At 37.7% G+C, this 144,179-nt stretch overlaps 3 protein-coding genes, 1 non-coding gene and 1 pseudogene across 13 annotated transcripts; 3 read left to right on the top strand and 2 right to left on the bottom strand.

Annotated features, from left to right (window-relative positions):
* Positions 1–9,487: 9,487 nt before the first annotated feature.
* Positions 9,488–53,229, bottom strand: CFLAR (CASP8 and FADD like apoptosis regulator). 8 transcript variants are annotated; one of them, XM_090282533.1, is made up of 14 exons: positions 53,133–53,229; positions 51,184–52,888; positions 47,689–47,783; positions 41,393–41,787; positions 36,101–36,206; positions 34,249–34,384; positions 33,402–33,487; positions 29,959–30,016; positions 27,037–27,086; positions 26,229–26,310; positions 14,454–14,964; positions 12,629–12,709; positions 11,794–11,837; positions 9,488–9,740 (listed from the first exon to the last, which is right to left on the bottom strand). In XM_090282533.1, exons 4-14 carry the CDS (start codon positions 41,737–41,739, stop codon positions 9,508–9,510), a joined length of 1,734 nt encoding a protein of 577 aa, XP_090138659.1. In that variant the 5' UTR covers positions 41,740–41,787; positions 47,689–47,783; positions 51,184–52,888; positions 53,133–53,229; the 3' UTR covers positions 9,488–9,507. The 8 variants fall into 8 exon arrangements, with proteins under 8 accessions (XP_090138659.1, XP_090138692.1, XP_090138640.1 ...); XM_090282566.1 differs by lacking the exon at positions 47,689–47,783 and having other exon boundaries at positions 14,454–14,683; positions 14,822–14,964; positions 53,133–53,228; XM_090282514.1 differs by lacking the exon at positions 47,689–47,783.
* On the top strand, positions 17,323–17,426 carry LOC150022495 (U6 spliceosomal RNA). The gene has a single exon (XR_016513460.1). It is a non-coding gene; the product is annotated as a U6 spliceosomal RNA (small nuclear RNA).
* LOC150022494 (cytochrome b-c1 complex subunit 7 pseudogene) lies at positions 36,563–37,021 on the top strand (annotated as a pseudogene).
* A 31,148-nt stretch (positions 53,230–84,377) lies between the features above and the next one.
* On the bottom strand, positions 84,378–92,206 carry NDUFB3 (NADH:ubiquinone oxidoreductase subunit B3). Of its 2 annotated transcripts, none has more exons than XM_090282502.1 (3): positions 92,009–92,206; positions 87,971–88,112; positions 84,378–84,668 (listed from the first exon to the last, which is right to left on the bottom strand). In XM_090282502.1, exons 2-3 carry the CDS (start codon positions 88,108–88,110, stop codon positions 84,512–84,514), a joined length of 297 nt encoding a protein of 98 aa, XP_090138628.1. In that variant the 5' UTR covers positions 88,111–88,112; positions 92,009–92,206; the 3' UTR covers positions 84,378–84,511. The 2 variants fall into 2 exon arrangements, with proteins under 2 accessions (XP_090138628.1, XP_090138619.1); XM_090282493.1 differs by having other exon boundaries at positions 91,970–92,199.
* Positions 92,207–92,354: 148 nt separating this feature from the next.
* Positions 92,355–143,374, top strand: HYCC2 (hyccin PI4KA lipid kinase complex subunit 2). Of its 2 annotated transcripts, XM_090282470.1 has the most exons (14): positions 92,355–92,418; positions 93,189–93,222; positions 102,107–102,206; positions 108,704–108,782; positions 109,594–109,695; positions 114,531–114,710; positions 117,443–117,523; positions 120,415–120,530; positions 124,452–124,547; positions 127,199–127,315; positions 133,259–133,346; positions 135,962–136,121; positions 136,872–137,039; positions 141,065–143,374. In XM_090282470.1, the coding sequence occupies exons 4-14, from the start codon at positions 108,732–108,734 to the stop codon at positions 141,655–141,657; spliced, it is 1,752 nt and encodes a 583-aa protein (XP_090138596.1). In that variant the 5' UTR covers positions 92,355–92,418; positions 93,189–93,222; positions 102,107–102,206; positions 108,704–108,731; the 3' UTR covers positions 141,658–143,374. The 2 variants fall into 2 exon arrangements, with proteins under 2 accessions (XP_090138596.1, XP_090138606.1); XM_090282480.1 differs by lacking the exon at positions 136,872–137,039.
* Positions 143,375–144,179: the final 805 nt, after the last annotated feature.

The following is a 144,179-nucleotide window of genomic DNA, read 5'->3' as shown; positions in this document are numbered from 1 at the left end:
GGCCATGACCCCTCTTTTAAGACATGAAAACTAAGACACAGAAAGGTTAGTTAATTTGTGCAGGGTCACACAGTGAGCTAGTAGGAAAGCCAAAACTTAAAACAGTAAGTTTGGCTCTGAGTCACTACATTGTATTTCAGCTAATTCAAATGTGCTAAGTTCTGGGAAGAAGTACAGAATATTAGAGAGATATTTTATCTCTGAATAAAAGTAAAATTTATGGTCTTTATTAGCAAATGTGTTAAAGTGCCATTTCTGGATTCTAGGCATCATCCAGAGAACTTCAGTATTTAAGAAAGATAAGGACCCCCCCCCCCAAAAAAAGAAAGATAAGCCCTAGTGGTGATGGTTGCCCAACAATGTAAATGTACTTAAAGTCACTAAATTGTATACTTAAAAATGGTTAAAATGGAGATTTCATTCAAGATGGCAGCATAGATAAATGCAGTACTTGCATCCTCCCACAACCATATCAAAATCACAACTAAACTACAGAAAAACTATATTCCAAACCACCTGAAATCTAGCTAAATGAAAGTACTACAACTAAAGATTTAAAGAAGAAGCCACATCAAGACTGGTAAGAGGGATGGAGGGAACTTCCTTTTGGAACTCATTTACCCTGATTTTTCTGAATCTAGTTCTAGCTAGATGACCTTATGGCTTGAAGATGGGCAAGCAGGGTATTCTTCCCTATTACATTCTTGGTCGTTTTATTCGTGCCTATTTTTATCTGGAGTCCACTGACTGAAGGTCACATTCTAAGGCTGATGCTTTCAAGTGACCCTAATTCCAACACAGCTTTCTTTAGTTTAACCAGTAACTTTCATAGCACTTATCTCATTCTATAATTTTTTTTGGTGCATTTTTATTTTTATATTTTTATTTTTTAATATGCTTTGTTGATTACACTCTTACAGTTGTCCCAATTTCTTTTCCCTTTATTCCCCTCCACTTAGTGACTCCCCTCCCTCCAGTTGCCCCTCCCCCAGTCCATGCCCATTGGTTGTGCATATAGTTCTTCTCAACATCTTCATATCTACTCCACTTCCTCCTACCATGCTTCTTAATTCCTGTACCATCTCCTTCCCTTTCCCCCCTTCCCCCTCCCCACTGACCCCCCCCAAAATGTTCCCCATACCTATAATTCTTTTCCCACTCTTGTTGCCTACTTAGTTTGCCTTTGTTTCGATTCCCTAGCTTCTGTTGTTGGTTGTTGTGATACAGTTTTCATCTTAATTTCATAGTTTTGATCCTGTTTCTCCTAAACAAGTCCCTTTAACATTTCATATAACAGTGGTTTGGATCTGATGAACTCCTTCAGTTTTACTTTGTCCTGGAAGCTCTTTCTCTGCCCTTCCATTCTGAATGACAGCATCACTGGATAGAGTAATCATGGTCATAGATTTTTGCTTTTCATTACTTTGAATATTTCTTGCCAGTCCCTTCTTGCCTGCGGAGTTTCTTTTGAGAAATCAGCTGACAGTCTTATTGGGATGCCTTTTTATGTAATTCTCTTCTTCTCTCTTGCTGCTTTTAAGATTCTCTCTTTATCCTTAATTTTTGACATTTTGATTATAATGTGTCTTGGTGTGGTTCTTCCTGGGTCCAGTTTTTTTTTTTGGAATTCTCTGTGCTTCCTGGACCTGTAAGTCTGTTTCCTTTCCCAAGTTAGGGAGGTTCTGCTTCATTATTTTTTCACATAATTTTTCAATCTCTAGTTCTTCTTCTTCACCTTCTGGCAACCCTATGATTCAAATGTTGGCCCGCTTATAGCTGTTCCATAGGTTTCTGAGCTTCTCCTCATTTTCCTCACTTTTCATATCCTCTATGTTCCAATTTGTTGATGTGATCCCTGGTTTCCTTTCCCTCACCATTAGTTTCATAGGTTTTTTTATTCATTTCAGCAGAACTAGCCTTTATTCCTTCCCCATCTTGTTTAAGATCTGCTGTTAGGTCTGTAAGGTCGTATAACCAAAGCTCTGAACTGTGAGCCTCAGAAAGATTTCCTATCTGCTGCTTCGTTAGATTAAGATATTTGCTGTCTGGTCAGCTATGTGATTGGGATCTCCATCATGATCTGTGCCATCCTGGCAGTTTTGTGTTTACCTTTGCTTCCTGGGCGGGGCTGTCACACCTCCTATGCTATAGGGGACGGAGCCCCATGCTCTCATCACAACCAGCAACCCTTCTCACCAGGCTGTGGCGTTTTCTGTGGGGGTGGGGGTCTGAGATGGATCCCTGCCATTCACTCTCCGCTGAGAGACCAGGAGCCTCCTCCTCCATCCCTATCTTCTCTGGGCCTCACAGTCCAAGGCAATGGAGGTCTGCCTTCCCAGGCTTTGGAACTGCAAGCTGACGGGTCTGGTCTGCAGCCGGGGATGCTCCCCAGGTGCTTCTTGCCTCCCCTTAAATATGGGTGTCTGTGTTTACCGCTGTCCTGCAGCCGTCACTGCGGCTGCCGCAGCCAGCACAGCTTGACCTCTCCTCCCTGGCTTCACTCCTCCTACCCGTCCAGATGAGCACCACTTCTTTATAACTTCATATGTTGGACTTCCATTTATTTTCTGGAACTTCTGGTTGTTTCTGGTTTTGCGGTAGCTGTATTCCTTCTTAGTTGTGGAGGGAGATGGAGCGTGTCAGTCTAGGCCTCCATCTTGGACAGAAGTCTCTCATTCTATAATTTTAAGTGATCATATTCAAATTCAAAGAAACCTAGAGAAAGTCATGTAAGATATTCTCTCCTTCTGTGAAAATTCTTAAGGGGACTTTTGAAACACCCCCCCCCAAACTAGGAAAAGCAACAATGAAAAAGGTACCAGTCCAAGGAAAAGGGACTCCTCCCACTGCATGATCATGGCTGTTACTGCTACAGAACGCATTGTACTACTACTTCCCAAGGATAACATTCATGAAGGATGAAGGTCTGTGGACTCCTATGGATGGGGTCGGGGTATGGGTACTTCACAGTTCCTAGTGCCCAAAACTAAATGGGCCAGAGTTCATGAAAGGCAGGGTAAAGATGCAGGCATTAATCTGAATATCTACAGAGGGAATAGAACAAGCAAGAAATATTTCAAAGGAAACAAATGGTAAGTTCAATAGAACAAGCCTGAAATATGCCAAAAAATTAAAACAAAGCTTGGGAATCAAATTGAAAACCTAGAGAATAGGAGAAAATATTTGCAAATCTTATATCTGATAAGAAACTGGTAACCAGAATTTATAAATACTTACAACTGAACAATAAAACAGGCAATGAATTAAAAATGGGAAAGTATTTGAATAGATGTTTCTATAAGGAAGACATATATATGGCTAATAGGCATGTGCAAAGATGCTCAACATCATTAGTCATCATGGAAATGCAAGTCAAAACCACAATGAGCACTGGCCAGATGACTCAGTTGATTGGAGAATCATACCATAGGCCAAAATGTTGCAGGTCTGATTCCTGGTCAGGCCACATACCTAGGTTGCAGGTTCAATCCCCAGTTGGGGTACATACAGGAGGCAACAGATCAATGTTTCTCCCTCACATCCCTCTCTCTCTCTCAAATCAATAAACATATCCTCAGGTGAGGATTTAGGAAAAAAATTAAAAAAGAACACAATGAGATACCACTTCATACCCAATAGGATGGTTATAATAAAAAAAAGACGAACAATAACAAGTGTTGGCAAGAATGCAGAGAAACTGGAACTCTCACACACTGCTGGTGGGAATGTAAAGTAGTGTAGTCACTTAGGAAAACTGTTTGGCAGTTCTTAAAAAGTTAAATATAAAGCTGTTATATGACCCAGCAATTCCACTCCTACATAGATACCCAAGAGAATTAAAAAACATATATCCTCATAAAAACTTATATTCATAGCAGCATCATTTGTAATAGCCTAAAGGTGGAAACAATTCAAATTTCCATCAATAGATAAACAAAATGTGGTATATCCATACACCAGAATATTATTCAGCCATAAATGAAATGAAATACTGATATATTCCACAACATGGATGAAAACATTATGCTAAGTGAAAGAATTCAGACACATAAAGTCATATGTTTTATGATTTATTTATATGAAATGTTCAGAATAAGTAACCACGTAAAAGCTAAGAGCAGATTAGTGGTTGCTAGGAGCTAGGGGTGGGAGGAATAGGGAATGGTGACTAATAGGTACGGGATTTCCTTTTCTTTCTTTATATATATATAGAGAGAGAAAGTGAGGGTGGTTGAGAGAGACAGAGACAGAGACAAAGATTTGTTGTTCCACTTAGTTATGCATTCACTGTTTGACTCTTGTAGGTTCCCTGACCAGAGATTGAATCCTCAACCTTGGCATATGGGGAGGACACTCTAACCAACTGAGCTACACGGCAGGGTTGTATGGGTTTGCTTTTTTTAGGTAGATGAACATGTTCTGAAATTAGAGCGTGGTGATGATTGTGCAATTTTAAATATACTATTAACCATAGAATTGTACACTTTAAAAGGATGAATTTTATGGTATGTGAATTATATCTCAATAAAAAAAGAGATTTAGGATATGTCACAATCACATGTCACAACCTTGCAATAGCTAATTTTATGTGTCAACTTGATGGCTAAGGGATATACAGAGAGCCAGTGATTATATCTGGGTATGTCTGTGAGGATGTTTCGGAAGAGATTAGCATTTTCCATCAGTAGACTGAGTAAAGGAAGTCTACTCTCACTGATGTGGGTGAGAAACATCAAATCAGGAAGGGTCCAACAAAAAGGAGGAAGGGCAAATTCTCTCTCTTCTTCAACTAGGATATTCATCTTCTCCTAACCTCAGACACTGGAGCTCCTGGTCCTCTGGGCCTTCAGACTCCAGGACTTAGAACAGCAGTCCCCCCACTCCTCTGCTCCTCCACTCCATCCCTCACCCCACCCTCCAACCACAAGCTTACTGAGCATGCAGTGGAAAATCTTTTTTTTTTTAAGATTTTTCATTTATTTATTTTTAGAAAGAGAGGAAGGTAAGGAGAAAGAGAGGGAGAGAAATATTGATTGGCTTCCCCTTGCAAGCCCCCAACCAGGGACCTGTCCCACAACCTAGGCATGTGCCCTGACCAGGAATTGAACTGGCAACCTTTGGGTTTGCAGGATGATGCCTAACCCACTGAGCCATACCAGTCAGGGATGCACTGGAGAATCTTGAAGGTTTTAAGGAGAGAGGTGACAAAGCTGCATTTAGGGAGATTCTTTGGGTTGCCATGTATGAAATAATTGCAGGATTAAGAAGCTAGGGCAAGATCAATGAGGAAGTTATCATAGTTCAATGAAGAAGCTCCCTATGTTCACTGCAGCATTATTTATAATAACAAGATGTGGAAACAACCTAAGTGCCCATGAATGGCTGAACAGATCAAGAAGATGTGGTATATATTTCAGTGAAGAGGTATTGAAGGCAGGGAAAGTGTACTGATGGAGAGAAATGAAAAAGACATTATAGGTACAGAACCAACCTGATTTGGAAAATTGCTGGATGTAGAAACACAAGAGAAGGTGGAACAGGGTGAAAATAATGTTCTGAGATTGTGGTTAACTGAAACTGGTAACAGGAAGTAGAGCTATTTGAAATAGAGCAGTGTGTGTGTGTGTGCGTGTGTGCGTGTGTGTGTGTGTGTGTGTGTGTGTAAATGTTTGGAGTATGTTGAGTCTGAAGTGACAGAGGGAAAATCAAGTGGAAACATCTGCCAGGAAGTTGCAGGGTGAGATTTGAACTTAAAGAGAGGAATCTTGGTTAGAAAGTTACATCCTGTTAGAGGCCTAGCAGTAGTAATTTAAGCTACAAAGTTGTTAAAAGAGAAAATAGAGGAAAAAAAGGGGTGAACCTTGGGAATATCCACATTCAGAGATCAGGAAGAGAAAAGTACTAAGATGACTTTAGCTGGAGAAGTCCTTGATACAACTTACATAGTAAAATATCATGGAGAAGAAGGAAGGGAACAATAACCCCATAGGATCCAGGGACCACTGGTTTGGTAATTAAGTCAATGTCACCCTTGGATCTTGTAGAGTTGGTAAAATGATTGAAGTGAAATCCAGATAGAAGGTAAGTATGAAGTAAATGAGAAATGCAGAAGTGGAGGAAGTAGACACCAGCCTAAATTTTATGTAAGACAGTGGTTTAAAAGAGAGGAACTTGATTTGACAGGGGAATCAGAACTTGGTTAGACTGAAGAATCAAAGACAAATGGAGAGATTAAAGCTGCAAGACAGTTTAAATAATGTTCAGTCTTAAAAGAGGAGTGGGGTGTGCCAGAAGAGAGACTAAGAAGGGAATGGGACTCCTAGGTCTGGGGCAGGAAGTTCTTACCAAATAAGGAAAAATGAAGTTTTTCATATCATTTCAAAAGTGAAAAATTGAATGACTTAAATATCATACAGATACACAGAGATATAGACATGACCACATGAATGAAAATAGAGAACAATGTTAAAATATTATTCCACTTATGTTTAAAATATAAGATACATTGTGTTTATATATATTAGAGACTAGACCATTTTACAATGAATAATTTTTGTTTTATTTTTTAAAGTTACAATAATATGTGTTCTGTATAAAACCAAACAAATAATACAACTGAATAAAACAAATATTCAAAGTTCCTACTATGCCAACATTCCTACCATTAAGTACATCAAGACTTAATATAAATCTACAGTGTTCAAAACAGTGGTGTACTGGTGAAAAAAAATAGACAAAAAGATCAATAGAACACAGAGAGAGTCCAGAAAAAGACTCATATAAATATAATCAACTAATCTTTGGCAAAAAAAAAAAAAAAAAAAAAAAAAAAAACCAGACAATTAAATGGAGAAAAAACAGTTTTCCAACAGATAGTGCCAGAATAACAGGGCATGCAAATAATAATAATAATAATACAAACACAGACCTTAAACCTTTCAGAAAAAATTAACTCAATGGATCACATGAACCACAGACTTAAATGTAAAATGCAAAACTCAACAACTTCTAGAAGACAGCATAGAAGAAAACCCAGATGACCTTGGATTTGGCGATGATTTCTTAGATAGAATACCAAAAGCACAATCCATGAAAGAAAAAATTGGTAAATTGGATTTCATTAAAATAACAAACTTCTGCTCTATAAAAAACACTATTAAGAGAACAAAAAGACAAACTATACACTGGAAGAAAACATTTGTAAAATATATCTGATAAAAAAAAAACGTGTAGGCAAAATATACAAAGAACTCTTAAAACTCAACAATGAGAGAATAAACAGCTAATTTAAAAAATCAGCAAAAGAGTTGATCAGACATCTCAGCAAAGATATACAGATTGTAGATAAGGATATGAAAAGGCGTTTATCATCATGTGGCATTAGGTAATCAAAAATTTTTAAAAAGTGATACCACTACACATCTACGGAGGCTAAAATCCAAAACACTAACACCAAGAAATGTTGGCAAGGATGCAGGAACTCTGAAGAAAAAATAGTGGAGCCACTTGGGAATACAGTCTTGCATTTTCTTTCTGTGTTAAACATAGGTTTACCATACAATTCAGGCATTGCTTTCCTTGGTATTTACACAAATGACTGGAACATATGTCCCCATATAAATCGCCACACAAATGTTTATAGCAGCTTTATTCATAATGGCAAAACTTGAAGCAAAGAGATGTTTCTCAATAAGTGAATGAACACTTGGCGGTATATCTATACAATGGAGTATTATTCAGCTATTTAATATCACTTTGCTCATTTTTCTCATTTATACAATAGGAAGAAATAATAACAAGAACAATAATACCTACCTAATAGAGGTGTGTTAAGTATTAAATGAGATAATTCATGTAAAATGAGTTAACAGCTCAATGTAAGTAAGCTCTTATGATTCATATATATAATTTTAATGGTTACATAAAATTCCAACCAGTGGACATCTCATAACCATGTCATGTTACTGAACACTTGGCTAATTCTCAGTTTGGGGCTGTTATTAGGTTTAAAATATTTTAGTACATTTATCTCTTTTATCTTTAGGACTATTATTTTAATAATCTTAATATATATTTTATTAAGATATATGTCTTATTATATATATGTTCCTATATGTTTTAAACACTTTATTTAAGCTAGGTTGTAGGCACGTAAGTACTCATTATATTGTTATTTAAATATAATTCTCTTGGGTATGTCTAAAATATGTTATTAATAACTATACTCAGCCCTGGCTGGTGTAGCTCAGGGGACTGAGTGCCAGCCAAAGAACCAAAGGGTCACTGGTTCAATTCCCAGTCAGGGCCCATGGTCCCCAGTTGGGGCACATGCTCCCTCTCTTTCTCCCTCCCTTTAAAAAAGAAACTATACTCAATGAAATCAAATGCTTGTATATAAAAGTGCCAAAGAGAAGAGTCATAGATTCCAATGACGAGTAAGAAAAATGACTTCTATGAAAACTGACTAAAAGACAAACATGGGGACCTTTAAGGCTCTTATCCTAACCATATCATCTCCTGGCTTCCATCTTACCATTGCTCACTTACTTTCCACTCCAACTAAAAGTTACACTCAAAGTTTCTAGAACACGCCTTCCATTTCTACTCTCTGTTCTTCACTTGATTTGTTTCCTCTTTGCCAACATATTCTCTTCTCCATTTCAACCTGTCAAAATCCCACCAACTTTTCAAGGTTTGGTTCAACCATTCCAGAATAACCCCTCCATAGTGTGGTATAAAAATAACAGTGTCCACGTGGTATCACCAAAGCAGTCATAAAACTCTCTCATTGGGTATGATTGCAAAGAAGTATGCTGTACACTTGAAACTAATACAAAACAATATTGAATGTAAACTGTAATTGAAAAATAAAAAATAAAGTTAATAGTCAAATAAAAAATAAACTCAAGAAAAAAGTATGCCGATCAGCTTTGTAATCATTGCAATATTGTCTATTCTTAAATGTGTTTAAAACACTTTAATTTGTTAAGTGTACGAAGTATTTTATTGAAAATTTTAAATTGAGGTATAATTGACATACATTATATTAGTTTCTGGTGTACAACACAATGACTCATCATCATATGTATTGTGAAATGATCACCACACTATTTTAATTAAAATCCATCACCACATATAGTAACAGAATTTTTTTCTTGTAAAGAGAACTTTTAAGACTTATAGTCAGCAATTTTCAAATATGTTGTAGAACATTTTTTAAGTTTTTATTTTTATCTTTTTTAAATTTATTTTTTAATATTTTGTTTATTTAGTTTTAGAGAGGGAGAAGAGAGGAGGAAAGAGAGGAAGAGAAATATTAATGAGTGAAACGTGGATTGGTTGCCTCTTGCAGGCCCCCGGACCTGGCCTACAACCCAGGCTTGTGCCCTGACCCAGGACGATGCCCAACCCACTGAACCATACCAGTCAGGGCTTTATTTGTTATCTTAATAGTATATAAAACATATAAGGAACTAAAAACTAATACATACATAGTATGACTTTATTTTATGCTTGCAATTTTTTGTGGGTCAAAGAAAAATTCATACATTTTACATTGATTTTTACAATGAATTTCATACATTTAACCCACAGGCAAATTCTACTTGTAGAAGCAGTAGTGATATACAGAAAGTAAAAGCTATTGAAGTGAATGAGAAGAAACAAAAGAAATGGGAAATGCTTGTCACCTGGTCTGCATGGAACAGAGACGGAACCCAAAGCTGCCAAGTCATTAAGACCTATAATAATTAATTAACACAGAGTTAGGTTCATGAGGCCAAGCATATACACTATTCCTGGTGATTCACCCATGGATGTTAAATTCAAAGACATCCTCGGGAGTCCCACACTTTTTTTTTCTTTTTTAGACAGAGAAAGCAGGAGAGAGTGAGAGAAACATCAGTTCTGCCTCTTGTACGTGTCCTGACTGGGGATCAAACCTGCAACCTAAGTATGTGCATTGACTGGGAATCAAACCCACAGCCTTTCAGTGTACGGGACAATGCTCCAACCAACTGAGCCACACTGGTGAGGGTGTGCATTTAGTAAAACTACTATAGAAGAATAATTTTTAAAGTAGAAATAAGCACTTATGAGCAATCTGAAACTGTTCATGTTCTACAGATTTTGTTGAATAGCATGGCAAAACACAAACACACACCACTTAAAAAAAACTTAGCCCTGGCCAGTTAGCTCAGGTGGTTAGAGCGCCCACCCAATACGCCAAGGTTGCGGGTTCAGTCCCTGGTCAGGGCACACACAAGAAGCAACACTGAATGCATAGATGAGTGGAGCTACTGCACAACAACAAAAAACACAAACAACTTCAACTATATAAATAAATAAATAAATAAAGTTTCAACTCTTAAAAGTGGATGCTGCGTAACAATTAACGCACTACTTTTAACCAAATATTGTGCATTCTCACTCCATAAAAGCAGGTCCTAAGTAAATCAGCAGAATGTGTATCTTTCCCCTTAGAAATAGATCCTGGTCACTTCTGTGCCTGGGCAGCATCAGACCGGCATGAGGGAACGGAGTGTTGAGCAGATGGAGAGGTGAGAAAGCCTCACCTTCTCCCAACAAATGTGTCAAAGGAACATTTGCTGCTTTGGTAGCATGGTGGGAATTGCATTTCTGGTGAGGACTCTGGCTTCTGGCTCTAACTGTGCACCCCAATCCCCTTGTTTGGAGCTAGGTCTGGGGAACCTGTCTGCTCCTCTAGGTTATATAATGGCTTTTGGTAGAAGGATCATAATTCAGATGGACATGGGTGACATAAAGGGTCAGAGTGGAATCAGAGCAGAAACTCTTCCCTCCAGGAGGCCCCTGCCTCCCCTCAGAAAGCCCTGCTACTGCAAGATTTCTCTAAGTGGTCCTGTCAGAGGACAAGAGTCAGGCATTTTTTATATCAAGGGTGCTCTCAACAGATTTTATTTTTTTAAAAGAACAATGTCTGAATTTTATGTATACTGGCAAGCTTTTGAAAATGTATTTAAATGTGTAATATTTGCCAGTGATTTATTTACTCTAATAAATGGAGCTGCTTACAACCACAAAAATAAAAACTTTAAGTGATATTTTAAACAATGGTATCCTTTTAGGTAATGACTTCAAACTCATGAAAAAACGGTGTACCCGGTTTGCTGTAAAATGCCATGTGAGTCCCTAGATGAATGGACAAGCAGCCACTACTGTTATGGACTATTTGTTGTTGTTTATAACATGTCATTTATGTAATTTTAAAGCATAAACATATAAAACTCATTTTATAAGGTTGAGTGCATGCAGATTGAGGACCATATCAATATACTAGAGTGCTGATCCATGACAAGTGCTGACCGATGACAAGTGCTGGAGAGGGAACGGGTAAGGATAGGGGTTGAATGCCAAATGAAAAATGAAGAAAAAGAAAGGGAAAGAGGGGCATCTCATGAACTTTTGATGAGGGTGTGCTGTGCACTGAAGAATAGTGAACAAGTTGCATCTAAAAACTTTTAAAAAACTAAAATTCAAGACATAACAGTCCAAGAAGAACCTACAGCTCACTCCCTAGGAGCCCACTCTGACAGAGGGGCTTTGCCATGGTTATGGGTTGCATGTATGTCTCCACCCTGCAGTCACAGGCTGAAATTCTAACCCGCAATGTGATGGTGTTAGGAATTGGGGGGAGTGGGGCCTTTGGGAAATAATGAGACAGCTTGCTTACTCTCTCTCTGTTCCTCCCCGTGTGAGGACACAAAAACTGATGATGACCATCTGCAAATCTGGAAGCGGTCCCTCACCACACACCTGATCTGCTGACATCTTGATCTTGAACTTCCCAGTCTCTAGAACTGTGAGAAATAAATGCTTGTTAAGCCGTCCAGTCCATGGTACTTGGTTATAGCAACTCAGACTAAAACAGTCACCCTGCCTTACTTCCAGATCCTGTACACAGAAATAAATTTGCAGGACAATACACAAAGTTTTGGTTAACTATTGTTGTTTCTGGTAGGTTAGATTATATGAATTCCTTATGTTCTGATTTCAATGCTTTGTATTTTGATTTTACTTTTCTATATGGAGAATGGATACCCACAGGCTAATTTACTTTGTGACTGCAATCACTTTAAATGCTTATCTCTGCTGCTCTTTTTTTTTTTCCCTCTCTGGCTCTTGATTGTGAAAGGCAACATAATCCTGAGATACCCAATTCAACCAGTTTTTTTCTTTAATTTTACATTAATTCCTTGGCTGATTCTTGTATGTGCCCTGGCCAGGGATCAAACCCTCAACCCTGGTTCTTTGGGACAACCCTCTAACCAAATGAGCCTCCCAGCCAGGGCATTAACAAGTTTTTAAATTCAATTCACTTTTTAAAGTTTGAAAGCTGTTTGCCTTCCCAACACTGACCTAGGAAGCTATTTCAGCAAAACAGCCAATTCCTTCACCTCAAACCTCTAGTCAAATACTTCTTCCTGTCAAGCATTCCACACAGAGAGTCATTTCAGCACAGGCCAGGACTTCACTTTGCCTACTTTCTGCCTAGTGATGGCAAGTGCAGAGCTACAAAGAGTCATAAGCTTTTCAATTGCAAGAGAGAATGAGACTCTTTCTCAGAGTGTGCTGCAGAGAGACGTAGTACCTCTTCTTATCAGACACTCTTCTGTTCCAATCATACACACTGTTATTCAGTTCGATGTGGAGTTCCAGAAGTGGTCGCTTACTGGAGGGAAGGAGAAAGGCAAAAATTAATGCCATGCAAATGACAAAGAGGAGAAAGATTGTCATTAAGGAAAATGAGCCAACTGAGATGAAAGTGCTCTGAAATTGCTCATTTCTAAATACTCTACAAGCTACTTCATAAGTGATTCAAACCAGCTTGCAGCATTCTGGCCCAGTGACCTCAGTCCCCTTCCCTAAGGGACCACTGAGTCTTACTCTGGAGACACACCAGATAAAAGATAACCTACCTGGATTGTTTATGCAAATGCAGTATGCACGTAAAAAGCCAATAACACTGCTGGCCCACTGAGTGACAACCTTGGAAGGTGGAGTTGCTCCTGTTCTAGTGCTCCCTTTACTGCTGAACCACCCACCACTGAGGAGTTGGGGGTCACAGAACACGACATCTATTCCTGGGATCCCCAGGGCTACAACAGAATACATTTCACAGGTGGCTCAGAAATATGATTCTAAGTTTTCATTGGGGGGCAACTGAAAGAAAAGACGGCTAATCTTACATTTGAGGTAAAGAGTGGTTTCATTCAGCTTGAACAGAAACCAGGTGGACAATGTTTCCCTTAGAAAAGTGTTCTTGCCAATAAATATCAAAAATGTCTATACAATAAAAACTTCCAGACCCGAACAGTCAGGTACCGTTTTTTACTTATCAAATTGTCAAGACTTGGGGAAGCCTAAGAGCATGTTGTTGATGACTCCTTGTGGATGCAGGCACTCTCAGACAGATCTGGTCTAACTGCACTGGAGGACAATCTGAGAAGATGCATCAAAGGCTTTAAAAATGCATGTCATCCAACACAGTGATGCCGCTTACAGGAATAACCCCAGGGAAACAAAGATCAACACAAATACTGAGCTACAAAGATGTTAACACTTTCTTTTTGTGAAAGCAAAATAACAGTCCAGTGACTGAAGATTGGGCAAGTACAGTATGTTATAGTCATATTACGGGTTACTCTGCTGCAGAAATGTGACTACTGACATATATAAATCATGTGATATACTGTTGCACAAACTAAAAGTAGATTGTAAAGTAATAGTAGGTGACGATTCTATTTTGGCTTTAAAAATATTAATATATGGTTGTGTGAGTATCTAAAAAAGATCTGGAAGGCAATATATCAAGACTCAGTTAATAGGGGTTGGTTCTAAAAGTAGGATTATAACTGCTTATGTCCTGTTTTCAGCATCTATTTTTTAATAATTATTTTTTCAACAAGGAGTATGTATCGCTTTTGTAATTAAAACAATAAAGCTAAGCCCTGGTTGGTGTGGCTCATTGGATTGAGCACCAGCCTGCGAACCAAAGGGTTGCCAGTTCAATTCCCAATCAGGGCATATGCCTGGGTTGTGGGCCAGGTCACCAGTTGGGGGGGTGCATGAGAGTCAACTACGCATTGGTGTTTCTCTCCCTCTCTTTCTCCCTCCCTTCCCCTCTCTCTAAAAATAAATAAATAAATAACCTTTACAAAATAACAGTTAAAAAGTTCTTAATTTCGAAAAATATCTGAACTATAAGCTAACTACTAAGTGACCTCCGGAGGCACAAAGCGTTCATACTCCATGCAGGATCTGTATCATACTCCTAAGGCAACCCTAACAAGGAATAAAAAATCCCCTTTCCCCTCTGCTGAGAAGGGCACCAAGTGCAGTGGTGGGCACCTCCATATCGGTAGCAAGAAAATAAACAAGTAGTCCAGGGATCTGCCATAGCCTGGGTGGCTCACCTTTCTTGATGCAGTTTTTGGGCAAGACACTGCAGGTACTGGGATGATGAGGTGAAGGGCCGCTCCAGCAGGGACACATCTGCTCTGCACACACTCCAAAGGAAGTCAGCTTCTCGGTGAACTGAGTAGGGCCCAGGCTGCTTTGCCTTGGAATCCACATTGTTCAATGCTGGCCCATCTACCTCCAGGAAGCTGCTGTCCTCCAGATGGCTCTCTGGCTTCACATAGGTCTGAATGAAAAAAAGCTTTGGCTTTCCCAAGAGAGAAGGGCATGCATCTCCCATGAACATCCTCCTGATGTGATCCAAAGGGAACCCTGAGGGAGTCGGATCTATGCCAAACACGCTGTGGGAGCTCCCTCGGCTCACCAGGACACACACGAAGCTATCATAGTCTTGGTGATGAGGCATACGGGAAACTTGGTGGAGACTGTGAATTATCCTTTTCATAGTCAGATGCAAGAAACACTGGACTTCATAGCCCAGGGAAGTGAAGGTGTCCCGAAGAACCTCTGGGGAAAAAAACAGACAAGTATATAGGAACGGATACATTTGTAGAGCTCAGATCCAAACCTAGATCCAAACAGCTGCAGAAAGGGCAGCACAGGTCACGACTCCCTCACCTCCACCTGCTGCCGGATGATGTGGAGGCCCCTAGGATACAAACTGTGACCATTTCCAGACTCTCCAGTTCCTCTCATGACCTGTTTCCCAGTGTAACCTGCGACTAAGCAGTGAGAACCCTTGGCCAAGATTTCCTACAGTGCCCCCAATGATTTTTCTCCTGGTTTCCAGGAACCCTGGATAGACTTTGACACCAGAAGCAGTGGAATGCAATAGCAAAAGCATGCTGAGTCTGCTGACCTTGCCACATCCACGGGCGGCATGATCTTTAGGAAATGAGTCTTACTAGCTTTAAATGGAAGTGAGAATGTGTGAGGACTGAATGAGATAATACAAATAAAGCTCAATAAAAATTAGCCTCTATTCTTTTTTAAATCTCTGCGTCCATATTCTAGAAGCTTCTATGGCCTTGGAACCCTAGATACTCTACACAATCCACTTCTTTCCCATCTGCCCATTTACCTTCATTGGAGAAATAAACACAGACTCCTGAATTGTTCTACCTTTCCAACAGCAGAGACACATCTTTCTCTTCCTCACTCAAAAATTCCACATTTCTCTGAGCCACCCATTATGTTTCTGTTCTTTGTCTAAAAGATGCCTCCAGTTCTCAGTTCATTTGTGGGGCAAAAAACTGTTCTGTCCAAAGTCCAGAGGCTAAACAAGCATCTCCTAATTCAGTTGTCACCAAGACTATTAGCCCATGAACTTCTCTGGGTTTGTTTCCATGTCTCATGACTATGTGCCCACCTCTCTTCTTCTCCTGGGGAATAGTCCTCCAGAAGCCTATCGCTGCATTCACCCCAAACCAAGCAACACAATAGTAATTAGAACAGTATTACTTCTCATCTCTTACTAGTTTAGGCATCACAGAAAAGCATCAAGAGGAAATACATAACTGAAAGTCCCATGTAACTGTTAACTACAAATTCTTAATTCTCTACACTAAATGGGAACAGCTTGAAGTCAGGACAGTCACAAATAATTCAAAAACTCACAGCTTCAACCAACAGTTTTCACTTTCTTGCCCTGCAAACTCTACAGACCACTAGTAAAATATAAAAGTGAAAGTAAGCAATGGCAATTTCTCTTCTGGCTTCTCAGCAGAAAATAGGAAGAGGACAAAAGGTAAGAAAATAAACACAACCTTCGGTAAACAAAAAGCTGGAATAATAGCCACTGGGCAGATAAGAGCTGGCCTGAGTGCTCTGAATTTAATTCACGCAGCCTGTAAGCAGTATCTAGACACATTCAGATAAGGTCTAGTAGCACTTTCCACTCAGGAGAGCTGAGTTTAACTGTAGCCCCACAGCCTACCAGACATGGAAGTTTTAAATATGCCCACAAATTCTTTGACACTCCTCTCTTAAAAATATAGAGAAATTCCCTCCCCTTGAATGGGGACCACGCTTGGTAACTTGTTTCTAATGAGTAGAAGGTGGAAGAAGGAACACCATGACTTCCAAAGCTAGATCCCAAAAAGGATATGGCTTCCACCTGGTTCTTTCTCTCTTTTGAATTCTTCACTCTAGGGGAAGCCATCTGCCATGTCCTGAGAACACTCAAGCAACCCCATGGACAGGCCCACGTGAAGAACAAAAACCTTACACCAACTCCCCAGCCCCATGCGTGAGCCACCTGAGAAGATCCTCTAACCCGGGGTCCCCAACCTCCGGGCCAGGGACCAATACCAGTCCAGGCCTGTTAGCAAAAGGCCCTACAGCAGGAGGTGAGCTTGAATGAGAAGTGCTTGAATTATCCTAAAACCATTCCAAAACCATCCCCCTACACCCCAGTCTGTGGAAAAATTGTCTTCTGTGAAATCTGTCCCTGGTGCCAAGAAGGTTGGGGACCACTCCTACTTGAGCCTCAGATGACTGTAGCTGACATCTGGCCACTCCCTCCCAAGACACTAGGGGCCAGAAAAGCCCAGCTAAGCCGTTCATCAATTCCCGACACACAGACTAGGAAAGATATTAGTATTGGTCTTCTAAGCCACTAAATTTTGGAGTAATTTGCACATGAATAATTCATCAGTTCAGTCCTTAGATCTCCCCTGTCAGGAAAAGAGAATGGCAATAACCAAGACTTAAGACTGTAGTGGGACTACTTACTTTTCTCCTCTGCCTAACCCACAGGTAAGGGTGAAAAAAATGAATTATGTATATCACAAAATAATAAAGAGATATAAAGAAGGTGCCACCCTCCTTGACACCCTATGATAAATAAGTATAATCAGGGAAACAGTGCTTGCTTCAGCAGCACATACAGTAAAATTGGAATGATACAAAAATGAGCATGGCCCCTATGCAAAGATGACACACAAATTCATGAAACATTCTATATTTTCTAAAAACAAACTAAGCAAACAACCAGAACAGGAAGAGAATCAGGTGTGGGGATCATTTAGAGGGTTATCAGCTGGGAGGGGTAAGGGGGAGAATGGGGGAAATGGTACAGGGATTAAGAAGCATAACTGGTAGATACAAAATAGACAGGGGGGATGTCAAGAATAGTATAGGAAAGAGTGAAGCCAAAGACCTATATGCATGACCCATGGTCATGAACTAAGGGGGCAAATTGCTGGAGGGAAGAGGGGTACTGGGTAGAGGAGGGCAAAGGGAAAAATTGGGACAACCATAACAGCATAATCAATAAAATATACTTAAAAAAATAAGTATTATCAGGGCAATGAAGGCTATGACACACAAGTTGCCGATATCCTATGAAATAACTCACAGTGCAGCAGAAAAGGCTTCACAGCGCTGGCCCGGCCATGGCTCTGGGGTAGTGGGCAAGGCTTCGGTTCCCAGCACTGCGTTTAGGATGACACCTGGGAGTGCACATCGAGAAAACCAGGACGAGGTTCCCAGTTCTATCATTGCTGTTTTACCCCAAATGGTTCCTTTCAGGACACACAAATCTCTAATCATGGATAGTATCTCCTCTAGGGGGTAGAAGCAAATAAGGAAATACTAGCCTCAAAGCTTTGTTTACTTGTTATCTCAGAATGGTTCACTCCTTTCAAAACCTCCTCTTCACTGATAGATTTTCTCCCTCATAAAAGCCCTTGAAAGAAAGACAAATACCATATGATATCACTTATAAGAGGAATCTAATGAACAAAATAAACTAATGAGCAAAACAGAGCCAGAGACATGGAAACATGGAACAGACTGACAGCTGCCGGTGGGGGGGGGGGGGGGGGAATGGCAGAAAGAAGGGGAAGGGACGAGTCAAAGAACATGTATGAATGACCCGTGGACATGGACAACAGGGTGGGGAATGACTGTGGGAACAGGGGGTGGGCTGGGTGGAGGAGGGCAAAGGGGGGAAAATTGGGACAATTGTAACAGAATAAACAATAATAATTTTTTAAAAAAGAAGTACATACTGATAGTTAGAGAATAGTCATGGGGATGTTAAGTACATCATAGGGAATACAGTCAATATTGTAGTAAATGTGTATGGTGTCAGATGGCTACTACATTTATTGGGGTGATCACTTAGTAAGTTACATAATGTCTAATCACTAGGTTATACTCCTGAAACTAATATAATATTGTATGTCAACTGTTAAGTGAAAAATAAAAAATTTTAAAAAATAAAAAGGCTAAACAAAAATAAATAAATAAAAGAAAAGAAAGCAAGCCACAGTCTGTCTTTCCATGCTGACAGGCAGGGTCCTGTCAGCACAGGACAAACACTGCCTTGTGCCTTGCACCTCCTTCCTTGGTCTGGGCTGCCCTGCAGGTTCCTGCTAGAGCAACAGCTGTCACATGGCAGTGAGCAGGCAGCTGCATGGTGCAGGGCAAAGGAGGAACCAGTCTTACAATCACAAGATCTGAGTTTAAGTCCTTGTTGGGTCTGAACTTTGCCTAGTCCTGAAAGAGGACTAACTTAAACCAGCAGAGGGGCTAAGAAAGGGATGGGAATCTGAGGTGAGGGCAGGAAGTCCTTATCTCAAAGAACAGGAGAAAAGAGGCTAAAGCTGGAGGTGAAGCTATAAACCATACAGGTCCCCAATGCCAAGAACAGGACAATAAGAACACCAAATCTGGACAGGGCTTCAGACCAAGGTGGAGCATCCTTTAAATATCCCTCTGGAAAGACAGTCACTCAAGAGACCTGCCTGAACTAATTGCAGCTGAGGTTTCCCATTAACATTATATCTTTCCTCTGTCAGACTGTGAGGTGGCGTGGTGACTAATGTCAGCTAAGACTGCAATGTTCTTTGTTGGGCCAGCAAAAACATGGAGAGAGCCCAGTCTCATTTATAGGATCAAGGGAATGGTAATGGCATGACAAGTTACAGCCTTAATTTACTAATCTATAAAATGGGATAAATATTAATGCCTATACTATGTTCCTCAAAAGGTGATTGTGAGGATCCAATGAGGTTTCTGTCAAAATGCTTGCAAACTGTGAATGCTTACAAACAAAAGGTAATAATTTTAAAGAAATTAAAGGCAGCCATTTCAAATCACAAATCACGGAGCCTGTAGTACATGTCTCTCATGGAACCCAGAGGGAGGTCTCCATATTCGACACTAACAGGGGCTCAGAGCAGTCAGCTTCGTGTCCTCATACGACACCATAACCACCTTGTCCTTTCCCACAACAGGCGGGAGAAAAACATGGGGGCTGAGTAGCCCATAAAACTGCAACAAACTGCAGTTCTCATTCTACTCCCCCTGGAAATTGCACTCCTGACCAAGCCCTATCTTGACTGTAAACCTGAATTGTTTTTTAGAAACCGACGTTCTGACATGACGGGAGTTTTCTTCAGGCCGCACAGGCAGCGCCGTTAGTACAGGGCTGGTAGTGGAGGGCCAGCACCAGCTGCAAAGCGCCTCCGCCGACTGCCTCTGGCTTTCTCATTTGTTGCTCTGTTCGAAGAGGAAGTTTACTTACTCAAGATTTATACAGGAAATGTGAAGCATTTGCTAGAAAAATCAAACTCTGCGCTTGGTTAAAAAGTACAGAAACAGCCAGGGAGAAAAAGAGAGAGGAAGAAATACTTCTTAAAATCTGCAAACACCATCTTTTATTCAGGAATCTGCAAACCAACCAGCACTCTAGATCAAGGCCCAGACTTCATCTGCATGTGACACAGGACATTTACTCCTACATTCCTGACAAGATCAAAGGTCCGTGCTATGTCAGGGCACCACGAGAATCAGCACCTGACACAGGCTTAGCTTTGCAAGGTCACTGACACAGATTACATAACACCAGGACTTGTTTTTTAATTCTACCAAACTGAAGGAATTAGCCCCAAATCCCTAAGCCTCCATGTCTACTCTAAGAAGAGGTTACTAAGGATTCTTAAGAATAAGCCACCCATGCCCTGGCTGGTGTGGCTCAATGGATTGAGGACCGGCCTGCAAACTGAAAGGTCACTTGTTTGATTCCCAGTCAGGGCACACGCCTGGGTTGCAGGCCAGGTCTCCAGTTGGGGGCTTGTGAGGAGCAACCCATTGATGTTTCTCTCCCTTTCTATCTCCCTTCCTTCCCCTCTCTCTGAAAGTAAAGTAAATAAATAAAAATTGTTAATAAAAAAAAAAAGAAAAAGAAAAACCACCCCTAAAAAATCACCTTATCTTTCACAACGTGGCTCTGAGAACAGACTCCATCTCATTGCCTCCATATTTGCTTCACACAGGGCCTAGGATCACGGTGTTCAGCACCTAGCAAGTGCTCAATAAACATTTATGACATAAAGGAAAAATAAACTTATAAATGTTTTCGGGATCTGCATACTCTCTGGACATGTCTCTCTCTCTCTCTCTTTTTTTTTTTTTTTTTTTTTAGGACAGAAGATAGGTATAGGAGAGTCTGCTAAATTCTGTAGATACAAAAGGAATGGTTTTAGAAACACACTGAGAGTACACAAGCTTATTCCTTCATTCATTCACCCGCCAAATATGTATTGGGCTCCTATGTGCCAGGCACTATTCCAGGTACTGGAGACACAGTAAACGGGATGGACAAGCTCCCCACCCTCATGGGACTTGCATTATAGCAAAGTAGCTAAGAGAAGAGGCTTTGGAGTCAAGTTTTCAAATCCCAGCTCTATTAGTTACTAGAGAAGTTAGGAAGGGAGTTCACTGTGTTCTGGTTGCTCACCTTGAGAATGGGGATAATAGTGAGATAGAATAGTAGGAAGCTAGGAAAATTCCTGGGCAAGTGGAATGGGGAAAATGAGACAAGAAAATCAAACAAAGCCAAACAGTTTGAGCAACTTACAGCCAGGTGGTGAATAACACGACTTTATCTTCCTTAACCAGAGAGTATACAACCTTTCTGGCCATAAAACACAAGCAATGGGGAAGAGAGGAATTCTAATGCCAGCAGGAAAGAGAACACCAGAACAAAGGGAGCCGGCTTGGGAAGAAGCTGAGTGACTCCCCTTTCAGCTCCCCCTCCCAAGAGAAACAGGACATCTGCACTCCCCTTAGGACTCTCCCCACCCCCGCAATTCCCACTTTTCCCCTCTATAAGCTTGCTTCTGAAAGCTCAAGGTGTGGAGGACAGGACTAATAAAATGGCTTTGGTCCGATTGTAAGCTTAAAGTATATAAAATAAAGTGAAGGCACTTATGTCAACTAAAATGGCTTTCAGTAAGCCATGACACTTTGGTCTGAGAGAAAAACTGCTGAAGTCACTCTTAAGACACATTTGGCAAGGGGACACAGCTAAGATATATCTGCCTATGTAATCAGTATGGCTATGTCTGCAGAGCGGAAACACCCATAGATAGGCTCCTGGGGAATTTCCATTCTTGGTAGCAGGGGTGTCAAGCAAAACAGTCTTGTAACACCCATAGGTTCCTGGACAAATTCCAAACTTGGCATCAGGGGTGCCAAGACATTTATCGAAAGGACCCAGAAGGGTGGAGTATACCACTTTTCAGGTATAACTGAGGCAGGTTTCAGACCACTACTGAGACAGATAGCTGAGCTCCACACACCAGAGTGCTGCTCCACGCCACACCGATCTCCCTTGGCATCGGTCACTGTGCGGGACTGAGGACTTCGCCTGCCCTGCTGCCCACCTGGCTCCAGAGATCCTTCCTTGCAAGGAGCAGACCACTCCTCGGCCCACAGTGCCGTCTCCCAGACATGCAGACTGAAGGTGTGGGACTGGGGTTTGTTATCCATCACTGATTGCTCTGTGTGTGTGTTGTAATTCTCTTAGATTGTTAGAGCATGAGTAGGATATTAATGCATGTTGATGGTCTACTCTAAGTGAACCTGCATTCAATAAATGCTGAGCGAATAGCATAGTTACTATGTGTGACTCTTGTCTATTCCTTGGAGCCAGGCTGCTCAGCAGGCAGCTAGCCAAGCAGTTGTCCGCTGACTTACAGGAAAGACTAGATCACGAACAGACACTCATGTAAGAGGAATGTTAGGGTTTTTACCCGCCACCTTCTCAGACTTCTGCCCTCTGATATTGATAGCCCAATCCCTGTCTCTACTTTTTGGCTGAGCAGTAACAGGCAGCATGAGCCCCAGCCCTGAACTTGGCTGCCCTCTGGTTTCAATAGCACCTATCTTGTAGTATTACTTATGAAGATTAAGTGAGAATCCATGTAAAGGAGTTAGCAAAGTAGCTGGTAACAGGACAAAAGCCCCTTATTCAGACCCCCTTTCCCAGAGCTGGCTGGACCCCATAAAGCACGACTGACCCTAATTGTTCCATGAGCCTTTTCCCTCAGGACTAGAAAATTATTGGGAGTGCCCTGAAGGCTCAGAGGCTCCTGGAACTTAGGAAACCGGACATACCATACCACTGTGACAGGACCTGACCCTGCAATCAAAGATAACATCAAAACATGTTGTAGCCTATACAAGAGCACCTGAAACATCCTGTTCTACAACCACCCCATCGCCTGATAAAAGCCCAAAGCCCTAACCCCTCAGGGCTGGTGCACATCTCTGCATGTAGCCCCTTCCCTCCTTTGGAAGAGCAAAAATGTTTTAAAAACTTAGCTCTCGGCACTTTCTTCTCTTTGTGAATTCTTTCACAGCCCAGTTCACTGACCACCCTAACATCTGGCACATGGTAATTTTTAATAAATTTTACACTTGGATCACTACCACTCTCAAGTTAGTCTTACTGTTGGTATTACTGTTAGTTTCTTTCAGATCCCTTGTTTCACTTGGCAATAATGTTGATTACCAGACTCCTACAATCCTCCCAAATGTTCAATGTTAACAACATGACACCCCTGGCTGCTGTGGCTCAGTAGATTGAGCATCAGCCTGCAAGCCAACTGTCGCTGGTTCGATTCCCAGTCAGGGCACATGACTAGGTTGCATGTCAGGTCCCCAGTTGGGGGCGCAAGTGAGAGGCAGCCACACAGTGATGTCTCTCTCCCTCTCTTTCTCCTTTCCCCTCTCTCTGAAAATAAATAAACAAATAAATAAATAATTTTTTAAAAACACCATGACAAAATTATCTAGGCAAGACAAGGAAACCCCACACAATTGCTCTAGATAAAGTGCCTCCCGCCGCCTCTCCATTCCTCCCCCCTTGTTTAGATAGAAGTGATCAGTACTGGGCATAATTAAGACTAGTGTCAACCAAACCAGGATCCCAGGCCTCTGTGAAAAGTCGCCAGGAGGGCAGTTGGAAGATGAAGAGCTGGAGGCCAAGAGAAAGGGTGTGAGAAGAGACTGTGCCTTCCACTTTATATTAATTAACACTCCCCTGCTGCTCTGACTCTCAGCTGGGCCTGTGATGGATTCAGGTTCCCTCAGCAGACAAAAGCCATAGCACAATGGGAGTAAAGCTGCTGTCTTGTTCCTTACCTGTTAATTGGCCACCTGAGTCCAGGAGGAGTTGTATAAGAGATCTCAAGCTGTTACTTGTTTTGTTCCCAGAGGCTTGAGTCAAGGAAGCAGACATAAAAATGCACCAGAGGCCAAAACCTGATCATACTCAGGCCCAGGACCTAAGTACCCCAGACCCTACCTCCAATTCTACCCTCCTTCCCATCTTTCTCTCTAATCAGGTCCTCCTGCCTCCCTTATCCAGCCCTGGCCTTGGTACTCAGTTCTTCTTCCTCTGCCTAACTTTCCATCTGGGTATTTCCTCAGAAGTTACTGTCCTCAAGTTATCCTTCCATTTCACTTGCACCCATCCTGTGGGGACCTGCCCCACTCAGCCTTGGGCCGCCAGTTCTCTAGCCCCTCACTCATCTGGGTTCAGACTCCATTTACCATGCACACAGCTATGCAAATTCTAGCTTAGTAGTTTGCAACTAAAATTAAACAACAACTTGGAAAAATAATGTTAGCTGGCATTTAGCATGTGTTTAGTGTGCCAGGTAATGCCCTAAGCCCTTTGCTCACTTCTCCCAACCTCCCTGTGAGGTAGGTACTGTTAGCAACCCACTTTACAGAAGAGAAACTGAGACAGAGAGAAGAAAATTGCCCAAGGTCACAAGCTAGAACATGGCAGAGTCATGATTTCCACCCATGCAGTCATATTACAGGGCCAACTCTAACCACACTCCTGAAATGCAGAAATATACAAATACTCATTCAGTCCTTGCCAAGAAGAGTCCCATAACCCAACAAGGGAAGCAAGCGTAGACAATGTACCTTAGCCACAAATTCACAGCAGACCATTGCTTTATCTTTCTAATTCTCTTTATACAACAGATATATGTCCTGTATCAGAACTCTAATGACCAAAACAGAACTGATTAAAACAGAAAGCAGAAGTCAATTATACAGTCGCTTCTATAGCAGGAAATTACTCATTGAGAAAATATCTTCTCATTCTTATATGGGTATTAACAGCTCTAAAAGAAAAGGACACTTATCTATAGTTAAGGAAACAGCATCTCTCATATTTCACCAAAAATAGGACATGAGAACATGAGACCATATCTGAAATCCTGGAACATTCAGCCAAGTATTTGCTAATTTGATCTGTTAGATTCTCTTCCCTTACATCTCACCATGGTAACATTTTAAGTGAGCCTAACAGACAACTCTGGCTCATTCTAAAAAAATGTTGGAAAGCTGGAAGGAAACAGAAAGATCAACCCTTTCAAAGAAGAGATAAATAACTAAACATAATGTTACTCCAATTATCTAGATTCTTCTCTTTTTTTTTTTATGCATCACCAGGGACTAATCTCATCTGAGTCAGACATCAAACAACTGGACAAGAGAATCAATTCAGAATGAAACAATGGTGACACATAGGTAGCAGTGTCAGGGCAACAGCCAAAGTACAGGCGTGACACATCACCTCTAAGGGAACACTCATTTATCATATCTTGAATGTTCTCTCCAGAAAAACTTTCATGGTCTCTGTGGGTGAAATAATGGGGCATCTGGTAATACTGAAGCCAGAAAGCCTTCCATTTTAACCCTACCCAGGGCCCCAGGACTCCTCCTTGCCACAGCATCCAGCATGGGAAGACAAGACTAAAGCTCACCAACTTTCCCAAATTGTGCTTTTTTGCCAGACAAAAGGTTATGTGTTCTCCAAATCCCCTTTCAGTTTCCTGCTGACACATGGCTAGACTAGTTCCTAGTCCAATGGGGTTGGGTGGGGCCGTTGAGTGAGTTCTGACCAGTGGAATGAGGGTGGAAATGATGCATACCACCCTGAGGCCTGGTCCCCAAATGTATGTAAGGTCATACACATACATGATCTAGAAGATCCTGTGGAAAACTCCAAGGCCTCAGATGATGAAGCCACTAAATGACCACATGGAACAAAGCTTCCCCTAGCCCAGTGAGTTTCGACATTTTTCATTTCATGGCATACATAAACTAATTACTGAAATTCTGCGGCACACCAGAAGATATATATCATAGTGTTTGCCAATCTCACAAAAAAATAAATAGGTATAATTCTGATTCATTCACACTGGATGGCTATTGCATTGGCTGTTGTCATTTTTTTATTTGACAATCTAAGGGAACAGAGGTCAATGCCCTGACTAAATAGTCAGGTATAGCCCAGCCACACCAGACTGTGACATGAATGAAAATTCCCCTTTATACAGATTTTGGCAGTGGTTTGTTACAGCAGCTAGTGCTCATTACACTGATGAACATAGTTTGCCTGTGCTGTGATCTCACTGTGGAGGCATCAGTTAATCTACAGCACCCACACCTACCTGTGTCATTGCCGATGCAATCAATGATCAGGCAGATTCCTAAGGGCTTGCTCTGCATCCTGTATCTTTCCTTTGGAATGTGCTGGAAAAGAAAGCAGGGATTGTTAAAGGCTCTGGATCCTGCTGTTTCTGCCATGTCCCACCTATACATCATCTTTCCTTTTGGATTTTCTTAAACAGTCCGTGGGCAGGGAAGTCAGTCAAAAGACAGAGCTTGAAGTCATCACACTTGACATTTCCCATTAATATCAGTTTTTTTCTTCTATTAGGGTAATGGGCGTAAGGCAACAATCTATTTCAGTTTTTATTTAATTTTAATGAGAATTGCAGTCTCTTTACATGTTTCTTAGCCTTGCAGGTTGAAGATAGTTTGAAAAAGAGAGGAAAGATAGATCACCTCTGTTCTCAGTAATCTGAGTTTGTGCAAGTGATACCTTTCCAAACTAGTACAAAAGGAGGCCTTCTATTGCCTCTTCTTACAGAAAAGAGGTTGTCAGCCTAAAAAAAAGCCAAAACAAGTCAGGGTTCAGTGTCACTGCTTCCTGGTCAGTAATCACGCAACTGAAAAGAGAAGTGCAACGCTGGAATTTTCCTGAATTCTGCTAACGCAAACCACTTTCAACATCTTTTTCTTTGCTACAACCAAGGTTCCCCTTGAGAAGAGTACTCAGGAGAATAACACTCTCAAAGATCCCTTTATTGTAACAAAAAAACAATTCCTCATAGACACATATTTTTAAGGAAGTCAGTGTTCTCCACGGAAACTGTGCACACGGTCCAGTACCAAATCAGATAATTTATTCCATACCCGAGGCAAAAATGCTCCTGATTCTTGAATGGATGTCTTCACTGATTCTCCTAGAGAATGAGATAAAAATCATTGACAAAGCTAAAGGAGAACTAAGCCCACTCCCATGCTGGCTGCATTTCTTCACGTCACAATCATCTCTTCCTCTATTTTCTTTTGCTATCTCCTTTTCTCAGCCAGCTACCCTCAGCCCCAAGGTTCCAACCTAGCACCGAAAAACTGATAAGGAAACCCAAATTTCCATGCTAAACAGGGTTATGTAGAAAAACTGCTTAAGTAGCAAGTGAAAGAAGGTTCTCCCTTGCCCTTCTCCAGGTGAGGACCAGGTGACTGGTGAGTTTTTAACCTGATAGTGAGAATCTAATAACTTCACTGCAAACAATAGCAATATTTCCTATATGTGCTAGAACTGTGGACAGTACCCAAGGGAAAAGCCTTAGAGACTGAACAGATGGCCATGTTTTCTTAGTACAGTGATATTGGGAAATCATAAAATGAAATGTCAATGGCAAGATAGAAGACAGTGAGCTTAACAAATGTAGATGAGCCTAAAGCACACTTTGTTAGGTAAAAATGGCTTTATTAGCCCAGGAAGGTAGAGAAACCACCAGTTTTAGAGCCATAAAGGACTGACAAGCTCTGTGATCTTGGGCAAGTTTCTTCCTCAAGTTTTAGGGTTTTTTTAAATCTCTAAGATGAACAGACCAACGCCTACTTTATAATACTGTTGCAAAAATGAGAAATAACATCTAAAAATAGGTAAAGATAATGCCAGAATTGATAAGGTCTGCGGGAAATGAGCACTGTCAAATACCAAAGCTGTAAAAGTTGAAACAGTCTTTTTAAAAAACAACTAGCAACACCCTTTAAAACAACATTCTGTTTCTGGAAGGTTATCCTACAGAAATAATAGTGCAAGGGCATCTACTAAATGACTGTTTATAATGGCCCCAAACTAGAAAAAACTGAAAGTCTACCAGGATGAAACAGGGTAAATAAATTATGGTACATATAATGGAATACTATGCAATATTAAAAAGGATAAGAGAGGTCTTTACATATTTGACATAAAAAGATATGCAGACTATATTAAGTAAAAAATGGATTACTAAATAATATAATATTGATCCAATGTACTTAAAATACGTATTTGTGTTCATATATTTACATATCTACCTGCCAAAAATGAGTGTCTTAGAGGTATGTAAATCAAACATTAATAGTGGTTATGTCTCATACTTGGAATTTAGAGGAACTTTCACTTCATGTTGTTAATTATGGCAATCATGAATTAACAGAATAACAAATGACAAAATAATCTATGTAATATGCCTATCTCAGTTTAAGGCACTTGGTAAGTGCTTAATAAATTATAGTTATCATTATCATCGTCATTCAGATGAAATCAACTTATAAATCCAAATTAATATAAATACTTGATATGATTATTTTAAATTTCTGTTAGAGTTAGGTCAAGTTATCAGAATGCTTTCTTCTTTTATTAGCAAATAAACCATGTCCAGGCAAAAGCAGGTAACTAGCTCCCCTAAGTATCATCAAGGGTGTGGGGAGCCTCACCTACCTCACCTGTATAATTCCAATCAAGGATAAACCTGCCATTAGGGAGCACAATGGAAAGAACATGGATTGTTTTTAATTCCTATCCAAATCTACCAGGTCTCCTATTTCCCTTTAAACAGCTTTCAGAATGCTAATTCTCACCACCTCACCAGTGTTCTAAGAAATGCTGTCGCGCACTGGCTGGTGTGGCTCAGTGGACTGAGTGCCAGCTCAGTGGACTGAGTGCCAGCCTGTGAACCAAAGGGTCACCAGTTGAGATTCCCAGTCAGGGCACATGCCTGGGTTGCAGCCCAGGGCCCCAGCTGGGGGCACATGAGAGGCAACCACACATTGATGTTTCTCTCCTTCTCTTTCTCTCTCCCTTCTCCTCTCTCTAAAGATAAATAAATAAACAAACAATAAATAAATCTTTAAAGAAAAAAAGAAATGTTGTTGCTTCAGGAATTAATTCGTTTTTCAGTAGCTTTTCCTGGAGAGCAGAATTTTATGTAGGAAATGACAGGCATGAACTTCACCATCTGGCTAATCTGGGCAAAATGCTTTTGTTTCCAGGTACATGCAGACAGCACAGAGGCTGCTCTACAAAGAGGGCTTCCATCAGGCCACTGCCCTAATCCAATGTTCAGGATCTCCACTGCACAAAGGACCAAGTCCAAAGTCCTGAGGTAAGACTGAGCAAACCCTCCTTACCTGCTTATCTATCAATCCCTGCCTGCCTCCAGGAGTTCTGAAGCATAATCATCTCCACTGCAACGTCTCATCCCTCACTTCAATGAGGACTCAAGACAAGCAAAAGAAATACAATTTTTAAAAAAGATGGGACCGAGTGCTGATATTTTAAGAGAGACGAGAGAGATTGTACAGGTAGAAATAACTAGCTTTTTATGTATTTTTTTCTTTCTTTTTAGGGGAGGGGGATGTTATCTATAGAGTACCTAGATTTATTGAATGGGCTTATAAAACAAGACACTGGTAACCTTTCTTCTTTCTGCTACATGCTATTTGCTTTAACATGGTTCATTACCATGGCTGGCTTAATGTTTAACATGGCCCGGTTATTGTTCCATTTCAAGTAGAAATGGCACATCTCTTAAAAATATATAGCCAAGATGATGAAGCTGATAGAGTAAGAGGTGTTTAAGTTCAAATACTGTAACTGAATTCAGTAAATAACTACAAATGCCGATGAATACATTTTAAGAGTTTAACAGCTTTTTATTTTTGGGGAGCTTTAGTTAGACTGTATAGATAAAGAAAATGGCCCTCTAAAAAAATAAAACCTTTTATAATAGAACAGTCAAGCATTTATAAAGAATGAACATAAAGAAAAGTTAGTCTTACTTTGAATGTCAGGTTGTTTCACCACGAGTCTTTGTTCTTTACTTCTCCCATTCTGAAGCTTCAAATATAAAGAATAAGGTCACACTCCCTATTAGTTTTTTCAGAGTCACATTATATTAAATGTTTTTAAATAACTCAGTAAGATTTTTACCCAGGAAAAAATAAAAATATCACATTCACTGTTAAATTATCTAAAGACAAATAGTGAGAGCCATTAACTCCATGAATCCTATATCTTGTAACCAAAGGACAAGGCAACTCTTTTTTTCAAGAAATGAAAATACAGTTAATGTGTAAATATGCTAAACTACCATATTAGCATGTTTCATTCAAATCAGCTCAGTGAAGTCAGATGTTATGGTAGAGTGTCTCTAAGAACACCAAGATAGAACAAGCTGTTCGAACATGCAATTGACCTTCAACCTGATCCTTTAACATAGAGGCAATGTACGTATGATTAAGAGTGGGAGTTCTACTTATGCACCCATATGTTCATAGCAGCACTGTTTACAATAGCCAAGTGCTGGAAACAACCTAAGGGCCCACCTGTAGATGAGTGGATCAAATACTGTGGTACATTTACACAATGGAATACTATGTAGCACAAAGAAAGAAGGAACTTCTACCATTTACAACAACATGGATGGAACTGGAGAGAATTATGCTTAGCGAAATAAGCCAGGCAATGAAAGAAAAATACCATATGATATCACCTGATACAGGAGACTAATGAACAACACAAACAAATGGACAAAATTGAACAAGGAACAGAATAACAGTTATCAGTGGGGAGGGAAGAGGGAGAGAAGGGGTATATGTAGGAGAAGGGTCTAGTCAAAGAACATGTATAAATGACCCATGGATATGGACAACGGCGTGGGGAATGACTGTGGGAGAATGGGTAGGCTGGGTGCGGGGACAGCAATGGGGGAAAAAATGGGACAACTATAACTGAAAAACAATAAAAAAAAAATTTTTTTTTTTAAAGAGTGGGAGTTCTAGCCCAAACAAACCTCACTATAAATCTCAATTATGTCACTTAATAGCTACATAACCTCAAGCAAGTTATTTAACCTCTATACATCTGTTTCTTGATCTTCAAAATAAGGACAATAATAGTACCTACCTTATAAATTTTTTGTGAAAGTCAAATGTATATGAAGCACTCAGGACAGTGCCCAGAATATGGAAGTGCTTAGTAAGTGTCCAGTTATTGTTTTCCTATAATTGCCTAGCTATACATAAGCCACATGTGGGCTTGATCCTTGATAATAGCTACCATTTCTGAGGGCTACAGTGGGATTGATCAGAGAATGAAAGATTGAACCGACCCTTTCTCTTCTCAGATGACAGGTCTTGTGTAAGGTACACATATCACATACTGTCAACCATTTGATACGCACAGCTTTCAAATGAAAGTTCTCCTCTGAAGCTATCCTAGCCAAAAGAGAGGAGTAGACTATTCATTAAGCTGTGTCTTTAAGTATGTGTCTACATTAAAGAAAAGCATGTAACTTGCTTTTATCCCTAATAACCCGTGACCTGGCCATAGTTTGATGTTAGATAGAAGTTCAAGCCCGACATAGATATGCATTCACTTTTACATACTATTAAAAATATATAACATTAAATCAAAGCTAGATTTTAAAAGCATTATATTGTGAAAAATTATAAAATGAAAAGTATTATATTATATAATATGTTGGTATCATGTGTCATTTAATGCCACTGTAACTTTTAAAACACTTGCAGCCTTGTATTAGTTAATATCCAGCTATTCAGTTCCTAAATCTTGTGAGAAATTCACTGAATTCAAATGTCACAGTGCCTGCTTACTAAATGAATGAATGATCAGGGTCACAGATTAATACAGAAAATTTAAGAAGTTCACACGCAGAGCATGTGAGTTCTCAACAGGCTACATAGGCAATGAATACAACTACTTTCATTAACAAAACAAAGTCAATAGTAAAAATATGGCAGGCTTTTAACTAAGAATGGCAATATAATTCATATTAGATAGACAATTGTAGAGAAAGCTCAGAAAAATCTGGATCTGCATCCTAAATCAGGTTCATCTCATGATTTTGTATCACAAAGATTCAAGAAGACAAAAGAAAACATAACTGATTCTTGAAAAATGATAGCTATATCTAAGTGATGGCGTGTCTGGTATGTAGTTTATTAAAATACACCATGGTGTAGAGGAAGGAGCAGGGACTGGCCCCAGTTCTGTTGATAGCTGGAGGTCGGTAATCACTTAACGTTCTGTAGGGCTGTGTTTTCTTATTTGTTTAATGAAGGGGCTGAATGGTATAATCCTTAACATCCATTTTAGCTCTGATTTCCATTGCTCAGTGGTATCTCTCACAGCTCATGTTCTTCATGAACTATTTATAACACAGGGCTAGATATATAAGTGTTTATAATTTAACCATGAAATTGCACTGTGGTTTAAGTCCTCACTACACATTCCACATATCTTTATATGAGGATGAGGATAGATTACACTAAGATTAACTTCTCAGGATAAAAAATTAACCCAAGAACAATCCTGAGAATACCTGGCACCATCTACTAGCACAAAAACCAGAAGTCACTATGTGATATTTATGTTCACAAATCAATTAACATCTCTCAATAACAAAAATACTTTTGCCAAGACCATTAAAAGAAGCTCAATAAAAAGCAAATGCCCAGAGAGGTAAATAAAAGGTATTTATTTTGAAGCACTGTTTATAGTAACAACTGATTAGAAATAATCTAAATACACATACATAAATAAGAAAAGGTTAAACACATTGTTATACATCTAGAAAGTAGAACCACGTGTAACCATTAAAACAATGATTCAATAGAGGCAGTTACATAGGAATCATATGGAATAATTTCCAAGAATTCTCAAATCAGGACAATGGACATAAAACAAAAATGAAATATGATATGTGCATAAACTATCTCTGGATGATTAGAGAAGACAACAGTTAATTACAGCTCCTTCTAGGAGGAAACATGCTTTAAAAAATCTTTTAGTTCCATTTAAAATTTTTTTTGTCCATGGGCATACCTTGCCCCATATTATTTAAAAAGCTAAATTTTCAAAGGAGCAAATGAACAATGAAAAAATGTTCAGTTGTATATGTAATACACAAATAGACATAGAAAAATGACTAGAAAGGAATATAATGAAATCATAGTGGTTATTTTTGGGTTGTAGGATAGAGGTAGTCTATTCTTATTTTCTATTTCTCCGTATTTTCAAAATCACTTCAGTGAACAACTGCCTTGTAAGCATAAGAAGTTATACATCTTATTAAAACAAATGCACATTTCTTTCACAATTTTTTCAGATATTAAAGTACATGGTGTAAGAATATGTATATTTTAATTAAATTTCTGAAGCTGTTTCATGCTGGGATTCCATACAATTGCTCCAGACTCACCCTTAAGGTATATGAACGATCCTTAAGACTCAGGTTTGGGAAAGATGCCTGGAGAGCATTTGTATAACTTATTCCTGTTCCTTGAGCTGTAAGCAGAAGAGAGGTATTGAGTAAAGGTTTACCAATTATTATCAAATGAATCTTCAACAATGATTCAGTCAAGGTGAATCATCATCTTTCAAAATACCCTAACCTTTCCAGCCACCTTACTTAATTCGAAATATCAGATCATATGACTCTTCTACCAGTGTCTTTAAGAATAGACTAAAAATGCTAGTCCTATCATAATTTGGGGGTGGGGGTGCGGGTGGGGACAGTCTGTAGACTGCTAACAGAGTCCAAATTGAAGCTAAGTCTAAAAGACAATGGGGGAGGGGTGGCATGAGAGAGAAGGCTTTACTGAGGAAGGGATTATCAGCAGAAAAGTTGCCTTTTTTCATGAGACAGTTTTGTGAAACTCAGAACACATGCAAGACAGCTATGAGACCCCAGTGATAGGGTACCGCCCAGCACTGGGTGGTGGTCAGGGCAACCACTGACCACAGGGCTCGGCATACACTCAAAAGCCCTGAAGGTCCACTGGTGCAGAAAAAAGGGGGGCAAACTCGTCTTGAAGGTGGGAGTGTTAAGAACTGCCTCTCGGCATGTTGAGGAAGGCCAAAACTCTGTGGTCATGGGCATGGGGTGATGAAGTCAGCAGATCAGGGATATGAAGGATATAAAGGAATGTGATCTCTCATCACAGGCTACTCGGGGCTGTGAACATTCAGCTTCTATTCCAAACATCAAGCCAACAATGAATATTTACCAACCAAACCTACCACTGAGAAACCAAAATTCTGCTCACCAGACTGCTTGTATTTCTGGATTTTTGTCTTCAGGTCTATTCTGTGGATGTTCTTTAGGCAGCTTTCTAATAAATCCAATTGATCTGGAGCAATGAGATTCAGTTTCTCCAATTCCATCACAAGATCCAAGAAGCTCTAAGAGAGCCATCAGCAAGAAATAAATGTCAGCAGGGCGACTATGAAGACCCAAATGCATGGGCCATGGTTTATAACACCAAGAAAAGGTGACAAGTGGAGCGCCTTCAGACCTTCAGTGATGCTAAACCAGACCTCTGTTTGATCATCGCTCCAATGTCAGGTGCATATTACACTCCTCAATTAGTGGTCAACCTGTACCTAGACTGGGGATGGACACATGGGTCATTTTGTGTCATCAAGGAGTATGGTGAGAGAGCAGGCCTAAAAATATAGTAAAATCCTCCTGAGTATTTTCTCTTTCAAAAAGTCAAGCTGGTATTGTCATACTGAAAAACTCTAAGGGCTTTCCTGAAAAAGGAAGAGAGAAGGTAGTTTGGGGAAAGTTTTTACTAGAAAAATCTCAATGATACATTTTAATCATTGCTGGGCATTCCAACTCACTATGACTCAGAGGATATGAGGGTGCAAAATCTCAAGGTTAGACATTTGCTATTCATTTACCCTGGGCGACAGGGACTGCGAAAGAACTACATTGCAGAAACAGGCATTACTTTAGTTTTATTTCCCTTCTGTTTAACGTTTGTTTACTTAAACGCTATGTTTATTTTTAAATATAATCATAATTAAATCTATATAAATGATTGGGAGATAAGTTGATTACAGGATACAAAAAAAAAATGTTCAATTTTTTTTTCATTTTCCTTCTCATTTTGCAATTGATGGTGGGTGCATACAGTCACTCTGCATTCCCGGATTTCAGAAACTGTAATCCTTGAGAAACATAAGGAAATCCTCAAGCAATGACTTACCCTCAGAGGCAGGTCCTTTATAAATATACTGTCAAATACTAGAGACCTGAGCACTTCCTGGCCTGTCCTTTGGTCAGCAGTACCAGACAGGGCCAGCTGGAATTTAAATACTTTTCCAGCAATCACAACATCCCTGAGATCTTCACCCCTACCTGATTTTCCACCCCTAATCTCTACTATGCCATTCCCCACATATATCAGTCATAAGGACACGTCTCCACATGCAGCCTAATGACTCCACACTGACCTTGAGCTAGCTGAGGAGAAAGGCATGGAAGTAAGAGAGCGAGATGAGAGTGAATTAGCACTTCTCACCTGTTTCTACTCAGCATGAGCAGATGGAACTACCTAACTCTCCCAGATGATCTGTCAAACTGGGGAGAAAAACTGATGTATACGCCAGGCCTATGAATCTAACACAAAAAAAGGATAAAATACATGGATGAAAGAAACAATCAGGGCCACACCAGAAGATATCACCCTGTTGCCTCTCAATTCATAAACCAATTTTCTTACCATCGATATTATTATTTTTTAAAAAAATGCCCTGACCAGTGTGGCTCAGGTGGTTGGGCATCATCCCACAAACCAAAAGGTCACCAGTTTGCTTCCAGGTCAGGGCATGTGCCTGGGTTGTGGGCCCCGTCCCTAGTTGGGGAGTGTATGAGAGGCAACCCATCAATGTTTTTCTCCCTCTATTTTTTCCTCCCTTCCCTTCTAAGAATAAATAAATAAAATCTTTAATTAACTAATTTAAAAAACCATACTCTTCCCATTTTCTGCCTTCACCCCCAGCTTGGGCCTCCCTGCTCAAATGTCTGCTTCCCTCTCTTCACATTGTAGAGAGTATCCTCCATCTTCTGAGAAGTTCTTGGGGATACAAACCAAAAAAAAGAAAACTCACCTTATCCTTGGCTGTCCTGCCTCGGCCCATGTGATCCTTCATGAGAAAAATTAATGAGGATATATCAGATTTATCCAAATCATCACCAATCTCGGTCATCAGCACCCTGTAAAACAGACAAGTTTCTTTAAAATTCAGATACCAGTTCCAGTGAACACACCAAGAGCCTACACCTCCTCTATGCCAATAATTGGATAAAAGACAAATTCTTGGTCTTCCGGTTATGATGGTGGTACAGGTAAACACAGCTCGATTCCATGCACAATCACATCGATATTACTAACTTATAGAACAACCATCATTCAGAACCATCAGAAATAGAGCTGACTTGAAGTCCAACAACTACAGAATTAAAGAAGAAACCACACTGAGACTGGTAGGAGGGATGGAGATGCAGAATGGGTTGGTCCCACATCCATGAGTAGCAGATAAAAATCAGGAAGGAGGCAGTGTCCTGTCAAAATGGCGAGCAGGCCAGCTGCTGCAGCATCGGGCCGGTGGCTGGAAGGCATTCAAAAATGGCATTACGGTGCTACAGGATTCAATAAACTGGGGTTAATGAGAGATGATACAATACATGTGGATGATGATGTAAAAGAAGCCATAAGAAGACTTCCTGAGAACCTTTATAACAACAGGATGTTTTGCATTAAGAGGGCACTGGACCTGTCCATGAGGCAGCAGATCTTGCCTAAAGAGCAGTGGACAAAATACAAGGAGGATAAACCCTACCTTGAACCATACCTGAAAGAGGTCATTCGGGAAAGAAAAGAAAGAGAAGAATGGGCAAAGAAATAATCACATAATCGAAATTTGTGAATACATCTGTCCTCAGTATTTTAATGACGATTAAACCTGAAATGTACAATTTAAAACCATCTGGGTTGCAAATATATTACTTAAAATAAATATCTATTATAACTTTAAAAAAAAAAAATCAGGAAGGATATCTCAGGAGAGCGGGGTCCCAGCCCTATATCATGCCCCTCGGCCCAGGGTTCCAGTGGCAGGAAGATAAGTCTCCATAACTTCTGGCTGCAAAAACCAGTGGGGATTGAGGCTGTGGAAGACAGAAACTGAAGGAGTCTCAGGCAGCTCCTCTTAAAGGCCCATCCACAGAATTACTCGGGTTTATTCCCTCTGACCTCCAGCACTAGAGAAGCAGACTGCAGACATCAGAGACAATATGCGGAGGAACTAAATTGTCCAGCATTAGAGCAAGAGCTGGGGGGCAGCTTCTTTGCAGAGAGAAGTGCTGGCAGAGGGCATTGCTCCTTTTCTGAGCACTTCTCCTACAGAGTCACAGAGCTGGCAGACACACACACCATATCTGAGACTCCATCAAATTGGCTAACACTGTTTGCCCCACCCTGATGATTTCCTGAGGCCCTGGACCACCTAACTTCCGGGCACACCCAGGTTGTTTGCAGTGGTTTTTCCGTAGGAATAGCTTATCTTGATTCATGCTTCACATTTTCCTAAATTCTCTCAAACAAACAGCATCTAGCCTCAGCAAGTCCCACACATCTCACTAAGTTATTCCTGGCCCAGCACTAGCAGCAGCTGGCCTTGGTCCACACCTTGGCCCCTCCTAGGCACCTCCAAACCCAGCACAAGTAGCAGCTGTCTGCAGATCACTTTGTAGCTTAAGCTGTGTGACCCTGAACAGAACACAGGCAGCAGCTGCTGTTAATGTGCCCATGGCAAGCAAGGCTCAACTATACCAGGAGGGTGTCGACAGCCCACACAGTGGGCGCATCTCAAGTACCCAGCTTGGGTAATAGGGGAGGCTGTGCCACTGGAACCTACAGGACACCTACTACTGCCACTGGACCCTACAGGACACTTACTACATTAGGTCATTCTACCAAGCCCGAGAGATGTAGCAGCTCTACCTAATACACAGAAACAAACACAGGGAGGCTGAAAAAAATGAGAAGACAAAGAAACACAGCCCAAATGAAAGAACAGAACAAAATTCTAGAAAAAGAACTATACAAAATAGAGACAAGCAATTTACTAGATGCAGAGTTCAAAAGACTGGTTATAAAAATGCTCAATGAACTTAATGAGAACCTCAATAGCATAAAACAGATTCAGTAAAAAATGAAGACACACTAATTGAAATAAAGAACAATTTACAGGAAATCAAGAGTGGATAAAGGCAAAAATCAAATCGGTAATTTGGAATATAAGCAGCAAAAACCAACCAATCAGAACACCAAAAATAATAAAGAATCCAAAAAATTGAGGATACTGTAAGGAGCCTCTGGAACAACTTCAAGTATACCAACATTCACATCATGAGGTGCCAGAAGGAGGAGAGAGCAAGAAATTGGAATCCAACTTGAAAAAATGACATATAACTTCCCTAACTTGGTGAAAGAAATAAGACACACAGTCCTGGAAGCACAAAGAGTCCCAAATAAGATGAACCCAAAGAGGACCACACCAAGAGACATCATAATTAAAATGCCAAAGGTTAAAAACAAAGAGAGAATCTTCAAAGCAGCAAGAGAAAAGCAGAGAATTACCTACACAGGAGTCCCAATAAGACTGTCAGCTGATTTCTCAAAAGGAACTTTGCAGGCTAGCAGGGATTGGCAAGAAGTATTCAAAGTGAGGAAAAGCCAGGACCTACAACTAAGATTACTCTACACAGCAAAGCTATCATTTAGTATCAAAGGAGAGATAAACAGCTTCTCAGACAAGAAAAAGCTAAAGGAGTTCATCACCACCAAACCAGTATTATATGAAATGTTGAAAGGTCTTTAAGAAGATCAAACATATGAACAAAAAATGGCAATAAATACATAGCTACCAAAAATTGAATCTAAAAAATAAAATAAACAAACAAGCAGAACAGAAACAGACTCACAGATACAGAGAATGTTTTGATGGTTACCAGAAGGGAGGGGTGTCAAGGTAATGGGCAAAAAAGGTGAAGGGATTAAGAAGGACAAATTGGTTGTTACAGAATGGTCATGGGAATATAAAGTGCAGCATAGGAAAAAAGTAGCCAAAGAACACATATGCATGAGGTATGGACACAGACAACAATGTGGGGATTTACTGAGGGAGTTGGGGGGGTGTTGCATGAGGGGGGCAATGGGGGAAAATTTGGGACAATTTTAATAACATTAAAAAAGACTAATTCTTGTCCCCATTTCAATGTACCCCCTGTAAGAAAGAAAGCCTAGATTACACCAGAAAGAGATCTTAAGGAATCTCATTTTTCCCATTTTCAATAGGAGATGGTATCTCTCTTCCAACTAACTGCTCTGAAAACACCTCAGAGAATAAAAACTTCCCTAAAGATCCCCTTGTTCCCCAGAAGTTATAAAGAAATAACTAAAGAACCTGAATGACTAAAATGAAGACAGAAATAGGACTGAAAGCAATCTTGTCTTCTCTGTTTAATGAGCTCCCAGGTGATGCTAACCCAGGGACCGTTCTTTGAGCCGCAAGATTTTAAAGCAAAGTAACACCTGGGATGCTCCAGCCCACTCTGAAACTCGAAGGGTACAAGGCATGTAGAGCCTTGGGACTGTGACCGCAGATGTCTTGGTCTAGAAAGCCCGGCCTGACTCAGTCACCTCTTTCCAGTCAGAGCTATCATCACACTTTATCAGGGCTCCCAGGACGCTTCATGATTAGCATTGTTACGTTAAAATTATCATCACTGCTTAAACAGCTGTTTTCCCAATTAGACTCTCAGAGTCTTGAGGATGGAAGAATCTTCATTCATTTTGCTCTAGCACTTCCCAATTTCCTGGCATATGTCAACCCACAAAAAAAGCCCTTGAAGAAATGAATAAATGAATTTAGCAGTCAGCTCCCACTGCCTGGCCTTTCTGCCCAGAGGCCTCTAGAAACTGCCTCCACTCACCATAGACAGGAAACAGAAAATTGAAAGCGTGCCCCCTAACTTATTCACAAAAATCCAGTTGGTGCCTCCCCACAGGGTTTAAGATTACAGCTACTATGTGATGGTTGGAGAGGTGGAAGAGGATCAAGAATACAACAGCAGCAATTACTGCTTCACAGTTTTAAAAGGTACTTCACATGCCAAATTATCACAAGTGATCCCCACAAACAAACTTGTGAAATTGGGTATTATATTATTCTTAGCTTTACAAGTAGGAAAAAAAAACTCAACCAATGTTAGTGGCTGGTGGCTGACTTGGCCTATGAGGCCTGTAACCGACAGTTCTGAGGCTTGAGTCAGGCCTTCAGACCTCAAGTGTCAGACTTTCCAAGGCCCACACTGCTTTCAACTCTCTTTAATAAAGTTTTAATAATACGCATCATCTCAAAAGATATATTATTGATATAACTAAAGGCTAATGGTCTGAAGAAAAAGGATCTGCTAACTTAAGATAAGTTCTCTTCATTTCCCCAAAAACATCTTTTCTGGTGGCTTCTGCGGACCCCAGAACCTCCAAGAGTATTGTGAGAACAGAAGGAAAGAACAATTTAAAGGCTGTCTGAACTAAAGGGGACACCAGCAGACATTCCTCTCTGAACTGAAGGGAGCTGAGATGTGGTTACTTGCCGGGGTGTTCAATTTGGCCTCCCACAACGTCTGGATGCAGGGACTTCACAAGGAGGAAGCCCAACCCACTAGCTTCCTCATCAAAGGAAAGACCAGTGGGGATTTCCGAGGGATCTCAGAGTTCTACAAAGACGGGAAGATCACTGTCAGACCTACTTCCTTTCTCAGTATTGAAACTGTCAGGTCTGACATCATACAAAATCAGGCTAACAAAGGCCACTGAATATCTCACAGAGGCTGGTAAGAATTATTAGGTCTTTAGTCATTGCTATCTTTCTCATTATATCCGTCAGGCAAGCACATACCATCCATCCCTTCCAATTACATTAAGCAAACACAATCTAAGAATTCAAAGAGTTTGCCCTAACATTTGTGGCTCAGTTGGTTGGGAATCGTCCCACAAAGAGAAAGGTCACTGGTCTGACTACCATTCAGGACACATGCCTGGGTTGTGGGTTTGATCCCCCCAAACAGGGAGCATATGAGAGGCAGCCGATTGATGTTTCTCTCCGACATCGATGTTTCTCTCCCTCTTCTACTCCCTCCCTTCCCCTCTCTCTAAAAATAAATAAATAAAATGTTTTTTTAAAAAAATTCAAAGAGTTTAAAGGAATGAAGTAACTTACAGAGCAGTTGGATCAGTGAGCAGAGAGAGTAACGAGGCTGCTTTTCTTACTGTCCTTGTTTCTCTCGCTCAGAAGTCTAGACTGCCTCTTCCCTCCCAGCCTCAGGATTACCTGTAGTCTGAAACAAGGTGCGGGTGCCTGAGCAGGTGGGCCTCCACAGTCATTTTGTCCATCTTCAAAATCCGCTTCAGCAAGTCAAACCGCCTCACTCTGTAGAGCAGCTCAGCCAGGGCCATGGGAGACAGCTTTCCTTGCTCGCTTAAACTATCCAAAAGGTCCCTGACATTAAGTGCAGCCACATCTGCAGCGACATCCCGGCACAGAAAAAGCAGCATTTCCTTCTCATCTTGATCAAGCGCCTCTTCGATCTGATGGATGACCTCAGCAGCCATCATGTAGAAGGACAGTAATAAAACTCTAGTCCAGTCAACAGAAGGCCATGAGGCTACTGACTTCATTACTGATAGTTTTCTTCATTTCTCTGAATTGTTTCCAATGGAGGAGTTCTGTGGTTAAAAGGGAATTTGTTAAAGCCTCTTATCAAAGTAACTGACGCCTAAAATTCAAAATATGGGCTCTTCCTTTCTTGCTGGACTCTCAAACCCAGCAGATCATATTCATATTGTTAAGTCTACAAAAAGTGATCCTCAACCGACAAAGAAACTGATCCAAAACCAAAACAAAAAAAATAATTTACATTTTAAATGAAATGAAACCAGAGACAAATTTTTCCAAAAAACCCCCACATGCGTTATCAAAAATTAGAATGTATAGTAAAGGGGAAATCACAATGGAGGAGGAAAAGTCCAATAACTAAGCAGCTGACTACACAAAAGAAACCAGTGACCTTACCTGGGTCCTGGTAAAAGGGACTCTTTGTGGGGTATGAAAATGACAAGAGAAAGAGGCATCTGTTCTTACTCCATCCCTTTTTCCCAGTTTTCTCCTACTTTAAAACCCCTCATTCTACCTGTAAGCAGAAACCTTAACCGCCGTCTTCCCAAAGTCCCAGGCCCTTTTCACAGCTTCATCATGAATGCTTATAAGACCTGCCACCACAGCTGAACCTTGTCAAATTTTGATCACCTCTTCAGACCAGAAGAACCTCTCCCCTCTCCCCTGAAAGTGCCAGAGGCCCCTGGCTCTCAATACTCTGCTTCAGGGCAGCAATTACCAGTAGAGTTCCTGATGGTACCAGTGGAAGGAAGAAGGGGGAACAGAAGATCTGGGGAAAGACCCCAGTCCTGGGATGGGATCTGGGTGGGAGCGGGGTCATGCCATGGGTATATTCGTAGCTTCTTCCATTGGAAAGCAACCGATTTTCTTTCAAAATTTAAGCTGAGAATGGCAGTCACTATCTGAAGTTTAATTTCTGTTTTACATTCTAAAAAGTGTTTGTGTTCTGGGAGAGTACCTTATCTGTTTCCATCAGAGAATATGTCAGGTTAGAAGTTAATCATAGCAAAAAAAAAATCACTGGGAACACAACCCAACTGCAAGTTGCTAACTACTGCTACATATTTGCATGCCAGTATATTTACATATTTATCTAGCTATATTTAGTAAACAGAACACTGCTTCTATTTTATTTATAAATAAATTTTTATTTATATATAATCTCAGTCCACAAAAGTTTTGAGGCATCTTAAATAAAAATACATAAGTAGAAAAAAATTTTATATAAAAAAAGGGAAATAATTAAGTTAGAAAGTCAAAATGGGTTGGAGTGGTAGAGTGATAGGCCAGCCTATCAGCAAGAGATTAAATAAAATGTTATAGTCTTCTAATGAAGTACTATACAGCCCTGAAAATGAACCAGAACTACATGAATCTCAAACAAAAAGCAAAACAAAACAAATATTTTTGCCTAGGCAAAAAGCAAATTGCTAAAGCACAGATTATCCTAAATGTTTCAAAAATAATACCATAAGGGTGGGGCAAAATAGGTTTACAGTTGCTCATATGAAAAATAATACAATAATTAATAAATAATACTACTAGAATAAAATCTGTGTTTCACATACTCACAACTGTAAACCTGTTTGCCCCACCCCTGTATATTGTTTAGGGAGTGTGTGTGTGCGCGCATGTAGTGAAAATACTAAAACATACATAGTAATGATAAATACTGAATTATTTTCCATTTCAGGATGAATGGAATGTGACTAGATAAAAATGCAGAAGGGAAATGACTGAATTTCTAATATTTTGCTTCATAAGCAGGGCAATAGGTATACAGGTACTAAAATAAATATACTTCACGCCACATTCTCTGACCACAGTAGAATAAAAGTAGGAAATAATAGTAAGCCAAAAGGAAAACTTATAGGCTTTTAAAATGAAAAATTAGTTTCTATCTCTTCCATACTCCCATCTCACGGCATTCAGAACGCTTTTAGAGCTTCCTTGGTGTAGGTATAGATAAACCTTAGAACAACAAAGCCTAGAGGAATCCCAAAGTCATCCTCAAAAAGAACAGGTCAGATGTTATTTAACCTGACTCAAAAGATGGGGTGGAGAGGGTGAAGAAGGGTGGCAGCAGGTAGAATGAGCTCTTTAGAGTTCAGTGAAAGGACACTGCCCATCACCCGCAGCCCCACCCGGCCTCTGCTGCTGCTCAGCACTTCACTCACCTCCTCTGGAGTCGCTCGCTTCGCCTCACTGAGGTGAAGGACAGAAGAGCTATTTGAGTCCAAGTCTTTTTCTTTTCTGCTTTCAAAATCCCAGTCCTCCTGATCAACATTATGTTAGTTTCATTTCGCTCAACTATTTTAAGCCTTTTCTAACCGGACAAAACTGGCATCTGTGTGAATATTCTAGAATTCTTTAAAAATTCCTTTTCTTCCCTCGGCCCCCTGACAATTGAACTTCAATGCAATAACCACGCCTTCCTTTTTATCCACACCCCAACCCTAGTACAAACTGCACCTGATCTTCACAATCAGATGACTTAAAACCTAAGACCAGTTCCAATTTCACTTCCCAAGTGGACGTCATGGGAAGGTCCCAATTATCACTTAAACAAAGATGATCTGAATTGCAGGAGTTAGTTTCTACAACCGGCTAATAGAAAGGGTGCCAGGTATCAGAAACAAAACCAGGTATTTGCATTAGAAATGCATTTAATATGGGTGTTTACAAAACTGCTGCAAGGGCTGGAGAAAGGGGCTCTTGGCTGGGGGGCATCCAAGAAAGATTCCTGGGACTCTCAGATAGGCTGAGTCCTGGCCAAGACAGTGGAGAATCAGGAGGCTGCCACTGACAGCGTTGAGCTCAAGGACACCTACAGTGACCCCTGGCCTTGTTACTCGGTTGGTTGCAGCATCTTCCTCTGCACTAAAAGTTTTCAGGTTTGATCCCCAGTCAGGGCACCTACAGGTGCTGATTGATGTTTTTCTCACATTGATGTCTGTCTGTCTGTCTCTCTCTCTCTTTCAATAAACATATTCTCCGGTGAGGATTTAAAAAACAAAAAGAGCACCTGCACTGACCCAGCAATCAGAAGGCAGCCCGTCGCCACCACACCAGCCTCCCAACTCTCCAAACCTGGTGATCGGACACCGAAGTGTTGCTGCCCAAGTCCCCAAGTTGCCACGGCCTGCCTGCCAGCAGAGAAACTAAGAAAAGCCAACCAGCTCTTGGAATCTACCTAACTTCTGTTTATAAACTTGCCCTGAATGCACCTAACTGTCAGAACTAAATTCACATCCTACTTGTAAAGAAGCCGCAGAAATCCAGTCTGCCATTTTCCACCCTCTGGACATAAGTGAGAATGGGTCCTGAGGATCAACTGACATTTGCCACCACAGAAGGATAATCCATGAGGACATTTATATCTTCTTTTGGGTTAAATCTTCTGCATGGACTCCAGACTCCAGTGCCTGGCTCATAGTAGGCACTCCATCGCTATTTGTTAAATGAATTTTCACAAATTACAACCAAGTAATAGCCTCACTTCCCTTTCTCCCCAGACTGGATCTAGAGCATATGTTACAAACCCTCCCCAGCTAGCACCCCCAATTCTCTTGCCGTTGTTCCTTCTGACCACCAGCTCTGCAACACCTTGAGTGACCAACCGGTCCTGATTTGCCAGGACTGTCCGGTTTTAGAACTAAAAGTTCTGTCCCAGGAAATTCCTCAGTCCCAGGAAAGCAGGCTGATTCGTCACCTTCGCATCCCATCCTCAATGGTGAGCCTCCTCCGTTCATGTGTCCAGTGTAGCAAGTCTTGCTGAAGGGATGGGAAAAGACCCCACCACCACTCTGAGGTTTTCACCCTCAGCAGGCCACTTCCTGCTGCTCCGCAACTGTTTTCACAGGACCTTGGTCAGCTCCTTTCTCACATCCTCACAAGAGCTCCACCTTCACTGCGTTCTTCCACTCTAACACCACCCACTGGTGCCCCTTCGCATCAGATGACTTTGCCACTAATCAGGAGCGAGCTCCTGCAACCTTCCACATTCCCACTGTGGGGCTGGCACCTGTCGTCCCTGGGCTCACTCAGGGCCACCTATGCCTTAAGGGCCCTTCCATCTCCATGAGCTCCTACTCTTTCCTCAGTCTTTCCCTATTTCTAGGGACTCCTCCCTTCATCTTGTCAACATGTTCAAGTCTCTTCCATCTATACAAAAAAAAATTATTAAGCCTGAGATCCTCTTAGACAGACCATCCTTTCAATTTTCTTCTTTCATGTGAAGCTGGGCCTTTAAGAAGGAAGAATCTGCCCTTGGTGCTTCAATTACTTCAATTTCAATTCATTCCTCAATATGCATCCCTGCATCCTCCCTTCCCCCATAGCCTTTACATGTGGACACTCTGTATAGAGCCATACCAGACCCTGACAAAGGAAAAATCAGTAATATGAATGCTGTCTGTTTTAAACTCTGATATTTTGTGCATGATGGATTTTTTTGCACTAATGCCAATTTTTTCAAAATATCGCATTAAAATATTTTTCATCTGGATTACTGAATGTTTAAGCACCCCCTTAAATGGTGTGCCAGAGGTGAATGCCTCCCCCTTCTCACTCTAGTGTCCCGTTCCTGCTGACAGTGCTGGTGTAGAGGCCCTGGTGACTTCTCAGAGTCCAAATCCAAGACCTGCAGATGAACCCCTCCCTGAAACTCTGCTCCTTGGCTGACCTCACACCTCTGTATCCTACCCAGTCCCTCTCTAATCTCTGACTCCTCAACACCCTCTTTCTGCACCTGCTCCTTAAATGGGGGTGTGCCCTAGCAGCTATCTGTCACTCAGACTGTTCCCCTGGCCTTTCTGTCCCCCCTGCCTATGGCTTTCACCTTCTCCAAACCAATCTCTTAACAGAATAAACTTTCTGAAGTTCATGCTTGTACGAAGTCACTTTAAGTCACTTCCCTAATCCAGTGGTTCCTCATCTCCCATTGCAGTTTCCAATTTTCTTTGTAGTCAAGGTCTCTCATGGTCCAGTGCCTGCCCTCATTTCTCATTAACACACACCTTACCATTTGGCTTCAACCAAACAAGAAGTTCTTTCCTATGCATACTCTGTGCCTTTGCCCAGATTTCCTCTTCTATTTGCTTGCCTAGCAAAACCTTCTCAGCTTTCAGGGCCAGCTGAAGCATCTCCTACTGTGTAAAGCTTTCTTGGGAAGAACCCACACAGATTTGGTCAGTCATGCTTTCTACCAAGTACATAACTCCCTGGCATCCAGCATTAGTTCTAATTGGTGAAGATGAAATGTTTTTCACTTCAGCCAGGCTTCTCAATCTTTCTCAAAGAATGTCAACTTTGCCTCCAAACCATCTGGTATCCAAAGCACATAAGAATCTCTGTAATCAGTAGCAGAGCAACCAGCATAACTGGTTCCCATCATACTTTAACCTATCCCATGACATACTTAAGATTCCACTTTTTATACTGCTCCTCTTCTGGAAGCAAGTCATGGCATGCCATGAAAGCAAGGTCATGTCCACTGAACCACAGTAGGGGAATAAATGTAGTTACCCAAAACCTCCCTGCCCAGCACCTGCAGGAGGCAGCATGTAAACCCTGCATCTTTCAGGTGTCTGGGAATCTCCACTGAGATATGAACATAAAGTCCCTGAAGGGGTCACCCAGAAGTTTATGAAAGGATAAAGGAGAAGGGGTCCCCTGGCCAGGTAGGTTAGTTAGTTGGAATGTCTTCCTATAGGCCAAAAGTTTGCGGGTTTGATCCCAGTAGGGGTGCATACAGGAGGCAACCACTCAACGTCTATCTGTCTGTCTGTCTGTCTCTCTCCTCCCTGCTTCCTCTCTCTCTAAAGATCAATAAACATATTGTCGGGTGAGGATTCAAAAAGGAGAAGGAGTTACATGACCCCCTGGGCCACGCAGAATGTGGCCATCTCACAGGAGCTCTGTGCATTCACCCTGAACATAACTGAACCCACCTTCCTTCTCCACTCATGTACAGGATCTGTGGATGTGGACTGTGTGTGGAACAATTCAAGCAGCTAATATGATGAACCCATCTTTCCTCTTGCAACTGTGAAATGTCATTTAAAATGTCACATTTAAAATGAGGTCATGCATCACAAGGTTTCTGGAATTTCTAAAATGCAGAGGATACATACCAAACAGAGTCTAAAAGGCCATGTACTTAGGCTGAAGCATAAACACATTTCAATTTGGGATGTTACTAACCATTATTATGCATTGGTGGCTAAAAATACACATTAAAAATTACTTGGGCTTCACAAGCAGTGCATTTCAATTACGTATAGCAGATTGCCTGCAAACAATAGGCCTTCTCAATTATAAAATGACAGAAAATTAGAGGGTATATTTTATAAAGTTCCTTGATGAGGCTCAGCCCCATGACTCTCAGGGAAGCTCTCACAAATTCCAATGTAACACTACCTCTGATAACTTCCCTGATTCATAACAGTAGCATCCAGGCTGGAGAAAATGAAGGAATGAAAGAACCACAGAATGAGAAAGGATATAGATCAAAAAGAGATCATGAATTATCTAACTGAACACAGAAACGTGAGCAGAGTCACTTGGGACAATAAAGGTAAATCCATTTATATAGTGGCCCACTCCTTCTTAACCAAAGTTAAATTTTCACTAGGGCAAACTTCTCATACAGAGCCCAAACACCTAACATTTTATCCCACTTCTGCCCAACATATAATCTAGCTCAAGACAAATAAAAATCTCAATGTTCCCTGCACAGTGTTTTTCTGTCCCAAGATCTTTGCTCAAGTATTTGCCTCCATTTGGAAAGCTCCTTCCCTTTTCTCAGCCTCTGCCTATTAAAATTCTATCCCATCTTTCCAGGCACGTCTTCCATAAGCTTGTCTTGATCTCCAAGTCATACCTGTCTCCTCTTACGTCATAGCATAGCATTGTTTTACTCTTTTCTGGCATGTATCTTATTCTAATTGGATACTTGTCGAATGTGGTTAAGATTCTTGAGGATAGTTTACGTTCTTACTCATCTTCATTAGGCTGTGGTAGCTTGGCCAGGCCTGCCAAGCTCACCCTCCTAGGCCTGGAACCAACTAACTGGTCATCACTACACAGCTACAGCAGACCTGCACATGTGTAATGTCTACTTATCCTTTCATAACCTACAATGAAGCAAGATGGGGCTGGTGGTGGAGTAAGGTATCTTACTTGGAACTTGGTTGTTAGATCCAGGAGACAGAGCCTGTAAAAGACAACTTATACAATTATATGGGGTAACCATGCTGTTGTTTGAGTATAAGAGCTAGTAAGCCCCCATGCAGGGCATTCTGGGAGCTGGCAGAATACAGTGTCTCCAGCCAAGCTCACCAGACATCTCCTGGCCTTTTAGCAAAAGGTACACCTCCCCATACCTTTAGCTAAAAATTTATATTTTGCAATTATCACAATTTCTAAAACTGTAAGATCTATGTGTCGAAGTTCCCATCTTTGCCAAACCTCTAGGCCTGTCATCTGCATGCAGTATAATTTTCCTAAGATGAACTCAGAACTGCCTGAAATTTAAATTTTTCTTCTCAAATAGGATAGTCTTCTGACATCCTCAAAATTACTAACACCTTGTATAAAATGGTATAAGTTTAATACACAACTAATCTTCCATGAGCTTATTGCTGTATTCACTCTTGTTATTGAGAAAAACCAGAGAACAATGAGTAGCATTTATTGGATTAATCAATTTACAATGAAACTTCAAATCCTTGGGGAAAAAAAAAAAAAAAAGCAACCGGCCAACTCTCTGAATTTCGGTAATATTTGTCTCCTGTCTACTCTTTACAGCAAAGATCATTGACTTTAAAACTATTTTTGAAAGCTTCAAGTAAGAAGAGAAAAGATATATAAGCAAAAGGAAAAATTTTTTAAGTTTTCAAGAAAAAAAAAAAAACTCTAGAATTTCACAAGTAGATCAGGAAGCTTTAGTTCCCACCTGTAAAATCAGATACTATTACCCTAGGACATATTTTAAACCTTAGAACCAGTGGCTACAAGAGAATATTTCAATTATATTAAAATTACAATAAAAATTGATATAAATAATAATTGGTTAATTTCTCCAATTGAAGAGTTCACTGCAGAAGAGGTCACCATCTTGAATATGCAGGTAAATTTGGTATAAAATTGGTGGAGCTTAGTTCTTTCACAATTACTGAATTACTAAAGATGACAATCCAATATCTAGAATAGGAGGAAAATAATGAAGGAACTTTTTGTCTGTTCTGCACAAAAACTTAAATGGTCAAAAAAAGACAAAGTGGCTAAAAGTAGGGACCATAATAGAAACATAATACAGAACAAAGTACAAAGTGCAGGTGAAGAGAAGCAGTTTTAACTGGGAAGATAAGATGCAAGAATATATATTATATATATATATATATATATAGATTCATTTATTCATTTGTATGTGCATGGGGCCAAAGAAAAATTATTTCTCTAAACCCAAAGTTGAGGAGGGAAAAAAAAACATTTGGGCTTCTGAACAAGCAGATTAACAAAATGTAAACTGTGGATACACACATTCTCAAGAACAAGAAAAGTGGTCATTAGAAGAAAAAAATTTTTCATTAGAAACACTGATGTCAGAGGGGAGTGAAATTCCACGTGAGAAAAGCAGAAATATTAATAGGAAAAAAAACAAACAAACAGCAGCTCTGAAATACAATTGGAGAAATAGCATCAAAGAAAATAAGGGAAAAAAGTGAAAAGTACATATTTTTAAAACACTTCAAAGACTGTAACCTTTAGTTATTTTAAGCAATGCACTCCTGGGGGCTTCCTCTATTTACTATGCATGTATTTTAACCCAGATATTTATAATACAATTTAACTGAAAAGTTTTTGGAAAAAAAACTATGACTATACAGAGTGGTAAGTGCAATCCTACTAAGTGCAAAGGTAGCCACTGAGTATATGACAGTATAAGAGGAAAGGAACCCACTGGGTGGGTTGTGAAGTCGTCCAAGATGAGGTGACAAGAGCTGAACATAAAGGAGAAACAGGGCATTTCAATAATAGTAGTATTTCTTGCCTCACTGGTTTATAGTTAGGAAAGCAAAAACCAATGTGAGTTGACGTTGACCGCTGGGTAAAGGAACCAAGTTTCAGATTCATCTCTGTGTTCCTAGCTCCCAGAAATCTGCCTGGCCTAGAGAAGCTCAATTAATATTGGTAGGATTATAATGAATTAAGAGGAAAGGAGGCATTTCAGTACATAAACACGAGTTTAATTAGCTTTGGGGCCTCTACAAGTTAGAAATAACCAAACGGAGTCCATTCCGGAGATTTTAAAAAGCGGGAGACTTAATCCTTTTCTGCCGGGATCGGGGGGCAGTGCCCCAACACCCCAGAGTCCAGGGCAAAGCCAGCACAGAGGCGCAGGTCGAAAGAAGAGAGGCGGACAGGGTTCTTGGTCTACTCACACCAGGGCAGGGGCCGGCTCTTCCAGCTGGATCTCCGCTGGGAAGCGTGCCCTCAGACCTGTCGCTCCGAAAAACCGAAGTTAAAAATTGTTCGGATGGAACGAGAAACTGGGACATAGCGTCAGAGGTGGCCTCCCGGGTAGGCGTCCCGAAACCTGTTGGGGCTGAGCATTGTGAGCTTCCTCCGTGCAGCCCTCCAGGGAGGTACCGCCCATTCCGAACTAGGTTTGCGAACCCTCCCCCCCCCCAACTTAAAAGCCCTGCAGGGGGTCAGACGTGTCTCTGGATAATAAACTCCCTGGCGCCCGGGGAAATTACGTGCAGCAAATGGAAAACGAGTGGGCGCTGCTGTTGAGCCCCTACCAAGCGCATGAGAGCTGCAGTGAGTGCGCCAGGGGCGTCTCAATAACGAAAACATTCTTTAGTTTCAGTTTCCCGTAGGCGCCCTGCCACCGCTTTAAACAAGAAAAACCTGCCCATAGCTATCCTCCCAATGCCCCCTGTGCAAGACCCCCAAGGGTGCAAGTGGCACCCGGTCCCTGCGGACCTGCCAATGGATTCACCTAAGAAAGCGGGTGTGTAAAACAGGGTGTAAAGATAGTTAAAGGACGTGCAAATATCAGTTACAAACAGAATGTAAAACATGAAGTCTTCGAAAAAGCCATTTTAATCAGAACATCCGAGAATCTGTGAACAAAACAAGTGTTATAAAAACAAAAAGTTCAATAAGGCAAACGAAAGTTTTTTTTGGGGGGGGGGGTTGTTCTGGACTTGGGCCAAGTTTTTTGGTGTTCCTCTAACTACTTTCCTTTGTGAGATTATGTAAAAGAACCACCAGAGGGAAAAATCCCAAAATTCTGTCCCTCTTATTCGAAATCTCTTACCTAAAGCAGGTTGGGCTAGTCAGAGCCGGTTATGAGTTTCGGACTTTCCTGATTTGCCTGAGTTAACACTACCTCTCGTTGGGTAAACAGATTTCAAAGTCAACAAATGAGAATATTCGCGAGAGCTTCAACGTCCTTGACCTTACTTTCTGTTCCTTGAACTGAAAATTTAGTCTGAATTTCAGTGGCCTTTGTTCTGCTGCAATCCACTGTTAATATTTAAAAGAACATGCCCTTTTGTCCAAATCCGGACACCATCACACAAGGACATCTTGAAATCAAGTTTTTTCTAAGGTTTTACATAAATCTTATTATTCCGAACTTCCCCAGGGCAAGCATTTCTTGCAACTTGGGAAAATACTATTATTACACTGCTTTGAGACACTTCACGCTATCTCGAGAGAGTAAAAATTCCTGCCAGGCCCGCTTCTCCCTCCAAATAAAGGGAAGCGCGCATGTATTACTGCAAGAAGCCTTTCTCGACAACTTTTCGGGAAGAAAATGGCCGTATCTCTTGAACAGTTTCGCCCAGGTAGTGAGCAGTTCTCAAAAACGATCGTAAGGGAAGTTCACAGGACGCTGGTGACCTGCCACCAAAGCTCACGGCTTGTTTTCGCCACTGCTGGCCAAGGATTATTTGGTCCAGAGGATTCAGAGGATCCAGCGAACCGAACCTCTCCAGGGATCCCGCCGCTTCTGGCAGCCCTCATGGGAATCCGGGGTGCGGGGACAGCAAGGCGAGGTGGTGTGGGAGTCGGATGGGGGTGGGCGGGGGAACTCCGCCCCGGCCAGTGCCCACGGGCAAACCAGAGATGAGTAATCTGTGGGGTTGAGTCACCTGCCAAAAGGCCCACCCCTCTCCGGACCCTTGCCCAGCACCCCACCCCACCCCAGGGCCAGTTCCGGAAGCTCGAGGTTAGAGAGCTGAAGCAAGGGGCAAGGGGCGAGGGGCGAGGGACGAGAGAGGCAGCAAGCGGGACCCAGGGCGACAGGAACACTAAAACCTGAAATCAGATCTGGGAGTCTGAGGAGGCTTGGAACTGAGGATTGAAAGGGGCCACTTACCGTCCTGTCCACTGCAGGTCTCTCCTACGGTGCTGCGAGTTTTCAGTGTTCCCTCCCCCGGATGCTTCAGAAACGCAGCAATGAAAAAAAAAGAAACCGAAACTCCAGAAGCAGACGTGGCACTGCTCTACGGGAGCGTAGTCTGTCCTTAAAAAACATATGCACGTATCTTCTTAAGACCCTGAAAAAAGAAAAACAAACTAAACCTAAAGCTGGCAGATGGAAGTAAATAATAAAGATTGAAGTGGAAATTAATGAAATATAGAAGAGAAAAGCAATAGAGAAAATCAGTGAAACTCAAAGCTGATTTTTTCCAAAAGGTGAACAAAATTGACCACCTTTTAGCTAGATTGACCAAGGGCCTGAGGAGGGAGCCTCAAATTACTAGAATCAGAAATGAAGGATAGGACATTACTACTAATCCTACAGAAATAAAAAGAATTATAAAGAAACACTGAACAACTGTAAACCAACAAATTAGATAACCTAGATGAAATGGACACCAACTACCAGCTCTGTCTCAAAAAGAAATAGACAATAAGAGTACACCTGTAAAATAGTGAAGAGATTGAATTAGTGATAAAAAAAATTACCCACAAAGAAAAGCCCGCCCAAATAGATTCACTTGTTAGTTCTATTTTTAAACTTTTTAAGAAAAAATTAAATCTAATTCTTTAAAAACTTTTCCAAATAACAGAAGAGGAATGTATTAGGATTGCCATAATGAAATACCATAGAGTTTGAGGCTTAAACAACAGAAGTTTATTTCTCATAATTATGGATGCTAAATGTACAAAATCAAGTCATCAGCCAGTTTGGTTTCTCCTGAGGGTCTCTTTCCTTGGATTGCCAATGACAACCTTCTTTCTGTGTCTTCATATGGTCTTTCCTCTGTATGCACACATCCTTAGTGTATTTCACTGTGTCCAAATATTCTCTTGTAAGGACATAGGTCAGATAGATCTAGAGGCCATCCTAATAACCTCATTTTAACTTCATCGTCTATTTAAACACCTCATCTCTGAGGGAGGGGAGAGGGAGAGAAGTGGGGTAAGTAGGGGAAGGATTTAGTAAAGGAACTAGTATAAATAACCATGGACATGTACAACGAGGTGGGGATTGACTGTGGGAGAAGGGGTGGGCTGGGTGGGAGGGAGCAATGGGGTTAAATGTAATAGAAAAACAATAAATTTTAAAAAGAAAACCTCATCTCTGAATACATTCTGAGGTACTGGGGGTTAGGGTTTCAACATATGAATTTGGTGGGGAGAGGGAGGACGCAAAATTCATCCTAGAACAAGGAGGGAACACTTCCCAACTCAGTTTATGGGGCCTTATTACCAAGATCCCCAAACCAGACAAAGACACCACAGGCAAAGAAAACTACAGACCAATTATCTCATGTATATGGATGCAAAGGTTCTCAATAAAATACTAGTAAGCCAAATGCAGCAATATATAAAAATAATTATACATCATGACCGAGTGAGATTTATCCCTGGAGTGCAAGATTGGTTTAACATCTGAATATCAGTTAATGCTATACATCATATCAATGGAATAAAAAACTGACATTTACATGATCATTACACTAGACACAGAAAAGGCATCTGACAAGATTTAGAACCCTTTAATGATAAAAACACTCAACAAACTAAGAATAGAAAAGGATTCCTCAACTTTATAAAGAGCATCTATGAAAAACCAACAACTAACTACATACTTAGTGGGGAAAGATAGGGTGCTTTTCCCCTAAGATCAGGAACAAGACAAGAAAAGTCTGCTGTTCACAAACAAGTGCTGGTGAGGATGTGGAGAAAAGGGAACCCTTTTGCACTCTTGGTGGGAACGCAGATTGGTGCAGCCACTGTGGAAAGCAGGACGGAGATACATCAAAATATTAAATGGGAGGGGGAAGTTAGGAGGTGAAGGGATTGCTGGGGATAGGGGGATGAGGGGAGTAAATGGTAATAGAAAAATACAATGAAGATTAAATAGTTAATTAATTAAAAATTTTAAATGGATCTGCTTTTTGAGCCAGCGATCCCACTTCTGGCAATACATCCGAAGGAACCCGAAACACTAATTCAAAAGAACATAAGCCCCCTTATGTTCATTGCAGCTTTATTTACAATTGCCAAGATATGGAAGTAGCCCAAGTGTCCATCCGTAGATGAGTGGATAAAACAACTATGAGACATTTACACAATGGAATACGACTGGGCGATAAAAAGAAAATTTTACCCCCTGCAACAGTATGGGTAGACCTGGAGAATATTATGCTAAGTGGAATAAGCCAGTCAGAGAAAGACAAATATCGTATGATTTCATTCATATGTGTAACTTAATGCACAAACTGAACTAACAAGCAAAATAGATACAGACATAGAGAGCATGATGACAGCTAAGTTGGGGTGGGGGGTAAGGGGTGGAGGGATTGAGCAAAAAGGAAAAAGACTCATGGCCATAGACAGTAGTGTGGTGATGGTGTTGTGTAAAGGGACTAAGTGGTAATGGAAAAATTTTTTAATTAAAAAAAGTGCTCTCTCCCTTCTGTTCAACATTGTATGGAGGTTCTAACAACAACAATGAAACAAAAGACAGCCATACTGGAAAAGAAGTAGAAATATTTATATTTGCAGTTGACATTATCTTGTATATAGAATGTTCCCCCCAATCTATTAGAATTAATGAGCAAGTTCAGCAAGGTTTCAGGATATAAAATCAATACACAAAAATCGGGTGGTACCGCCTCCCAGTGGCGCTCCCCATGCTAACTGCAGCCAGTTGCAGCCGGGGCCCCAGGAAGGCGGGGCAGGGGTGGAGGGCGGAGCTGGGCTTTGCAGGGCGGCAGAGCAAGCAGTTCCCCAACCGGGTGTACTGGAGGTCAAGGGGGCTAGGCTAAGCGTGCACGCTGTGCTGCCTCTGCTGGCATTAAGTGCTGCAGCTGTGGGCGCCCCTGCGGGGTGGCGCCTACTCCTTCCACCATAGCCTGTTCTTCCGCCGCAGGTGCCGCCCTGCTGCGCCTGAGCGTTTTAAGAAATCAGCTACGGAGGAAAAATGAGCCACCTCCTGAGGATCCTCCCCAAGACGGGAGAATCTGTGTGCCTCCAGCTCAAGTCCGGGGCTCATCTCTGCGGGGTTTGCGGCTGTATAGCCCCAAAACTTGCTCTGGATGTGATCAGGCGCATCCCTGCAGGGAAGAACGCCAGACTGTGGACTGGAGATCGGGACATAAGCAGGCTTGTAGACAGTCAGATAATTTGGACAATACAGTTCCAGACCACAACTTTCTTCTTCCAGAATTTGAAATTGTAACAGAAACAGAAGACGAGATTACAGCTGAAGTTTCAGGGGTAAAAGGTGAATTGGAGATTATAGAGAGCATGGCATGTATCAGTACAATGAAAGCTTATTCAGCCATAAAAAGGAATAAAGTACTGATGCATGCCATAACATGGATAAACCTTGAAAATACTATGTTGAATATATATACATGTATATACAGTCATACCTCGGTACTTGTTGGCGTCAGAACCCATCAAACCCCATACTCATCACATTTTGGGGAGAGAAAAACGTTTCAGCACTTGGACTTACTGGCACTTGCTAGAATTTATATGAGTCATGGCCCTCCTCCAAAGAGAAAATGCTTCATCATTGGTACTCACCATCAGGAGTTCCAGAACTAATTAGCAATGAGTTCCAAGGTACCATAGTGTATAATGTGTGTATATACATATATACATATATAAGGAGTTTGTATATATAAAGTACAATCAAAAAGAAAAATATATAGTAAAAAGCTTGTGAGAAAATATATAAATAGGCAATTCCCAGAAGAGGAAATATAAATGACTAAAAAAAAACATTTGAGATTACCACTCCTGCCTTCACCCCTTCTTCCCCAACATGGATACTCCCCACAACCTGCTCAGGCCCTGACACCTCATACAGGACAGCCATCTGTTTGGGTGACTTTTTTGCCCTGCCCCACATAGTGGCTTTAGGGCTGGATTATTAGGAGGGCAAGGTGGAAGGGAAGAAGGAAGAGAAATTTTAAAAATCATAATTGATTGCTGTACTTACTTATTTATTTAAATATTTTATTTTTATTTCTTTTTAGAGAGAGGGGAAAAGAGAGAAAAAGAAGAGAGAAACACTGATGTGAGAGAGAAATGATCAATTGCCTTTCGTACGTACCCCAACTGGGATCGAACCCATAACCCAGGCATGTGCCCTGACTGGGAATCAAACTGGTGTCCTTTTTCTTTGAGGGACAACACCCAACCAACTGAGCCACAGGGTGAATGCTGAATTTAATAAAGTGCTTTTTCTGCATTTAGTTAACCCCTCCTCAGAGGTAACCTATCACTTCTTTTAGATGATATTTTAATTTGTTTTTCTAAATAACATGCCCATATTTCTACTTCTTGATTATTTTAGATTTAAGTATTCCTACTGACTTGATATTATACAAGATGAGACTATAGCACTTTTTTTCCCATAACCTTCACTCTATGTTCATTCCAACCTATTTATCTCACCATCTTTCTAAGTAGTTATAGTCTGGTTTTCATTAGCTCAATCTTTAGTACTTATACTACCATAATCATGTGAACAATAGTCACAGCTAAGTCATGTACCAAACTATGATGACCTGTCCTTTCTTGTGCAACTTCTAATTTTCCCTGGAGTTAATAATTGTCTTGTTTTGTTTGGTTTTCTAAATAATTTGACCCTAGCTAGACTCTTTGTCAGTTATTGAAATCTGTCTCAATTTAATGATACATAAAATATATTATTAGTTTTGGGTTCCTGAAGAAGTGACTTCCAAAGCTGTTGGACGTGCTTCATCTATACTGGTTCACTTCCACACAGAGCACCCAGCTGTCATCCTGGATCTCCCTAAACCATCAACCTGGCAATTCCTTTTATCTCCTTTATGTGTGAATCTTCTGTATCATCTACCTCATACCTTTCTCTTTCTTGATTCGTTTCCTTATTATGGTGTAGCAATATCCCCCAGGAGCTTCCTGAGAACAGGTAAGAACTTATAATCTCTAAATGTCTTTATTATTCCCACTCTGAGATAACACATGCAAAATTGGAACTAAGTTTTCTTCAGAATGTGGAAAGCATTTCTCCCATTGTCTTCCTTTTTTATTCTAAAATTTTATTTCATCTAGTTTCATAAAGTATACATGGGAAAGCAAGATAAGTTGTTTGTAATTTTAAGTGCCCAGTCTTGTTGTGGTGCAGTGGTTTCTACTGTCTGTCCTTGGTTATAAGGCTTCTCTCCAGCTAGTGTTCAGTTGGTTATTCAGGATGGTTTCTTTACAATTAGTTGTTAATTCCAGATTGGTTTGGGGAGGAGGTTAGTGTAGCTTCCACTTAGTCCTCTGCCATCTTGGATCTCTAATCTCCCATTGTCTTCTAACAATCGATGTCCTATTAAATCATCCAAAGTCATTTTGATTCTTATTTTCACATGTGAAGTTTTTCCGACTTTCCTCTCCCTGAAGCGTGATATTTAATTCTGTGTGCCAACTTGACTGAGCAAAGGAAAACCCAGAGAGGAGGTAAAATATTACTTCTGGGTATGTCTGTGAGTGTGTCACTAGTATTTGAATAGTTAGACTGAGTAAAGAAGGTGGCTCTCCCCTATGTGGGGGGCATCATCCAATCCTTCAAGAGCCTGGTTCTCGAACCTTTGGACTTGTACTGGGACTTACACCAACAACTTTCGTGGGCTGCCATCTTTCAGGTTGTGGGACTTGTCAACCTCTATAATTACATGAGCCAACTCCTCATAATAAATCTTTTAAAAATATATCTCTATATATCCTACTAGTTCTATTTTTTTCTGGAGAACTCTAATACAAGAAGTGCGTAGCATCTTCTCTTTGCCCTCAGTATTCTGAAATCTCACAATATATGCCTTGCATCCACAATTTGCATTCACTGTGCTGGACACTCAAGGTCTTCAATCTTGAAACACAACCTTCAGTTCCTGGAGACTTTCTTTAAGTATTTAGTTGGTGACTTGTCCCATCAATTTTTTACATTCTCTCTCTCTCTCTCTCCCCACCTCTGATATTTTGTCTCCTGAACTTGTTTTCTATTTTTCCTCCTACTTTCTCTTTTTTTCTTTGTCATTTCACTTTACTTTCTGGGACTTTTTTTTCTATTTTCCTATGCTTTTATTGAGGTTGTTTGTTTTTAATCAGAGTTAAGTAACAATGAAGCTAGAGCTCTTTGAATTTTTTTAAATTATAAAATATAAAGAATTCAGGAAAGTGCATAAAACATAAATACACACATTAATGAAGAATTATTAATCAAACATGCAGGTAACCACCACCTGAGGCACAAAACAGAAGCATCTCAGAGGTCTCCTGTGTGCCCCTCCCTTATCATAACTCACTTCATCCTCCTAAAGGTAACCACTATCTTAACTTTGGAATAATGAGTTCCTTTGTAAGTTTTACCACTTAAACATGCATCTCTAAACAGTAGAGCTTAGTTCTGATGTTTTTTTTTCACTCTTTATGAATGAAAATAAATGTTATTCTTTTGCTTTCCTTTTTTGATAAGTTGGTATAGTTCTTTTTCATTGCTGTATACTGTAAAATTCTTAGAAGAACACAAGAAAGATGGCAGCATAGGCAGACATGGCTTGCTTCTTTGCACAACCACATCAAAATTATACAGCAAAAAATATAGAACCATCATTCAGAACCATCAGAATGAAAGTCTGACAACTATGAAATAGAGTTGAATGAGTGTGTGACATCTATGGAATTAAAGAAACGAATCCAACCAGACTGGTAGGAGGGGTGCAGACGCAGAACAGGAGGGTCCCACACCCACGTGTAGTGGGTAAAAATTCGGGAGGGATGTCTCGGGACATAGGAGTCCCAACCCCACACCAGGCCCCCTAGCCCAGGGTTCCAGTGCCAGGAAAATAAGTGCCCACAATTTCTGGCTGCAAAAACCAGTAGGGATCAAGTCGGTGGAAGAGGAGCCCCAATCAGTTCCTCCTAAAAAACCCAGATACAGACTCACCTGCTCAGACTCACTGCTTCTGAGCTCCAGCACCGGAGTAGTAGCTTGAAAGGCATCAGTGGTATATAGGGAGAAACTGAAGTGTCTGGCATCAAGGCCACTGGAGGCTATTGTTCTTGCACTAAACCCTCCTTCCACAGAGCCAGCAAGCCAGTGCCATATCCGAGATTCCATCAACCTGGCTAACAGTGTTTGATTGGCTTAGAAATCCCCCGAGACGCTGCCCCACCCAACTTATGGGTCCACGCAAGCTGCTTTTCCATATAAATTGCTAGTCTTGGCTCCTTCCTCCCAACTTTCCAAATCCTCTCAAACAAGCAACAGCTGGCCTCAGTGAGGCCCAGGTCCAGCACTACCTGCAGCCAGTCAATTCACAGCTTGACTTTGCCTGGGAATCTCCAAGCCCAGCACAAGCAGTAGTCATCTCAAATTGCTTTATAACTCAGGCAGGGTGCCCCAGGCAAAACATAGGTGAGGACTGACCTTGGCCTGCACCACCCAGGAAACACCAGGGTCAGCACACCCAGTGGACAGCCACAGACCCCATCAGAGCACCACCACCCTGCCCCTGCGCAGCTGATCCTCCATGGAAGGCAGAGGTCAGTGTTCACACCAGTTCTTGCAGCTGACTGGCCTGAGTAAATCCTCCCTTTGATCTTCCAACAGCAACCAAGGCTCAATTACAGGAGGAGGGTGCACTCAGCCCACATGAAAGGTGGACCTTCAGTATCCAGCTTGGGTGATAGGGGAAGGCTGTGCCACTGAACCCTACAGGACACCTACTACACTTGGCCGTACTACCAAGACACAGAGTCAAAGCAGCTCTACTTAATACACAGAAACAAACACGGGGAGGCTGCCGAAATGAACAAAGAAACATGGCCCAAAAGAAGGAACAAAACAAAACCCCAGAAAAAGAACTAAACAAAACAGAGACAAGCAACCTGTCAGATTCAGAGTTCAAAACACTGGTGATCAGGATACTCAGAGAAATTATTGGGTACAGCCACAGAATAAAGGAAGAAGTGAAGGTTATACAAAGTAAAATAAAGAAAAATATACAGGGAACCAACAGTGATGTAAAGGAAGCCAGGATTCAAATCAATGACTTAGAACAAAGAGAAGAAATAAACACTCACCTGGAACAAAAAGAAGAAACAAAAATAGAAAAAAAATGAAGAGAGAATTAGGAACCTCTGGGACAACTTTAAATGTACCAACATGAGAATCATAAGGGTGCCAGAAGGAGAAGAGGAAGAGCAAGAAATTGAAAACTTATTTGGAAAAATAATGAAAGAAAACATCCCCCCTCTGGCAAAGGAAGTAGATACACAAGTCCAGGAAGCACAGTGAATCCCAAACAAGTTGGACCCAAAGAGGACTACACCAAGATACATGATAATTAAAATGCCAAAGATTAAAGAGAAAGAGAAAGTCTTAAAAGCAGTAAGAGAAAAAAAGAGTTACCTACCAAGGAATTCCCATAAGACTATCAGCTGATTTCCCAGAAGAAACTTTGCAGGCAAGAAGGGGCTGGCAAGAAGTATTCAAAGTGATGAAAATCAAGGACTTACAACCAAGACGACTCTATCCAGCAAAGGCTATCATTTAGAATCAAAGAACAGATAAAGTGCTTCCCAGACAAGATAGAGCTAAAGGAGTTCATCATCACCAAGCCCTTATTATATGAAATGTTAGAGACTTATTTAGGAAAAAGAAGACCAAAACTATGAACATTAAAATGACAACAAACTCACAACTATCCACAACTGAATCTAAAAAATAAAAACTATGCAAACAACCAGAACAGGAACAGAATCATAGGTATGGAGATAATTTGAAGGGTTATCGGATGGGAGGAGGGAGGGCGAAGAAGGGGGAAATGGTGCAGGGATCAAGAAGCATAACTGGTCTGCAGTGGTCAGATTCCTCTTATAGGTGAGATCATGTGGTACTTGTCTTTCACCTTGAATAATACTCTGCAATTCCATCCATGCTGCTGCCAAAAGGTAGGAGTTCCTTCTTCCAAACTCGCATATAATTTTATGAGCAACATGCCATGTAGGTCCAGAGAGAGTGTCATTATTTTTAAGCTTATGAACTTTAATAACATATTAGACTTGGGAATTGAAGCAAAACACCTTTGTGAAGGATGAGCATTTCATTTTGAGTAAATACTACTTGATTTTAATAGCAAGAAAAATACCTGAGAAAAACAATGTAATTTTGGAACATATATATATATCGTCGTCGTCGGCAGCCGTCCGTCTCGAGAGACGATGGTGTAGCTTCTTAAGAGTCTATCTGCACCGCCGAGAATGGCTGTGCAGTCCAACTCGGGAGTGACACGGTATCTGTCTCCTCCCGTGTTGAATCGACATCTTGCGATGACGCTGGAGTGTCCTCTCCAGTGAAGCTGAAGCTACAGAGCCTGGGCAGGGTGAGATGGAGGGTCTGCTGTTGCCCATGCAGCAGACCCCCCCTCTCTTCGCAGCTGAAGGGTCCAAGGGAAAGACGGAGTCAATACAGCTTGGCTTCAGGTGCGCCGCAGGAGTTGCCGGTGTTGACTACAACGTCAAACCGCCTTAGGGACTCCGGCTCCGGATTTTCTGTCGGGGTTTACTCCCTTAGCCTTTCCCCTGAAGAGGTATGCCGCAAGGCAGCAGAGGTTTTTTGGAATCAGAGTTTTCCTTCTCTGATACATATATATACACATATATATATTATACATATATATATAGTGTCGTCGTCGTCGGCAGCCGTCCGTCTCGAGAGACGATGGTGTAGCTTCTTAAGAGTCTATCTGCACCGCCGAGAATGGCTGTGCAGTCCAACTCGGGAGTGACACGGTATCTGTCTCCTCCCGTGTTGAATCGACATCTTGCGATGACGCTGGAGTGTCCTCTCCAGTGAAGCTGAAGCTACAGAGCCTGGGCAGGGTGAGATGGAGGGTCTGCTGTTGCCCATGCAGCAGACCCCCCCTCTCTTCGCAGCTGAAGGGTCCAAGGGAAAGACGGAGTCAATACAGCTTGGCTTCAGGTGCGCCGCAGGAGTTGCCGGTGTTGACTACAACGTCAAACCGCCTTAGGGACTCCGGCTCCGGATTTTCTGTCGGGGTTTACTCCCTTAGCCTTTCCCCTGAAGAGGTATGCCGCAAGGCAGCGGAATCAGAGTTTTCCTTCTCTGATGTGCCCTGACTGGAAGATCGAACCAGCGACACTCAGCTCGCAGGCCGACGCTCAATCCACTGAGCCAAACCAGCCAGATATATATAGTGTATATATATATATATATATATATATATATCAGAGAAGGAAAACTCTGACTCCAAAAAACCTCCGCTGCCTTGCGGCATACCTCTTCAGGGGAAAGGCTAAGGGAGTAAACCCCGACAGAAAATCCGGAGCCGGAGTCCCTAAGGCGGTTTGACGTTGTAGTCAACACCGGCAACTCCTGCGGCGCACCTGAAGCCAAGCTGTATTGACTCCGTCTTTCCCTTGGACCCTTCAGCTGCGAAGAGAGGGGGGGTCTGCTGCATGGGCAACAGCAGACCCTCCATCTCACCCTGCCCAGGCTCTGTAGCTTCAGCTTCACTGGAGAGGACACTCCAGCGTCATCGCAAGATGTCGATTCAACACGGGAGGAGACAGATACCGTGTCACTCCCGAGTTGGACTGCACAGCCATTCTCGGCGGTGCAGATAGACTCTTAAGAAGCTACACCATCGTCTCTCGAGACGGACGGCTGCCGACGACGACGACACTATATATATATGTATAATATATATATGTGTATATATATGTATCAGAGAAGGAAAACTCTGATTCCAAAAAACCTCTGCTGCCTTGCGGCATACCTCTTCAGGGGAAAGGCTAAGGGAGTAAACCCCGACAGAAAATCCGGAGCCGGAGTCCCTAAGGCGGTTTGACGTTGTAGTCAACACCGGCAACTCCTGCGGCGCACCTGAAGCCAAGCTGTATTGACTCCGTCTTTCCCTTGGACCCTTCAGCTGCGAAGAGAGGGGGGGTCTGCTGCATGGGCAACAGCAGACCCTCCATCTCACCCTGCCCAGGCTCTGTAGCTTCAGCTTCACTGGAGAGGACACTCCAGCGTCATCGCAAGATGTCGATTCAACACGGGAGGAGACAGATACCGTGTCACTCCCGAGTCGGACTGCACAGCCATTCTCGGCGGTGCAGACAGACTCTTAAGAAGCTACACCATCGTCTCTCGAGATGGATGGCTGCCGACATATATATATATATGGACAGAAAGTACATCAGTGGTTCCTTTGAGGTGTTGATTATAAAGAGGAATGAGAAACATTTTGGAGTGATGAAAATATTCTATATATTGATTAAATGTAGTTATATGGGAGCATACATTTGTCAAGTTCACTGTTCACTTAAAATGAGTGTATTTATTACATTATGTAAATTATACATTGATAAAATTGATTTTAAAATAAACGGACAAAACTGGATTGGAAGCTCTGAACTCCTAAGTAGATCGAATCCATACTGAGCATCTCAGTGGATAATCTAGCTGAGCTATTGACTTGGGGAACTTCCACTGTCAGTATTTTCAAAAATTTTCTTTTAAACTGGTCAGATTTAGCAGAGATAATTCTTCTAATCTCCTGCCTGCAGAGGAAGGGCCTGGTTGCCAGAACTCCCAAAGTGGAGTAGAAAGTTATTGATAAGGTTTCCTAATCCAATAGGCATCCCTCATTTTAGTTCGATACTCTTGGCCTGCTCCATCCTTGAAACCTTTTCTTCCTTCATTTCTATCCAGTTTTAGTTCCCATATCTCTGATTATTTTTTCTCAGTCTCTTTATAGACACACATTTTCTATGTTTGTTTATCCCTTAAATATTGATTTTTTTTTCCTTGACCCTATTCTTTTGGTCAACCAAGATTTAATTATCTTTTTGTTTTAGTGATCATACTGAAGCACTAAAGGAATGTATTGAGTAGAAAGTGTGATACAGAGAGACGGTAAAGGTCAGAGGTGAGAGAAATCATCAGCTCAAAGGCCACCAGTTGGTCAGCAATGTCCCAGGCCTGGAGAGAGATGCTGACACAGATGGAGAACAAACATAGGTATAGATATATCATTCCTGTGTCGTACTGCTGCTTTTCCTTGCTTGTGATGACCTGTTTCCATGATGTTGCTCCACAGCAAGAAGCTATTTCCCAACACAAAATAAATGCTCGGGCACCCTCACTTTCCTTTCTTTATGATGAAACATTTTGTAATAAAATGTTGTGGAAGAAAACATTGTGCCAAGTGCAAGAAATCAGATACCAAAGAGTATATACTTCTTCAGTGCCTAACGCTAAAGTTAGAGATTGGGCTATTCCCCCATAATTCTGAGTTTAGACTTTAGGGATGAATCTGTCATATCACTTCCTGGAGTTTGCAATGACAGTTGGATAAGGGGAGTCTCCATTTAAATGTAGATATGGCCCTGATTGGTATGATTCAGTTGGTTGGGCATTGTCCTGCAAAGCAAAAGTTCACTGGTTTGACTCCTGGTCAGGGCACATGCATGAGTTGTGGGTTTGGTTCCTGGTCGAGGTGCATAAAAGAAGCAGCTGATCGATGTTTCTATCTCACATCAATGTTTTTATCCCTCTCTTTCTCCCTCCCTACACCTCCCTCTGGAATCAATGAGCTCGTCCTCAGGTGAGGATTTAAAAAAAAAAGTAGGTATGTAGTAATGGTAGTTATTATTTTAGCCTAAGTATATTATCATGTTCTTTATACACATCAACTCATGTAATCCTTTGATAGGGATCATTATCCCCATTTTACTAGCGGGAAAACTGAGGCTTAGAGAGGCCAAATAATTGAGTAACCAGAGTATAAAGCATACGGATAATGAATGGCAGAGTTTGTGTTCAAAAGCAAGGAGTCTAACTCTAGAGCCCAGGCTATAGGAGAGGTCTCTTGCCTGTCGTTCACCAAAGAGGTGGTCATGTTGGGAACAGAGATGTCCCCTACTCCCACTTCATATAGAGATACCATGACAACTGATCTTTTTACTGTTTCCATAGTTTTAACTTTTCTAGAATGTTTCATAGTTAGAATCGTATAATATGTAGATCTTTCAGACTTGCTTCTTTCACTTAGTAATATGCATTTAAGTTTCCTTCAAGTCTTTTCGTGACTTGATAGCTCATTTCTTTTTAGCACTGAATAATACTCCATTATCTGTACGTACCACAGTTTATCCACTCACCTACTGAAAGAAGCTTGGTTCCTTCCGAGTTTTGGCAATTATGAGTAAAGCTTTCATAAAGCTATGTGCAAATTTCTGTGTAGACATAAGGTTTCAACTCCTCTGGGCAAATACCAAGGAGAATAATTGCTGGATTGTATAGCAAGAGTATGATTAGTTTTGTAAGAAGCCGCCAAACTCTCTTTCATACACATTGTTTTGTTTTAAAAAGTATTGAACTTGGGGCGATATAAACACTTTGTATACAAATATTAGTCAGGAAACATTGTATCCAAGCAAAAATATACTCTATGAAGTTTGCCACTTTAAAAATCAAGATGCATTTTACTTGAAAGATAAGAACCAGGTAGATGCTTTGTAGGATGTGACTGTATATACCTTTCTTCCCTTGTTTGTTTTTATCCTTCTTGACTAACTTTTAACATCCGAGAACCCAGGATCCCGATTCTTTTGTTTCACCTTGGACATTCAGCACTTAACAGTGCCTGGCACATAGTAGGTACCTGTATTAATTGGGTAACACTCACTGCTTTAACAAAATAACCCCAAAATAGCAGTAGCTTAACACAATATAAGTTTATTTTGTCAATCGTCGTCGGCAGCCGTCCGTCTCGAGAGACGATGGTGTAGCTTCTTCAGAGTCTATCTGCACCGCCAAGAATGGCTGTGCAGTCCGACTCGGGAGTGACATGGTATCTGTCTCCTCCCGTGTTGAATCGACATCTTGCGATGACGCTGAAGCTACAGAGCCTGGGCAGGGTAATATGGAGGGTCTGCTGTTGCCCATGCAGCAGACCCCCCCTCTCTTCGCAGCTGAAGGGTCCAAGGGAAAGACGGAGTCGATACAGCTTGGGTTCAGGTGCGCCGCAGGAGTTGCCGGTGTTGACTACAACGTCAAACCGCCTTAGGGACTCCGGCTCCGGATTTTCTGTCAATATCTAACTAATAAATGCAGGTGTCTCTGACAGGCAGCTTCCCCCCATGCAGTTATTTCAGGGACTGAGACTCTTCTCATATTTTGGCTTCACCATTCCTAGGGGACTATTATCCTTAGCATTCAGTCAGCAACTCATTTCTACTTACACTCCATTGGTGAAAACTAGACATATGTTAAGAGGTAGGGATATGGAAAACTGGTCTTTGATTTTGAGAGAGAGAGAGAGAGAGAGAGATTTGTTGTTCCATGTATTTATGTATGCATTGGTTGCTTCTTGTATGTGTCCTAACTGGGGATCAAACTCACAACCTTGGTGTATTTGGGATGATGCTCTAACCAACTAAGTTACTCAGCCAAGGCTCTTCTGAGTTCTAAGCAGTGCATATGAGTAAGGAAACTACCCAAGTCTGGGGAAGAACTACCTGAAAGAATCAGATACTAGGAACCTGAGAACAGAAGAGAATGCTTTGTGTTAGTGTACCCAATCAGGTCAGCTTCACTCTATCGTGAACATACCCAACTAAGGATGAGAATAGTTCAAGTTTGCACCAGAGAGGAAAACCATGGATCACTGAATAGTGAAGGAAAATTAGTCCTACACTAAAGGCTATCCTGGTCTCATGTAACAAAACTTACTAGCAAATCTCAAAAGGATTAAACTGTTTATAAATAATTACATCTCAGAACTAAGCTAAAAAATATTTATCGGAAAACAAAAAATACACAACACTCAACAAGGTAGAGTTCACAATGTCTTACAGTTAATTTAAAAATTATAAAAATGTAAAGGACTGGAAAAACACAACCTGTATGATGACTACAGTCCATCAATAGACTTTGATTCAGAAATGCCAATATAATTAGCAACAAATTAGGTACCAAAGAGGAAAAGATTAGTGCATCTGAAAAGAGAGTAATAGAAACTATCCAAAATAAAGCTCAGGAGAAAAATTTAAAAGGCTGAAAGACAAAATAAACACTATAGGGAAACTGGAATTACCTGCAAGCAGCGTAATATACATGTAATTGGAGTTCCTGAAAGAGGGTGTGAAAGATAGAAAAAATACTTGCAAAAATAATGCTTGAAAAGCTACAAATTAGATAAAAACTATAAACTTGTAGATCAAAGAAGCTCAAAGAACCCCAAGTTTAAGACACATGAATAAAACTACAACCAAATAACATGATAGATTGCTTAAAACTAGTGATATGCCCCTGAATATAAATGACCTGCAAATCTGTCTTATAACTTTCCCTATGGACAGGAAGTGACTGAGCTAAAGACACAGTATCCATGGGACTTTGCCAGAATATGAAGTTTAGTGTCTGTTCCATTCCAGACTATTTAAATGAATTAGATCATCCCTAACATGTGAGATCAAGTCTCAGGCAGTACCAGATGTCAGTAGATTTCATACAAACAACTTGCCATTTACTATCCAGAATTGTTCCATTTATTTTCTTTGCCTGCCTGGCTTGGCTATCTTCTTGAATTTTAATCTATGCTCATGTCCTTTTTACTTGCACAATCTATTTGGATAGGATTCTCCGGCTTTGACTTTCAGTGTTCTCTCCAGATCTGATTTGGTAAATGCCCTCTGCCCCAACCTCAGGACTTATCCCAGATAGGCCAACCACTTTTCCTATCAGTTCTCTTGTGAAAATTTTCCAGGGAATTCTAAGGGAATGTGGGAAATAAGAAAAAAATACAGCCTGGGTTTAAACCAGTTGCTAAATGTTGGGTCTTGGAATTCTTATGTCACTAAAGCTAAATCTTTGTGGTTTGTGACTTAGTGAACAGATGCCTCATTATTTCCTATGGCCTTTAGAGACTGTAGGATCCTGAGAACAGAAGAGAATGCTTTGTGTTAATGTATATAATCAGGTCAGCTTCACTCTATCATACATACTCAGGCTACCTCTCACATAGCCCAGGCAGCCACACAACTCACTGTATTTCTCCACAAAATTTGCATTTGAAAGCCACTTAGTTTAGATTTTGTCATTTCTTTACACATTTTATTACTGTCAGTAAGAATAATCAATTGACCTTATAGTGAAAAGGAAAAATGAATAATTTACTATATGAAATAAGTATAATAAATGTTTGCAAGTAGATAAGAAGGAGAGGCAGTCAACGTATAAACTGGATACAATTATCTAGTTTGATAAAGAGGGAGATTTATGATTTAAAAGAGAAGAGTGTTATGCAAGGAATAGAAAAATTACATACTTTAAAACTCTTTTAACATACAAAGGTTGTGTTTTTATTTCTTCAGTTACTCTTTTCTTCCTCTCCTTTTTAAAGCATTGATTTTAGGTGGTCAAGCAAAAGGGAAATGTATAGCACTCACAAAACTGATTCAAAAAAATTTTTTTAAGTTAAATTACTTTAAACATTTTCAGTTCTATCCAGCAAATATTTATCGAGGGTTTCCTTTTCACAAAGTACTGTGGGGAAAAAGTAGTATAATTGTGTATAAGTAGTTTAAATGAGAATTTATACTCACTATAAAATTTTGATAAAGTCTCCACTTGAAAACAGAATTAAGTCCAAATTAAATATTTGTTGAACATTTACCACATGTAGGGCCCCATGTAAGAAACAAAAAGGTAAATAAAGCAAGATTTTCAAGAATTTATAACTTTCTAGAGAAGATTAAGGCAAGTATAAAAATAGTTAAGTTACAAGATAAGGCAAGATATGTTTTATTAGGAGGGTACAAAGTTCTGTGCAATTTATAGTTGAAAACATTATTATCAAGAATCAAATCCCACTGATTGAAACTATAATTTCAGATATATGTTCCCACAAAAAAATGTATGGTTGGCAAAATATACCACATGTGGATAAAATGTCTCTGGTATCTGCTCCATAGTGGCAAGTCCCTCTATTAGTCAAATCAGGAAAAAAATGATATCAATACAGTAATAATCAAAATGATAACCCATATGTAAGTATCAAGAGGAGAGTAATTTGTTTGCTTTGTTCATTGATGTATTCTTAGGGCCATGAAGATCCCTGCTACAAAGGAGATGCTCAATAAATATTTAAGTAAATGAATAGAATTTGAAAAAAAGTTGAGATGTCTGCCTCTGTTCTAGTTGCAACTTCCTGGAGCTCCTTGTCTTGGACCTTGGAGGCAGGTTGGGTAAGCATGCCCCACTATTTGCATACAGGGGTTCTGTTCCTTGCAATTTTGACAAAACAGAACAAAAGATGCCCAATGTATTAAAGGATAAATGTTTATTGCAGGTAATGACCACAGAATAATTGGTTGCTTTTAGCAGAAATTGGTCTGGACCTTTAATGGTTAGTATTTTATCACCAACTCATCGATAAGTAGGAAAGGTTACATAGCATGTGTTGGAAAGTCTAGGCTTAGCTCAATTATAATGTCCTTGCATTGGAACTGGAGAACTGCCTTCTAATCTCAGAATATGTGCTCAGGTCACCATCATGGGCCTTTATAAATAGTCTCAGTTTTTTAATAGACAATTGGAGTACAAGAAGCCTGTAAGGCACTAGAAACTATGTTTTTCCAATCCTTCACTCCCAGTAAACCTTTAGAGATTCACAAAAGAGGTGTTAATTTGTGACAAATCATCTCTTACCTCACTTGTATTTGTAGATCTCTAATAATTAATTCATTCCTCAGAGACCTCCTAAGTAGGTATTTGTCTATTACACAGGTACGCAGGTATGGGCTGTTTTCAAGGCAGCCATGGTTTAATGAGAAAGTCAAACAAATAAGTGAATAATTATAACGCATTATAATAAATGCTATAATAGGAATGTATATAAGGCTTAAATCTGTAAAAAAAAAATTTCTTTTGTTTACTAATAAATGTAGACATTGATATGTCAGAATTATAATTGCTGATAAACCCAGATCAAATACCTATAAGGAAGCCTTTATAGGTCATGAATTAAGAAATGAATACCTTGAAATGAATACTTTGAGTAGTCCCTGTGTTGTTAAATATATGAATTGCAACATGTTTCCTTATTGGAACTTATCTAACATCTATAGATACAGTTTCAGTTTTTAATTATGTTTCACTAGAAAGTTTGGTCTAAATATATGCCTTTATATCTATATTAAACCCTCATGCTCTTGTATTATGTTACTATCAAGTGGGATTCCCAGGTCCAGGTGATACCACTGCCTGTGAACCTGATTCTTCCTCAGTAAGAGGATCCTATCTGTGCTGAAACAAGCACTCTTTATTTTTAGGACAGTTATTGCTATGGTTACTGTGAACCACAGAGTTGGTCTTCACTACTCTGTCCTGGAACAGTCAGTATTTCCCATGGAAATTTTGTAGCAAGAGAATAAATGAAATGAAATACATCATAAATATAGCACAAAAACAGCTATAATCCTAAAACATTCACTTAATTGTGAAATTCATTTAAATGCATAATGCAAAGATTTTTTAAAAATCTCTTAGCTATTCTATAGAAAGTAAAATGACCAACATATTTAAAAAAAGCAAATTTAGAAAGATATTTGATTAATTACCAAATCACCAGAAAAATGTAAATTAAGTGCTGTTATTATTTCTAAATTCAGTTTATTAACTGAGTGGTTAAAATTAGAGTAGGAGGTACATAACACTTTATTTACAATAAAATTTAATAAATAGTTTACAAATACTGTAATTGATAAAAATATAAAAGCCAAATATTTCTTTTTAGCCATAATATGTTTTAAAGAGCACTGGAGCACTATTAAGTATTATTCATTAAGTTTTAAAACAAAAAATGAAAATAGATGACATTTCCAACTGGCATAAAACCTTCTGATTTACACCTGAACTGTAGATAATGTTCTTATTTTGTAATGATTTCCAGAAATGTGTCTTTAGCAACAACCAAAATTCTTTCCAGTTAGTTTTGTAATATGTGACCACATTTCAAAAGACTTACTTCATCTTCTGCCCGGACTGGTGTGGCTCAGGGGGTTGGGCGTCATCCCACAGGTTCCTGGTCAGGGGTGAGCAGAAGGTGGCCAGTCAATGTTTCTCTCTTGTGTCATTGTTTCTCTTCCTCTCTCTCCCTCTCTTCTCCTCTCTTTAAAATTAAAGAAATAAAATCTTTTTAAAAAAATGTTACTTCATCTTTTGGCATGTGAGATTAAACAGAAAAATGTACACACCTTGAGACAGGAATTTTGTCTTTTTCTAATGACTAAAGCCATGTTTTAAATTGTTTATATGTATCAGAGTTAATTAAATCAAGTACAGACAGAGTTAAATCTTTATATGAGTTACCATTTTGAATAATAGTTCATTTCTGTATGTATAATACAGGGTGGGGGAAAAAGTAGGTTTACAGTTGTGAGTACTCAAAAAAGTTTATTCTTGTATTATTATTTATTAATTATTGTATTATTTTCAATATAAACAATGTAAACCTTTTTTGCCTCACCCTGTATTTATAATATATAATAATGTAATATTATATAAAATAAAATACAAAATGTATTTTATATAAATAATTAAAATAAAACTCTTTGCAGTAGATCCTTTCTGATAGAATTATGGGCAGGTAAATGTAATTTCCATTGCATGCTTTAGTCTCTGAGTCTCTGAAGCTGATGTTCTGACCCAAAATAAAAATTTTTTAAAGCAAAATAACCCCCCAAAATGTATAAAACTTCCCCCACCGCATCCATGCCCCTTTGCAAACTGATATTAAAGGTAAACCAGAATTCAACTGGGAGATTCCATTCTTATTAGCATATCTATTTGAATTTGAACATTTTGCAACTCTAGAAATTCTGAGAACACATGAGGCTTACACTATGAAATTTTGAAACTCGTGTTGATAACTGAGTGAGAGGCCATATAAGTAACATTTAATTTTTTTGCTAATCTACCTGGGTTTTACAATACATAGCACACTATACATTTAAAAAACACTTAAAAAACCTGATGAGTTCTTTGAATGCTATTTTGTAACTACATCGACTACTGTGAGGATAAATCACATTAAACCCCCATCTTTGTCTTAACATTCTATATGTAATATATAAATGTTATTATCTGTGTACACTAATAATACACAGACAGAAATTAAAGGTAAGACAAAGGTTAAACATTTTTTTAAAAATTTATTTATTGATTAGAGAGAGAGAAACACTGATTTAAGTGTCACTTGTTTATGCACTCATTGGCTGATTCTTGTATGTGCCCTGACCAGGGTCTAGCCCACAAAGTTGGCTAACCAATTGGCATACCCAGCCAGGGCTAAACATTTTTCAATGTTTTGCTGAACATGATGACTACATGCTATCATTAGTTACTATATCAAATCAATACACTCTTAGGGTCAGATTCATTGTACTACTGATAATAAGTCCAAATCCATATTTCAGTCTTCTTGATGATGATGATGATCATGATCATGATGATGATGATGATGATGACTTTGCTTGACTTTCTATGATTGGATCATTGTGTTTGCTTGGTAACGTTGGTAACGTTGCTGACAAAGAGTTCATAGCTCTGTTATTTTCTTCTTGGTTGCTCGTTCTTGCATTACCAGTATTAGCTTCAATCAGCAGTTTCTTCGTAAAAACTTTCTTATGCTACTTACCTGCTTCATGAAAGTTAGTTTGGTTAAAACTAGTAGATAATAAATTCCATGAACATTTATCAAGTACAGTCTGTAACAACTTTCTGAAAAGTCCCTTTGTTCTCCCCTGTGGTAAGTAGAACTCTCACTTTCTATTCTGAATGTTTTACTTACCATAAATTCTATATGACCACTTGGTATCTGCCAAGTAAAGGAAAACCCCATTTTCAATCTGTACATTAAACATTAGCAAAATTGAATTCATTTTTATTAAACATGAAAATATATAAATATAAGTTTAAATTTTTTTTTCTTCTTATGTCAATGAATGGTCTTGCACATTTCCTGAGTTATGTGCTTCCATTTGTGGGATTACTGTGTTAAAAAACGACTCTATTCTCTGATAACCAAATTCTTACAAAGAAAAATGGCAAATATGATCAGTATTAAGAAAGAAAAAGAGAAGAGTTAAGGTTAAGATTCAGTTTATTTCTACTAGAATAATTCTATTTGGCTTTTACTCCAGTGAGCCTTGCCAATGTCCTCTCTCTCTGAAGTTAAATTTCACGTTAATATGCAGACAGATTGTGCATTTCCTTTAAAACCTAATATAAAGCATCTTCCTTCCCACAGTATCATTAAGGTCTACATTTGATCGAAGCAGCAAGTGGATGACTATAAATGCACGCTAATGTATACCTAGCTGTGCTTGTTTCTATTGTTTCCACCATGCCAATATCCTGTAATCCCTTTTTTACCTTTTTTTATTTTCTCCTAATTTGTTTCTTCCACCATATTGACTTTTCACATGGATAAATTCCTAGTATTTTCATGTTTTTGTCTTTGTACACATTTTTAATGCCACTGAAATTCTGTTACTTTCAAACATGTCTGAATCTGTTTAATTGGGTATGTCAAAACATAGTTCCCTTCAAGGTGCAGGTATACAGTACATTTATGGTATTCATTATTTCCTCTTTTCACAAAATATTACATGCCATACTTTTGATTTTTAAAAATTCTTACTGGTTATATCAAGCATAATTAGGAAGTATGTAGTTCAAAGAAAAGATCCAAAGGACAGCGGTTAGTTGTAACCAATTCTACAGTTTTGTAGCAAAGGAACTAAAAAAACCCTGGAATCATAAATCATCTCTGAAAGATGATTTCATAATTATACTTTAGGTTGCAATACACTTGAGCTCATAAGATTCTAGCTGGTGCACTCATCAAGGTCCTCTGCTCTTCCCCTATAACACACTCACAAAGATTTGTTTTAATATAAGGAAATATTCTTGTTGGTTAGTAACAGAACTAGGAATTAAACCTATAGCTCCTGAAGTCCAGTCCTTCATTTCTTTAAGCCATATTGCTTTTCCTCAGCATACATAAGAATTGTGGGTATAGAGTAGCTGTTCCTTTGCTTTAAAGATATAAGAGATGTTATATCTAACTGGTTTTCTGACCAGCATTCCTGTGGCTTTAGCATTTTTCCATAATCTTCATACTTGGCCTTATGAATGTTTGTAGTGTAAACTGTGTTCAATTGGTCTATTCTGTATTGTACAACTATCTTGCTTATACCAGATTATTGTTACAAAGAAGAACTGCAAAACAACTTTTCCCCTACCAAAAAAAAAAAAAAAAAGAGAGAGAGAGAGATCCAAAGGATAATTTTATGGCATCTTTTAGTACTTATCGTATATGACATGATAGTGTAATATAGTGGTTGCTATGGGTTGTGCAGTCCATCTCGGATTCAAAATCTAACTCTGGAATTTACTAGCTATGCCATCTTAGGCTTTGTTACTTTACTATGGACTTGCCATACATACATTCACCTATAATCACCTACAGTGCTTACTTTGAGCCTGGCAAGCTCATAGTAAGCATTATTTCCTGTTGTACTTTGATCTTGAGAATAAATAATCCCATTAATTGGCTCTAGTCCAAGAAATGGCAACAGCTAAGACAACAGCGGTTTGTGTGCTTTCCAGCTCCTACGGAGTTCAAGCAACAAATTTCAAATTAACAAAATATAAGAAAAACTTCACTCCTTGCTTCTAGCAAAAGTTATGATGGAAAAGAAAAATCAACTCTAAGATGGGAGAGCGAAACTATTGGTTTTCTCCACTAAAAATGCATCAAACACTGCGCTTTCTATCTTTTCTCTCCCTAACCCAGCAGATGAGTTTATTCCTGACTATTAATGTTATCGGCTTCTTGATTGAGCCTTGTTAATTTGTCTTTTCACAGACATTGTCAGTTGCATTAAAATGTATTGGCATAAAGTTGTTTGTAAAATGTCTTTGTTTTTAAAGTCTCTAGAATCTGTAGTGATGTCTCTTCTGTCATTACTAATATTTTTATTTATGTCTTTTTTCCTCATCAGTCTTGCTAGAGGACAATTTTATTAGTTGCACCCCACGAATTTTTATATTTTATTCTCACTTTGTTGAGTTAAAAATATTTTCTTATTTCTCAAGACTTCTTTTTTGAGCATGGGGTATTTATATGGGGTGCTATCCAAATGTATGTAATTTTCCAGATGTTATTTTAGTCCAATATCTTTGTGCTCTGAGAATATACTTTGTATGATTTCAGCCCTTTTAAATATGTTGTTATGGTCCAGAATACACTGTTGTAGTAAATGTTCCACGTACACTTGAAAAGACTGAATGCAGTTTTTCAATAGACTGGTCTAAAATATTACATCAAGCTAGTTGATAGTGTTCAAGTCTTCTATGATCTTGCTAATTTTCTATCCACTTGTTCTATCAATTACTGAGAAAGAAATGTTGACATTTCCAACCATAATTGTGGATTTTCCTGTTTCTTCTTTTAGTTCTGTTTCATGTATTTTTGAGCTCTGTGCACATACATTTAAGAATTTGATGTCTTCTTATTGAACTGACTCCTCTATTATCATGAAATGTTTCTCCTTACAACACTATTCTTTATTCTAAAATCTATTTTGTCAATATTCTTTTAATTAGTGTTTGCACAGTATATTGTTTTCTGTTTTTTTTTATTTTTACCCTCTTGTTTTTATTTATTTATTTATTATTTTTAAAAAATTTTTAAGGAAGGGAGATTGACTCAAGGGCCTGTAGGAGTAGGGGGTGGGAAAGAAGCGGGGAGGGGGGACTAGCAAGGGGGAAGAGGGAAGAAGAAAGGAGTGGAGACTCCTAGTCACCCACAGGTCTTGTAGAAATCGCCTCCCCTCTTGTTTTTTTTTTTTTTTTCGTTTTTTTTAATATGCTTTATTGATTATGCTGTTACAGTTGACCCAATTTCTTTTCCCTTTGTTCCCCTCCACCCAGTGACTTCCCTCCCTCCAGATGACCCCCAGTCCATGCCCATTGGTTGTGCATATAGTTCTTCTCAACATCTTCCTATCGACTCCACTTCCTCCTACCATGCTTCTTAATTCCTGTACCATCTCCCTCCCTTTCCACCCTTCCCCTTCCCCACTGACCTCCCCCAAAAATGTTCCCCATACCTATAATTCTTTTCCCACTCTCATTGCCTACTTAGTTTGCCTTTGTTTCAATTCCCTAGCTTCTGTTGTTGGTTGTTGTGATACAGTTTTCATTTTAATGTTCATAGTTTTGATCCTCTTTCTCCTAAACAAGTCCCTTTAACATTTCATATAACAGTGGTTTGAATCTGATGAACTCCTTCAGTTTTACTTTGTCCTGGAAACACTTTCTCTTCCCTTCTATTCTAAATGACAACTTTGCTTGATAGAGTAATCATGGTTGTAGGGTTTTGCTTTTCATTACTTTGAATATTTCTTGCCCGTCCCTTCTTCCCTGTGGAGTTTCTTTTGAGAAATCAGCTGATAGTCTTATTGGGACCCTTTTGTATGTAATTCTCTTCTCTCTTGCTGCTTTTAAGATTCTCTCTTTATCCTTAATTTTTGACATTTTGATTATAATGTGTCTTGGTGTGGTTCTCCCTGGGTCCGGTTTTTTTGGGAATTCTCTATGTTTCCTGGACCTGTAAGTCTCTTTCCTTCCCCCAAGTTGAGGAGGTTCTGCTTCATTACTTTTTCACATAATTTTTCAATTTCTAGATCTTCTTCACCTTCTATGATTCAGATGTTGGCCGGCTTATAGCTAGATGTTCCATAGGTTTCTGAGCTTCTCCTCATTTTCCTCACTTTTCGTTTCCTCTTTCTGCACTGGTTGACTGTTTGTTCCTTCCCTATGTCCCAATTTGTTGATTTGATCCCTGGTTTCCTTTCCCTCACCACTAGTTTCGTATGTGTTTTCACTCATTTCAGTAGGACTAGCCTCCATTCCTTCCCCATCTTGTTTAAGATCTCCTGTTAGGTCTGTAAGCATTCTTATAACCAAAGCTCTGAATTATGCCTCAGAAAGATTTCCTATCTGCTGATCCATTAGATTAGATATTTGCTGTCTGGTCAGCTGTGTGATTGGGGTCTCTATCATGATCTGTGCCATCCTGACAGTTTTGTGTTTACCTTTGCTCCCTGGGCGGAGCTGTCCCACCTCCTATGCTATAGGGGGCAGAGCCCTGTGCACTCGTCACAACCGGGCGACCCTTCTCACCACACTGTGGTGTTCTGTGTGGTGGCGGGGGTCCAAGATGGATTCCTGCTGTTCACTCTCTACTGAGAGACCAGGAGCCTCTTCCTCTGTCCCCACCCCCTCCAGCCCTCACAGTCCCAGGCAATGGGGGTCTGCCTTCCCCAGCTTTGGAATCATGAGCTGATGGGTCTGGTCTGCAGCTGGGGGTGCTCCCCAGGCACTTCTTGCCTCCCTTAAATGCAGGTATCTGTGCTTACCGCTGTCCTACCGCCATGGTGCTGCTGCTGCAAACAGCACAGCTTGTCCTCTCCTCCCCAGCTTTGCCCCTCCTACCCATCCAAATGAGCAGCACTTCTTTATAACTTCATACATTGGATTTCCATGTAGCTTCATTTTATGGAACTTCTGGTTATTTCTGGTTTGGTGGTAGTTGTATTCCTTCTTAGTTGTGGAGTAAGATGGAGCGTGTCAGTCTAGGCCTCCATCTTGGCCAGAAGTCCCCTCTTCTTTTTTAAACAACAGAAATGTATTCTCACAGGAAACCATATGTCCAAAATTGAGATGTCAGCAGGGCTGTGATCACTCTGAAAGCTCATGAGAGTAATCCTTCTTTGACTTCTCCCAGCTTCTGGTGGCTCCTGGCAATCCTCCGTGTTCCTTGGCTTGTAGCTGCATCACTTCAATAGTGAACACTGCCTACTCACAGGGTTGTTTGAGGATTAAAATGAGAGGTAATGAATATAAGAGCTAGGCACAGGGTCAGCTGGACATATGATAAAATTCTTTAAAGTATTAGTTATTTTTTGTAGTAATTATTGTTGTTACCAGGTCCCTTGGATATATGCGCTTTGAGGAGGCCTTGATTTGAACTGCTAACAGCCAAAGTAACAAGACCAATGCATTACCAAGAGATAACCTTTGTTTCTGACAAGTGAATGCCTAAAGTTAATTTAATTACCAAGGAGTAATTAGCATGATAATCTAGGTCTCAGTCTCTTACTCTACGTCTTTTTTTTAAAGACTATAACGGAATTTATTATAGGGTAATTTACTTAAAAGGATGTAGGGTCAGAGCACAAATTATTCTCCACTACCAGACACCTATTTAACAGTATAACTTAGGCACTAATGATTGACAAGACAAAGGGACAAGAATGCAGTATGAGCTGGGGGCCACACCTCCTGGTGGTCTTGTGATGGATGATTGTTTACGGTTGAAACTATCATCATTTTGATATTTATCATGGATGTCATGCCACCCTGGCCATTACTAACAAAAATATTTATGGCTACATTTTATGGAACATAGATAATCATCAACTAGGTGGCTTTCATGTTTATGGCTACATTTTATGTAGCACAGATAATCATCAACTAGAAGGTTTTCATGTTTACTAAGGACAGTGAGGTTAGTCAAAGGTCACAGTATGAAAGAAGTCTGGGATACAGAGATAAAAATTTTTCCGTTCACAGCCATATCTATTCAGTAGGCTTGATTGTATCATTAAAATCCCAGGTTCTTGAACTTCCAGCCAAGATGGAGGCATAGGCAGCCACGCTGCATCTCCCTCCACAACTAAGAAGGACTACAACTACCTCAAAACTAGAAACAACCAGAAGTTCCAGAAAATCAAACTGCATGGAAGTCCAGCAAACAAAGATATAAAGAAGAAATACTCATCCAGACAGGTAGGAGGGGGTGGAGCTTGGGTGGAGAGTACGCGGTGTTGTGGCGGCAGCAGCAGCAGCAGCAGACCAGCAGAAAGTGCAGTCACACGTTTTAAAAAGTCAGGAGGTACACCTGGAAAGTGTTCCCAGCTCCTCACCGGACCTCACAACTCACGGTCCCAGCACTGGGGAAAATCAAGCCTCATTGCTTCTGACTGTGCAGACCAGTGGGGGTTAGGGTGGAGGCAGAAACTGCCAGTCTCTCAGCAGAGTCTGCTTGTTTAAAGGGCCCCCACGGTCCTAGAACGTCCGCAGACGCATCCACTCTGGGAACAATGGCCAGGGCAGCAGCTAGAGCGATGTCAGTCCGGTGCGGAAGTGGAAGAAGTGCCTGTAAAAGGGGCAAGTGCCGGGCAGGCGGCATTGTTCCCCCTTGGACCCCTCCCCCACATACACAGCCACAACGTTATGAAATAAGTCACCCTGTACTTATGAATCCCTAAGGCTCCACCCCTTACAACGTAACAGGAGTGACAGCTCTATCTGGGACATGGAGGCAAACAAATACAAGAGCCAGTCAGAATGAGGAGACAGAGAAGTATGGCCCAAAAGGGGGAACAGATCAAGGTTCCACTGGGAGAACTAAGAGACAAGGAGATAGCCAACCTCACAGATGAGGAGATAGACAACCTAACAGATGCAGAATTCAAAACACTGGTGATAAAGATGCTCACAGGCTTGACAGATATGCTTGAGTATGGCAAATGCATAAGGGAAGAAGTGAAGGCTATGCTAAATGAAATGAAGGAAAATCCACACAAAACCAATGGTGAAGGGAAGGAAACTGGGGTTCAAATCAATGATATGGAATATAAGGAAGAAAAAAACAGTCAACCAGTGCAGAATGAGGAAGCAAGAATTGAAGAAAATGAGGAAAACTCCCCACATTTTGTAAAGGAGATGGACATACAGGTCTGGGAAGCACGGAGGGTCCCGGGCGAGCCAGATCCAGGGGGGACCACACCAGGACACATCATAATTGAGATGCCAAAGGTGAAAGATAGAGAGTCCTGGGGGCAGCAAGAGAGAGGCAGAGAGTTGCTCACAGGGCGGGTGACTATAGGACTATCAGCTGATTTCTCAGAGGACATTTTGCAGGCAGGAAGGGACTGGCAAGCAGTATTCAATGTGATGAAAGGCAACCTGCAACCAGGACTACTCTATCCAGCAAAGCTATCACTTGGAATGGAAGGGCATGTAAATTGCTTCCTAGACAGGTAAAGCTAAAGGAGTTCATCGTCACCAAGCCATTATATGAAATGTCAAAGGGACTTACTTAAGAAAAAGATCAAAACTATGAACAGTAAAATGACAACAAACTCAGAACTAACAACTGAATCTAAAAAACAAAAACAAAATCCAACTAAGCAAACCGGAATAGGAACAGAATCATAGGTATGGGGATCATTTGGAGGATTATCATCTGGGAGGGGGGAGGGGAAGAAATGGGGATATGGTGCAGGGATTAAGAAGCATAATTGGTTGGTACAAAATAGACAGGGGGAAGTTAATAATAATATAGGAAGGAGTGAAGCCAAAGAACTTATATGCATGACCCATGGACGTGAACTAAGGGGTGTGGGATTGCAGGAGGGAAGCGGTGTACTGGGCAGAGGGGAGCAAAGGGGAAAAGATTTGGAACTACCGTAACAACATAATCAATAAAATATGCTTAAAATAAAAAATCCCAGGTTCTCTTTATCTTCCCTCTTAGCAGTCCACAGCATCAATTTTATGAAAGGCTGATTCCCCTCATGGTCACAAAGTGGCTGCCACCCCCTCACTGAAGCATCTTGATTTCCTTCAAATGTCTTTAGACTGTTTTCACACCATCGCTTCGAGTTCTCTTTTCCTGGTTAAAGAGCACTAATTCCTTTGTCCATTCCTCACGTGACACATCCGACAATCTTCTTGCCTGTTACACGCAGATACGGGTGAGTCTTCTAAGAACAAGGTGTCAATGTAGGAAATGTCCAAACCTGTAATTTTTTATGAGTTTGAGCCAAACTGATAACATATATTGAAGAGCAAGATTTCAAATGCTCCCACTCTGTCTTTAAAGCGGTTTTCATGTAAACAGCTTACAATTGGTCCTTGCCTTTGCTCAATTTTTATTTATTTTTTATTAAGTTTAAGATGAGGTACATAATATATACAATGGAATACTAATGAGCCATAAGGTGGAATACTGCCATTTGTGACACGGATAGACCTTGAGAGCATCATGCTAAGCAACATAAAACAATCTTTTTAAATGATTGATTTTAAAGAGAAAGAAGGGGGAAAGAAGGGAGAGAAAGGGAGACACCAGTTTATTGTTCCACTTATTTATGCATTCATGGGTTGATTCTTGTATGTGCCCTGAGGATTGAACCTGCAACCTTGGCATATAGGGATGATACTCTAACCAGCTGAGCTACTTGGCCAGACAATTTTTTTTTAAAGATTTTATTTATTTATTTTTACAGAAGGGGGAAGGGAGGGAGGAGAAAGAGAGGGAGAGAAACATCAATGTGCGGTTCCCTCCTTTGCAGCCCCCAACTGGGGACCTGGCCCACAACCCAGGCATGTGCCCTGACTGGGTATCAAACTGGTGATCCTTTGGTTTGCAGTCCAGTGCTCAGTCTACTGAGGCACACCAACCAGGGCAACAATCTGTCTTTTAATTGGAATGTTGTAGTGTTTAAATTTTAGACCATTTACATTTAAGTCTACCATCTTGCTATTTTTACTTATTCTTTTTTAAGTTATATTTTGTTTATGCTATTAAAGTTGTCTCAGTTTTCCCCTCTTTGCCTCCCTCTACCAAGCCTTTTGTTCCTTGTTAAACTCATCTTTTTTGTTTTTGTGATTCCATTTACCACATTCCATTTACTAATAGCTTATTAGAAATTCCCCTCATTTATTTAGTGATTTCTCAAGTTTACAAAAACTTACAAAGGAATAAACCATTCAAGTTTTATATTAGCTGTGTTATTCAAGCAAAATATATTACCCCTCCCGAACAAACTGAGTTTTAAGTCTCAACTTTAGATTTAATTAAAATTTTAAAATTTAATGATGTAGGGAAATGTCTAGTGTATCGTTAGCCAAACAGAAAAAATGTCCAACTTTTCACAACATGGGTAAGAAGACTAAGGCAAGAGTAAAAATATCACAAGACAAACGAACATGATACATAGATATGTCAAATAGAACTGGGCAGGAAGTATTTAATAGTTATAATCTAGGTCTTTCTAAACCACCTGTAGAAGATGATAAAAGCAGCAAGGTCAATTCCCACTTTAAAAACCTATTAGAGCCCTAACTGGTGTGGCTCAGTGGATTGAGTGCCAGCCTGAAAACCAAAAGATCACTGGTTCAATTCCCAGTCAGGGCACATGCCTGGGTTGTGGGTCAGGTCTCCAGTTCCTCACACATCGATGTTTCTCTCCCTCTCTTCCTCCCTCCTTTCCCCTCTAAAAAAAAAAAAAAAAAAAAAAAAAAACCTTAAGAGTACACACATGTTCATAGCAGCATTATTCATCACAGCTAAAATGTGGAAGCAATCCAAGAGTTCACCAATGAATGGATAAGCGAATTGTGACATATACACACAATGGAATATTATTCAGCTTTAAAAAGAAGGAAAATTCTGACATGCTATTGTACAACATGGATGAAACTTGGGGAAATTATGCTAAGTGAAACAAGCAAGTCAGAGAGACAAATACTGTATGATTTCACTTACATGAGATGCTTAGAGTAGTCAAAATCGAGACAGAAAGCAAAAGGGTGGTTGCCAGGTGCTGATAGAAGGGGGAACAGGGAATTATTGTTTAACGGGCATAGACTTTCAGTTTTAAAAGATGAATAATTATGGATATGGATAATGGTGATGGTTGCACAAAATTATGAATGTACTTAATACAACTAACTATACACTAAAAATAGTGAGAATGGAAAATATTTTATCACAATTTAAAAATTAAAATAAAACAAACCTGTTAGAAATATCCGTTTGTTCATATATATGCTAGCTGTCTGCTATATGCAGAATACATTGCTGCTTGTACTCAACCTCCATGTGTTCCAAAGCAAATCTGAATGGCTTGAAACACTTTTTTTAAAAAAAGAATGGCAAAAACAGACCGGCACATGTATTCTTTATTAAATCTTACTAGTATTCTTTAAGGGACAAACACACATGTGAGTAGGCTAGAGTGAAGAAATCTTATTTTTAAGGGAGTTAGAAGCCACTAAGATACTTCCAGATACTGTCTTCAGTGATGCTTCTTGTCTTTATTCTGGGATTCCAGGTAATATTCAGCCCCTACAGCTATCACAAATGCAGCAAATCCCCATTTGAATCCTTTTAGTAATGCACCGACAAAGGAAACATTGTTTGCAAAGCCACCCATGTATCTCCAAGCTTCATTGCTAGAAGAAAAAAAAGGAAAAAATTGTAAAAACATACCACTATGTACATTAATTGAGTAAAATACACTTATTTTTCATATTTCTAACAGATGTAAATGCAACCTTATATAAGATAATCTAGTGGACCACAATAGGAATCTTGCTGTGGGATAGGATAATTAGGTCCATATGCCCATGTTTCACATATAGAATACAAAAAAAACACTCGATTTCATATTCACAGTTATAATACCCAGGGTTTTACAAAATCCTCAAATGCCTCTTTGGTCCTATCCATTACAGGGCAGTTGTGTGGCTTTTGGCTTTGCCCATACTAGCCATTATGGCATCATGGAGAGAGGTAGTTAGAGGGTATTAATCTTTGCTCTTGCCGCTTACACTACATTCACAACCTTTTAGGGTGAACAAGTTACTTAATCTGTCAAGGTCTGCTTCCTCTCCTACTCAATGATGATTACTATCTACCTTATAAACTGTTGTTATAAAGAATAAACAGGGTAATGACTGATATATTTTGGCACAGAGAGTATGTAACATTTGACATTATTATTACTACTCTAATCAATTCCCCTGTCATAGCTGTCTGAACTTTAGAAGATTGATTTCCTGCTCTGGCATTCATTCTTCTGAGTACCCCAAACAAAGACATAAACAGAAGTCACACACTTCTACTGAAAAACAAAACAAAACTTTTCTCTCAAAGGCAGGGATAAGTGAGTGGAAATAAATTATGTTATGAGGAACAAGAATCACTTAACTCTAGAACTCTGACTTACTAGAAAAAATGAGAACTAATCAAACATAATTTAGATATCAAAATCAGACAAAGACATTAGAAAACTACAGAGTAACATCCTTCATGAATAGATATGAAGATATTCTTAACAAAATTTTAGAAAATTGAATCTAGCAATATATGCAAAGGATAATATATAATGTTGAAACAGGATTTACCTCAGGAATTCAAGACTGGTTTAATTTTTGAAAAACAATAAGAGTAATTCATCATATTAACATAAAAAAAAACTATGTGAGCATCTCAATAGCTGCAAAAAAAGCATTTAACAAAATTCAACACACATTAATAACAATAACAATAGCAACTCACAGTAACTTAAAAATAAAAGAGAAATTCCTCAACTTGATTAAGGGCATCTGTGACCAACCTACAACTAAGATTATACTTAAGTGGTGTAAGACTGAATGCTCTCCTCTAACTAGGAAAAAAGCAAGAATGTCCATTTATACTACTTTTATTCAACATTATACTAGCAGTGTTAGCAGTAAAACAATGAAAAAAAAAGAAATTAAAAGTTTATAGATTGAAAAGGAAGAAGTAACACTGTATTTGTACAAAGTGATCATTTATGAAATCTAAGGAATCTAAAAAAACTGTTGACTAAAAAGTGAACTTAGCAAGGGAACATGTCACAAAGGCAATATATAAAACTCAACTGTATTTTTATATATTAGCCAAAACAATTTGAAATTGAAGTTTAAAATATCATTTGGAATAGTATAAAAATATGGAATAATTTAGGATAAATTTAATAAAATATGTACCAGGCCTATATATAAAGCAATAAAACACTGCTGAAAAATTAAAGACAATCTAAGTTTTCCACGAACTAGAAAATTGTATAGTGTTAAGATATCAATTACCTTCAATTGCACTATAGATTTAATAAGATCCCAAATAAATCCAAGCAGGCTTTTTTGTAGAAACTGAAACAGCCTAAAGTTTAAATGTAAATGCAAAGAACCTAGAATAGCTTTTTAAAAACGGAGATCTTATACTACCTGATTTGAAGACAATGTGGTATGGGCATGAGGGTAGAAATATTGATTATGATAACAGAATAGAATCCAGAAACAGACGACAGAGATACTGTCAATTGACTTTTAACAAAGGAATCAAGGTTATTCAATAGGAGAAAAACAGTCTTTAACAAATGGTACTTGAACAACTGCATGTCTGAATGGAAAAATATTAACTTTCACCCTTAACTCACATAATGTAAAAATTAACTAAAAATGGATTCTATGCCTAAGTGTAAAAAAGAACACCATAAAAACTTCTAAAAGAAAGCACAGGAGAAAATTCAGGGTGCAAAAAGCACAAACCATAATAGAAAAAAATGCCAGGTTGGGACTTTACCTGAATTTAAAACTCTTTGAAAGACATTATTAAGAAAACTATATTATATTATATTATTAAGAAAATGAAAAGATAAACCACACTCTAGGTAAAAACATTTGTAAAACATATCTGATAAGGACTTCAATATTAAGGCTATATAGAGAATTCTCATAATTCAATAAAAAACAAACACCCTGATAAATAAATGGGCAAAAAATCTGAATAGCCATTGTATACACATACACACAGAAAGCACAAATGGCAAATAAGTACTGGAAAAAATTGTTATGATCATCAGTCTTCACGGAAATGCAAATTAAAATCAAAAAGAGGTATCATTTACTAAAATGGCTAAAATTAAAAGACCTACAATACTAGGTGTTGATGAGGACACTGAACAACTGAAATTCTCACACTACTGCTGGTGGGAATGCAAAATGGTACAGCCACTTTGAAAAACAGTTTGGCAGTTTTTTAATGAAAATAACCACATACTTATTATGTGATCCAGAAATCCCACTCTTAGGTACTTACCCAAGAGAAATAAAAACATTATGTTCACAGACTTATATTTGAATGATTATAGCATATTTACTCATAATAGTAAAAACTGGAAGCAACCCAAAAGGCAATTAATTGATGACTTGTAAACAAAATGAGTTCTATGTACACAATGGATATTACTCAGAAATAAAAAAGGAAGGAACTATGCATGTAAGTTAACAGTGTGCGTAAGTCTCAAAGTCATTACACTAAGTGAAAGTGGCCACAACAAAAGACTACATACTGCATGATTCCAATTGTATAAAATTCAGGAAAGGGAAAACTAGAGGGACAAAAAGCAGATCAGTGTTTGCCAGGAGCTAGGGGCAGGATGACACTGAGTGGAAAAGGGGCAAGGAACTTTTGGGGATGATACAAATAGACTGTATCATGATTCTGGTGGTGGTTACATAATTGTATACATTTGTCAAAACACATGAAATGAAACACTTAAAATGGGTGAATTTTACTGTATGTAAATATGTCAATAAAACTGATTTCAAAACTTTAATGTAAAAAGGCCACTATCAATGATTTTTTTTTTTAAAGGAAAATACATAAAGAAACAGATACTCATTCTCTACAATAAATTCTATCTAAATTATTTAACTATTCTTACCGGCCCCATGGATCTCTTAGCCCATGTGCAGCCAGCTTCTCCTGCACAGTTTCTAACGGTGTCCCTTCTATCTTCCATTGTTTATAATCTGGAAGTTCCATTTTACTATGACCATGTTCATGTCCATGTCCATGGGCCATGTCTATAGGAAAAGATTAACATATTGCATGTTGTAGATGTTAAATAACAAACCTATTAACGTTTTAAGGTAAAATATTTAATGTTTTAAAAAGAAAACCAATACAAATACTTGAAAATTATGAGTTAACAGATTTCATAAAACAGTGCTATTATTACATAACTAGTGTATGTTCAATAGTCAGGAAACATAAAATAAGAAAAATAATCAGCAATCCCATCACTCAAGATAATCATTTATATTTTTACTCCTGCATTAACAGCAGACATTTATTGAGTCCTATGTCAGGTACGTTAAGGTGTTTTACATGTATTAACTGTTAATTCCATAACAACTATATTATATTATGATCAAAATACTATTTTCAAAATCAAACTTATTTTTGTCAAAAAATTTTGATGTTTGTTTTGTATTCTCTTCCAAGTACATTGCTACTCAATCAGGATTAATATTCTAGAATTGACATTTGCCAAAATAAGGGTTTGTCTTGTAATCTCTTTAAACATTTTTGGAATGAAACATTGCCTAAAAAATAATTTTTGAAATCATGGTTTGAAGAAGCCAAGACATTATTGTTATTACTAAACCATTCTAAAAGTTTTTTGTAACAAGGTATTGAATTTCAAAGGTCAGGCTGAAATCTAAAACCGTAGTTTTTTTCCCTTGTATAAGTGAATCAACCAAATAAAAATGAAATAATGGATTAAATGTTTCATTCAAAGTTATGAATGTTGTAGTTTTAACTTGTGTTTGGTGGGTACTGGTTTTTATTCTCTTTTAAATCATCAAGGTAATGTTTTGTGACACCTTAACACATCTATAGATATGAATATTACTTGCTCAAAATATTAGGTAATTTGGAAGATAAATCTTTTGAAGACAACATGAAAGTATACATAATTTTTCTTAAACAAATTTCCTTTAATAAATGCAACATGTTTTCTCTTCTACCTAATTAAAATATTTCAGTACTAAATAGAATATTTCAATGACCTTTCAAAAAGAACAAAAAGTTGAACAATGGTATGTCTAGAAAACATTTCACTTGCTTTAAAACATTTTTACTTCAGAACAGCCATAAACCAAACAATGATTTAATTCAAAAATCAAACAATGCTTTATCCTCATCACTTGAGGGAAGACTGTGGAATTCTACTTAAGTGCAGACTTTGGTGCTGTATAGATCTGGCATCAAGTCATAGATGCACCACTAATAGCTGTAAAATTTAGGGCAAGTCATGTACTTTCTCTAAATTTCAGTTTATTTATATAACATAAAGATGAAACCTACTTTGCAATAGTGTGAGAGACAGAGAAAGCACATTGTGATGTGCCTTCACTTTCACACTCTGGTGGTGAGAATGTGACTTTGTACAACCCCTCTGAAAAACTGTTAGGCATGACCTAGAAAATCTGAGCGAACACTTGAATATCTTATGACCTAGCAATTCTACTTCTAAGTATATATACCTTAGATCTGCACTGTCCAACACTTGAATAAGGCTAGTGCAATTGGGGAACTAGACTTTTTATTTAATTTTAATTAATTTAAATTTCAAAACATTCTCAAATTAGTTATTGGAAAATATATAGACTTACTTTATCAACAGTAAATTTAATAAAATATAAACATAGATCAAGTGTTTATATTTATGAAAACAACATACAACATATCCTGCAAGTAAAAAATACATCAATTTTGTAGTATGAAAAAAACAAAGTTTTAAAAAATATTTTAAATATACTCAGAAATATATTGTTAAATTAGTTTTATGTTTCTTTTTCACCTTTTTAATATGGTTACTAAGAAATTTTATTTTATTTTTTAATTCTTTTTTAGAGAGAGAGGGGAAGGAGGTCAGAAAGAATGGGAGAGAAACACTGTGAGAAACATCGATAGGTTGCCTCTCACACACACTTGGACCAGGACAGAACCCACAACCCAGGCATGTGCCCTGACCAGGAATCAAACCAGTGACCCTTCACTTTGTGAGATGATGCTCAACCAACTGAGCCACCAGGTCAGGCAGTTACTAAGAAATTTTAAATTACATTTATGGCTTGCATTACATTACCATTGGATAACACACTGCTCTAGAGAAACTCTTGCATATACATATCAATAGATATATTTTACAAAAATCTTTAAACCACATTGTTGACGTTAGCCCCAAACTATAAACAACCCAAAATATCCAATAACAATAATTAATTATGAAATAGTTCCCCACAGAATATTAGACAATGAAAAACAACATGCAACAGTATGAATAAATCTTACAAATATAATAATGGGCAAGGGGTGAGTCATAAAAAACACACATACTTTTATCCCATTAACATAAATTGAAAAACCTAACAACTCACTTTTTAGGAATGCATCAGATGGAAAATTAAAGTAAAACAAGTGAATGCTTATCAGAAGTCAAGATAATAGCTACCTCTTGGTGGAGGAGGTAAAATCAGAGCTCTACAGGGAGCTTCTGAGGCAGTGTTTTCCAACCTATTTTTAATTCTTGTACCCCAAAGGAACATTTTTTGGATGGTTGTTTTCCTTATCACATTTTCACCCCTCTCCCCAATGAAATTTTAATGCCACAGATATATTCTATATATGTTTATGTACTATGGCTCTTTGGAGGGCCACAAACCACTGTAGTATCTAACATTTTTTTCCCCCTCTTCCATCCTCGCAGAACCAGTTTGCACCTGCTTGAAGGTCAATCACTTCTTTGGAGAATGCGTGGTCTAAGTTATTAGCAATGCTTTATTTCCTAACCTGAAGAGTGGTCTACACAAGTGTTTGCTAAATTTTAATTCTTTAAAATGTACTTATGTTTTACACATCCTTTTGTTAATGTATACTTTACAATAAAAAGTAAAATTAGATAAAGTGACAAATTATGCCAAAGACTCAACAATGGGTGATTATTGCCAGTTCAGAGCTGTTCAAACAAGAATAGCAAGGAAATTAGTTCAAAAAAGAAAAACCATGTAATCATGAAATTTTAAAAAGCTGTCTACCTATGTTTGGTGTGAACCTCTAAGTTTGGTGAAGATCAACCCCCACTAAAGGGGGCTGGAATCCTTAAGAAGGAAATGAGGACAATGCCACTTATATGTAATTTTATGGTTTACCAAAGACTCAAGTATATATCCCAATTTCTTCTCATTTTTAAAATTATAGGTACTGTAAGGACATTAGAAAATAAAAGACAAATGAACTTTTACTGTCCCTTCCTGTCCTTGCACCTGTATATGATGCAACTTTAAAATGGTAAAATTTGGGAGAGGGAGGAGGTGGGCGGGGCAGGGGAGAGCAATGGGATAAAATGGGACAACTGTAATAGAACAATTTTTTTTAAAAAGAAAAAATAAAATAGTAAAATTTTTAGAGTAAATCACTCTAAAAGTGAATGTGATTTTGTATTCTACTTTTTTCATTTTAACACTGTGCCAAAAATATTCATACCAGAAAAATTTATTTAAAACTATACACATTTGTGAGGCAGGCATTACAATTATCTCTGCTTTACAAATTTTCAATTTGGGGGCTGTTCCGCCTTTATTCAATTCAAAGGCAAACCAAAACACACGGGGTGAGGGGGTGTTGCTGGTGGGAGAAGACGAAAAAAACATCTGGACTTAATGACCACAGTAATTCCGCTTGCATCGTTTTACAACCACCCCTTACTACCCCAAGACTTCACAGTTCTCTCCCGCTAGTTCTTCGATCCCCTTCCCTCTGGAGCTGTGCACTCCCTCATCATCCTTTTTAGTCTCTCCCTTTCTAAATTTCCCAGAATAGAGTCTCATTCTAATTCCCAGTCAAGAGATCTCCCACCAACTCTCTAATTTACCTGACAGCAATCTGACCTCTCAGGGCATTCAATATTCACCTCTCCAGCCGGAGCCAACCGGAAACGGAAATCGTCACCTCGAGTACCTCTCGGTAGTAAAGCCGAGAAGTTATTTAACGTTCCGGTACGGGGTCACAGATTTATGGAGATGACGTGAAGGAGGCTGAAAGTCGACAGTGTTTCCGCATAGCTGTGCATCCGTAGTCTAAGTACAGTAAGAGAAATTGTGGAGGACGGAAAGGTGGGAAAGAGGAGATGCTTTCTTTGCTTGGAGACCGGAATCCTTAGCGACCGCACAGAGGGGAGGGCCGCGGACATCGTGCAGCCAGTAAGTGAGGCTGTTGTTGGAGCGTGAACTCACCCAGTGGGAGGGCTGGTTGTTGCGCTGCAGTTGGCAGGCGGCTGCGGGAGGCGGTGGCGGTAAGAAGCCAGAGACAGCGGGGTGACAGGTAGGCGGCTGCGCTGTCTTTGGCGGACGCAGCGGGCTCAGTCAGGAGGGATTTTCGTCTCCTCCGGCTGCAGGAACTGTAGAGGGGATCTGAGAAGGGTGGGCTGGGAAGGTGGTAAGCCGCAGTGTCTGTGGTTCCGGAACCTGTCGTCGACCAGGTAGCCGCTTGGGAGGGTCGTGAGGAGGAGAAGGCAGCTGAGGCGGGTGGAGGCAGAACCCTGTGCGGCGACGTGGGAGCCTAGGGCGTGGGGGGCTGCGGTGGCACCAGCCACGAGAGGAGGGAGGCGGGAGCAAGACGGTGTCGTGAGGGCTGGAGGAATTTTTTGCACGAAGCTCGGAGAGAGAAAAGGATGCGGCATTGCAGGCACCGGAGAGAAATCCTAGGGCCTTTTCTCGGGGTGGGAAGGGGAAGCGGAAAAGAAAGATATTTAGTGGCCGTCGGATCCTGGAAACTCTTTTTAGTTATACGAGTACATTATGTAACCCTTGGCTGTCATTTACCCAGACAACTAGGTTGTCCCTCTTGGATGAGGAGGTCTGTTGACCTATTGATGTGTCAGAATAGTTTCTTCGTTGGGTACAGAGCCCCGCAGGCTTTGTAAGCGTAGACGCAGGAAGGATAGAGTAGTCACGAAGACCTTATCCCAAATATGGACTTAGGTTGAGAGATTCGTTAGAGATGAGCGTGGCCAGGTTCACGTTTTGTAGTTCATGAATTTATTTGTTTTGAGGGTCAAGGCTGATTGCAAATACTTTTTTTCTCGTTTTCAGGGAATTGGAGAGCCTCAAAAATCTATAGTGGGAGGTAAGTGCAAATTGGAAAATGACCAGAAATTTCGTTGTTAGATTTTTACCCCTAGATATTGTGGGTGTTAAAGACTGTGAAAATAAGGTGGTGGTCTGAATGGAGAGGGGGAAATGCAAAAGTCATCTTTTAAGTAACTTGTGTAAGTCTAAGAAACTAGTTACGGGTTATTTCTTAAAAAGCATGCCTTTTAAACCTCTTGACTGAGGTAAAATGTATTTACAGACATAGATAACTGTGAATTATCATCCCCCTCCCCCGGGTTTTAATAACTCATTGCTTGCACAATGAAATGGACAATTAATATAAGAATTTCATTAAGTATGTTATGGAAGGACAAACTACATTAAAAACTTGGAAAACAGTTTTAAAAGAAGCATTATAAATTGCTAAAATGTAAGCTGATTGAAACGTTGCCTTTAACTCAGATGATAAGAACTAATGTAGTATACTAAAGTTTACTATAATTTTACTTTTTCTATTAATAGTTTTATTAGTGTGTCCCAGAGCCTAATTCAAAAATTGTCTAAATATCATTTCGTAAGAAGAGGTGGATCATTAGAGTTTAGTTCTGAAATATTTGGAGTACTGAGCTATTTATAAATGGTTCAGATAAAAATTTAGACACTTTGTGTTTCCTTGCCTTTTTACTTTTTGCAAAAATAATACTATCTCTCCTGCACAAAGAATACTTCTATTTCTATTTTAGTTGCAATTTTATAGTGTGAGTACCAGTGAACAAACCTGCTTTTATGTAGGGTGGTGGTGGTGGTGGTGTAGTGTGTGTGTGTGTGTGTGTGTGTGTGTGTGTGTGTGTGTGTGTGTGTTATTATGTAATCAGCCTACTAGCGCTGTCTTAGAGAAAGAACTAATGGCTAATTTTGAATGGCCAGTAGGTGTCACTGTAGAATGCCATAAAGTTGAACAACTGAGTAGGAAATTATAAAGTGATTTAAGAAACACTCATCCAAATTAAAATATAATTATAATTAGCTGATTATTTATATACATCATTAGAAGGCCACTCTTCAGACACATTTCAGTATTGGAGCTCTTATAAGGAATTTGAAACAGTGGCTGTAAGAAAGTGTAATTGTTTGTGCTAAACAATTGAAAGCTTGTTTTTAAATCCAAGTCTTAAGCCATCTTCACATACGATAGATTTAGTCTGTTTGATTGTTTTTAATACACAGTTTTGGCAGCTTATAGTAGTTTAATAAGTTCTAGAATGATTAAGATTTTCAGCCTGACTGAACTTTATAATAGAAAAATTGATGCTACGTTATTTAAAAAAAACTACAATGATAAAATATGAGCAGAAAGTCTCCAAAAAAGTTATCAGCTGCACAAAGTAGTACTTTGTTATTACTCTTTAGTGTAAGAACAGATGAATTTTTGTGTTTCAATGTCTGTGGCTTCTTAGTTTTTTTGATGTCCAAACAGGTTCTTTTTACATTTTTGTCTGGCTAGTAGACTATGTGCTTTTCTCAGGTTGCTGAACTGAATATTTGTCGTTGTCTAAAATGTGATGTAACAGATTCTGAAGAGAGCTGGCACAGAAAGCTCTGAAGGTGGCTTACAGCTGGTGTGAGTATAGCCCCTTATCTTCAGAGCCTTCTACTGAGGTCTTGTCATGTGTAGCTCTGCTCCTTTTGCCTGCTATTGATACAATGTTAAAAATAGAGTTGGACCTAATTCAGAAAATCACTGTGAAAGTGGAGTGTTTTATATATGTTTATATATATATAATCAGAATAATTAGGAGTTTTTAAAAAGGCACACACACATATTTGTTATATCATCTCCACTATCCTTCAGAATTTTAGTGGCAGGAGAAATGTGAGGGGAGGTAGATATACATAGTTGGAAGAAAAAACATCTCCTAGATGGTATGGTTCACCATTGACTTCCACTTTCGAATCACTGATCTAATCCAAAGCTATCTAACTTGTGATATGAACCAGTAACAGTAGTTTCTGCTTGAGAGAAAGGGCCGCCAAATCTACCAATATTTTTATAGCTCATTAAATATCATAGCTGGGCCCTGGCTGGTGTGGCTCAGTGGATTGAGTGCCAGCCTGTGAACCAAAGGGTCGCTGGTTCGATTCCCAGTCAGAGCACATGCCTGGGTTGTGGGCCAGGTCCCCAGTTGGGGGCGTGCCAGAGACAACCACACTTTGATGTTTCTCTCCCTTCTCCCTTCCCCTCTCTCTAAAAATAAAATAAATAAAAATCTTAAAAAACAAACAAACAAATTAATTAATATCATAGCTGGGATAGATTTTCTAGTCAGGAGCTAAACTTGCCAGAAATAAATATTTTGCTGAATGTTCTGGTTTGGATTAGTTTTTACTTGGCATTTAGCTGTTTTCCATAAACCAAGCTAATTTCTTTCATTATTCAGACCTGTATTAATTTGCTTAGATATTTACTTATATCTTGTTATCTCAATGTGTCTGAAAGCTATCTAATTCTAGAATCAAAGTACAATTGGAAAATAAGAATTGGAGGTTTTTCTTAATTAAAGGTCTTTTTGCAATATTGCAATGATACAAAGAAGATATACATTTAGCTTTTACATAAACATTCACTCAATGATCTGTAGTAAAACCTGGAATTGTGAATGTGTTTTTACTGTGACACAGATCCAGTTTAGAAATCCATGGTTCATTTTTATGTATTCTAGACTTTCTGTTTGAGTATCTTATCTGCCATGAAGACAAGTACTAGAAAAAGTACGTGTCTATTGACTTTAATTTTGGAGAAAGGAGTAAAAACTCTCAAAAGATTACATACCATATTGTTTCATTTATATAACATTTTTGAAATAAAATTATAGAGGCGAAGCAGATTAGTGGTTGCCAGGGGTTAGGGATCAGGGAGAGGTGAGTGGGTTACTACAAGGTAGCCTCTTGGTGATAGAATAATTCTGTGTCTTGATTATGTGGTAAATATATAAATTTACATATGTTTTAAAATTTTATGGAACTACACACAGAGAAATGAATGCTTGTAAAACTGATTATATCTGAATATCCTCTGTGGACTGTACCAATATCAATTTCCTGGTCTTAATATTTTACTACACTTATGCATACATTAACACTGAGGGAAACTGGGCAACAGGTACATGGTGCCTTCCTGTCTATAATTATATCAAAATTTAAAAAAATTTTAAAGGGTTGTTACAGGGATTAAATGAGCAAATATATGGAAGTTTCTTATTATAGTACTTGGTGTGTAATAAATACATAGTAAATATAATAGCAGCAGCAGTGATAGTTCAGGCCTCTAATCTCCTATGCCTCTCACTGGGACCATTCCAACAGTCTTCATACTGGTGACCCTGTTCTCAGTCTTTCTTCCCCCTGTCCATTCTATAATGCAAACAGAGTGCCTCTCACATATTGCTCACTTCACACAAAAACCTTTTAATATCTCCCCATTGTGCTTTCATACATTAATCTCTCCTTTTTAATCATAGTGGAATGAAGCATTCCATGACATCCAGGGCACTATAATAGGTGAATCAAAGATAAAAACAGAAAAATCTCAAGTAATTATTCTCAACTTGAAGAAACCATTAAGTACTGTTGTTTTAAAGTTTATTAGAGGTTGGTATTGCAACCTTATACACCATCCTAAAAGTTAATGACTTAAGACAAAAAGATTTATTATTTTTCATGATTCTGTAGGTTGGCTGAACAGTTCCTCTGTTGGTTTCATGTAGCTCTCCCATGCAGTTGAATCTACTTGGAGAGTTGTCTGAGTTGGAAGGTCCAAGATGTCCTCACTCACATGTTTGCAGTTGGTGCTGGCTGCCTGTATTAGAGTGCAACAGTCTTCTCAGTGTGGCTTCTCATCATCTAGTAGGCTAGTCTGTCATCCTTATAAGGCATTCTTGGGGTAGTGTTCTAAAGAGGTGAGGGTAGAAGCTGCAAGAATGCAAGGTCTCTTTGAGGCTTAGACTTTGGAACTTAGGTTAATATGGTGTCCCTTTGCCATATTCTGTTGGAAGAACCTCTGTCTCAACCAGTTTGGGCTGCCATAACAAAGTACCATAAGACTGGATGGCTTAAACAACAATATTTATTTCTCACAGTTCTGGAGGCTAGAAAGTCCAAGATCAAGGTGCCAGAAGATTGTATACCTGCTGAGGGCCCACTTCCTTATTCTGAGCTGGGTCTCTTCTCACTGTGTCATCACATGGCAGAAGGTGTGAGAGAGCTCTCTGGGTGCCCCTTTCTATAAGGGCACTAATTTAGCTCAGAAGAGCTCTGCCCTTATGACTTAGTCACCTTCTGAAGGCCCCACTTCTTAATATGATCACATTGCGGGTTCATATTTCAATATATGAATTTTGGGGATATGCAAAGAAGTCCAAAACAGCAGTCCACTGATAGATGGGATTATTTTCCATTTTCTTAATGTAAGGATTAAAAACAGTCCAAAAAATGACACAATTGCTATAAGAATTTGTGAAAAGTTTTGCTGAGACTTTATAGTAAAAATAAAAATGCAAGTACCAAAGACTTTAAGTGGCAAGCGAGGTGGGATGTATTGGAAATCATGAAGTAGTTTGCATAATATGTAGGAGAATTAGCCTTATCTGATTGTTGTGAGATAGCAGTGTTTCCTGAAGACTTGAAGGTTAATTTAAAGAAAGGTCACTCATTTTTTTATTTGCAAAGGTTTAAACCTAACCTCTTATTTTTATGTAATTTGGTCTTTCTGGTCACAGTTTTATAAGCCAGATTGCTTTTCTAGAACATAATTCCCAAATGTTGGCAAGAAATTACAGTACTGTATTATGAAACCTTGTCAGTGTACTAAACTACAGTAACACCCCTCCGACTGAACTGTAATGGTGGTGTACCTCCACAGAGTACAGGCTCTGTTCAGGCTTGCTTTCTACTTGACTTTCCGTTTCTGTGGCAATATCTTACACTTTAACCGCATTTAAAAAGCATAGCTGAGATGGCTGTTGGTATCTTAGACCACATATTTGTTGCTGGAGTCTCCTTATATTATTAGTTAGGAATTGTGTTTGGCTGCTAGAAACAAATAGCCATTGCTTAAACAAGATATTAATTTATTTCTTTGTCTTGTGAAAAAACATTTAGAAACTGACTGTGTAGGGCGGATATGGCAACTCTACAGAGCTGTCAGTGACCTGTCTCCTCTCTTTTTTCTTTACCACGTGGCTTCCATTTTCAAGATCAAAGAATGGTTGCTGGATATCCAGCTATTACACCCATGTTCTAGGCAGAAGGAAGGAGAAAGAAAAGCAGAGGACAAAAGGGGCCCACCTCACACTTCTAAGAAATATTTCTCAGATTACCCATATAATATTCCTCTGATCTGATTGATCAGAATTTAAGTCGTTTGGCCATAAGGTTCAGAAATGGCTTTTAGCGGAACATATAGACTAGAACAGTGGGGTTCGAGGTGGGGATCTATATTAAATGGGGACTAGTAATCTTTTTTGTGGTAGAAGCATTGAAAATTTATTAATAACGTGGTTAAAGAGAAAAATCACAGAAATTTTTTAATTGAATTTTTGGGGTTATGTTGGTTAATAAAATTATATAGGTTTAAGGTATACAGTTCTATATCATCTATATATTGTATTGTGTGGTCACCATCCTAGCTCATGTCTCTTTCCATCACCACTGATCCCCTCTTTACCCTCTCTCCTACCTCCCCCCACCCGCATTTCCCTTTGGTAATGACCATACTGTTTGTCTGTGAGGGGTTTTCTTGTATTTTTTTTGTTTGTTAGTTTTGTTTTTTTTGCTTAATCCCTTCACCTTTTTCACCTGGCCCCCACCCTCCTCCTCTCTGACAGCTAGGAGTCTGTTTCTATATTTTTTGTTATTTTGCTCATTAGATCCCACATATAAGTGAAATTGTATGGTACTTGTCTTTCTCTGACTGGCTTATTTCACTCAGCACAATACAGGTCCATCCATGTTGTTGCAAAAGGTAAGATTTCCTTCTTTTTTTTAATGGCTAAGTAGTATTCTATTGTGTACCTGTACCACAGCTTTTTTATCCACTCATCTACTGATGGGCACTTGGGCTGCTTCCAAATCTTGGGTAGTGTGAATAATGCTACCGTCAAAAAGGGGTGTGTATATTCTTTTGAATGAGTGTTTGGGGTTTCTTCAGGTAAATTCTCAGAAATGGAATCACTGGGTCATAAAGCAGTTCCATTTTTAATTTTTTGAGGTATTTCCATACTGCTTTCCACAGTGACTGCACCAGGCTGCATTCCCACCAACAATGCATGAGGGTTCCCTTTTCTCCACATCCTTGCCAATGCTTATTTGTTGATTTACTGATGATAGCCATTCTGACAGGTGTGAGGTGATATCTTGCAGTTTTAATTTATATCTCCCTGATGATTAGTGACATTGAGCATCTTTTCATATGTCTACTGGCCATCTATATGCCCGCTTTGGAAAAGTGTCTACCTAGGTTCTTTGCCCATTTTTTAATTGGATTATTTGTTTTTTTGGTGTTATAAATTATTTATAAATTTTGGATATTAATTCCTTATCAGATGTATTGGTGAACATGTTCTCCAATTCTGTGGGTTGCCTTTTTATTTCGTTGATGGTTTCCATTGCTGTGCATAAACTTTGTAGTTTGATGTAGTCCTATTTGTTTATTTTTTGTTTCCCTTGCCCAAGGGGATATATCAGGAAAAAATATTGCTACAAGAAATGTCTGAGATCTTAGTGCCTGTGCTTTCTTCTGGATTTTTATGGTTTCAAGTCTAATATTTAAGTCTTTAATCAATTTTGACTTTATTCTTGTGTATGGTATAAGAGGGTGGTGGTCTAGTTTTGTTTTGCATATATCTGTCCAATTTTCCCAACACCATTTATTGAATAGACTGCCTTTATCCCATTGCGTGTTCTTCCCTTTTTTATTAAATATTACTTGACCATAAAGGTGCGGGTTTAATTCTGGGCTCTCTATTCTGTTCCATTGGTCTATATGTCTGTTTTTATGCTAGTACCATGCTGTTTTGATTACTGTGGCGTTGTATTATATTTTTATATCAGGTAGCGTGTTTTTTCCAACTTTGTTCTTCTTTCTCAAGACTGTTGTGGCTCTTCAGAGTCTTTGTGCTTCCGTATAAATTTTTGGAATATTTGTTCCAGTTCTGTGAAATACACCATTGGTATCTTGATAGGAATTGTGTTAAATTTATAGATTGCTTTGGGTAGTATGGACATTTTAATGCTGCTAATTCTTCCTATCCATGAACATGGTATATGCTTCCACTTGTTGTTTCTTCTTCATTTTCTTTCTTCATTGTCTTATAATTTTCTGAGTTCAGGACTTTTGCATCCTTGGTTAAATTTATCCCAATATATGTTATTTTCTTTATGCAGTTGTAACTGGGATTGTTTTCTTACTTCCCCTTTTTGATAGTCATTTTTGGTGTATAGAAATGCAACTGATTTCTGGATATTTTGTATCCCCCTACTTTACTGAACTCATCAGTTCTAATAGTTTTTTTGGTGGAATCTTTAGGGTTCTCTCTATATAGTATTATGTAAACTGCAAATAATGACAGTTTTACTTCTTGCTTTCCAATTTGGATGCCTTTTATTTCTTCTTCTTGTCTGATTGCTGTGGCTGAGACTTCCAGTACTGTGTTGAATAAGAGTGGTAAGAGTAGACATCCCTGTCTTGGGAAACTAGTAATCTTTGACATACTTGCTTCCTGTATTCTCTGCTGAGTCTGCTACTGACTGATCAGTTGTTGCTGTTAAACCCTTTATTCATGTTGAATTAAGTGCTAACTATGTGCTAGGCTCTATTAGGAACTAGAAATACAAACACATCTGAGAAATACTTCCTGCCCTAGAGAAGTTATGGTTTAAATAGGACTAATAAATCTGTATACAGGTTTCTGAGAACAGAAGACATTAAGTACTGTAGGCTGTTAAACCAGTTACTGCTATGATTCTGCCTACCAGAGTACACAGGAAAGTCAGCTGCTGTGAGTGGAGTAGGAGCTCCTGACACATCTTCAGTTTGAAAAACATTGAATTATAATGATAATGTAATTAAATTTCAAGTGAATTTTATTGACGTATGTTTTGTATTTAAAAAATCACATTTTATTTAATGAACATATTTTAAAATGTTAATTTTCTTTTGGTGTTTTAAAGTTGTGGTAGAGTTTTGAATCAGAGAAGTAGAGCATGATGTGATCAACAACTACATGAAATTAAGTGTCAGTTTGTGAGAAAAGTATACCTTTAGCAATTTGAAAATGATTTTCTCATATCAAAAAGCTTTTAACATATTTTTGTACCAAAAATTCAAGTAATAGCAATTTGTGTTCTTTTTAAAATGATGAAATTTTCAGTTCTTGAAACCCATCCAAAATGATTTCATATTCATCAATACTTAGTATTTAAGCTTGTTTTTATATTGCATATTAAAAATTTAATGGTCTTGTGCATGTGTATGTATGTGTGTGTGTGTGTGAGGGAGAGATCACTATACTATTGGATTCATAGAATTATTGGCTAGAAATCTTAATTTTATAGATGAGTCAAGTGAGGCTCCAGAAAATTTAAGTAACCTATTCAAAGTCTTACAGATAATCTAATGACTAATTTGAACCTAAAATTCATACTTTTTTTCTCTATATCTAGGGTTTTCTCTTTTTTCAATTAGGTTTGGTAACAGTACAAAAGTATATGCTAGTTGTTATAGAAACTTTTGAGTCCCTAATTATTTTTTACATTAGTTAAACTACATTATAAATGTCTTACCAAAATTATTCTTTCCTCTTTGTATTAGATTCTTGAGAATATTTCTCAATATTTTAGTTTCCTATTTTCATTTTTTATAGGGTTGGAAAATATTTAAGAATCAACAAATGAATTCCACACTTGAACTTTGCTGCATTCCTGTGCCACCTCCGCCTTTAGAATACTGATCTCAGAACAAAGGTAAAAATTACAGAATTTAATTTTTTAAAGAATAAAGCATGAATTTCCCATATGGTTAGACATGTTAGAATTTTTGGTAATCTTTGGTGAGTATCTTCTATTTTTAAAGCAGTTTTACCTAGGAGATTGGAAATAATCACATCTTAATTAATGCTTTTGAAATTTACTTTTGAAAGTGTTTTCTTTTTAATAGTTGTCTCTTTAAAACTTTCTGTTGCCTAAATGTTATCGAATAACTATATTATTCAGCTACATCTAGATCGGTGCTGTCCAGCAGAAGTTCTGTGATGATGTCTATGTTCTTTATCTGTGTTGTCCAATATGGGAGACATAAGCCATGTTTAGCTACTGAGGACTTGAAATGTATGTAGCTAGTACAACTAAGGAATTAAATCTTTAGATTTTATTTTATTTAAATTTAAATAACCACTTGTACCTAATGGCTGCCATATTGGACAGTATAGCTCTTAAGTTTTTCCTTAGGGAACTTGGTATTTACAATAACAGCACATTTTACATATTTAAAATCCAGACTTAATCTAAATAGCCTTTGACCTAAGTTTGAAAATTTGCAATAGCAAAATTCATTGTTTTACTATCTTATATGTTGTCCTGATGCTTGTATAGCTTTGTTTATTTAATAATTTTGGTTCCTCAAAAACCTTTAAAAGCAGTTGTTATAGTTAATTTAATCTTGATGTAACTTACTTAATCTTTAAAAAAAAAAACCTTTGATATAGGTACTTATAGTATCCCTGTTTTATAAATGAGCTAAGTAAGTGTCCCAAGGACACATAGCTTGTAGGTCATGGAGCTAGAATTCAAACTCCGGCAGTCTTGAGCTGGACAAAGCCTGTACTCTTTAACTGCTTGGCTGCACTCTCTTATATTCTGATTCTCTGTAAATTGACAATTCCTAAAAAGATATATGCCGATTGCAAGCTAAGGTATAATTTTCACCTGTGTAGGTAATGAGGCGTTTATTGTACAAGTACCAAGAGTTTACGTCCCAGTAATTAGTTACTGACCTCCTTCAGGTTATTTTTCAGTGGTTCATTATTTTGTTCATTGTATTGTATTAGGGCTTGCTAGTAAAGGTTGCCATTTCCATGCTCACTAAAAAGATAATCATTTTCTGTGATATCCTCTTTACTTTGTTATATACCCTGGGAGTATGGGCTGAGTTGAGCTGCATGTTGGAATATTACCTTGCTTTTTGTTCTTCTTTGTAGTTTTTATATACTGGGTGATGGAATTGATATACTATAAAATAGGAAAAATGATCTTCAAAATTCTATATCATTTGATTAAATAAAATTTGCAGTATATACCTGTTCATAGCTACCTCCAGATACTAAAAGATACTTAGTCTAGTTAGGAAATATATATTTACAAAATTTCTCTGTACCCAGTACTATTCTATTTTTCAAATGAAGGTACTAAAATATAGCTATATGATTTTAGATTTAGAAAGTAACTTATCATTGTAGAAAACAAGCCCAGAAGGTTTAAGTGATTGGTCCAAGGTCATGTAAGCAGTGTGGTTCATTGATTCAACAAATATACATTGAGTACCTTTCGTATGTCCTGATACTATAGCATGCTTGTTAACTTTGAGTGCATAGTAAGCACTCAAATGGGAACAAGTGAGAAATGGACCCTGTTCTCATATTAATACTAGGATAGTGTTTGCCAAAAAGCTCATTTGATTTTTTCCAGATAATGGCTCTAGTAGTGCTTAGTTGCCTTCATTTGAAACAGTTTTGTTAGATTGTGTTGTGACACCTGTCATATCAGCGTGCATTTAAAAAAACATCAAAATTGGTGAATTTTTGTGCGGCCATTTTATATTGAAGATGGAAGAAAATATACAACATTTTCAGCACATTATGCTTTGTTATTTCAAGAAAGGTAAAAATGCAAAATAAAGATTTGTGCAGTGGATGGAGAAGATGCTGTGGCTGATTGAATGTGTCAAAAGTAGTTTGCAAAGCTTCTCGGTACTATTGACATTTTGGCCAAACAATTTTTTTGCTGTGGGGCTGTCTTACGCATTGGAAGATGTTTAGCAGTACCTTTGGCCTCTACCCACTAGAAGCCAATAGTGGGAGACAGCCAACATACTCAAAATATCCAAATAAAAAGTTATTGGTGAAAATTTAAAATGTGTCTTTTATTTTATAGAGAAAAGTAAATGGACATTTGACCAACCCTATATTTTAAACATTTATTTAAAACTTGTTCATTTTCATTTTTTAAATTATTTATTTTTGTGTGAGTAACAATAGCTAGTGAGAAAACAATGAAAAGGAATCACAACCACAGCAAGAAAACATAAATTACTTAGGACTCAACTTCATTGGAAATGTGCTGACATGTATGAAGAAAACAAAAAAATTATACTAAGATATATAAAAGGGGTTTTTTAATGCTAGGCTTCTTTCTGTATGGGATAACTCAATATGATGAAGATGTCATTTGGAATTAATTTGTTAATTTAATTCCCATGAAGATGGAGTATGGGAATGAAACTTATCAATATAAGTCTGATATTTATCTTGGAGAACGAAGCAGAAACTAATAATGAAATATATTTTTAGGAAAAATAATTAAATGTTATAGGACTTATTACTTATTAAAGTGCATGGTAAAGCCATAGTGTTGAAAACATTGTAGTTCTTGTGCAAAATTAAGGAAAAAGTAGCTCAGAAATAGTTTTAAATATATGTAAGATTTTTAGTATATGATAAAAATAGCATTTCAAGTTAGTAAGAAAAAATGAACATGCAAACATTGTGTTAGAACAATTGAGAACTTCTGGGAGAAAAACATTGTTAGATCTTAATCTCAGGTCAACTTGTAAAATAACTTCCAGATTCTTTACAAAGTAAACTATTTATGTGTTTTTTAACTTTAGAAGATTCAAGCCTTGCCCTGGCTGGTGTGGCTCAGTGGATTTAGTCAGTCTTCCATACTGCTCAATTTTCTGACAGTTGTGGGTGATACTTGTTTTGTAGTTGTAATTTTTGCTGTGGTTGTGTGAGGAGGTGAGCCGTGTTTTCCTACGCTTCCATCTTGATCAGAAGTCTGATACAGGAATTTTTTAGTTCCTATTTTATTTTGGAAAAATGAGCCCTTTCAGTCACCACCACAAAAAATTGTGCTTTTCTTCCTTACATGGGAATAAATTTATTGAAAGTACCTCCTTGTCTGAAGTACTTCTCAAAGAGAATGTCAAATTCAGTCTTTTTTTTTACCTCTTAATTTTGTGGTCCACTGAACTTATTAGCAATATGAGGTGATAGAGGAAAGAGATATCATAAGTGATATTAACAAAACTGCCCTTTTGCTTATATTTTAAAAAACTTCGGAGGAAAGGGAAATATTAAAGGGAGATCAAGATGTTAGAATTTATCCCTTAAAAAACTATTTCCTGAGAAATTAATGTAGACTTTGATTGAACTTTTTAAACTTTTTTGAAGCTTAATGAAATCGAACCTAGCCTACTTATTTTTCTGAGATTTTGTAAATAAAAATCATTTTATTATTAATAACTAACTATTCGGGTTTTTTAAATTTTCAGAAACTTGGTAGGAACTCTCAGAATATGTGTAGTAGTAAGCCTGGAAGATTTTTTGGTCTTCATACTATCAGGAAATTTGTAGCTAGCTCTGAAAGGCATACCAACCAGATAAGCTTTTTAAACCTTGAATCCTACCATCTGCTCAAAATCCTCATTCACTTTCTATATTTGAACGTGGTCTAGAAGGTCCTGCTGATACCATTGGGTCATGCCTACCTCTCTCTACTCTCAACAACTTACCCCTTGTCTTCTTTGCTCCTAGCCACTTGGATCTTCTTTCAGATTCTATAACTTTTTGTATTATTTTCTTGCCACAGGACCTTATATAGGCTGTTCCCTTTTTCTAGAATGTTCTTTTCTGACTTTCCTTATCTCCTACTGATCTTTGATATCTCAGTTTAAGCACTACCTCAGAGAAGCTTCTTTTGCTTTCATCAGTGTTAGGTTCCTTTGCTTTATGCTTTTGTGTGCCTTTCCTTCTTACACATCTCTTTGCAAACATACAATGTCTACTAGATGAATGCTCCATTGGAGTGAGTCTACATCTGGTTTTGTTTACCATTGTATTTTCAGCTCCTAGCATAAGAGTTGGCATATAGTTTGTAACTAAGAAATATTTATGGAATAGATTAATAAATTTCTGACCAGACACTCCTTTGCTCAGTTGTCTCCTTGAGTTCTGAGAAGCTTCCAGGGGCAACTACCTTAGCATATTTAGACAGTTGTTCAAACTGGAAGTTATAACATATGATGAAGCCATGCTTGTTATTTTTATTGAGGTATAATTTGCATAGAATAAGATGCACAGTAATCATAGTTATAGCATAAAATTCATTTTTAGGGGGAGAACTAAGTTTTAAAGAGTATTTAAGTGCCACTTAACTAATTGATATTTGAAAGGGAATCCCGACAGTGATTTGAACAATCATGGTAGTAAATGAAGGAACCTGATGAAATTACTTATTTGCAGGGCATTATCATTTGAATGTGTAGTTGTGCTCTATTTTATCAAGTTCTTTCTAAGAATCTCTTCTCTTCGAGAGTTTTGACATGGGAGTCCATGTCTACTATGGCTTTACTATAGCTCTGAACTTCCTAAAATTATTTGCAAAATTTGTACATATGAGCATCATATTTATCTTTTTCTGAATTTGGGATCTGTAGTGTTGTTTGGATATTAAGGGGGGAAGGGGTCTGTGACTTTCTGCTTTGGCACCCTCTAAAAGGTTAAGAACCATTGCTTTATATCTTATACTATATATCATGATTTATATGTAGAGTTAGTTCATCAATTCATTATTTTTACTTACAGTTTATTACGGAACATTTCAAATCCGTGACAAAGTATAGAGAATAGTGTAATGAAACTTGTGTGTTGATAACCAATTACTCAGTTTCAGTGGTTATCAACTCATCATGGCCAATCATATTTCACCTACACCCATGGCACTCTCCTCCTTTGCCTCTCCCTGCTGTCCTCATTATTTTAAAGCAAATTCCAGTCATTATTCCATGAATAAATATTTCCGTATGTATCTCTAAGAGATAAGTGCAGTTTTTAGAAAACTATGATACAATTATCAAATATAAAAATAATCTATAATTCTTAATTTAATGTCGTTAAATAATCAGTTGTGTTCAACTTCCTCCACTTGTCATGCTCTTTTTAATTGTATAAATGAGTCCAAATAAGATTCATACTTTGGTTATTGATTTTTCTTTTTATATCTCTTTTAATCTGTAGGTTTCCCTGCCATCTCTTTTTCTGTTTCAATTTATCAGTCTATCTTAAGGAATATTCCCTATTTGAAAATAAGGGTCATGTATTACTCCTTTTTGTACTCCTTGCCTACATAGTACGTGGTAGAGTACATTATATAGGGATATTTTTATCCTTTTGGGATTGAGGGGGCGGATTAGAAAATCTGTTTTCCTTTTTTTAGGTAGAAATTTTGTGCGGAATTTAACACACTCTTAAGAAATATTGACTTTTTAATAAATGAACTTTCAGTTGCTTCCAAGACACTTCACTCCTCCCCTAAGAAGTTCTTTCTTCTAGTTCTTACCTTTTGAGCCTTAAATTATAAACCAAAACCTTTTATTGTTTTTCTCACTTTAAAAATAATATATGCTTTTTTTTTTTTTTTTTTAATAGTTCAAAGTTACATAATTAGTGTACCCTCAGTAACCCTTCCTTCAGAGGCAGACACTTAAAGTTTGGTGTATACAGAGGGGGGCAAAAGTGGGTTTACAGTTGTGATAACGTGAAATGGTTTATTATTGTATTGTTTATTTGTAGTATTTATGTTTTTCCATATGAGCAACTGTAAACCTACTGTTGTCCACACCTGCATATATTTTCAGGCTTTTAAAAAATATTTTATGTAAATTTTAAAAGGAAGTATAGTTTACATACTATTGTATAACTTGCTTTTCTACTTGGACATAGAAAACATAGAAATCTACCTTCTTTAAAGGCTTTATTTTTTATTGTATATATACATTTATAATCAGTTTGCTGAATTTTTAACCTTTGACTTCTAGCTTTTCTAGCTTTGACATTTATAATCTGTTACATGGTTTGTTCTGTGATGTGGAACTTATTCCAGATTCTGCATTTGTCTTGGGTAACGTGCAGTTTGATTTCACTCAAAAAACTTGTTTTTGCCACCTCGAAGTGTAATTGTTGTAGGAAATAGAAAAGCATTAGGAAAATAGATTTCAAATGTTCCATTAAAAATAGAACTTCTTTCTTTAAAAAAAATTGAGTTTAATTGAATTCTATTCTAAAAGTAAGCTTCCTCTTCTAAAATATATACTTGAGTTTCTCCTTTAGTGAAAGGTACACATCATTTACTTTGGTAGTTTCTGTAAGTAGTAATGCTATCCTTAATTCAGTGCTTTTTTCTTTCAGAGTTAAGGGTAACAAAAGGTAGAAAAAGATGCTCGGATCTGAACGTGGTGTTGTGGAAGAATGGTTATCAGAATTCAAGGTAAATTGGATTGGGGATAAAAATGTGTCATATGATTCTATATGTCAGTAATTCAAACAGTAAATATGTATTCTTTGGAGAAACTGAAATATTATGAAAAGTGGAAATGGCAAAATATGGAATAATTTTCTATAATTGCAACTCTTTAAAAAGGCACTAATGTGAATAATGATTAGAAGATAATATGTAAAAATGAAAATAGTTAGGATTTTTGAGAGGTTATATAAATTTTAAACTATTTCACTGAAGGAGTTTATAAGTCATGTTTTATAAGTCATAGAAATAGGATTTTTGCCTTATATTTTATTTCCTGTAATTTAAAATTATGCATTGAAATTGATTGAAAACTGTAATTTATGAACACTATGGAAATAAGTGTTTTGTAAACATAAAATGCAAGAACTGTAATATATCCTACACTATTTTTTTAGAGTAGATTGGTTTAAGATGAACCATTTCAGCAAATTTTGGTATAACATATGATTCTAATCATTTTTATGGTTGAGTAATTAGAATTATACAGGGTGGGGCAAAAGTAGGTTTAAAGTTGTAATACAAATGAATAATACAATAATTAATAATAATACAAAAATAAACTGTGTTTTGTGTACTCACAACTGTAAACCTACTTTTGCCATACCCTGTATAACTTAATTTGTTTTATTAACATTCATGGTTATCTCTTGTAGTAATTATTTTTTTCTTAGTTGACATTATAATATTTTAAAGATGAAGTCCTTTAAAATAAAGTTTCTGACTTCTCAAATATTAAATTCACTTTTATTTTCCTTTGTGTTTTTTTTTTTCTTAGGCATTACCTGACACTCAGATCACCAATTATGCAGCAACTTTACACCGGAAAAAGACACTGGTACCAGCCCTCTATAAAGTTATTCAAGATTCAAATAATGAGGTAGGAGAGTTTATAAGAAATATAATTTCAGCATAGTAAAATATGTCTACTAAAACACATATATTTAAGTCTTGTAGTTTTCCCTACTCTTTTTTTTTTTTTTTTTTCCTTTTTAAAAATCCTACTTAAGGGACTGGAAAGCTTTCTTTCTGCTGTTTTTCATTCTGATAGTTGCTTTGGCTTTCCCCATACGCCCCCTCCTCCCCTATATTTTAAAATATTTTTTAATCAAATTTGTTACCGGTGAGGATAGTATGTTTTGATTCTTCATCTAAGTGACCATCATCTCAGTAGATTACTTATTTAATTTGAAACCTTTCTCTGTTTCCTGTCCTGGAATGTTTCCTTTTCTGGAAGCCAAATTTTAAACATACACTGGTTGAGATTTATTTATTTTGAGTATTGATTGCAGTTATTTTATTGACAATGTGTAATCACCTAGTCAGTGAACTTAGACTGGTAACATAATATGATACTGCTAGTAAATTTAGCTTGAAAATGGTCAGAGAAAGCACTTTTTAACCTAAATAGGGAAGATTTAAAAACTTAGAATAAGAGTGTCCTATTACTCAGTTTTATCATAAAAGGGAAAAAATGTAGGTATTGAACCTATTTGTTAATTTATGCAAAATACACAGATTATCTTCATTAACACAACAGTATGACATACAATTTTATCACCACTGGATTCATGTATGCTTTAAAATGAAAATGCAAGGAACAGACAGGAAAGTAGCTTCTTATCTTCCCAGATACAGCCTCCACGAGTGCCTCTGCTGTGTACTGGAGTGAGTTTGAAGAAGTTCAGGTAATCATCTCCTAACCAGCAGCTTAACTTAAAGTGCATCTTCATTTTTGTCCTATCACTAAAAGCTTGCTTATTGACCTCTTTCTTTCCTATCTCCTAAACTTCTATCGGCTCTCAGTTAGACTTGCATCTGTTGCTCTTTGTAGCAACAATTGCAGGATTCATTTGCTTTTTTTTCTCTTGCTGTGTATTTATGAATGTTTTATAACTTTAGGTGTGGTAATGTACATATATGCGTATCCTTGGTCAGGAGTTTTCAAAATTCTGTTTGAATAATGAATGTATGTATTCCCACCCCTTGTTTTGCACTGTCTTAACATTTAAGCTTTGCCTTTTAAAATTTGTTTATCCCTGGCTGGTTTGGCTCAGTGGATTGAGCACCAGCCTGCGAACTGAAAGGTCACTGGTTTGATTCCCAGTCACAGCACATGCCTGGGTTGCAGGCCAGGTCCACAGGTGGGGGCTTATGAGAGCAACCGAATGTTTCTCTTACACATAGATGTTTCTCTCCCTCTCTTCCTCCTTTCCTTCCCCTCACTCTAAAAAATAAATAAAATCTTTTAAAAAAGTAAAATAAAATTTGTTTTATACTTCCTCTTTAGATTGTAAGGTCTTCATGGGCAGTGGTCATATAGTCTATATTTACTGCTTCTTAGAATCTAGTATTTCATCATGTACATAATGAACACTTAATAAATATTGCCCTAGAAGAATACTGAAATACAAAATATTATTCTAAAATGCTCTCATTTTTGCTGTGATTCAACAGCATATAAAAAGTACCAGCTTCTTTTCTTCTCTTATACTTAGAAGCTATGACATTATTCACATTATTTTATATTGTCATACTTCAAACATGTCAGACCTCATCATGGATAGAAATAGAAAAATCACGACTTGAGAGATTCAAGGTCAACACCCAACAGTCATTATAATCAGCCAGTTGCCAGAGCAGGTCTGTCTGTCCATTCTTTCTTCTGTCAGTTCATAAGGTCAAACCATGTGTTCGTACTTCAGGAAAACAGAATATTAAGCTCTATAGAATCTTAAAGCAATTCTGAACTTTAGTCCTAGAAAGAAAGCCCTTTTAGTTCCGATTTTGTTATATTCTGAAACAATCAAATGTATTATTTAGTTAATGGGAAATTACTTCAGGAGAATGTCACATGCCATATATAATATTATGTGAAACTTATGACACTCTTAACAATTTTACATTAAATACCATAAAAGTTCTTAAGAAAGTATATTTTCTAGAAGTTTAATATTACATATCATGGCCAACCTATACTATAACTTAAGTTTTAATCATTACACCAACATATTACTTTTTTTCCCCTCTTTTTGCTCCGAGATACCTTAGTCAGTCTAGCAGTTCTTTCACTTCAGTGAGACCTCCATCTTTCTGCACCTTAAATGCAAGACTAACATCTCTTGCAGTCTTTCTTCTTTGGTACACTCCCCCGCTATTCATTTTACACCTGTTTTCTCATACTCTTACTATTCTGACTCATCTTCAGCTTGCTTTTTACATCATTAAAAAAGAATAAGAAAGTAGTTGAGAGCTCTCTTATTTTCCTATTCAAATATACCACTCCACCAGCATCTCTGCCCATCCTCTCCTGCCTTTTCTGTTCTTCAGTGGATGAAGTATCCCAGGTTGTATCAAAAGCCATCTTTCACTTAGGCCTAGATCCCATCTTCTCTAGCCACCTCAAACATTAATCCTGCAGTTTTCTCCTCTCTTTCCTCCATGATTGATTTTTTTTTCCTTTTTTGATGAATGGAATATGGTAAACAATCATATTCAATTTTTTAAAAACCTTCTTTGATTTGCCTTGTTTTGTATTATCTATCCCATTTTCTATCCCTCTTCATACGTGAACCTTATAAAGCATTGTTTATTTATAGCCTCTTCTACTGACACCCTTTTCCTCGCCTCACGTTCTGTCTGTAACTCACATTTGGCATCGGTCTCCATTGTTCTACCCCAACCATCTCGGCGTGTCCATCAGGTAGCTTGCCGCTTAGTAATTGTCATATCAAACTGCTTGCTAAATTTGGATGTCAGTTATTCTTAAGCTTTTTTTTTTAACAAGATAATATAGTGACTTTTAACACCTTTTGATGTGGATGATAGTGTCATGTAGGGGAGGTCAGAGTCATTTATGATACTGAAAATTTAGAACACAAGAGCCTGTACATGGTCTTAGAATTAAAGATTTTTAATAGCATTGGCAGGTTTTTAACAGCCTAATTTTGTAGTGTTATTTTATTAAAAGTTACTGGATTGCCAGCCACTCTTTTCTTCCACTTTTTAAAAAGAGAGTAATAATTTTCCTCACTCTGTATTTTTTTTGTTATGCTTAATAAAAATATAGTCTTCTACATGCCAGTGCAGTTCTTGCTGCTGAGGAAGGGAAGTTAAGGTCTTTATAACATAAACAAATCATAATTCTTCCATGAACAATAATATTTAGAGAAGGCAATTTTAGAGTCTTTTAGTAAAGAGGAAAGTAGATTTAAAACTTGTATATATTTTTTAATAAGTAAATATATGAGAGCAATACTCTTTAATTTCCCAAAAGACCTGCATGTTATTGTCAGTACTTTAAAAAGATGCCAGCAATTGACTATTTTCAAAAGTTTATTACTTCATTATTGACACTATGTGGAATATACTGTTTTTAGTTAAACAGCTATCACCTCCTACTCCACCTTTGGAATATAATGGAAACATCAGTTTGGTGTTGGAAGACCTGCATTCTAGTGTCTTCCTCCACCACTAACTTCTGTGACTGTGGACAAATTGTCTAATCTAGACTTCATTGTAAGGGGAAAGTTGGAATGTTTTTTAAGATTTCGAATGCAGTGATATGATTTCACATAAAAGGGTTAGTAGTTACTAGACTAGGATGTATGTGTGTAAATTTTTTTAGCTATTGAGTTGTTACTTAAGAGCTAAACTTAACTCATCTAAATACATAATGTGTACAATCAACATAGGATTTGTTGACTTTTAATTTACAATTGTGAAAGTGGTGACTTTATTCTAGAGTGTTAGATTATTACAGATATGTATAACTATATTCGAGCAGATTTCCAAATGTATATGCATTATTTTAATCATTCAGAAAAGAGGTAAGCATATAAATTGGTCAATAATTCATTTTTAAAGCTAGTATTAAATTTTAAACATTATTTTATGATTTCCTGTCAGTATTTTGTTTGCAATTTAAAATCATAGTTTTGTTTAGTCTGCAGTTATTCCAACAAAACTATTCTAAATTGGCAGTACATGTTTAGAGGATGGGGGAAGATTTATTTAAACTGCTCATTTTTTTTAGATTTCAAGGTCATGAAGTTCCTCATAAGTCATATTGTGTGATATCATAGGAAGAATTACCCAATTAAACATTGGAAAAGCTATTTCTGTATAATTTCTTCCTTTTTGAAATAAAATTAGTAAAATTTGTCAGTCCCAAAACATAAAAGTAATCTGTTTTGTTTTACGTATTAGCTAGCAGTAATTTAAAATATTAGCTAGCATTTCAGATAGCCAAATATTACATACTGAAAAAATGCCATTCTCTACTGAGCGGTATATAATTTAAGTCACAGTTTAAGTCAATACTTAAAGTTTATTTTCAATAAGATCATTTGAAATTATTTTCTTCCAACAGAAACTTTTTGAAATGGGGGATAAGTAAGGGTTGGTAAGAAAAGAAAAGGAAACTTGTTAAATATAAGTATAAGTACATTGGTTAAAGAACTAATTAATAATTTGGTAGTACAGTGTATTAAAAGTTATGTTGATATTAAATGAGCACAAAGTACTTCTTATAGTTAGTATATTGGTCAGTTTAATATTTAGTCTCTTTACATAGAGATTAAGGTTTTGGTTGCATTGGTTCAAAATATGCAAGAATTAATGTTGAGAATTTAGTTTGAAAATATATTTGCCTTTAAAAAATACAGTTACAGCCAAAAGAATGGAAATAACTAATGCACTTTATTTTTCTTTTAGCTCCTGGAGCCTGTCTGCCACCAGCTATTTGAACTCTATCGTAGCTCTGAAGTTCGACTTAAGAGGTTCACACTGCAGTTCTTGCCAGAGTTGATGTGGGTTTATTTACGGCTTACAGTTAGCCGGGACAGACAGAGTAATGGTTGCATTGAAGCACTTCTGTTAGGAATCTATAATTTGGTGAGTTGAAAATTATAATTTGGGAAATTTTAAGTACTCTTTCTGAAATAATACTTTAAGAATATTTAGAGAAAAAAATTGAAATGTTTATTGAATAATCTATTTGAGTTAATTAAATTGAGTACAGAGTTGCTTAATAAATAATTGCTGATAATGCATTTTATAAAGTAGGTAAAACTGTTATAATTGACAACATTGTTAATATTTTATGACTTATTTCTCCAAGTTACTTTACTTGACCAATATTTATAAATACTGTGCATTTAAAATTTCTTAAATTTATTTTTAATAATTATTTGATAATATATTATGGCTCTGATATTATATTGTTTAAGAAACTTTTTTCAGAGGAATTCTTAAGTACTTTAAATATTCTTCTTCTGTTTTACTTCTCATGTTGCCCATTTTAGAACATTGGCATTCAAACTGCTGCCCTTTGAAGTCTTATGTTTTGTGTATTCAATACTCATTATAAACAAACACTCCACATTATAAAATAAAGGTTTATAGTTGAGCCCTGGCCAGGTCACCCAGTTGGTTGGAGCATTGTATAGTTGAGTGGTAATAAAGTACTTCATAAAATACTGAGTCTCGTAATAAATCATATTCTTCTTCACCAGTGCTTGTTCTTTTAAGTATTATCCCTTAAAAATCATTAGAAAACATTTCCATCACTAGGACATATATCTGAAGAATGGAGCATGAATGGCCTTTAGAGTTACTTATATTTTGTCTAAAACCAGGCCCTGTCACTTGTTGGCTATTTTAACTTTGGGCAAGTTAATTTCAGTTGCATCATCTGTAAAGCAGAAATGAAACATTGTTATAGGATGGAAAACAATTAGAAAAATCCAGCATGGTGCCTGTGGTGTTTAATAAACATTTATCATTATTATTAGCAGTAGTATCATAATTGAAGATGAGTTTTTAAAATGAAAATCTGTTCTGGGTATAAAATTCTCTATTTTGCTAATTTGTCTGGTGGTTTTTTTCTTTTAAAGCAGGAAATATTTTTCATATATCACCGTCTCCTCTAGTGCTTACCACAGGGACTTAGTAAATGTTTATTGATTTAATAATTGAATTTAGTGTTTTAGATTATGTTTAGCATTATGCTGTCATTTTTATTAATTTGGTTAGTGTAATAAAATTCAGTAGTGGGACAAGTGAAGCAAAAATATTTTGTACAGTGGAATGCTTGACAAGTTCTTGACAGCACTTGGTGCTGTGGTTTAATTCTATTTGACATCTCAAACAGAGTGTACTATTAAAAAATTGCTCAATTATATGTCAGAAATGTAACCTCAGACTTCTGTCTTCTTTTAATTCACTTGATATCTCTGTTCTCTCTTCTCTGTGATTCTTAATTTTTCTTACCACACTGGTTTTCTTTTATATATTCATTTCTCTTTTTTTCTTTCCCTCCCTAGCACTTCTTCCTTGTTTAAAATAGCTTCAAGGAGAGTTTAAATTGCTCTTAGCTTAAACAAATTTCAGAAACCCTTCTCCACAAATACAAATGTAGATCAGAAGTATTTGGCTTAATTTAAAATTTAGGAATAAAAAATAAAATTTTATTGCCTAACTTAAATCACATCCATTTATCTTAGCTAGCATAGACTTTTCTCTGAGGCACAATGGCCCAGGTCGGTGGTAACTAGTTCGACTACAAAGTAGTTAAATGATCTCCCCAAGGAATTTTTAAACCTATCTTCCTGCCAAAATTAGAGGTAGGACCACTGTTCATATATAATTAGTACTCTCCTATGGTATAAAACTCAGAAATGAGCCCTACAGGGATGTCCTTCTGGGTTTGTGTTTTGGTATTGATAGTTGTTTTTGTTGTTTCTTTCTTTTATGTTGTTTAACTCCTTAGTCTTTCTCTGATCACCTTTCTGCTAGGTCTAGTAAGGACAGTCTTCTCTGTGGATTTTATGCCCATTATATATACTAATATGAATTGTAGAAGAAACATAGAACTAAAATGAGGCATAGAGAGAGGGACTGATGCAGGAGGAGCATTTCATCCCTTTAAATGCTGGAGTCTGTAGACAGATTTTTATTAATACCTGTAGAAGTTTGGAGGTGCCAGAGACTGTAGAAATGAAGGACACCGTTATCCTTTTCAATGAAAGATAAAGTGCTTTTAAAATTCACTGAATTTTCTTGCAGTCCAGTAAGAATTACCTAAATATGAACTTATTTTTAGTCACTTGGACTAATACTGATTATGTTAATATGTAGCTTATTTCAAGTCATTAGTTTATTGCTGAATAATTGTAAGAGTTCCTTTTAGTCACAATTTATTCTGTTATAATAACTTTGTTTTTCTTATTTTTATAAGTGTGGATCTCTTAGCTAAAGCCTTTAATTTAGATTTAACTCAGCCATGTTTCTACGAAACGATCTAATCACTTGTACTCTCCCTGTCCTGTATATAAATTTAACATGAAAATTGATATGTGTGCCTGATTTATGTCTTTGCTGTCATGTTGTATTTTATTTACTTTAGTATTGCACTCAAATCTCTCAAAAAATGATTCAGCTGCCAAATGCACAAATTTCCTAATAGGTTACAAAGATACATCAGGGTAGTAATATTTTTTAATACATTACACTTTCTAAAAATCTTCCTTAGTTACCAAGGATATGTTTGGTAATTTAGAAAATGATTATTATTTCATATAGTCCTATATTATTTCATTATCTTTGTGTATTTTTTTTAACTATAGGAAATTGCTGATAAAGATGGAAACAATAAAGTTCTATCTTTTACTATCCCTTCCTTATCTAAGCCTTCAATATACCATGAGGTAAGTAAGATTGAAAAGCTAGAATTATTTTAAATTATACTGAATAAAGATAAAATTCAACTTCTAACCAGAGTTAAACATTCCTAATACATCTTTATTGATTTACTTCCTAAAAGTAGATGTTTGCTATTAGTGATATAAAATTGAGCTGTTTTCAAGAGAGGCAGAAAGTAATTAATGGAACATTTTCCTCTAGTTCTTGTTTATTTCTTTGTATCCTTCACCATTATCATTTTCAATCTTTTTTATTGGTCTTTTATTAATTTTCAAAAATATTCCTTTTTAAATTTGAAACATTTTTAATTTTTCAATTACAGTTGACATACAATATTCTTTACTTTTTTAAAAGTCTTTCATATTAATTAGAAATCATCTATGTTAGATTGTTGGGTTTTATTACTTTTTAGGAAAATGGCTACTTAGAAGAATATTACCACTGTAATTATTTTATTTCCACTTGAAGGACTCTAACTGATGCATTCTAGCTGTTTATTAACATTATACTTTTTAAGAAATATTTTTTACATTTGTTTTTAGAGAGAGGGGAAGGGAAGGAGAAAAAGAGGGAGAGAAACATCAATGTACAAGAGAAACATCTCAATCGGTTGCCTTTCACAGGCCCCCAAATTGAAACTGGTGACCTTTTGATTCTCAGGCTGGCACTCATTCTGTTGAACCATACCAGGCAGTGCTAATATTACACTTCTGATTTTTGCTTATACAGTATTCCCTCACTTACTGCAGGTATTACATTCTAGACGCCCCCACCCCCGCCCCCCGCAAAGGAGGAACCTTACATTTATTCTACACTCTTAAACCTACATAACTTCAACAACGTACATATAGAGTACCGCAAAATCCTGTGATATAGCGAAAAATCCGTGATAAATAATTAAAGATAATATTTTTAAAAATCCCGCTATACAGTGAGGCCGCAATAAGTGAACCGTGATATAAAGAAGGACTACTGTATTTATTTGGTCAAACAATGTGAAAACACTGATTATCATATAGGTACATGACTCTTGTTGAGCTAAAGTCCTGCCTCTTCTCTTTAACAATATATGTTATGAATCAAGCTTCTAGTCTCTAGTGGCTTTTAGTGCATAAAGTCATGAGGAAAGCATTTAAAGAAACTTGACGAGTAGTCTAAAAATTATATGCCATTTTCTTACCAACGGTCAGTATCCTGTTGTCTCATAGCTCTATGCAGCAATTTTTTTTTTCTTAATAAAGTCCTCTGGGACTTTGTTTCGTGTTGGAAATAGAATGCCTCCTATTTGGCCAGGGCTCATTTTAGCATAGAATATTTCTGAGTAATTTAATTTTAATTAAGTTCTGTGTATCATATTATGAAATAAAATGGAAGATAGTGAAACATTTATGAATGGATGGTTTTTCTAACTGTAGAAACATGAAATTAATTATGGCACTTTTAAAGAGACATTTGATCATAGCCTTCAGTATTGTTTGCATTTTATGATTACAATTCTCTACCCCTTGCTGCCCTCATTGTAGAATGGGATTAATAGGAGTATTTACCTATGTGAAGTTAGATAAACTTCATAGTTTGAATGCACAGTCCCCACGACTGCTTAAGTTCTAGAGCAGGGGACCCTAATCTCTGGGCTTCAGACTGGTACCAGTCTGGGCCTGTTAGGAATTGGGCCGAATAGCAGGAGGTGAGCTTGCATGTAATGCATTTGAATCATCCTGAAGTCATACCCTACTCCTCCCAGCACCAAGTCCATGGGGTAATTGTCTTCCACCACACCAGTTCCTGGAGCCAAAAAGGTTGGGGACCACTATTCTAGAGTACAAATTAAAATTGATGTATTTGTAATCTTCAGTCTTTTCAGCAAATTTTCTTATCTGTGCTCTAAATATAGATTCATTTCATAATCTTTCAAAAATTAAATCAGTATATTTTTAATTTGGTGTGTGTGTGTGTGTGTGTGTGTAAATGTAAAATTTTCCAAAAAAGCTGTAGAGTCCTGGCTGGGTAGCTCAGTTGGTTAGAGTGCTGTCACGTGCTAAGGTAGTATGTTTGATCCCCAGTTAGGGCACATGCAAGAATCAACCCATGAATGCATAAGTAAGTGGAACAACAAATTGATGTTTCTCTCTCTCCCTCTCTCCCTTTCTTCCTTCCTCTCCCTCTCTAAAAATAAATAAAATAAAATAATACAAAAAAAGAGCTGCAGAATGTATATGAGGGGGACCCCCCAAAAAAGTGCAAAATTATTTTCTGAAGGGTGGGCCCCTTGTAGTACAGGCTTCCCCTGCCAGGTGAGTGTTCTGGGACCCATCTGTAGCATGGTTTTGTAAAAGGCTGCATTCGACTTCAGTGAAAATTTTTTCAAGGCTTTTTGAACATATTTGCCCATTTCTTGAGATGGGTGATTTACTCAGCACCTGCCCACATGGTGCTGAGTGTTCAGCAGTACTTGACCAAAATCAGCATCACCCTATTCACCCCACCTCACCCCAAGTGACTTTTTTTTTGTTTCCCTGGATGAAAAAAGTCCTCAAAGGGAAATACTTCGCTGATATGGAAGAGGTGAAACAAAACACAGCAGAAAAATAAAAGACAAAAAGATTGATGAGTTCAAAAATTGAGCAATGGAAAAAGTCTCAGTAGGTGTATTGCATCAAATGAATAGTACTTTGAAGGTGACTGAAATTTAAATATAAGGATGAATATACAATTTTTTATAAATAAATTCCATTTTTGTGGGTCCCCCCTCATATAATTGAAAAATAGAAAAGGTTTTAAAAGAGAAGAAATGGTCTGAAACTGCCTTTTGTTGAAACAAAATTAAATATGTTATTTGATATAGACTTTTAGTTCATTTTAGAGACACAGTCTCATACTTTGCCTAATTTTATAGCCCTCAACAATTGGATCCATGGCTTTGACAGAAGGGGCGTTGTGTCAGCATGATCTCATCAGGGTTGTTTATAGTGATCTTCATCCTCAGAGGGAAACATTCACTGCGCAAAACCGGTAATGGTCAGAACTGTAGAGAGTAATAATTGTTAACTTATGCTTAATAGTTAACTCTAATTATTTTGTTTCAAGCTTGGTGTGAGAAGAGGCAAAAAGTGAAATATGTGATAGTAGTGAAGTACATCACAGCATTAAAATATCTGTTCATCTGATGCTTGGTACTGTGTTATGGTCATCTTGTGTAAAGCAATGTAAAACCTGAAAGTGTAGGCATGAAGTCAAACTTAGAAGCTTGCTCTCTGGGGCAGTTTATCTACTCTGTACACCTTGCTCTCTTCATTGTAGAATGGGTTAATGAGAGTACCCACCTACCTGAAATTAGACAAACTGCAAAGTTTGAATGCATAGTCCACAAGACTACCTTCATTACCAGTTGCAAGTTTGGGGGGCAGGTTTCCCATAATTACTCTTAGGTTTGAAAACTCACTACAAGGACTCACAAAACTCCGTGAATGAAAGCTGTTATATTCACAGATATAGTTTATTTCAAGGAAAGAGTGCAGATTAAAATCAGCCACATCCTCACCAACACTTATTTTTCATCTTTTAATATAGACATCTTAGTGGGAGTGAAGAGTGATATCTCATTGTGCTATTGTTTTTTGCATATGTTTTAGTTTTTTTGTACAGTCAACTATATCAGGAATACACACACACACACACACACACACACACACACATATTTCAAAGTTAAATATGCACTAGTTCTACACAGTTTATGAAGAAAAACTGCATTCTCCAGCTCCCCTTCCCATTTCTCCTTTCCCAAATGTAATGACTTTTGTTAACAAGGGTTCTCAACCAGGGCAGTTCTCTGCCCACCATCCCCACCCCACGAACATTTGGCAATGTCTGGAGACTTGTTAGATTGTCACAATTAGGTTGAGAAGGGGCTACTACAGGTATCTAAAGTGTAGAGGTCAGGGGTGCTGCTCAACATTCTACAATGCCTTAGTCAGCCCCCCACAACAAACACTTTTCTAACCCAACATGCCAGTAGTGCTGAGGTTTAAAAATCTTGCTTTCAACTGACTTTCTTAATATTTACCTCCACATCTTTGAGTAACTGGCTGATTCTTAATTTTTCAGTTGTAGACATTATTTATTAATGTATCTCTAGGCAAGATAATGATTTAGTTCATTACCTTTCTCATTCTATATTTTCAAAGTAATTATGGGGTAATTGTGGGGAATTCATTATTCAGATTTCTCTTTATTATGAATGACTGTGGTTCATTCAGAGGTATTTAGTGCTGAGCTTTGTGATGAACTGGATACTTTTCCTTTCCTTTATACCTTTTTAATTTTCCTTGGAGTTCGTAACTGTTTTTTTTTTCCTTTGTTTATTATATGCTTTGTAATCCAGTCCCTGAAAATTCTCTACCAACTGTCTTAATCTCCTTTCAAGTCTTCATTCACATTGATCATTTTGTCAGTTTTATTTTCCTGAAAAAGGGGCCCCTAGAGCCTTTTGACTTACTCTAATCTGGACTGTGTTGCCCTCTTTGTTTGGTTTAAACTTATCTTGGAATCTTTTTCCTTCTTCCCCTGGAAATTCCCTTTGTCTTTTTCCTGTGTGGATTTACTGTTGGTTGTCCCTAAATCCTCCTTCTTTGTTCCTGCTATTCTGAAATTCCAATGTGATATTAGTTGGGGTGGGTTTATTTCCTCCATTGTGCCGAGCACTAGGTGGACTCTTGATTTGGAAATTCATGTCTTTGAGGCTGAGAAATTTTTTTGAATTATTTTTGTAATTAGTTTAGCCTCTTCATTTTATCTGGTCTTTTATTATCTGTCTTCTGGAGCTTTTATTATTTGGATGTCGAAACTCCTGGAGTGGTCTTCTCTTCTCTCTTATTTGCCATATCTTTTTTCTTTTGTTTTATGTTATTTATATCCTCAACTTCACTCACCTGTCCTTTTTATTTTTTTCATTGAGTTTTTAATTTCTGCAATTATATTTTGTATATCTAAAAGCTTTTCTTGTTTTCTGAATGGTTTTTAAAATAGATCCTGGTTTTGCCTTGTTGGGGTTATTTTGTGTGGAAACATTTTATATTTTTGAGACTATTAATGATAATTTGCTTTATTCAAATTTTTTTCTCTGTGTATATTATGTTTCCTCCAAGTTGTACTTTTTTACTCTTTTGTAAAATTTTGATCTCATTTTCATGTTCGTGGAATTCCTCAGGTGTCTTTTCTGTCCTTTATATTTAAGAGTAGGGAAATAAAAATTGAGAAGCTTTTACCATGTTAGTAGGGCTGGTTGACCATGAACTTCACAGCTGCTCACTGGGCCATTCAGTTGGTGAACTTTCTAAGTCCATATTTTTAAGTCTTTTTTCTTAGGGTGGTCAAACTCCCTAGAGAAAACTCTTATAGTCTCTTAACTAGAGGGCTGGCTGCTAGCACTCTGGTGGTCAGGTGAGGTCCTGATTTCCAGTAAGGTATGTTTCGCTTAATATTCCTGTTTTCAGTATGGTCTCTTTCCCCTCAGACCCCACCTTAAACCACAGTTGTGCCTGGTGGTTCCTAGATAGAAGACTCCTTTTTATCCTTTCAGAAAAGAAAATTTATATTTCAGAAAATAAATCTTCAACAAAACAAACAACATAGAGAAGAGGGGATCTGAACATGACTGCTTCTGAGTCAGACTTTCAACTCAGCTTTTATCTTTTCATTTTGAAATAATTTCAGACTTACAAAAAATGTTGCAAAAATGGTACAAAGAGTTGCAATATATTCTTCATCACCTATGAGAACCATTTTAGAATTTAGAAGCACAGATTCCCTGGGGTTCTACCCTCAGAGATTCTAATGGGTCAGTCTAGGTTGAGACACAATAATATATTTTCCCAAAAGATCCTTAAATAACTATAATGTGCATTCAAGTGTAGGAGCCACTTTCTTAGACATTGTAAATATTAGGAAATCATTTATTCATTCAATAAATATTTGTTATAATATCATAATGTGTTAGACACTGTGTTGGATACTAAAAATAGAGATGAATAAATCAGGATAGGGCCTCTAACCTAAAGTTGTTTATAACTAAATGGGTAAAAGAGAGGTAAAGACAGAGAATTGTGATTCAGTGAGTAAATGCTATATTGGAACTACACAGATAAGGAAATCGTTTTCCTTCAGCTGTGGGAATTAAGAACAGCTTTATGTCTAAGGTAAAAATTTGAGCTAGGACTTGAAACCTTAGCAGGAGTTTCCTACGTATGTTCTAGTAAGAAAGAGCAGCATGCACAAAAGCAAGTTGTTATGAAAGGTTGTGGTGTGTACGTGGAGTGGTTAGAAGATTGATGTAGTGTGGTATATGTATGTGGTAGGCAGCGGAAGGAGGGCAGGTTGAAGAGGTATGTTGAGGCTGAATTGTAAAGGGCCTTGCGTGCCACGATGAGTTGAATTTTATCATTCAGTCAGTAGGAAAAGTGGACTAATGTAGATAGGGTAAGCATGACGGCTTACTTTTTAATATTTTATTTATTTATTTATTTTTAGAGAGAGGGGAAGGGAGGGAGAAAGAGAGGGAGAGAAAAATCAAAGTGTGGTTGGTTGCCTCTCAAGCACCCCCAAATGGGGACCTGGTCTGAAACCTAGGCATATGTCCTGACTGGGAATTGAACCAGCGACCCTGTGGTTCACAGGGTGGCACCCAGTCCACTGAGCCACACCAGCCAGGGCCAGTTTATTTTTTGAGGAAGAAAGTCTAGAGGACAGCAAGGGATATGACCTTTAAAAAGGAAAATGGAAATGGGAAGCATTGAGGAAGAGTCTGTAGTAATAAGATTGAGAAATCATGAAAGTCAATATTAAGGCATTATTGTTATAACCATCCAGTGAAGAAATCATTTACTACAATCTCAAATAGAAGTGATTGTTTATAATCCTTTCCCCTTTTTTTTCTAGGTTTGAAGTCCTGAGTTTTCTCATGTTGTGTTACAATTCTGCAATTGTGTATATGCCTGCTTCATCCTATCAATCTCTTTGTCGGATGGGCTCCAGGTGAGAATAATAATTATCATTAACCTTCATATTTATTTATTTGACAAATATTTATTGAGCATATTCTCTATGGTAGGCACTGTTACAACTTCTGATGACATAGCAGTAAATATAACTAATGAAGCTTACATTCCTATAGGAATCTTTATCATCTCTTATGTATCATGACTTCTTGAAAATACTTCAGCATTAAAAAATTATTTTCTATCTGAACATCAATTTCAGCCAAGGTGTCTTAAGCTTAGGGTGGTTTAGTGATATACCTAATCATAGTCTGGATGCCAGTTTTCGTATATGAAGGAAGTCTTAAGAAATGTGAACCGGTTTCTTTATATATTTCACAACTACCACTGCTTTGTGTAAGAAAATTAGTTACAGTACCAATTGTATGTCTCATTTGTATTTGTGTTTTTAAATTTTTACTAAATCAGAATTTCTGATAATTTTGATAGTCCTGTGCTGAAATTTAAATATCCATTATAGAAAGAAAATTTAAGTAATATAAGTTTGGAGATGGAGGACATTCAGAGTCACAGAATTTCAGTTATAGAAGGAACCCTGAGTTCATCCTGTTCAACTGATTTTTACTTGAGGAAACTGAGCCCCCCAAAAGTGTTAAATACTATATTAGTTTTCTATTGCCTCATAACAAATTACCACAAACTTAGCACTTTAAAACAGCGCACATTTATTATTTTATAGTTTTAGTGTGTCAGAAGTCATAACTTAGTCATGCTTAGGGTCTGCAAAGCTGCAATTATGATGTTGCCTGTATTTGTAGTCATACCTGAGGCTCATTGAGGAATTACACACTTTTGTTGGCAGAATTCAGTTGCTGTAGTTGTAGCACTAAGGGCTTCAATTTCTTGTTGGCTGTCTGTTGAAGACCAGTCCTAGTTCTTTGTCATGTGGCCCTCTTAACATAGCCTACCTATAACATGGCAGCTTACTTCTTCAAAGTAGAAGAGCGAAAGACCTGCATTGCATTCTTAAATAACATAATCAGGTACACATAATCCTGGAAATCACATCACCTTTCCCATGTTTTATTAGTTAGAAGCAAATCACAGGTCCAATCCACACTTAATAAGAGAAAATGACACAGGGCCTGAATACCAGGAAGGAGGGATCATAGAGGTCCCTACCCCCAAGGGGATCTGTTCATCACAAATTTTTTGCTCAAGTTCATGCTATTGTGCTAAAGAGAGTGTGGTCCTGTTTATAACAAAACTAAATTTTGCTGATTAGAAGAAGGCCACTCAAAATTAGCTGTAAGTTAGATTTTATAGATAATCTTAAGATAAGTATATTATTTTCACTTGCCTGTAATAACATGATTAATGACTAACAAAGTTCTTGTCTCTAACCTAGATACTGTTTTCAAAAGAATACACTGTTTACGCACTTAACTGTCTATCTACAGATAAATTTATTTATAAGTTACTATTTTGGGTTTATTAAAACAAATCTGCTGAATCTTTAATTGTCAACATTATTGTGCCATTTAAGAAAGTTTCTTAACAACAGAAGTGATGGCAGAGTTTAATGGTCCTCAAACTTTTGTTCACACACTCCCTAAATAATTTTGAAAAACTGTATACCCCTTCCACATTTTAAGTTAAAATTTAAATTTTTAAATCCTATCTTACATAGTAGAAATTGATATTTCTAATATGTAAATATTGACATAATAGACAATCAGTGGTTGGGTCAGTATTTTAAATGGATATAATGTAAATATTGCAGTGATCTGATGCCCACCATCTTCCATCTAAGGAATAAATGAACAAGCTTTTCTTTAATCGTCTGACATTATACAGGGTGGGGCAAAAGTAGGTTTACAGTTGTGAGCATGCAAAACACAGTTTATTCTTGTAGTGTTAATTATTGTATTTCTTTCCATACAAACAACTGTAAACTTTTGTCCCACCTTTTATTATTAATTTTTCTTCTTGAAATTGAGTTTTCATTATATTTTACTCACATATTTTGTACTAATATAATGCTATTTTATACTCGTCTTTTATTGATAGCCTAATTATACACCTCTTCTACAAACATATGTATATGTGAAGTGAAATTTGAAAAAAAAATTTCCTAGACTGTATTACACTAAAAACTAAAATATTTCTTCTGGACTCACCATTACAGTTATTGGAATAAATTAATTGATTAAAATAATATAGCTACATTTGAGCTTTTTATAATTATTAAGCATAATTTTCTGGAAGCATATTTTAAGGAGATGGGTGGTAGGGGATTGTTTATGGTACTGACATCAATAGTTTAAGTGTCCTTTTATTTGCTTTGAGATTTCTGTATCTTCCACTAATTCGTCCTGATAAAATTTGAGATAGGAGAAAATTATGCATTTATTTTGTGAAGAGAGAGAATGATGAATTTTAATGACTCAGCTCTTTGAAAAAAGTTGTTTGTATTGATATAGTCCACTAGAAAGTGTGTTTTATGAGGGCACAGATTTTTTTATTTTTTATTTTTCCTTTTTGCCTCTTCGCAACTATATACCGAGGCCTAGGACAGTTACTGGTATATGGCAGGTATTCAATAAATGTTTGTGGAATTTATAAAAGCAAAAATATTTGATTCAACAAAACAGGAAATCACACATGATAAATACTATATTTTCCTAGGGTTTGTGTGAGTGGGTTTCCACGGCAACAAGAAAAACACTGGAAAGAACTCTGTGGTCGAATAGTATTGGATCCCGAATTTATGGTGCAACTTCTAACAGGGGTTTATTATGCCATGTAAGTAGGTGGACTATGAAATTGGGAAAATTCTTACTAGTGTTTGGAAACCTAATATTTCTCTTTTTTCCTTATCACTTGCACAACGATTTTTTTTGTTCCAAGTGGACCCATTATCTTATTTTTCTAATATGAGCTACCTTTAGTACTTTTTTATTTTTATTATTTTTTAAAACTCTCCGTAGGATATGTTTATTGATTTTAGAGAAAGAGGATGGTGGGCAGCAGGGGTGTGGCGGGTGTTGGGGGAGACAGAGACATCAGTATGAGAAACGTTAATTGGTTGCCTCCTGTATGCACCTGCACCGGATATGGAACCCACAAGTGAGGTATGTGCCCTGAGTGAGGATTGAACCTGCAACCTTTTGGTGTATGGGACAGTGCTCTCCAACTTACTGAGCCACCCAGCCAGGGCCTTTTAGTACCTTTTAAAGTAAACATACATTTTAAATTTGAAAGCAATATAATAACTATTGAAGACAATTTTTATTGACATATAATTCACATATAAAATTTTATTAGTTTTAGATCTACAGCATAATGATTAGACATTTTTTATTGTAAAATGATTACCACAGTAAGTTTAATTAACATCCATTACCACACATAATTACAAACTTTTTTTTCTTGAGATGAGAACTTCTAAGGTTTATACTCCTTGCAACTTTCAAATGTACAGTCAATACAGTGTAATAATCACCAGGCTTATATTAGAGCCCCAGAAATTATCTTATAACTGGAAGTTTGTACATCTTGTTCCCCTCTTCACCTATTTCACTCACCCCACAACTTCCACCTCTGGCAAACCCCAGTCTATTCTCTGTATATGAGTTTGGGATTTTTCTGGGTTTGGGTTTTTGATTCTGGTTGTTGTTGGTCCTTTTTCTTTTTTTTAGATTCCATGTATAAATAATATCATACAGTATATTTTTTGTCTTTCTTGTTCTGATTTCATAATGCCCTCAAGTTCCATCACAAATAGCAGGATTTTCTTTTTTATGGCTGAGTAATAATGCTGTGTGGTGTATGTGTGTCTATCCATTTAACTATCCATGGACACTTAGGTTGTTTTCATGTTCTGACTATTGTAAATAATGCTGTAATGAACATGGGTGCAAGTATCTTTTTGAGATAGTGATTTTATTTTCTTCAGATACTTAGAAGTTGAATTGCTGGATCATATGATAGTTCTACTTTCAATTTTTTGAGGAACCTCCATACTGTTTAACATAGTGGCTACACCAATTTACATTCCCACCAGTGGTGCACAAGTTACCCTTTTTTTCCACATTCTCATTAATATTTGTTATTTCTTGTCTTTTTAAAATTACCATTCTAACAAATGTAAGGTGATATCTCACTGTGATTTTGGTTTGTATTTCCCTGTTGTTTAGTGATGTTGAGCACCTTTTCATATACTTGTTGGCCATTTATGTATGTTTTTCTTTAGAAAAAGTCTATTTTAGGTATTAACCTTATCAAATATATGATTTGCAAGAATTTTCTCCTATTCCATAGGTTGCCTTTTCATTCTGTGGATAGTTTGCTTTGCTGTGCAAAAGCTTTTTAGTTTTATATAGTCCCATTTGTTTATTTTTGTTTTTATTGTCTTTACTTTTGGTGTCAAATCTAAAAAAAATCATTACCAAAACCATTATCGAAGGACCTTACTGCCTGTATTCTCTTTTTTTAAAAAAATAATTTATTTATTTGTTTGTTTATTTATTTATTTTTAGAGAGAGAGGAAAGGAGAAAGAGGGAGAGAAACATCACTGTGTGGTTGCCTCTCACTCACGTCCCCAACTGGGGACCTGACATGCAACCTAGTCATGTGACCTGACTGGGAATCGAACCAGCGACCGTTGGCTTGCAGGCCGACGCTCAATCCACTGAGCCACAGCAGCCAAGGCTCTGTGTTCTCTTCTAGGAGTGTGATGCTTTCAGGTCTCACATTCAAGTATTTAACCCATTTTAAGTTGATTTTTGGTAAGGCATAAGATAGTGGTCCAGTTTCATTCTTTGTATGTGGCTCTTCAGTTTTCCCAACACCACTTACTGAAGAGACAATTTCTGTATTGTATATTCTTGACTCCTTTGTTGTAAATTAATTAACCATATACACATGGGTTTATTTCTGGGCTCTATTCTGTGCCATTGATCTATGTGTATTTTTATGCCAATACTATGTTGTTTTGATAACCATAGCTTTGTAATATATATTGAAATCAGAAAGCATAGTGCCTCTAACTTTGCTCTTCTTTCTCAAGATTGCTGTGGCTATTTGAGGTCTTTTGTGGTTCCATACAAATTTTAGCATTGTTTGTTGTTTTTCTGTGAAAAATGTGCTGGAAATTAGATAGAGATTATGTTGAATCTGTAGATTGCTTTGAGTAGTGTATTTTAACAATATTAATTCTTCTAGTTTATGAGTATCGAATATCTTTCATTTATTTGTGTTCTTCAGTTTCTTTCATCAATATCTTATTAAAAAACGAAGTGTACAGTTTCTGAGACTTTTCCTCAATTAAATTTATTCCTAGGTGTTTTTTTGGGGGGATGCAATAGTAAATGGAACTATTTTCTATATTTCTCTTTCTGATAGTCTGTTATTATTGTATAGAAACACAACTGAGTTTTGTGTATTGATTTTTTTATCCTGAAACTTTACTGAATTTGTTTATTAGTTCTAACAGCTTTGGTAGAGTCTTTAGGGTTTTCTATATATAACATTAGACTTTCGGCCAAGATGGAGGCATATGTAGACATGCTATGTCTTCTTCCACAACTAAGAAGGAATACAGCTACCTCAAAACTGGATACAACCAGAAGTTCCAGAAAATCGAGCTGCATGGAAGTCTAACAAAGATATAAAGGAGCAATGCTCATCCAGACAGGTAGGAGGGGTGGAGCCGGGGTGGAGAGAACGCAGTATGGTGGTGGAGGCGGTGGTGGCGGCTGCAATGGCGGTAACAGTGACTGTGGCTGGCCAGCGGAAAACACAGTCACACATTTATAAAAGTAGGGAGGGACACCTGGGGAGCACTCCCAACACCAGACTAGACTGCGAAGCTCACAGTTCCAGCATCAGGGAAAATAAAGCCTCATTGCCTCTGACTGAAAACAATTGGGGGTTGGGATGGAGGAAGAAACTGCCAGTCTCTCAGCAGAATTTGTTTGTTTTAGAGGGCCCTGATGGTCTAGAACATCTGCAAACCCACCCACTCTGGGAGAGATGACACCAGTCCCATACGGGAAGTTGGAAAAGTGCCTGGAAAGAGGGCAAGTGCAGAACAAACAGCATTGTTCCCTCTCTGACCCCTCCCCCACATACAGTGCCACAACAAGGTGAAACAGGTCACTCTGTACTGACGAATACCTAAGTTCCACCCCTTACAATGTAACAGGTGTGACAGCTCTACCTAAGACACAGACAAACACAGGAGCCTGTCAAATTGAGGAGACAGAGGAAGCAGATTAAGGTTCCAGTGGGAGAACTAAATGATGAGGAGATAGCCAACCTAACAAATGATGAGGTAGTCAACCTAACAGACACAGAGTTCAAAAAACTGATGATAAAGATGCTCACAGACTTGACAGATAGGCTTGAGTACGGCAAACACATAAGGAAAGAAGTGAAGGCTATCCTAAGTGAAACGAAGGAAAATCCACATGAAACCAATGGTGAAAGGAAGGAAACCAGGATTTAAATAAATTATTTGGAACATAAGGAAGACATAAAGAGTCAACCAGTACAGAACAAAAAGCAAGAATTGAAAAAAATGAGGAGAGGCTTAGGAACCTCTGGGACAACTTTAAACATGCCAACATCCAAATCATAGGGGTGCCAAAAGGAGAAGAGGATGAGCAAGAAATTGAAAACTTACATGAAAAAATAATGAGGGAAATAAATTTGACGAAGGAAATAAACATGCAAGTCCAGGAAGCACAAAGAGTCCCAAACAAGCTAGACCCAAAGAGGACCATACCAAGACACATAATTAAAATGCCAGAGGTTAAATATAAAGAGAATCTTAAAAGCAGCAAGAGAAAAGAAGAGAGTTACCTACAAAGGGGTGCCTCTAAGACTATCTGCTGATTTCTCAAAAGAAACTTTGCAGACAAGAAGGGACTGGCAAGAAGTATTCAAAATGATGAAAAGCAAGGACCTACAACCAAGATGACTCCATCCAGCAAAGCTATCATTTAGAATGGAAGGGCAGATAAAGTGCTTCCCAGACAAGGTAAAGCTAAAAGAGTTCATCATCACCAAGCCCTTATAATATGAAATATTAAAGGGACTTATTTTTAAAAAAGAGGATCAAAACTATAAACATTAAAATGACAACAAACTCACAACTATCAACAACAGAACCTAAAAAAATAAAAACAAAAACAAACTAAACAGACAACCAGATAGGAACAGAGTCATATGTATGGGGATCATTTGGAGGGTTATCAGCTGGGAGAGTTAAATGGGAGAAATGGGGAAATGGTGCAGGGACTAAGAAGCATAATTGGATGGTACAAAATAGACAGGGGGTTGTTAAGAATAATACAGGAAAGGATGAAGTCAAAGAACTTATATGCACCACCCATGGACATGAACTAAGGGGAGTGGGATTGCTAGAGGGAAGGGGAGTACTGGGCAGAGGGGAGGAAAGGGAAAAAAATTGTGACTACTGTAACAGCATAATCAGTAAAATATACTTTAAGAAAAACATTATGTCATTTGCAGATAGAGATAGCGTTACTTACTTTTTTCAGATTTGTATGACTTTTATCTTTTTGTTGCCTAGTTGCTCTTACAAGGATTTTCCAGTACTATGTTGAATAAAAGTGGCCAGAAGAAAAGCCTTTAGATTTTCACTGTTGAGTATGCTCTTAGCTGTGGGCTTGTCATATATGGCCTTTTATTTTGTTGAGGTTCATCCCCTCTATACCCACTTTGTTGAAAGTTGTTATCATGAATGAGTGTTAAATTTTGTCAGATGCATTTTCGTATCTGTATAGATGATCATATCATTTTTATCCTTCATTTTGTTAATGTGGTGTCTCTCTTGATTTGCTTGCAGGTGTTGAACCATCCTTGCATTCCAGGGCTAAATCCCACTTGATTATGGTTTATTGTACTTTTAATGTACTGTTCAATTAGGTTTGCTAATTTTTTTGAGGAATTTTGCATCTATATTCATCAGGGATATTGGCCTGCAATTTTCTTTATTTGTAGTGTCCATGTCTGGCTTTGGTATCAGGTTAATGCTAGCCTCATATTATGTGTTTGGAAGTGTTCTCTCTTTCTCTGGTTTTTGGAAGAGTTTGAGAAGGTTTGGTATTAATTCTTCTTTAAATGTTTGGTAATATTCACCCACAAAACTGTCTGGTTCTGGACTTTTGTTTATCGGGAGGTTTTTGATTGTTGATTGAATCTCCTTACTAGTAATAATCAGTCTGTTCAGATTTTCTATTTCTTCATGATTCAGTCTTAGAAGCTTGTATATTTCTAAAAATTTACCCATTTCTTCTAGGTTGTCCAATTTGTTGGCATATAAATTTGCATAATTTTTTTAGACTTTTAAAACAGCCAAAATATAACATAAGTAGTCATTAAATTGCCATCTAGAAATTGTTGAGGTTTTCTTTATGGAAATCTGTGTCTCCATGTAGTTTATAACCCAAGTTTTAATGAATGCATTAAACAGAGTACCCTAAATAGCAACACAGGATAAAAACCAATTTATGTGAAGAGACATCTGCAAACTGTTTTTAATGTTAATATCAGAAATCTTCATTTTGTTCCTATAACTAAAAATGGAATAGTTTAGAAATGAAATGATGTGAAAATGATGTTTCAGAACCAAAATAGTAGGACTTAAAATAATAAATAGTTGTTGTTGAATATTAAAGACATTTACTGAAGATAGTAAACAGTCTCCTTCTCTTTAGGTATAATGGACAGTGGGACCTTGGCCAGGAAGTCCTTGATGACATCATTTATAGAGCTCAGCTAGAACTCTTTTCTCAACCGCTGTTGGTAAGTGAAAATATTTACTTTTTATTAAACATACCTGTGCCTGTTGAGGGTAAAAGTGAGTAAAAAAAAATTGATATGTAATATTTGAGGCAATCCAAATCATTGAGAAAAAAGATTTATTTCACAGTAATAGTTGGTTAACTGTTGGAGTGAAAACAAAATTGGTTTAGATCCTCTACTTTCACCATATATCAAAATAAACTTCAAATTAATTAAAGAATTAAGTGTCTTGAAGCCCTTTCAGAAAGGAGAGGGGAAAGGGTTATAAATATTTACTCTAATTTCTACAGGAGGAAGGACTTCCTTAAGCTTAAGTGATAAGACAAGTCACTAAAAAAAGGTTGATGACTTTTTTGACCATATAAGCATCTAAATTCAAAACCATCCGAGTCTTAAAAACAAAATTAATATGCAGTGCATAAAATATTTTCAATAAGCATACAAGAAAGCCAATTGATATTTTATTTACATGAAAAATTTTATTCTCTGCCACAAAATAAATACATCTCCAAAAGGTAAAATGATCAATCTGAAAACAAATGTAAACATCCAATAGTTGGCTAAGGAAGGTGTTCTCTATGTTACCAGTAGCAGTATAACAGAACTCTAAACACCCCTCTGCAGCAGCAGTTTGTAATGTGTATCTGTTTTGTTTAACCCACTATCCCATGTCTGATAACATATCCCAGTAAACTACTTTAAATATTTTTAAAATGTGTTGTAAGCACAGCATTGTTATTTTTAATTTCAAAGAAATCAAAACAGTTTAAATGTTCCAGGGCAGAGAATAATTAAGTTACATATTTGCTTGATGAAGTTATATGTTTGAAAATTTATATTAAAGAAAACTGCTAGCTTGTGTTAAGTGGTAAAGCAGTATATCACTATTTCTTTAATCTAGATAGGACAGATGAAACATACAAAATGCAAATAGTTTTCTAGGTGATTCAACTGTGGATAAATTTTCTTTCTTTGCAATTTTCTGTTTTCTAAACTTTATATAGTATTTTTATAATGGTATTTTTAAAATAGTTTGCCCTGGCTGGTGTGGCTCAGTGGATTGAGCACGCCGGCCTGCGAACCAAAAGATCGCTAGTTTGATTACCAATCAGGGCACATGCCTGGGTTGCGGGCCTGGGGGTGTGTGAGAGGGAAACCGATCAATATATCTTTTGCACATTGCTGTTTCTCTTCCTTTCTTTCTCCCTCCCTGCCCCTCTCTCTAAAAGTAAATTTAAAAAATTGTTTATTTATTTTTACTTGCAGCACTTTAAAAGAATACATTTTTAAAAGTTATTTTCTTTATATCTTTTTTATATTTTAAATTTCCATATTTTTCTAAGTCATCATCCCTAATTTTACTATAAGGTTACACTAAAATAAATGGATAACAAGATTTTTATTATTTTTTTATTTTTTAAAGATTTTATTTATTTATTTTTAGAGAAATGGGAAGGGAGGGAGAAAGAGAGGGAGAGAAATATTGATGTGCAAGAGGAACAATGGGTTGACTCTTGCACACCCCCAACTGAGGACCTGGCCTGCAACTCAGGCTTGTACCCTGACTGGGAATCCAACCAGTGACCTTCGGTTTGCAGACCAGCGCTCAGTCCACAGAACCACACCAGCCAGGGCTGATAACAAGATTTTTAAAATCATAATAATAGTACCTTGCATTTGTGAGACTTTAAATTCATACTTTTAGGTTTGTAACAATTTTATAAATTAAGTAGAGGGAACATTTCCAAGCCAATATAGTTAAAAGAGATTAGTAATCTCTAGTCCTGGTATAGTTCTCTATTACTGGGGTTCTCTGAGGAACCCAATAAATAACGCTTTTCTTATCTATTCAAGTCTAGAGCCAGATGATAAGTAGATAAAATAATTGGCAAAAAGAGAAACAAACATCATCTTTAGTACTAATAATGGCTAAATTGAAAGACTTGCTCCCCACGCCTCAATCTAGACCTTGAAACAGCCCCCTGGAGAGAATGTCTGAGTTGGTAGAGGGAAGGCTTGCTATATTCCCCTTGCCCGTGTCCAAGCGGAGAGAGAGGGAGAAAGATAATACTCTATTTCAAGGTCTTTGCCAGAGAGGCACTAACCAATTTAGAAACATAAACAAATCAATGACAATTACTCTCAAAAGTGATGGAGGGCAAAAGGTGATGGGACAAAATGCCAGACATATTCAGGGAAAATTTCTTAATGGAAACAAAGGAGTAGAGAAAAGGCTAATTTTTTTTATCAGAGAGTAAATTTTGTATTTACTTATCATCTGAAGAATTGGAAACTTACTCTGCTTTTTCTTATGTCAGGGTTCAAATGTTAAACAATTTTTTTTTCCTTTGAAACGTGTTTTCTCTGTGAAAGTCAAAAACTTCAAGGAATTGGTAGGATGACTGACATTTTTAAAAATAAATTCTCATTTGAAAAGCCTGCCTAGAAGAATGCAGAACAATAGAGATACAAAAATTTCTGGCACATTGTACCTTAATATTTTATAGTACAAGTTTTAAATACATATTTAAAAAATCATGGACACAAAGAAGTATAGAATAAGTATAAACTGTATATATGGTGTAAATATATATAGACTTATATTATCATTTTAGGTTGCTAATGCCATGAAAAACTCATTACCATTCGATGCTCCTGATTCTTCACAAGAAGGCCAGAAAGTACTTAAAGTAGAAGTCACTCCAACAGTGCCGAGGATTTCTCGGACTGCAATTACAACAGCTTCCATCCGTCGCCATAGATGGAAGAGAGAAGGTGAGTACAAAATCTCTATTGCTCATTCACAGATTCAAGTAAATTTATCACTTTTTATAGACTATACTAGCACATGATATTACAGTGCTCTTTATAACTAAATTGTTCAGTTTTTAAAAATAGCATGAGAAATGTGGTTTCAATGCTTAAATTTATTTTAATAAATTTTTTAATAAAGTAGAAAGATGTTATTTAGAATGTCTGTGAATGTTAAAACAGAAAATCAGATCAAGTTAATTTTGGGGTTGTTTTTTTTTTTTTGAACTAGTAATAACAATAGGAAAGAAGTTTCTTTAAGCCTCTTACCATAATGGGAAAAAATGGTGCATGTATGAGCTTTGTGGGAGAAAATTGTGTAACTAGCCAAACTAATGGTGTAAGGCAGGCTATTCGTAAAAGAAATGATTATTGTTTTTTAGATTTTTATTTTTGCTTTTCTCTTTTTAGAAGTGCTGAATCCAGCAGTATTTCCTAGTCATATGGTACTTGAATAGTCAACCTATCTTGCCTAAGAGATATTAATTACCATCTTAATGATCCCTATTTTTCTATCCTATTCATTTGCAAACCTCACATTGTTCATCTGCTGCCTTATGTGTGTGTATGCTGTGCACACACATGTAACTATATAAGTAGCGTTTGTGTTTATATCATATCCATATATACATTCTCTTATCTGCCTGGGTCAAAATGCTCAAGAAAAGAATAGAGGAGCATAAAAGCACTAAAATTTTATATGTTGAATCCCAGATGGCTTTGACTTCTCAAACGAGGCTGACTCAAGTATTCCTGGCTCCCCGATCCAACACGGCTCCACTGACCTAGGGATCAAACGTGTGCAAGAGGGGGAGGTGCTGGTGCGCAGGACCCCTGAGCACGGCTCACCGGAGCCCAACTCAGCAGCAGCCACAACAGAGGGTAGGACAGAGATGAGGAGGCAGAAGTCAGTGAGGCAGTTGCTGGAGAAGGATCCTGGCTCTCTAACGCCAAGCAGAACATCTTTCCTTTCTAGTGTGTGTTTCTACTATCCCAGAGTGTATTAGCTCCTCCTTGCAAAGCACAAATCCCCATATGCCTAGTGCCAGGTCAAGTACAAACTTTAGTTACCATTTGTGCTGGCCTGGAGTCTGCATCCCTGTGTAATCAAAGAATAGCTTGGCATGGCTACTAACAAGGCAGAGGCCTGTCTCCAAAAAGTCTGCAACGCTTGGAATTTTTTCATTACTGAGCATGTTTATTCTAACATTAGGAAAGGAAAAATGCACCCAATATTCATGAGCCTTATTAGGCAACATGAGTTGATTTAATCCATATAACTTATTCTTTAAAAATATGTGAGGAGAATTTTAAAACATTAATACATTATTTTTGAGTAATTAGACTAAAGTGGAGCCGGCAGTTTATCTCTAATCCCAGGATTGTCAATTAACAAGAATTTATCTCTTTAACAGAGTAAACTGGTATGATTGGCTTTTTATAATCTGCAGGTCAAATTGCCTGGGTCGAACTAGTGAACTACTTAAATCTTTCCTATATAAATGTACTAGCCTGGTGCATACTACATTTAATCATTTACTATAAATAATGATTATCTCATATAGCTTCCAAACAGAATTTAGAGGTCAGGTATCCAATAGATTCTTGTTACTACAATGTAGATATATCAGAATGAGAATCATCCCCCCTCTTCAAAACTCTCCACTGCCCCATCCCTTCCCACCACCACCACTACCACCACTATCTGTAAAAGAACACTTCTCCCTCATAGAAAGTATTTATTTGCTGCTTTACATGTGATGCCATAAGAATTGACTTTGTGAGAGAACTGTAGCTTTAGTATTTTTTCATTATTTAATGTATTGCTATTGTGAAACCTTTACACTTATTTTTGAAATATAGCAAATAGTTTAAAAATATTTTTACTTATTTTAAAGACCAAACATACATGAAGCAGTTACTTCCATCTTCAGGAAGTTTCTTGCTCTTTGGTGCATTAAAAATTTGAGCATGCTCAGTAAGAATCTATTGTAAATCAACCCTCTGTTCCCTTGCCCATTTGCCCATATCGACCTTACTTCCTTTACCAGTGTTGCATGCGCATGATCTAGGGACCAAACAGTTGGTACTGTTTTACAGAGATTCTGTGAAAAACGCAGCCTTCCCTTTCCATTTTTTCTGTATTTCTTTGTTATCTCTGAGAGTCAGTTTTATCTTGTATAAAAGCACAAAAATAAGTATGTGAATAAATGTTGAACCCAGAGTTGATATAAATTGAACAACATCCTATTTCTTAACATTCTTTTTTCTTTTTTTAAGCTGAATTTATTGGGAGTGATATTAATAAAATTATATAGGTTTCAGGTGTTTCTCAACATTCTAAATGGCTAAATGAGTCACTTAATGTATATGTCCTACCATTTTTAGATTGTTGGAGTGTTTGTGCTAAATGTAGTTGTGCTATATTAATTAATACTTGGTGATATTCTAGAAAGTGTGGGATAAGGTTGAAATATTTCTTCCGATTCATAAAAAATTATGCACTTTGAAAAAGGAATCAAAATAATAGTTCCTTTTAAATATTACAATATTCTATTTCAATATCTCCTATCACTAGTAGAAAATTTCAGTTTGTGAGGGTGGAGTATAATCACAAGTAAAGAGGAATGAGTTCCTTCGTTGTATTTGAAATTTCTCAAAAATTATTTTGCCTTTTAATCTAGATGTATTGTAGTTTTATATTAGTAGAAGCAAATTTATAAGGAGAGGCAGACATGAATAGAAAAGTTCATTAAAAATCCTTTTTGGTTGTCTCCTCTTTGGACCATCAATAGTTTTGTTACTGCCCAGGGAGAAAATTAGAAAGGAAAAAGTTATCAGGCACAATTACCTTTTGTTCTTTGAAGTTTTTTTCTTAAACAGAAGGAAGGAAATTACTAGAACCTGTGTAAAGTTTTGGTAATTCTGAAGTCGCTGGAGCTTTTGGATAAACATTGATAGCTGAGCTTTACAAAAAGAAAACGTGTTTTTTAATATGTGGTTTTAAATAGTTTAACAATGAAAAGTGTGTGTATTGTATGTTGAAATTGAAAGATATATAAGCCCATCGTCTACCTTTATCCTGATTGTCAAGTAACATTTTATTTGTGACTTTTAAAGCTGGATTTAAAATTGTTAAACTGATGATGCCTATGATTAAAGTATAGTCAGTGTTCTACTCTCTGAAACATTTTTAGTATATAAAATACAAGCGGATTCTCTTGCATGATGGCTTTTATGTTATCCTCATCTCTTTTATGGCCATATTGCTTGTGCATCAGATCTGCATGTGGCAAGATTCAGAAGCTAGCACTGTCTCTCAGTCTCCTTTCCTAATTATATGTATACCCAATAATACATTTCTATTCATTCCTGGTTTTATATTATTGATATCAATTCTGAACCAGTAACTATCCTTTCTTGGGCATTTTGGAGTTGTTTATACTAATTGTAAGAAATTGCTAAGATGATATCATATGAATATAATTTAAAGTTTTTATTTGAGATACGTTATATATTATTATTTCGAACAAGGGATTGAGAGAAGTGGGGTCAGTCGCATTTTCATATGGCTTTGCACGATGATTAAAGATTACTAAACTGCTGGATAAAAATAACAACATGCCTTTTGCTTTAAGGATAGCTTATTTCATTTTTCTTTTGAAGGAAGGAAATAAGTAATCCCTATGAGAATATAATTAACAAAATATTTTTATCTTTTCAGGTACTATGTTAAATAAAGATTGTGTTTAAATATTTCATGTATAGTTTACTTAGGCAGTCCTATCTCAAGGTAATATTTGATAGATTTCTTTTCTAACATTTTAACTATAATATTGCTATCTGTAGGTAGATTCAGATTAAATTTCTCACAGTCTGGTAAACATACTTGATGATGTAGCAAACTGCTATCAGTTTTTTAAAGAAGCAAAGGTACTGTTTTCTAAGAGAATGTTGTTCATACTTTCATTAAGAGAACTGGCTTTCTGGAAACCGCAAGCTAAATGTATTATATATGCCCTCCCCTTCTTACAAAATCCCAAGAAAAGGATTCTTTTGTTAACTGCAGTTTCTTCATGAAACATAATCAGGCCCTATAGTATTTTGTGATTATGAAAATAATAATCTCAAACTAAAAATTTTAAAGATTACAGAAATACATACTATAGAAAGCAAAAATCCTTCTTAAATATTCCTGCTGGTTCCCTAGCTTACCCTCTGGTAATCAAATATTTTCTTCACATTAATTGATCAAGAAAATATGGAAACCACTGCGTAGCTGTGTCCATAAGACGAAATACAATTACGAAGTAACTTGAAACAATGTAAAGTTTTTTATTTTAGGATTAGAAAATTTACTGTTTCCATATTAAAGGTTTTAAAGCCATTTAGAAGCAGTTAGCTGCTGAAGAAATATAAATTTGTATTGTAGTTAAAAAGGATTTGGCATGTTAGGGATAGATGTTTTTGGCATTATTCTGGGTGACTGAAATTAGAAGGACGTCTATTTTATGATGGGTTAAGGAAGAGATGAGGAAAAATTCTTGTTTTTTTTAAATAGATATGATCACCTCAAATTGATAAGGGTCTATTATAAAGATATATGATGACAAAATGTTGTATTTTACCTAAAATTGTTTTATATTCCTAAATACTGGTAGTATACTAAATTCATTTGTGGATAGTTTTATAAAATCTGGACTAATTAAAGCTAAATAAACAAAATGAATAACATTAGAAGACTGTGTAGATTAAGGTTTCTTCCCTTTATTTAGGTTGAAGTGTTGATAGCAAAGCCATTGCCAACCTATAGCAAACATTACCAAGAGATAGTCAGTTGAGTTGTTGTTCACAGCTACTTCTGATTTAATTTAGGTAATCCTGAGTCTTTCTGATTTGTTTTTTAGGTGCTGAAGGTGTAAATGGAGGAGAGGAGTCAGTAAACCTGAATGATGCAGATGAAGGATTTTCATCAGGGGCTTCCCTCAGCAGTCAGCCGGTTGGGACCAAACCATCCTCCTCTTCTCAGAGGGGAAGCTTAAAGAAAGCAGCAACCGGGCGTTCAGTCAAGGATAAAGAAACAGCCTCTGCCATCAAACCCAATGAGAGCCCTCGAGAGTCAGTAGTTCGAAGGCAGCATGTACAGCAACCTACTGATCTTAGTGTAGATTCAATGGAGCTGACACCGATGAAGAAACACCTGAGTCTGCCTGCTGGCCAGGTGGTGCCAAAAACCTGTTTAATCCGGACAGCCAGTGCTTCCTCAAGTAAATCATTTGACTATGTAAATGGAAGTCAAGCAAGTACCAGCATTGGGGTTGGCACTGAGGGTGTTACTAATTTAGCAGCTAACAATGCTAATCGATATTCAACTATTAGTCTACAGGAAGACCGGCTAGGTCAAACTGGAGAAGGTAAGGAGCTCCTCAGCCCAGGAGCTCCCTTAACCAAGCAGTCTCGATCCCCAAGTTTCAATATGCAGCTAATATCCCAGGTGTAGTTTTGACATCCTCTCTTACCTTTCTGCTTACCTTTTAAGCTGAACATTTCATTGTGCAAGAAGAAACTTCATCCCACATTGTGAAAATATTGGTCATTATAATCAAGATTTGATTTAGTTTAGGTATGTTCATACTGTAATTTGTATGGAAACAGCAATAAGGTTTTCTTTCCCCTCCTTCCTATCTTCCTATATCTTCTCTTCCCCTATTCCTTGTAAATGTGTTTGTGAAGCAGTATAAAATGTATGCATTTTCCATGCATTTCTTTCTCCTTGGGTGATGTGCAATCCATTGTAGGCTGATCGGTCCCATTTCAACACTGTGAGACTGAGGATACGTTAGAGGAAATGGTGTATGTGATCCCTATGAAATGATTCTTTGGCTTTCTTAAAAAAAGAAAAAACGGGTTTGTTCTCTTAATCTATAAACTATGATTACTGGGTCATATTTTTTTTCCCTCTTAACCAGGAGTGCCTCAGAGATTCTGCTATGACTTTGGACTTCTCTGTGTCTGTGCAATCATTTTCTTGAGAAGCATGGGGAAAGGTGATAGACTGCTGCACTTTTTCATTAAAATGAGAATGGCTCTTTTTTTCCCATCCTTTATCTTGAGGACACAAATGTTTAGTTACTGAGGCATTTAAATCAAGTTGTGGCCACCTCCAGTGGAGGGCAGGGCTCTTAAGTTGATTGTGTAATTGATAATGCACTTTCTCTATGGCTCTATAGTCATTAACATGTCTTCCCTCTTCCCTACAAGGACATAAGGTCATTTCTGTCCTTCAAGTTTGAACAACTAACAAATCAGAGAATCCAAGGGGCATGTTCTATTTCCCAGGAATGACTGACACTTTGGTGCTGGGGTTTTGTGGAGGGTGGGGTGGTTTTTGTTTAGCTTGTGTGGGATTGTGTATGTGAGAGGACGTTTTGGTTGGTTTTCTTTCTTTTCCTTCGTGAGCTGATGATGACTGAAGTAGAACAAGTACGTCTTCAGGTAAAGAGAGGGATTTCTCAACCTACTTTCTGTGATGTCAGACTATTGGAGAAACCCTTTCAGCTGCTTTCTAGATGTACCCAAGTTCAGTCAGATATTTTGGATTAAGAAACCTAAAGTCCTGATACATTATATACTCCAAGGAAGTACATCAGGGACAGATAATTGGCTGAAAACACTGACGCTTCAATGTGACACATTTTTATAGAACATTTCTACCAGGGGGTACTGACTTGATTTCTCCTACAAGGACCACACTGCCTTTGTGTTTAATGTGATGCAATTTATGTACCTTCTAATCATATATCTACAAAAGTTTCTCATTTTTATAAAACTTTGAAATCATGCCAGTAAGCTAAATGTTGAATGTATGTAAAGTACCATTTGGTAACCATGCTACAAAAATGCATTATTGGTAAAAAAAAGTTCTGATTTGGTTGGTTAAGATTTCATTATGACCTTTCTGGGTCTCAGGTTCTAATGCTTGATTGAAACAGAAGAGAATATATTGGTTTTTGAAAATCATTCTAGTGTGTCTTCAACTGCTATGTATTATCTTTCCACAAAATACATCAGAATTATTAGTGCTTTGTACATTTAGACATTTTTGTTTTATTGTGAAAGAAAAGTCTACTAAATTTATAGAAAGCAAGTATTCTTCTAATTTAACAGTTTAAAATTCATCTCTACCAATTAAAATTACAATAGATTTTGATAAATAAAATAATCAGAAAAATGCCTTGTTTTTTTCACACTTATAAATTTCCCCCTCTTTTTTTAATTGTAAGAGGTTTTTTTGTTTGTTTTTTAAGGAATCTAGAATATAAGAACAGTGAAATGCTTAGTTGAATTTAGTGGTCTGTAACATTTTTTTCAGCTCATATTAAAATGAAAAACTAGAACCTGAACTAGTGTCTACAAAATTGCCAAAGTCCAGCGTAAAGCTAAAAGTTGAGAGAGCTTTATTGATTTGTATGTGTGTGTGTGTGTGTATGTGTATATATAGTGTGTATATGTATATATCACAAAGACCTATTTTAGGTATCCCTTACTTCTGATTTAACTAAGAGATGTCCAATAAATGAATTTAAAAATAGCCAAAATAAAGATCTGTAAAGTGTAAAGATCTGTAACGTAGTAAGGAAAGCAAAGTTTAGGTATGAAAGGAAAAGAGCATTTTACTTACCAGGGAGTGATCATAGTCATGGTTGAAGGTCAGTCACTCTTATTGCAGAAATGCCCAGTTGATTTAGGAGGCTGAAGAATTGTTTTTAATTCAACAAGTTGTGCATATATTGGTACCTGATTCTAGTATTTTTAAATTAAAGCACAAAAAAACCCAAATAATATCAAATTACAGCAAAAGCTATAATAAATAGTATCAGAGCTCCCTTTGGTTTGTTAGAAATCTTATCTTATACCTGAAAAGTTGGTTTTGAAAACTTTAAACTTAGAGGATTTCATTTATCTGTGTGTATATGTATGTATTTTCTACATATATATAACCCATTAATGATGCATTGCCCT

The sequence above is a fragment of the Furipterus horrens genome, unplaced genomic scaffold (assembly GCF_987537825.1).
Source record: "Furipterus horrens unplaced genomic scaffold, mFurHor1.1.pri manual_scaffold_1, whole genome shotgun sequence".
NCBI classification, from domain to species: domain Eukaryota; kingdom Metazoa; phylum Chordata; class Mammalia; order Chiroptera; family Furipteridae; genus Furipterus; species Furipterus horrens.
The sequence above is the reverse complement of the archived record's forward strand: the minus strand, read 5'-3'. Positions and strand labels throughout refer to the sequence as shown.

Bases quoted from the DNA above. Each gene is read 5' to 3' on its own strand.
- CFLAR (XM_090282533.1), bottom strand. From the start codon at position 41,739: ATGAAGTCAGTAGCCTCATGGCCTTCTGTTGACTGGACTAGAGTTTTA. The intron at 26,311-27,036 runs GTATGGAATAAA...TTTCTTTTCCAG, and splicing joins CAGGAGCATTTTTGCCTCGG to CACATTCCAAAGGAAAGATA. The intron at 12,710-14,453 runs GTGAGCCACCCA...CCTTCCCTCCAG, and splicing joins CAAAAACTGCATCAAGAAAG to TAAGCGACCACTTCTGGAAC.
- NDUFB3 (XM_090282502.1), bottom strand. From the start codon at position 88,110: ATGGCCCATGGACATGGACATGAACATGGTCATAGTAAAATGGAACTT. The intron at 84,669-87,970 runs GTAAGAATAGTT...TTTTTCTTCTAG, and splicing joins CTAAGAGATCCATGGGGCCG to CAATGAAGCTTGGAGATACA.
- HYCC2 (XM_090282470.1), top strand. From the start codon at position 108,732: ATGCTCGGATCTGAACGTGGTGTTGTGGAAGAATGGTTATCAGAATTC. The intron at 108,783-109,593 runs GTAAATTGGATT...TTTTTTTCTTAG, and splicing joins AATGGTTATCAGAATTCAAG to GCATTACCTGACACTCAGAT. The intron at 124,548-127,198 runs GTGAGAATAATA...ATATTTTCCTAG, and splicing joins CTTTGTCGGATGGGCTCCAG to GGTTTGTGTGAGTGGGTTTC.